The sequence below is a fragment of the Babylonia areolata genome, chromosome 29 (assembly GCF_041734735.1).
Source record: "Babylonia areolata isolate BAREFJ2019XMU chromosome 29, ASM4173473v1, whole genome shotgun sequence".
Classification (NCBI taxonomy): domain Eukaryota; kingdom Metazoa; phylum Mollusca; class Gastropoda; order Neogastropoda; family Buccinidae; genus Babylonia; species Babylonia areolata.
Window position 1 is genome coordinate 24,159,188 of NC_134904.1, and position 144,179 is coordinate 24,303,366.

The 144,179-nt window shown below is 44.6% G+C and overlaps 4 protein-coding genes and 1 non-coding gene across 6 annotated transcripts in view; 3 read left to right on the forward strand and 2 right to left on the reverse strand.

Moving 5' to 3' along the window:
* Window positions 1–21,288: 21,288 nt before the first annotated feature.
* Window positions 21,289–38,557, reverse strand: LOC143274619 (uncharacterized). The gene is made up of 6 exons (XM_076578489.1): window positions 38,541–38,557; window positions 37,552–38,146; window positions 36,612–37,333; window positions 36,133–36,432; window positions 35,487–36,001; window positions 21,289–21,419 (listed from the first exon to the last, which is right to left on the reverse strand). Exons 1-6 carry the CDS (start codon window positions 38,555–38,557, stop codon window positions 21,289–21,291), a joined length of 2,280 nt encoding a protein of 759 aa, XP_076434604.1.
* Window positions 24,501–24,573, forward strand: Trnak-cuu (transfer RNA lysine (anticodon CUU)). Its single transcript has one exon. It is a non-coding gene; the product is annotated as a tRNA-Lys (tRNA).
* Window positions 38,558–54,314: 15,757 nt separating the features above from the next.
* LOC143274620 (N-lysine methyltransferase KMT5A-like) lies at window positions 54,315–111,483 on the forward strand. The gene is made up of 7 exons (XM_076578490.1): window positions 54,315–54,408; window positions 56,919–57,080; window positions 73,746–73,887; window positions 77,645–77,748; window positions 78,181–78,239; window positions 94,136–94,326; window positions 106,448–111,483. Exons 2-7 carry the CDS (start codon window positions 56,942–56,944, stop codon window positions 106,656–106,658), a joined length of 846 nt encoding a protein of 281 aa, XP_076434605.1. The 5' UTR covers window positions 54,315–54,408; window positions 56,919–56,941; the 3' UTR covers window positions 106,659–111,483.
* On the forward strand, window positions 63,183–64,185 carry LOC143275021 (uncharacterized). Its single transcript, XM_076579083.1, has one exon. The coding sequence runs from the start codon at window positions 63,199–63,201 to the stop codon at window positions 64,183–64,185; it is 987 nt and encodes a 328-aa protein (XP_076435198.1). The 5' UTR covers window positions 63,183–63,198.
* Window positions 111,484–142,036: 30,553 nt separating the features above from the next.
* Window positions 142,037–144,179, reverse strand: part of LOC143274719 (zinc metalloproteinase nas-15-like) — a 23,311-nt gene continuing 21,168 nt past the window's right edge. For both annotated transcript variants that reach the window (XM_076578625.1, XM_076578626.1), the window contains exons 12-13: window positions 143,748–143,876; window positions 142,037–142,539 (exon numbers count right to left, since the gene is read on the reverse strand). In XM_076578625.1, the coding sequence (XP_076434740.1) occupies window positions 142,406–142,539; window positions 143,748–143,876 (263 nt within the window). In that variant the 3' untranslated portion in view covers window positions 142,037–142,405. The remainder of the gene's footprint in view (window positions 142,540–143,747; window positions 143,877–144,179) is intronic.

Sequence of the window (144,179 nt, forward strand, 5' to 3'; positions counted from 1 at the left end):
GGAGTCGGGGTGCATGCTGCCTTGGGCGGAAGACCGCCCCCCTCTAAGATCCACTCCTCCTCCTTATGTGCCCAGCTCGACGGAGCAGGAGAGTATCTTAAGAGAAAGAGATATCGCACCTACTCCTCATAGGGGCGATATTTCAACTCTCGGACCCGGGCCCCGGTTTTTACGGCTGGTTGTTCGTGATTCCAAAGGTCTCGGGAGGGTGGAGACCAGTTTTGGACTTGTCCCCCCTCAACAAATTCCTCCCCAAAATCAAATTCAAGATGGACACACAGGCACAGGTTCGGGAGACCATCCAACAAGGCGATTGGGCTACCTCTATCGATCTGAAAGATGCTTATTTTCATATCCTCATCCATTCGGCATCCCGTCGGTACCTGAGGTTCGTGTGGAGGGACAAGGTGTTCCAGTTCCCAGCCCTCCCATTTGGTCTGTCCCTTGCCCCTTTCCTGTTTACCAAGGTGGTGCGGGAATTGGTGTCCATCGTCCGCTTGGAATCCATTCGTCTCTGGGTGTACCTGGACGACTGGCTTATCCTGGCCCAGTCGCAGGCCCTGTGCCAGAGTCATACGGCCAGACTTCTAGACCTTTGCTCCCAACTGGGCTTCCTCATGGACCATGAGAAATGCGATCTGTCCCCAAGTCAGTCCTTCGACTTCTTAGGGATGAGATTCGACACGCGGTCCATGATAGTCTGACGCCAGAACGCTGGGATCGTCTGGCAGGCCTCCTCAGCCACTTGCGCCGCTCCTCCCAAGCAACAGCGCGGACACTTTTCTTCCCTCCTGGGCATGATGGAGTCCACGGCACCTCTCATTCCCCTGGGCAGGGTTCTCAAATGCCCTCTCCAGAGGGCACTGAGGTTACGCCGGTCCCAGAGCACTAAGCCATGGCATACCCAGATATGTCTGGGCGAGTGGTTCCTCGAGGTGACATCAGAGTGGTTAATCACCCCTCTTCGGACACAGGGGGTGCCCATAGCCCCACCTACTCTTCAGGTGGCACTCTTCACAGACGCCTCCTCCCTGGGCTGGGGAGCCCACATGGACTCACTCCATGCAGCAGGGACTATGCCACATCAATGTTTTGGAACTGGAGGCAGTTTGCAGGGCTCTCCTGCACTTCATGGGGGAGGCCACTGGCAAGACCATCCGCTTGTTCACGGACAAGACGACGGTCGCATGTTATGTGAACAAATGGGGGGGAGCGCACTCGGCAGACCTCTCCCTGTGGACCAAGGCTCTCCTCCGTTGGTGCCACAGCAAGGGCATTGCACTTTCAGCGAGACACTTAGCAAGAAAAGCCAACATCTTGGCAGATGCTCTCAGCAGGTCCAAGAGTGTCATATGCACAGAGTGCACCCTGGACAAGGACAGCCTTCAGGGGGTGTTAGGAACGGTGGTTTTGGCCGATGGTGGACCTTTTTGCCACAAAGTTCAAAAAGAGACTTCCCACTTATGTCTCTTCGGTCGCCGACCCAGAAGCATGGGCAGTGGATACTGTCTCTCTAGACTGGAGCAGTCTGATTGCCTCCGCGTTTTTCCTCCCTTTTCAATTCTGTCCAAGGTGATACGGAAAGACAGATTGGAACGCCCGCAGCTGATCCTCATTGCGCCGAAATGGCCAGCCCAGTCCTGGTTTCCGGACCTTCAGTCCTTGACACATGTTCCACCCCTGGAACTCGAAACCAGATCTCATCTGCTGAGGCAGCCTCGCTCGGGCACTCCTCATTCCAATCCTCAACTGCTCCACCTGCACGCATGGCTGCTGTGCGGTCGGAACTGTCAGCATCACCATTGAAGTCTTCGACCCCTCGGTCGGCCTCTGTGTCGGCTGCGCTGACCCAGGGGGGTGCCTCCTCTGACCTCCTCTCCATAGTCACCAGAGCAAGGAGGCAGGGAAATGGAGACTTTGTATGACTTTCGCTGGAAGAAATGGTTGCGGTGGTGTACAGCTCCGGGCATTCCCCCTACTAACCCTACGAGCATGCAGCTGGCCAACTTTCTGGCTCACTGCTCCTTGGTTCTCATCCTGTCTGCTGGTTCTGTGCGAGGGTACAGGTCTGCCATCTGTACCACAATCAAACAGCTAGGTGGTCCCGCCTTTGAAGCGGATTTCCTGCTCAGAGAGGTGGCTAGGGGTGCCCCTCTGAAGGAAGCTAGAAACCCCAGAAGAGTGCCCCTGTGGGACTTGTTCCTGGTGCTGGATTTCATTCGAAAACAGCCCTTCGAGCCATTGGGACTATTCCTTTTGACATCCTCACCCTCAAGACCACTTTCCTTCTGTTGCTGGCCACAGGCCGTCGTAGAAGTGAGATTCATGGTCTTAGTGGAATGCCACAAGATCTGGCCTTCCACAGAGATGGTTCCATCACTATTCGTTTCCTTCCAGAGTTTCTGGCTAAGAACCAAGACCCTGAGGTTCCTTCCCCCTCTCTGAGGGTCAGACCTTTGTCTGATATTCTTGCCCAAGATGATGAGGATAGGCATCTCTGCCCTGTTCGGTGTCTCAAATATTATTGGGATAGGTCTCGCCATAGGCGTTCTTCTCAGAGGCGTCTCCTCATCTCCCTGAATGAGAATTACAAGAAAGACATCGCTGCAGGCACCATTTCCCACTGGGTTTCCCAAGTCATTCGTAGAGCCTACTCTCATGCACACAGGGATATTAGCTGTCTTCATCCCAGAGCACACGAAGTGCGGGCCATAGCTACTTCAGCTGCTTTCCAGCACTCAGTGCCACCGCAGCATGTCTTGGAGGCAGCCTTCTGGCGGTCTGAGAATCCCTTCATCAACTTTTACCTCAGGAATTTCCATATAACCAGGGCTGATGGTTCCAAGGGGATTTCCTTTGTCGCGGCTAACACTGCCGTCTCAGCTACAAGGGCTCCCCATACGAACCAGTAGGCGTTGCCCTCCTCCACTTGCTTTAAATTCTGCATCAGTTTGACATGGTACAGTATATGACACCAAAAGGAGGAGTTTGTATTATACTCCATGTTTGGTGTTACATATACTTACCATGTGTGTGTGTGTGTGTGTGTGAATACTATTTGTGTGTGTTAGTTCATTTGTCAGTTTACATGCTACATTGACTGAACATCTCCTCGAGGAAGGTGGCTACCCGCTGGGAAGGTAGAGAACCAAACCAGCAGGCAGACCTGCTTCTTGTGGAAACCTGCCTGGAATGGATACCACGATCGTCCAGGCACAACTGAAAATGTGTAATCACATCATGAGAACGGAAATGTGGTTGTCTTCACAAGCAGGTCTTCAGTCCTCAGCTGGCTATCATGGAGCGCCCAAGGGGGACTCAGGCCAGGTGTTACAAAGGACTTCCCTGAGAACTCCTTGCCATTCAGAAACTTTCTATTTGGGGATGGAGAAATTGAACGGTTTAATGTCATATACTTTCCATGTCTAACTGAAGCAAACAAAGCCTGTCGGATCGCTGTGCTTGGTCAAATTTCGCGACAACACAGTGAAAAGACGCCCACCAAGTCCGCCCTGCCCTCGCCAATCAAACGTCTTTAACGGCTGCAAGCCAGTTTATCTCGTCTGACGCTTTTGTTGACTTTTAAGCGTGTTGATGTGGCTGTTTTATCGCATGCGGTGGCGTGTCTTTATAACTTTTGTACTGTCTCAGGCATTGATTCTGTCCCCACTCAAATCACCATTTGCTTTGTTTCTTACTCTCAGTCAATGTGTACTTTCCTTCTCTTTGTCAGCCTTGACAACTCTATTTATACACTGGTTCAGTGCAACTCGCGCGCCACCCTGTGATCATCGGTACCATGAGGCTGGGTTAAAGCTTCGTCAGCACCTCCCAAGTTGTCCCAGTGGGAGGGGGGATTCCTGGGGAGTAGCAATTCCACTGTGGGTAGTGTGGACACGGGGCTGGACACTTCATCACAAGGGGATTTTGTGTCCTCCCCTTATCTCAGTGTGCTGAGAACGCCCTCAGTTGGGGTGCTACCTCTCTTCATCCCCTTCATGCCGAGCCCCCTCCCACCTCCCTCAGTGGGGTGGAAAGCCCTGGCCTCAGGGGGTGCGGGGTGGGGTGGGGGAGCTGTCCTTTGCCCACCTCGGACTGTCACCCCAGTATCTCCACAGGAGAGGATACTGCGTGCGTGGCCATAACATGTACGTCAGGCGATCCCGCTTTCCGGCTTGTCGCCGCTCTGTGGGAGGCCTGTGCGTGTCAGGCAGTTCCCTCCGACTTGGCAAGGATTCTCCCTTTCTGGAGTTCAAGGTGCCAGTGACCCTTGGGGATGGGGTTACAAGATGGCTGGCGCCCATGTGTACATTCCCTCACTCCATCCGTATTGGGGTGCATCTTTGGTGCATGCTGGGCTGCTGGGAGGACTGGGCGTAATCCCTCGTCCTGTCCCCCCAACTCCCTGGAACCAGCACAGCACATCCTACAGGTCTGTGCATGCTGCCCCGACGAGTGGGACTGACCATTTGTCGGTCAGGCCAACCTCCTCGGCCAATAGTGTCTCTCTGTCAGGACCATGCATCTCTGGCTCCCTGTATGCATCCTCCATGGTCACCACAGCCTCCCTTTCAGGACTATCCACCTCAGCCCTCCTTAGACAACACCACGTCACCTTGAGGACCACTAGGCATCTTAAAGTTCCAGAGATGGTGCAGGAGTGGCTCAATAAGCCTTCATGCACCATCAGGGGTGCTGCTTCCATTTCTCCGTAAGGAGTCCTTTTCAGCCCAAGGAGCTTTCACCCTGGGAATGCATCTTAAGGATTCTTCAAATGGCGGGGTGTGATCTTTATACACCCCTAGCCTGACCACTTGGCCTACATGGAGGCGTAGCCCTCTGTGCAGAACAGGATGCTTGTCCTGCAGCACACTACCTTCCCTATCTTGGCCAATCTCTCATTCAAGACATTGGCGAAGTGGGACAGATTGGCCAATACCACCCAAAGTCGTCAGGATTCTTTACCGCTTAACCTTCACCGTACTTTGTGGGTCTGACAGACCCATTTTTGCCTTAAAAAATGCCTTTAAAATATATTTGGTGTCCGATTAATTTGAAATTTCATGACTTTTGTTGTCACAACATATGCATCATTTTAGTAAATTAATGTACACTTTAACTGATTAGTTAATCAGTTACGTAATTGTGAAAAATTTTACCTGCATTCCTACGTTGTGGGTCTTACAGACCCATACTCCCCAAAGAAGAGAAAACACTAAGTACCCTTATTCGTAATTCGTGGGTCTCTCAGACCCATACTCGCAAAAGAAGGGAACAAACCAATAATCCCTTTGTACTACGTGGAACGAAGTGATTGTGCGTACATGACTGATGACACATAGGCTACCTCACTGCTTCTGTAGTTGGCTGGCACATCGCATCCGGCTCTCACGGAGAACACAACAGTACAGCAGGCTACCGGTGTCATTGCCTCAGGCAAGTTATATTTTGATGATTATCAAGTTTATTAATTGCCATCAAGTTAGCTTGCCATCTGTTCGATACTTTAGGTCGATTCCAACATCGCCATCTCTGAAGGCATCAGTAAGCATTGCAGAGAACATGAGGCTGAACAGCGTTGGAGCCAGGACGCAGCCTTGCTTGACACCATTTGTGACAGCAAAAGGAGCAGATGTTTCGCCATTGTCCTGGACTCGAGCCTGCATGCCTTCATGGAATTGGCTGACCAAGGAAATAAATTTCCGAGGGCATCCGTACTTTTTTTTTGTTTTTGTTTTTTTGTTTTGCTGCCCCATCATCTGCGCCGTTTCAGTGGCAATACTCCCACGCCGCTCATTTAGATTCCCCCATACACGGCCACACCCGGGTTCGTCCGTCACAGTCCCAGCGTCGGCAGTCCACAGGGAACCATCGATGTTAGGTCGCCTGGAGGCCACACACCAGAGGAGACCCTGCACTGCTGCTGAGTCACTTCAGTGGTGTTCAGTGGTGCCTGTTCTGTTTTAACGTACTTAGGACACCACCTACTAAGCCCCCTACTAACGACAATAATGGCTTAGTCGCGGAGCCAGACTGAGCGAGCGTCTCTCCCAGAGTGGAGACCGCCACCACGTCCCTCAAACAACAGCCCCCCCATGAATCTGCCGACACTGACGACATTGACAGGACTCACCCAAAGCACGGAAGTGGAGGGGTATCGAAACTGAGTTCACCATGAGAGCAGGGCATGAAAGGTCACAGACTTTGAGACTATTTTGTTTATATTGATGACGATGAAGGGGGAGGAGGATGACGATGATGATGACGATGTTGCTATGGAGGTCCATTTTGGTTTGGGACTGCGTGACAAGGCTGTACTCTACGCTTCCTGTCATAATGATATCCCGGCGTTAACCAGGCCCGAGAGATACAGACACTTGCAGTGTTGGTCAGGTAATTAGAGCAACACACCCAAAGACGCATCCTTGAAGTGGATGACACTCGACTGTGTGGTCCCAGTCTCCCCATTTAAGCCCACAGCACACTCAACTCTGGGTAGGAGCCGGCCACGGGCCGAAAAACCCACCTCCGCTGGGATTCGAACCCGCGTCCTCCCAGCCGTCAGTCCGCGACGCTAACCACTTCGCCACGGCGGCTGGTAGGGCATCCGTACTTGGCCATGATCTTCCACAGTCCCTCTCTACTCACGGTGTCGAAGGCCTTGGTGAGGTTGACATAGGTGGAGAACAGAGCAGCATTTTGCTCCTGACATTTCTCTTGCAGCTGCCTTGCAGCAAACACCATGTTGGTGGTTCCGCGCTCTTTCCGGAATCCACATTGGCTCTCAGGCAAATGACCTTGGTCAAGGTGTGCTGTGAGGCGGTTTAGTAGGATCCTGGCAAGTATCTTGCCTGCGATGGAGAGCAAGGAAATGCCCCGATGGTTATCACAGGCTTGCCGGTTCCCCTTTCGCTTGTACAAGTGAATGATAGATGCATCTTTGAAATCCTGGGGGATCATCTCTTCTTTCCACATGAGTGAGTACAGCTGATGGAGCTTCTCAGTCAGCACAGTGCCTCCATCGTTGTAGACCTCTGCTGGTATGGAGTCTGAGCCAGGTTCTTTGCCACTGGATAGCAGATGGATTGCTTTCTGGGTCTCAAGAGGTGTTGGCGGATCGTCCAGTGTTTCGTTGATGGGGACTTGTGGGAGACGGTCTATGGCTTCATCATTTATGAAGGAAGGGCGATTTAAGACACTGTTGAAGTGCTCAGCCCAGCGTTCGATAATTTTCTCCTTCTCGGTGATCAAGGTATTCCCATCTGCACTGAGGAGGGGGGATGATCCTGAGGATGTGGGGCCGTAGACTTCTTTTAAGGCATCATAGAACCTCTTCATATCGTGCCTGTCAGCATATCCCTGGATCTCATCAGCTTTGTCACTCAGCCACTTATCCTGCATCTGGCGTAACTTTTGCTGAACAGTCCTGCGGATGGCATCGTACGCATCCTTTTTTGATGTGGACTTTGGGTTGCTGAGGTAGGCTTGATGCAGACGGCGTTTCTCATCCAGAAGCTGCTTGATTTCATCACAGTTTTCATCAAACCAGTCTTTGTGCTTCCTGGTCATGGGTCCCAGGGTCTCTGAAGCTGTACTATAGATCAGCTCACGCAGGGTCCTCCAGTCAGACTCCACATTCTGGTTGTCCAGAGAGGCGGATTCCAGACGATCTTCCAGCAGCTCCACAAAGGACTGTTTGATGGTGATGTTTTTCAGCTTAGCGATGTTAAACCGTTTTGGAGCCTTCTGGCCTTGGGGGCGTCTCTTGGGCTGGATTCGAATATTCAGCTTCGAGACTACAAGGCGATGGTCTGTCCAACACTTGGCGCCGCACATGGTCTTTGTTACACGTACATCTTGCCTATCCCTTTTCCTGACGATGACATATATATATATATGTGTGTGTGTGTGTGTGTGTGTGTGTGCGTGCGTGCGTGTGCGTGCGTGCGTGTGTGTGTGTGTGTGTGTACACCCGCACATTCCAATATTCCGTTGCTCCTACAGTACACATGCAAACACACACATACCTCATCCTCTACACACACACGAACACACACACACATGCGCGCGCGCACAGAGCTCTCCTGACGTGTATACTTACACGCTCGCGCACGCACACAAATACACACACACACACACACAAATATATATATATATATATATATATATATATATATACAGAGGCTGCCACACATACACACACACACACATACAGAGGCTGCCACACACAGACACACAGATACAGACACAGACATACAGAGGCTGCTATTGATTGGCCGGAAGAGGGGTGGGAAAAGATCTGATGACAGGAACGTGTTGCTCAGTCTATTGAAGTTGGAAAAGCCCACATTAATTTGTATGGGTCTGTCAGACCCACGATGTATGAATAGGGGGTAAGCTCTGGATTCCTTCTTTAGCGAGTGTGGGTCTGTGAGACCCACAAAATATGGATAAGTGGGAAAATAACCAAGTACGGTGAAGGTTAAGAGGCCTGCATCCTGGGTTCCTCCCAGTGTTACTCAGCCTAAGCTCAGGTGGCAGAATCAGCAACATCGCCAGAGGCCTAAGGCCGCTCATGTCGGGCACAACAACCGGGTGTAGCTAAGGCCAAAAGACAACACCCCCATTGACTTGGCCCCAATTCAGCACTTCCAGTCGTTCGGCCCTTACAAGTAGGGAGTCTCTCTCAAAATGCACAACAGTGGCGCAACCTGGGACTCAATGACTGGATTGTGTCCTTGCTAGAATTGGGGTGCATTATGTGCCCAGCTCAGAGGAGCAGGAGAGCATCTTAGAGATGGAGATATCGTTACTACTTCTCAAAAATGCGAAGTCATAACTCTGCAGTCTGAATTACTTTTATCGAAATTGAAGCCTTTGGCCCCTTGGTCAGCATCTGTGTTAGAAGCTCTTTCTGAGGTGTGAAGGGGGCGGGGGGGGGGGGGGGGGGGGGGGGGCACCCTCTGACCTCCAGTCCTTAGTCTCAGGGGCAAGGAGGTTGGGAACCTGTGATGGAAAAAATGGTTGCAGTGGTGTACAACTCAGGACGTCCCCCCTACCAACCCTACTAGATGCAGCTAGCTAATTTTCTAGCTCACTGCTCCACGAGTCTCAACCTGTTGGCTAGTATGGTGCGTGGGTACAGATCGGCTATCTGTACCACTATCAGGCAGTAGGGGGTCCTTCATTTGAAGCTGATTTCCTTCTCAGAAAGGTCTCTAGGGGTGCCTCACTAGAATCTAGAAACCCAAAGAGAGTTCCTCTGTGGCACGTGTTCCTTGTGCTTGATTTTATTCGAAAGGAACCATTTGAGCCTTTGGCCACCATTCCTTTCGACTTACTCACCCTCAAGACGGCTTTTCTTCTTTTGCTGGCCACAGGCCAGTGTAGAAGGTCTTAATGGATTGTCACAGGACAATGTCTTCTTCTTCTTCGTTCGTGGGCTGCAACTCCCACGTTCACTCGTATATTACACGAGTGGGGTTTTATGTGTATGACCGTTTTTACCCTGACATGTAGACAGCCATACTCCATTTTCGGGGGTGTGCATGCTGGATGTGTTCTTGTTTCCATAATCCACGGAACACTGACATGGATTGCAGGATCTTTAACGTGAGTATTTGATCTTCTGCTTGCCTATAAACACAAAGGGGGTTCAGGCACAAGCAGGTCTGCACATATGTTGACCTGGGAGATCGGAAAAATCTCCACCCTTTACCCACCAGGTGCCGTTAATCAGATTTGAACCCGGGAACCTCAAATTGAAAGTCCAACGCTTTACTCACTGGGCTACTGCGCCTGTCGACAATGCCTTCCACAGAGATGGCTCCATTACACTCCGTTTCCTTAAACCAGAGCCCAGATGTGCTCTCTTCCTCATTGAGAATCAGACTCTTATCCGATAGTTTAGTCCAGGATGATGAGGAAAGGCATCTCTGCCCAGTATACTATTGGGATAGCTCTCATCACAGACTTCCTCAGAGGCGTCTGCTCATCTCCATTTATGAGAGTTACAAGGACATTGCTGTCGGTACCATTTATCGCTGGGTTTCCCAGGTCATTCACAGTGCTTACTCTTTGGCTCACAGTGATCTCAGCTGTTTTAATCCCAGAGCACATGAGGTGCAGGCCATTGCCACTTCAACCGCTTTTCAGCATTCTGTGCCTCTGCAGCATTTCTTGGAGGCATCCTTCTGGTGGTCAGAGAATCCCTTCACTAACTTCTACCTCAGGGATTTCCGTATGACCAGGGATGATGGTAACAAGGGGATTTCCTTTGTCGCAGCTGACACTGTTACTGTTACAAAGGCTCTCCATGCGAACCACTAGGCGTTTGCTCTCCTCCATTTGCTTTGAATTCTGCATCAGTTTGATGCCTAGTACACTATTTAACACCAAACGGAGGAGTTTTAAGTACACTCCCTGTTTTATGATATAAACTTACCACGTCAAAATCAAATGCCAGCCCGTCCGACCCGAGGTCACTGCCGTGGATCACATGGGGCGTTCATTGCTGGCCACGGATTGAGTCACCGCTTGTAGCTGTTAACGGTGTTTGATTGGCGAGTACAGGGCGGACTTGGTTAGGCGTTTTTCCACTGTGTTACCGCGAAATTTGGCCAAACAGGATAAACCAACAGGTCCATTTTGCTTCAGTTTAACATGGTACGTATATATCACCAAACAGGGAGTATAATTCAAACTTCTGTTTGCTGCAGTTCTGAACATTTGTAGAATAGTGCATGACACCCGTTTCGTCAGACGCGTTCACCCAGGAACCACAGAAGAGCCAAAACCCTGCCTGGCTGCTCAGTCATCTTGCCCAAGTGCAGAAGTGTCTGCGCATTAGACACAGACTCAAGACAGAGTTGTTGTTTACACACAGCTACAGAAATTCACTGTTCCAAATGAGCACACCATAAAATAAGACAACGCAAATAAGCTGAAGCTGGGACAGAAATTCATTGTTCGGCATGTGCATCAATACAATGAAATTCAGCAGTGTTCGACTTGAAATGTGCAAACAGTAACATAAAGTAGAATGAAAATAAGCTAAAAACTGAGGCAAAGATACTGCACAGTCGCGAGGCACCGAATGTATCGCGCCTCCGGTGCCGAACGGTGCCACGAATACTGACGTCAGGTTGCTACATGATGGAATGCCATTAGTTTGGTGTGTGTAGGCTACCTGCATGTGTGCATTTGTGCTGTTGTGAGTGGGGGGCGTAGGGGTGGGAGTGGGGAGCTTGCGTTTGTGTGTGTGTGTGTGTGTGTTGGATGTTTGTGTATGCCGCTTCCTTTCCCCCATTTTCTTTCCCCACCTTTTTCTATTTTTCGAAGCCATGCCAACACTCCTGTGGGCCCGGTGTGGACATTTCTTTCACAATGTAATAGGACGCAAAATAACCCTTAACAATAACCCGAACCGACACTTGTCTTATGCCGCCATCTTTTTGTGGTGTGTGTCCATCGAGATCGATGATGACCATCGTTGTCATCCAGCTGGGGGATGGGGGGGAGGGTGGTGGTGGGGTGGGGGGGAGGATGCTCATGAATGCGCAGATGGCTGAATAGTCCAATCTGCGCACTAAATGTTCGCTGACAGTTGGGGCAGACAAAGACAGGCATACCATTGTCAGGGAGCTTGTTTGCCCGTGACTTTCTGGCCTGCCTCTTCTGAACAGCTGCAGCAGTCCTGTTGGCCTCACACAACTTGGCGCCTTTGTGCACAGCAGCGCGCCATTTGTCACGGTCCACTGCAGATTCCTCCCAGGAGTCAGGGTTGATATCAAACGCTTTCAGAGAGACTTTCAGAGTATCTCTGAAGCGCTTCTTCTGACCTCCGTGTGATCTCTTGCCTTGTTGCAGCTCGCCATAGAAGAGCCTTTTGGGCAGCCGATGGTCTGGCATGCGGGCCACGTGTCCAGCCCAGCGAAGCTGGGACTGCATCAGGATGGTGAAGATGCTGGGAAGGGTGGCTTTTGCGAGCACCTCTGTGTCTGGGGTCTTGTCTTGCCACTTGATGTTCAGTAGCTTCCTGAGGCATGTTGTGTGGAAGTGGTTCAGCTTCTTGGCATGTCGTTGGTACACTGTCCAAGTTTCGCAGGCGTACAGTAGTGTGGGGAGAACTACTGCTCTGTAGACCTTTAGCTTGGTCTCAAGACTGATGCCTCTTCTGTTCCAGACATTTGCATTGAGTCTACCAAAAGTTGCGCTTGCTCTTGCAATCCTGACGTTCACTTCATCGTCGATGGTCGCATTTCGTGACAGTGTGCTGCCAAGGTATGTGAACCGCTCCACCGCACTGAGTCTCTGACCATTGACTGTGATGTTGGGCTCAACGTAGGGTTTCCCTGGCGCTGGGTGATGGAGAACTTCAGTTTTCCTCGTGCTGATGGTAAGGCCAAAGTTCCTGCTGGCAGTGGCAAACTTGTCGACACTGAGTTGCATGTCAGCTTCAGATCCAGCGTTGAGGGCACAATCATCAGCAAACAAAAAGTCTCTGATGATGTCTGTCATGACCTTCGTTTTTGCTTGAAGCCTTCTGAGGTTAAACAACTTGCCATCTGTTCGGTACTTTAGGCCGATTCCAACATCGCCATCTCTGAAGGCATCAGTAAGCATTGCAGAGAACATGAGGCTGAACAGCGTTGGAGCCAGGACGCAGCCTTGCTTGACACCATTTGTGACAGCAAAAGGAGCAGATGTTTCGCCTTTGTCCTGGACTCGAGCCTGCATGCCTTCATGGAATTGGCTGACCAAGGAAATAAATTTCCGAGGGCATCCGTACTTGGCCATGGTCTTCCACAGTCCCTCTCTACTCACGGTGTCGAAGGCCTTAGTGAGGTCGACATAGGTGGAGAATAGATCAGCATTTTGCTCCTGACATTTCTCTTGCAGCTGCCTTGCAGCAAACACCATGTCGGTGGTTCCGCGCTCTTTCCGGAATCCACATTGGCTCTCAGGCAAATGACCTTGGTCAAGGTGTGCTGTGAGGCGGTTTAGTAGGATCCTGGCAAGTATCTTGCCTGCGATGGAGAGCAAGGAAATGCCCCGATGGTTATCACAGGCTTGCCGGTTCCCCTTTCGCTTGTACAAGTGAATGATAGATGCATCTTTGAAATCCTGGGGGATCGTCTCTTCTTTCCACATGAGTGAGTACAGCTGATGGAGCTTCTCAGTCAGCACAGTGCCTCCATCCTTGTAGACCTCTGCTGGTATGGAGTCTGAGCCAGGTGCTTTGCCACTGGATAGCAGACGGATTGCTTTCTGGGTCTCAAGAGGTGCTGGCGGATCATCCAGTGCTTCATTGATGGGGACTTGTGGGAGACGGTCTATGGCTTCATCATTTATGGAGGAAGGGCGATTTAAGACACTGTTGAAGTGCTCAGCCCAGCGTTCGAGAATTTTCTCCTTCTCGGTGATCAAGGTATTCCCATCTGCGCTGAGGAGGGGGGATGATCCTGAGGATGTGGGGCCGTAGACTTCTTTTAAGGCATCATAGAACCTCTTCATATCGTGCCTGTCAGCATATCCCTGGATCTCATCAGCTTTGTCACTCAGCCACTTATCCTGCATCTGGCGTAACTTTTGCTGAACAGTCCTGCGAATGGCATCATACGCATCCTTTTTTGATGTGGACTTTGGGTTGCTCAGGTAGGCTTGATGCAGACGGCGTTTCTCATCCAGAAGCTGCTTGATTTCATCACAGTTTTCATCAAACCAGTCTTTATGCTTTCTGGTCATGGGTCCCAGGGTCTCTGAAGCTGTACTATAGATCAGCTCACGCAGGATCCTCCAGTCAGACTCCACATTCTGGTTGTCCAGAGAGGCGGATTCCAGACGATCTTCCAGCAGCTCCACAAAGGACTGTTTGATGGTGATGTTTTTCAGCTTAGCGATGTTGAGCCGTTTTGGAGCCTTCTGGCCTTGGGGGCGTCTCTTGGGCTGGTTTCGAATATTCAGCTTCGAGACTACAAGGCGATGGTCTGTGCAACACTCGGCGCCGCACATGGTCTTTGTTACACGTACATCTTGCCTATCCCTTTTCCTGACGATGACATAATCGATGAGATGCCATTGCTTTGAGCGAGGGTGCATCCATGACGTCCTGTTACGGTAGGGAGGCAGAAAACTGTGTTGGTTATCAGCAGTTCGTGCTCTGCACAGGTCTGAAGCAAAAGCAATCCATTTGGGTTGCAGTGGCCCACACCGTGCTTTCCAATCACTCCATCCCAGGAGATGTAGTCAGAGCCAACTCTAGCATTGAAGTCCCCAAGAATGATGAGCTTGTCTGCTTCAGGGATAGCAGCAATGACAGAGTGAAGGTCCTCGTAGAACTTCGCCTTCACTTCATCCGGGTTGGTCATGGTTGGGGCGTAGGCACTGACAATGGTGAGGTGCTTCTGGCCAGATGCCAGTGGGAGTTTCATGGTCATAAGCCTATCGTTGACTCCCTTTGGGATTCCAGCTAGCTTGCTGACAAGTGCTGTTTTTACTGCAAAACCAGCGCCAGCCTCACGTCGCTCTTCGCTTCCTCGTCCACTCCAGAAGAAGGTGTAACCAGATCCCTGTTCACAGAGCTCGCCTTCGCCTGCAAGCCGAGTCTCACTCAAGGCTGCGATGTCAATGTTGTATCTGGCGAGTTCGGATGCAACTAGTGCCGTTCTCCTTTGGGGTCTGTGCGCGTTATCTCTGTCCAGGAGAGTCCTTATGTTCCAAGCACCAATGGTGAGAGGAACGATCCTTTTTTTTTCTTTTCTTTCTTGTTGTTTCGACCGCTGATGTAGGGTCCCCGCCAGCCGCGGTATGCTGGCCAGGGTGATATGGAGCAGGCAATTTTTAGGGCACCTTTTCTAGCCCCTTCCTCATGCCAGGGAGGTGAGCAGTGCATTCCTAAAGAGGGCTGCTTAGACGCTCAGACGGCTGCCGAGCTCCATCGCTGCTCCTGTCGACGAAGAACGACCGTATGGCCTGAGCCGCCTGTGTGCAGGTCTGCGGCTGCGACTGCCAGTGTACCCACACCTGTCATTTTGTCGCTCGCCTGTCGCCTCAGGACTTGGGGGTGATGAAATGATGAAGGATGAAAGGTCATTTTGGATGACTGATGACTTGCGCAATGAGTTTGTTTAAAGTGAAGAGGAGTTGCGCAACGTCGACCTCACTCTCTCGTCCGGGTCCACCAATTTCCAGTGGCAAGACTAAGTCGAGACGACTGGAGGATGAGCACGGATGCAGTGGATGACCAAGATATCCTTTCGGTGTCTCATCTTGCTCTCTGCACTCCACAGTGCGTTGCTGTAACCGCCTTCCTCTCCGTTGAACCGATAGGTTTCTTCCGCAGATTCTGCCGGATCCAGACTTCGCATGCATGGGTAGACACACCCCGGGGGCCAACTGCGTGTGGCATGCACACAGCACGGTGGAGCTAGATGGCCGTCGGTGGCTCTCCTGAGCCAACGCCCTTTTATGGATCTTTTTGTAATGGTTTGCGGGATCAAATCTAGACAGAGCACGATGGTAGCACGTTCGTTCAGCGTATGAATCCGCATCAAAATCGAGTAAAATAATCCTCAAAATAGAGCCGAAAACCACTAAAAATGGGTTACAACATTTACTAATCGTAAAATCGTTTTATTTATACACGAATTTTTCAGGTAAAATAGGTCCCTGAATTTAGGACGCTAAAATAGAACTTTACGGCATTTCTTCTTCTTCTGCGTTCGTGGGCTGCAACGTGTATGACCGTTTTTACCCCACCATGTAGGCATCCATACTCCGCTTTCGGGGGTGTGCATGCTGGGTATGTTATTGTTTCCATAACCCACCGAACGCTGACATGGATTACAGGATCTTTAACATGCGTATTTGATCTTCTGCTTGCCTATACACACGAAGTGGGTTCAGGCACTAGCAAGTCTACACATATGTTGACCTGGAAGATCGGAAAAATCTCCACCCTTTACCCACCAGGTGCCGTCACCGAGATTCGAACCCAGGACCCCTCAGATTGAAAGTCCAACGCTTTAACCACTCGGCTATTGCGCCCGTCACGGCATTTGATTAATTGCTACAACTTCTTGTTGGACCTACCATGAAGAGAAGCAGGACAGTCACGGTCATCACTCTAGGGGTCGCCATTCCTTCAAACGAGAGAACGATCACTGGGCTTGCGACACCCGGCAGCTGATTGGTGATCAACACAGCTCTGCGTTCAGGTCAGAGGATTGTTTCATTGAGTCTCAACGACCGTCGGACAGCGGTTTACTGGGTATGTCTGAACCATCTGATGTTTTCTTATATTCCGAAGTTTGCTCTCTCAAGTGGATATCTATGTTGCGATCATATTGTGGGAAAAAAGGTTCAGAGCTGCCACCGTCTTGATTGATAAAGTTCCAAGTAACACCATAACAGGGATTTCATTATGGGTGCGTCTATGCTGTTTGATTGGGAAGTTGGGGATAGACAGGTAGGTGAGCCTAAGGGAATGGCATAAAGATGGTGCGTCGAAAAAAGAGTATTATCAACGTCGCACCTTTTTAAAAGGTTTTTAACAAAGAGATTCAACAAACAGATTCAAAGAGATGAAATAGCTATTTTGTCATCATTTAGGGCTGGTTTTGCCAAGAAGATGGGATGGGTTATCGATATATATATATATATTTTTTTTAAATCTTGCCCTTTCATTCGCTCGCGACTGACTTTAATATATGTGTGTGTGTGTGTGTGTGTGTGTGTGTGTGTGTGTGTGTGTGTGTGTTCGTCAGTACAACAAACAGTTAATCTGACAATAAATGGTTTCAGTCAGTCAGTGTGTGTGTGCAGATAGATGGATACATGAATATAGTTATATGTTTTTGCTTAACTTTTATAATGTTCATCCCGAATGTTATACCAGCTAGACCCAGCTTCGGCTGCGGCAGTTCGCACAGAGCTATCACTGAATGTTCGGTCGCTTTGAGGCCACGCGTCAAAGGATACCCTGCACTCTTCTGAGTAGCGTCAGCAGTACCTGTTCTCATTCAATAGTGTGTTTATTCCAAACTGAATACTCACAACACAGGCGTAAGACACTCTCCTTCACTGTGACTTTCTGCCTCTCTATATCCCTCGATAAACAGAGAAAGACTTGGGATGGTGGGGAAAGGAAAAAGAAGAAACCTGCAAACACATTCACATGTAGCCCAGATTAGTACACGTGGCATGCACACGCACGCGTGCTCGCCGCACACACACACGCACGCACGCACACACACACACACACACACACACAGGCGCGCGTGGTCCAACGCATACACACAACAGAAAGACTGAGACAGACTCGAGACTGGCTGGTTGACAAACTCACAGAGATGGGGGCCAAAGAAATACCCCACGAATGCACTGATTTATGCTGTTTATGCTCACAACACACACCATACACGAGTGTTTACGCGAATATGCATGCATACACGCATGCTACAAATCTTCCTTCTTTCCTTCAACAACATCCCTTTGGAACGATCAGACATGATTAAACAGTAAGCTGTATCAAATGTTTTCTCAGCAACACCGATAGCTTAGTATCACGGTATATTATCTACCTCCGCAGACCCACACAAATAGTGTTTTTGCAAGTTTAGATTGGAAATGAGTGATCTGAAGCACTTTCAGATAATTCCTGATGTGCTTGTGGCTCTGCAGTCGAAAATGCGCCTCATTTATCTGTTGCAATGCCCTCTGCACGATGAGGCTAGAGCCCAGACAATTGAAATTATGCCAGATGACGTTAAAACTGATATTTCAGCTCTCATATTTGGAACACGAGACAAAAATATACTGGAAAATAAAGAAACATCTGTGTCAGGATTTTTTTTTTTGGGGGGGGGAGTGTTTCTGAACGTTTTGAAGTGGATTGATTGTGTGTGTGTGTGTGTGTGTGTGTGTGTGTGTGTGTTTTCTTCAGTTTAACGTCTATTCACTATAAGTGTTTTTAGACGGAAAGGAGTAAAGTAGTGTATAAAGGAAAGGGAATGCATGTGAACATTAGTGTAAAAAAAAAAAAAAAAAAAAAAAAAAAGGAAAAAGTTCATGTTATGTATCAGAGGAAAAGTATATTATAAGAAAAAGTCTAAAGAGGTTGTGGTGTGTATTGAATGAGTTGTCATGGGAAGGAGAATATTTATATGCATATCAACAAGTATTAACCTACAACAATGTAAATATAAATAGCAGTATTAAATATAATACATCAAAGGAGGATACCAACTGGACTGGAGTTTAAAATTTCTGAAAACATTCTAAGCAATGAATAATCATACAAAATCTTTTCAGTGGCTAATGAAATATTGGAAGAAAAGTCATCAGCTACATCTTTTGGAAGTAACTGTCTTATGCTCGGACAATGAATGAGTAGATGGCTTACAGTTATTTGCTTACCGCATATACATTTTATATTTTTAGAAACTTTTGGACGAAAGGCATTTAAACGAAGTCTATACATTAGACTTGTAATTTGTCTTGAATGTGCTGCTGGTGTCGAATTTAGAAAATGTTTGGGATTAGCTGCATTCTTTGTGTTTACACAACATTGGTAATACTGATTATTTGAATCTATAAGTAATTTCTTAAATCGATTTTTAGATACATTTTCTATACAGCTAATGCATTCATGTAGATCTAACTGGATGTCAAGTTGTATTGCGCCTTCGAAATTACGTGCTGCTCTTCTAGCTGCTTGGTCTACCCACTCATTTGAAGATATTCCACAGTGCGAAGGTACCCAACAGAAAGTTATTTTAATGCCCTGTTTTGTCAGTTGGTGAATAATATGTTTTATTTCCATTGTCATCTCAATTCGCTTCTTTGAATTTGGAGATTCTATAGCTTGTAATACTGACTTTTGAGTCTACACATAATAAAATTTCACGTGCAGTTTTCGGAATGTCTGAAATATAATTTAAGGCCATAAGTATGGCTGTAAGTTCAGCTGTGAAAATGGAATATTGTCTACCAATATAGTATGATTTTTCTATTCTAAATGTACAAAAGCCGCTCCTGAATTACCATCTTCTAGAACAGATCCGTCTGTGTATATTTTTAGATAATTTGAATATTGATTTTCTATATGTGAGAGCACTTCAGGTTTTAACAAAAATGGTGACTGGTTCTTGGATAAATCTGTATAAAACATGTCAAAGGTAGCTTTACACTGCTCCCATTCAGGGACTGGTGAAAAAGTAGGTACTTTTGCAATTTGCTTGTCTTTTGATTCCGTAGCACTAATGATGTCTGATGCAAATGTATTAATGGATTGTATCGTCTTAGCTCTTTTAGCAAAATCTTTTTGTGAACTGAAATTAGCTTCTTCTTTTGAAAATGTTTCATATGCGAAAGATTTGATAACGAATTTCGCAGCTGAAGCTTTCCTGTGTGTGTGTGTGTGTGTGTGTGTGCGCGCGCGCGCTCGCGCACGCGTGCACATACATGTCTGCATGATTACAAAATGATGACTGCTATTTCTATTGTTATGATTAACGTGCACAATATTATCCTGGTTGCAGACTGTAAAGGTTCCACTTAATTCGTTCGCAACTTGGACTTTGCAGTGCGTAGTGTATGTGTCATTTTGACTCTACAGCCTTCAGCTTGTTTCACTTCTTTTTATCATTTTCTGTATTTCAGTCCATTTCATGTACTTTTATAGAGCTGTAGCCAGTTTATTGATGAGTGTCCATTTTAAAGCACGGTAACAAGCTTCGTGTCCTGTGCTTCGAATTATCTGTTGCATAGCTGCTTTTGGTGTTTCTGTGAATAAGGGTTGTTTAAAAACATGCGTATACGCATGCGTACGTAACACACAAACACACACACAGAGTACGCGCGCGTGCACACACACACACGCACACACACACACACACACACACACACACACACACACACACGGTGAAAGACAGTGCCTGACACTGACTGACATACAGATAGACAGAGACAAAGAGAGAAACGCACGCGCGGGTACACGACACACGGTAGGCAATAGTTCCTCATTTATATTTGGGAGTATCTGATCAGATCAGTTTTTAGCCCGGCATCAGGGTTCGGCATTACACACACACACACACACACTCACACACACTGGCACGCGCGCGCAAGCACACACACACACACACACACACACACGACTACACCACGCCCAACCCACGTATACATATCCCCCTCATAGAGAGAAAGTGAGGCAGTGACATGAAAGACCATCAGCCATTTTCTCTCAGTTTGAGTTCACTCGCTCACTCACTAGCATACTCACTTTCCTACTCGCTGTCAAACTTACTCACTGTCATTTGTCTCACTCTCCGGCACCCTATGAGCATTATCAATTACTCCTGATGCTACTACTACTAGTACCCATATGTTTATCCGGAATCGCAACAACTACTGCTGCTGCTGCACTGCTAACAGTACACGACCCTTTTCTAAACATTACTGTTTTCCGACAGCGCTGGGCGCGCCCACGAATCAAATTCACCAGGCTTTCTTCTGATTCAGTGCCAGCTCATTGCTCAGCAACAGACACTAACAACCTATTCCGTTACCACGCTGCCTGAAGCATATATACAACCAAAAATAATCAATCTTATATCATTGTGAACTGTGCTCAGCAGAATGCATGTAGGAATACTTAAACCTGAAGTACAGAGAACAAGAAGATAACGGTGGGGAAAAAACAAACAAACAAACAAAAAACCAACCAAACAATATAAACAACAAAAAAAGATGGTGAGAAGAAGAAAGAGGGAATGGGAGAGATAAAGATGATTAATAAGGATGGGGGAGAACAACGTGAAAAAGAAGAGTGATCGGCAAGATAGAGCGATAATACGCTTTGAAACACACACAGACACACACACACACACACACACACACACACACACACACACACATGGTATATTGAAGTGCCAAATCAAACGTCTATGTTTAGAAAACACATAGGCACTTTCATTGTAATGACTGGTGGAGAGACAAAGGAAGAGAGTGAGACAGAGGTGGAAAGGTGGAACGAATGGAGACTGATTCTTCCTCTCTCCCTAACACACACACACTCACCAAAACATACACGGCACACGCTGACGCGCGCGCGCGCTCACACTCCGTAGTGAGTGTGTGTGTGTGTGTGTGCGCGCGCGCGTGCGCGTGTGCGTGTGATATTCAAAGGGACTTGGTGATTTGTGTGTTTGAAGGTGCCGACATTGCCGGGCATGGGACTGGAGACCTGTCTTCAAAGTTATCGCATGTGTAAACTCTTGCCTCTGGTTAAGAAGCTGCAGCGAAGCTGTCATCTCCAAAGAGAAACCGGGTTCTCAGCAAAGGTTTTCTGCGCGTTTTCGTCTTGGACAAGTGCCAGTATCTTGTACAGCTCTTGGCCAGTGGGGAAGGAGTCAAACCTGAGTGGTGAGCCCCGCGCTGAAGTACGCACCACTGGCCCCAGCGCCGGTAAGATGGGCAAATGCTGGAACCAAGCTTCAATGCCGGCGGGCTACTTGCTGACTGGGGAATACATGTAGTAAAAGAAGAAGGAAAAAAAGGATAAAAGCCAACGATATTGACGCCACTGCACTTTCATCACTCGGACACTGATGGATTTGTCCATTCAGTTTTTGGCAATCAAGATATTACGTAAAAAAGAATCTGAAATGGCCCGATCCCATGAACAAATGGCCAGAAATGATGCAACCTCACATAGACATGATATGAAATGTCTGATTTCTGTGTAAAATTGACGAGAGAAGATTCGTAGAAATGATCATGCAGAAATGATGCAGTCTCAGTAGAAATGACCAGGAAAGATATAATACCAGACAGCAGGGCCAAATGCACTCCAGATGGGTCCTAGTTGATGGGTCAGCAGATGTTAGAACGTAAAAACGATATGAAATGACGCAGTCTTACGTAAAAATTCAATTACTTCTCCTCCAGGATTTCCGACAGTATCGGCGCTTCGCAGCTGTTTGGTATCTGCAGAAATTCTTGTTCTTTGCCGAACACGTACCCACCAAACCAACTGCCTGATGTTTTTTGTCAATTTTTTCATCCAAAAGATATCAGCCATTCGTTCTGAACTTGACTCTCACCTACATAGTACTTCCATTTCTTCAGATTTAAATCCATGCACCAGTTCAAAATTTACTGCCTTTCACCCAATATCTGAGTATTATTTGAAAAACCTGATATTAAAATTCAAATCTGCAACCTGTTCTCTTGATCCTCTGCCGACACTTCTACTTTTGGAATGTTTAGATGAACTCCTCCCCACTATCACTCACATTGTAAATGACAGTCTACGAAATGGAACATTCCCATCTCTCTTTAAAGCTGCAATTGTGAAACTCCTTAATCTTAAAAACTATGGACCAGTTTCAAACTTACCTTTTCTGTCCAAAATCATTGAGAAAGTCGTTCTCCATCTCTCTTATTTACATTCCCATAATCTCATAATATTATGCCCCACTCAGTCTGCCTACCGTCCCTTCCACAGCACCGAAACAGCTATATTGAAAGTAACAAACGACATTTTGATAGCTCTAGACCATGGAGATGTGTCACTACTAACTCTTTTAGATATGTTTGCTGCCTTTGATACTGTTGGCCACTCCATTCTTTTGGATCGACTCCAGTCCTTCTATGGTATTTCAGAAACTGCACTTTTGTAGTTTGAGTCCTACCTTTCTCAAAGATCCCAGTCAGCCTTGGTCAATAACCTGTGTTCAAAACCAATTCGCCTTGATCATGGTGTACCCCAGGGTCCGGTTCTTGGACATGTACTTTTCATTCTTTATACTCAGCCTCTTGCCTCTCTTATAGCATCACACTCTGTTTCAAGCCAGTCCTGTGCTGATAACACCCACCTTCTTGACTCATGCTCTTCTGACCAGATACAACCTACCATTGGCAATATTCAGACATGTATCAATGGTGTAATGACGACAAAACTTAAGCCCTTCTGATCACGACTAACAAGAAACGTTTTCTTGATCCATATTCCACATCCATCAAAGTTGGAATTTCGGAAATATCTTTTGCTGTTTCTGCTAGAAACATAGATTACATCATCTCTGACCACATGTCCTTGGACAAACATGTTTCAAATGTTTGTAAATCTGCATATGTTGAGATAAGACGTATTAGTTCTATACGTAAAATTAATATTTAGCCACTGAAGCAGCAAAAACCCGTGCCTGTGCTTTTGTATTATCAAAACTGGACTACTGCAATTCACTCCTTTCTGACTGTCCACAGTGTATTCTTTACATGATTCAAAAGATACAGAATTCCACAGCAAGGCTCGTTCTTCGAGCGAAAAGATATAATCATGCTCAACCACTTCACTGGCTCCCAGTCCAAGCATGGATTAAATATAAGCTTGCAACGCTCTGTCATATTTTTTTTTCGCTGGTTCATCCCCTGCTTACATCCATGACCTTCTGTCTGTCTACACAACTTCTAGACAACTGCGCGCGCACAAGAACGTTCTGCACAATCCAGTCATTGTCGACTATGACAGGCCAACACTTCACTTCATATTTCAACAAATTTGATAAAAGAAATCAGTTCGCACAGTAAACAAAATGTGACAATTTCGAATCATTTAACCCTTTCACTGCCAGTCAATTTAGAGTACAAAATTCCCTTGTGGTATAAGCACAGAAAAGACAGTGACTAAGAATAGCTGGGGATTCCCCATGCGATGTATAGAAAATATGGCCTATCCTACCACCGAACATTAAGAGCAGGGACTTCCGTGTCAACATCTATCATATACAACAGCAAACAAAAGGGAAACAAACAAAGGGAAGAAGAGAGAGAGAGAAGACAGACAGACACACACACACACACAGAGATGGGCAGATTGGCCGTGTGTAACCATGCGTCAATAACTATGCAGTTATCTGAATGTATGGTAAATTTATCATGTGGTGTTACATTGTTTTCCAAATTTTGCAGATGGCAAGAGAGAGAGAGACAGAGACAGAGAGATGTAGATGTAGATGTTTTATTCATATAGGCCATAGCCCCTTAGAAGGGGGTACACATGGAATTGACATTAAGTCACATATTACTACAAAGAAAAATTACGTTACATAAGCATTGCGTTATTTAAAAGCTCTATGCATATATAAAGCAAAATGTTGTACAATAGTTTCGTTCGTAGACGACAATAACAAAATTAGTTTAAATAAACAAGGCTGTCTATAAAATTTGAGTGGAATTAATCGTTCTCTAATATTTCTCAATGCTGGACAACTAAGCACAAAATGGACCTCATCTTCAGTTGATTCTTTGCATAATGGGCATAACAAATTACAAATGTTTGACTGCCTATAACGATACTGATGAGTAAAAATATCAGAGACACCGAACCTAAATTTCGTCATTAAATACTTCAAACCTCTAGCAATATGCATACGCATATAAATTGGAACATTATGCAAATTATTGATCATTCTGTATAGCTTAAATCTGTCACTGCCCGGTTAGCTCAGTCGGTAGAGCATGGGACTCTTAATCCCAGGGTCGTGGGTTCGAGCCCCACATTGGGCGTTTCTTTTTTGGAGGAAGGTGGCAGAATGGTTAAGACGCTCAGCTGCCAATACAGAGAGTCCGTGAGGGTGTGGGTTCGAATCCCGCTCTCGCCCTTTCTCCCAAGTTTGACTGGAAAATCAAACTGAGCGTCTAGTCTTTCGGATGAGACGATAAACCGAGGTCCCGTGTGCAGCACGCACTTGGCGCACTGAAAAAGAACCCATGGCAACGAGAGTGTTGTCCTCTGGCGAAATTACGTAAAATGAAATCCCCTTTCATAGGTACACAAATATGTAAGCATGCACTCAAGGCCTGACTAAGCGCGTTGGGTTATGCTGCTGGTCAGGCATCTGCTCAACAGATGTGGTGTAGCGTGTATGGATTTGTCCGAACGCAGTGACGCCTCCTTGAGAAAGTGAAACTGAAACTGAAAACTGGATATGAGAATTCCAACTTTGCCATCTGCAATCAACCAATCTTTCGCGGAACACACGAATAAAAACATTTATATCTTCAACACCTTGATTTAGCCATACAAAACCAAAACCGTACTCATATAATTTCTTTCTAACATTTGAAACCCAATTTCTTCTACCCTTATTATCTAAGTCTAACAACATTTTGTATGCTTTATATGGCAATCTGTGTTCATCCATTTGTGTTAACTTAAGCCAGTACTTAATACATTTAACAGTAGAGAGCAACGATACTGGGTATCTGTCAGTCTCACCATAGACGAGATCATTTGGTGTCTGAAGGGAGACCCCTAAAATTTTTTTCAAAGCATATAGATGAATTTTTTCACAGTGTATAGCAGCAGAGTCAAGACCCCATAATTCTGCCCCGTACTGTATCATAGGCTGGATCTGAGAATCAAATATTTTTAGGAATAATTTCAGAGATTCATTTTGTACTAATGACAATTTCTTCATGACATATAACAATGCATTTTTTGCTCTACTTGCAAGGTTTTTACATGCAAATGTAAAACTCAAACGTGTAGAAAAATAAATACCTAAATATTTGTATACATTCACAATAGGCATTATAGTTCCGTTATAGGTCCATCTTTCTCTTACAGACAAATAACCTCCCTTTCTAAATACAATTATATTACTTTTACCCATATTCACTTTTAGTTGCAAAGCAGCAGCGGCTCGTTGTAGACTATTCAACTGACTTTGTAACCCTATTACTGTTTCTGATATTAATACTACATCATCAGCTAAAAGAAGAATGAAAATTTCCAAAACATCGCCTATGAATGTTGCACCGTGTCTTCCATTTTTAATTACTTCCTCTGTCAATTCATTAACAAATAAAGAAAACAAAACTGGACTACAAATATCACCCTGTTTAACCCCAGATGTACAATTGATGTATTCTGATAAAGCAGCACCACATCGCACCCTTGCCTTTACAGAATCATACATACTCATAATACATTTATAAATTTTTCCACGTATTCCATTTTTCAATAAAATAGACCAAAGTATACTTCTATTGACAGAATCAAAGGCTTTCTCAAAATCAATGAAAGCAACATATAATTTGCGATTTAAACAAAATTGTTTCTGTATGAAAGCCATTAACGTAAACATATGGTCCACAGTAGTGTAATTCCGCTTAAATCCGGCTTGAAATTCTCCTGTAATATTGTGTTCCTCCACCCATTCCTGGAGTCTCCTATTTATTACAGCGCTATATAATTTGCTACATACGTTACACAGGGAAATTCCTCTATAATTATTGGTATTCTTAGTATCACCTTTCTTGTACAATGGAAGAACAATTGACTCAGTCCAACTTTCAGGATAGATACCTCTATCAAATAAATAATTGAAAAACTTAACCAGGAAGTCTATAACTAAATTAGATTTGCATGCATTCTTTAACAATTCACATATAATTCCATCTGGTCCTGCAGCTTTCCGCTTCTTCAATTTTCTCAAAGCAAACAAAATTTCCTCTACTGAAATACAACGATTCAAACTATCGTTATCATCATTATCTATGAAATGCTCTTCATCAATGTTGCTCTCATTATTTTCATCAAACCCCTGTGATAGATTACTAATATGATCTTCACTTTTTTCTAACAATTCTTTAAAATGTTGAAACCATTTATGTAAACTAATATTATTCGTAGGTTGTTTTCTCCTCCTTGTTATTTTGTGCATTGAGTTCCAGAATTCTTTTTGATTATCTATTGAACGTTGTAATTCCGTTAATAAAGCATCATTAAACTGTTTCTCTTTTCTTTTCAACATATGTTTGTATTCACGTCTAGCTCTACAAAAAGAATCTCGGTCGGGTGGAGACAAGGTACGACGAAACTTTTTTAACAAGTTACGAACATTTCTTTTACAATCTCGACATTCCTTATCATACCAGTCATCATTTTTCACATTAATACTTACACGTATCTGCTTTTTCATACATTTTGCTGCACTCTTAATACAGTCATTGAAAACACTTAAAGCCTCATTAATACTAATATCAATCAAATTCAGAGCCATTTTCATTTGTCAGAGACAGAGAGAGAGAGACAGAGAGAGAGACAGAGAGTGAGTGAATGAGGGTGAGATAGTGAGAGTGTGTGAGAGTGAATGAGTGAGAGTGACTGAGTGAAGGTCATGGAGTTAGTGAGAACTATGAGAGAGAGCGTGAGTGAGAATGAAGGTGTGCGTGTGTGTGTCCTAGTATCAGTAACTATTAACCAGTATCTAATACAATCGTGACCAAGCGCGCTATGCTTGCTCCAAAACTGCTCACACACGAGCTACATCTGACGACGTTTTTCCCAACTAACCGCCCCCCCCCCCCCCTCCCGCACAGAATGTGTGACGTCACTCCCACTTCGAATGCAAAGCCGCTTACATCATTTTGTCCTCCTCGCCAGACAACCTACTCACGGCTCGACCAGTGTCGCATCGCGGTACACTATTGGCTGAGCTGGAATCTGTGTTTCTGCACTACCGTATTTCATTAATTTGTCTTTTGTCGGATCAGTAAACTACAAGTATTATATACTGGCAGAATCGTCGCGATTCCATCTTTAAATCTATTCCATTTATGTTTGTCTACGTTAAACTGATTTAACGCAGTTTGTAATTTTCAGCAACGAGCTTGTTAAAACTGACCCTGTTCAGGTGACTTAAATTAAATTATAAATTCATCTTAAATAATCAACACTTCATTTTATACTCATTATAAAGTAGGTGTTGAGCTCTTTCTTTTGCAACTTATCCGACGTAAATCGGTTCAGGAATCATTTAGAAATCTGTCACTGAACACCTTGTAAGAAACACAGTTGTCAGATTTGGCCAGATTAGTGAGGATCGGTTTGCAACACACGTGACTGTCTTTGCAGTCCGCTTAACTTGCATAAATTGGCACAGTGAGTGATGAGTGGTCATTTCATGCCTGGTCAGTCATCTGACCAGAGCTGCTCTCTCTCTCTTGCTGCGTCGCGGGCAGTGTGAGTGTGTGTCATGTGTGTTCTCACAACAGCTGACACCTCGATACCTATCGCTGTAAGTACTAGTGTGTAGAATGTGTTGATTTGTAAATTGTATTGTTTGACACAGTACTTGTGTTCATATGAGTATGTTCAGTTATTGCTTTGACATGCTAGTCACAGCTCGGCTATGATTGATCTAAATAATTGCCATGTCCTCATTTGCTTGGAGCAGTTGTTCCATTTGATTCTTCTTAACGTCGCAGTCAGTGACGTCTCTGGACACTAATAGTTTGTTCGAGAATATTCTAGTGGGTGCATATGATTCGTTCTTTCTCATTTGCTGTCACTGATGAAGGTTAATGTTTCACTGATGCTCAGTACTCTGTGTGTAGTATTCTGTTGTGGTGATTACAAGATAGTGTTTGATTAATATCAGTCATTGGTTAAAACCACCTGATATGTATCAGTCTGTTAACTGTAATTTAGTTATCAACGCTCTCTCTCCTATCCGGCTTACTCCAGTATAGTGCTACATAATAAACTGATTCATTTGAGTCACTTTGACACAGTATAAGCTTTACCTAATCTATACTGTCAGTGTACTTTCACTAAATCAGCATAGCTTCAATCACTTCAACTATACTATTTAAATATATTAGAAATGTCATTTGATGTCAGTGTTTGGTCTTCACACATATGCAATACGAAGTGGTAATCTTATCATTCATTTGTGCCGACATGTTGTGCTAATGACATTTATTTGTGGGAGGGGAGGAGGGAGGGAGGGAGAGAGATAGAGACAGTCAGACAGATGGAGACAGAGACAGATAGAGACAGAGAGAGAGAGAGAGTGAGTGAATGAGGGTGAGATAGTGAGAGTGAGTGAGTGAGAATTATGAGAGAGAGCGTGAGTGAGAATGAAGGTGTGTGTGTGTGTGTGTGTGTGTGTGTGTGTGTGTGAGTGTGCAGTGTCACCGTGCGCGTGCGTGTGTGCATGTGTATGTGTTCGTTTAAGTTAATTAATTAATTTATTTATTTATTTATTCATTCATACATTTGTTTGTTTATTATTCATTTATTATTCGCATTAACTTGTGACGCAGCACGCGAAAACCCGGCTAATGTCGCAATTTATCATTTCTTACATTTGTATACCTTCTACAGGTTTAAAAATCACAGATTAAAATGAACTAAAAACCAGAATGGATCTATCTGAGGTTTTTTTTCTATGATTTTTTTTTTCAAAGTTCGTGTGCCTAATGAGTAGAAGTGGAGAAATCAGCTCATGAAAAACAACACATATTTGTGTGCCTATGACTTAAAAAAACAAGAATTAGGCTATCCTGAATACCTATGTTGTGTCAAAAGATTCAGAACTGAATAAACTTTAAATTTCCATATGAAATAGGCACAGGAAAATTCGTATTTTCTCTCTGCACTACTCAAACGAAGACTAGTATGGCAAGTGCACGAGTGACGTCATGCAATACAGATTATTCAGCCACATGGAAAAACCCACATATATGTGTCTGCTTGAACTTTAAAACAAGAATTAATGTTCCTGAACATATGTTGGTGTCAGACGATTGAAAATTAAGTAGATTTTAGATTTCGATATGACAAAGGCATAGGGAAATTCGTATTTTCTCTCGGTACTCAAACAAAGACACGAATGGCAAGTTGAGGAGTGACGTCATGCAATACAGACTATACAGCCACAAGAGAGCCGACGGCGAATGTTCAAATATTTCAGCCCATGCCTTAGCTGATGTATAAATCTTTGGAACTTCGGCTTAGATCCAGATCAAACTACCGTTTACGAAATGCAGTCGTATGTATGGCCATACAATCAGCTGATGTAAAATCAGCCTGGAAGATATAGACTAAATTATTAATCTCTATGGCCTGGAAGCCTAAATAATCCACTGACTGTTACAACTGAAGCCATGACGATCATGCCCTTTGTGTGCAGCATTACCAACAGCTCCAGCCTGTTGACAAGGATGGAGATCGTGTGTGAAAATAGTTTAGGAAGTGAGAGTCCGGGCGTGCGTGTTTGTATGTGCGTGTGTGCGCGCGCGCATGTACATGATTATGTGTGCGCGTTTGTGTTTTGTGCATGCTCGCATGCGTACGTGTGCGTATGTGCGCGTGTGTACCCGTGTATATGTGCATGCAGTGTGTGCCCACGTCTTCGTTTGCGGTTTATGAGCGCTTGTGTGTATATATATGTTTGTGTATCCGAGTGATGTTAAAGTGTGTGTGTGTGTGTGTGTTTGCGCGCCGCATGTGTTTTCCCTGCAAGTGTGAAAAACATGGTGAGTGTGCGCACGAACGCACGGAATGCGCGCGCGCGCGCGCGTGCACACACACACACACACACACACACACACACACACACAGGGCCATGGGCAAATCCGCAAGCTCCCGAACGAACGAAAATCTTGTATTGTTCGGAGTAGAAATGTGCGTTTGATCCGCCAATCACAAATCGTCGAAAGAAATGGACTTGCCCGGAGTGTCTGCCGAAAATATTTCACCAGAATTTGCTTTTGTCGCTTTCTTTTGTTTTTGTTTTTTGTTCAGCAGGAATCGCGCATAAAATATGGCTTTGATTCTTGGTAGAAGCAAAAGAAAAGCATCGAACACATGGACTGTGTAAGCAAACTACTAATGCTTTCCAAACGATGATGGATAACCGTTAAAATATTTTAAGTTACGGGTTTGCCGGCCAGGTCATCTGGTTTTTCCGTGACCAGATTACATGTTAAGTGCTTAATCTATTAAGCAAAGTGTCTGAAACGAATAATATACGTAACACAACAACACACTGACTGTTTGAGAATCAGTCAAAATAGTCCAGGGCAGATACAAAAATGGTCGCCGGAAATGTGTGCAACAAAACCGTTCTTTTCATGATAAAATAGAATAAATCATACTGATCACACTGATATAAAGTTGACCGCTGTAGGTGGGCGAGAACATGATTAGATTTTGGTTTTTAATAATTATTTGTCACACTTCTGGCCATGAGAGAGCCCCTTACAAAGAGTCGCAAGGCAAGAGCAAGCCAGGGTTACGCAAGCGCGGTATAAGGGGGGGTCGCCAGAGGAAAGCGTTTAGCTCGGTACAGAACTTGTGACTGACTGCTGCCGCGCTGATGCTGTCCTATACCTCCGTTAGGACACTGCGGCAGATGACAGATACCGTACAGAAAATAAGAGAACTCTTCGGGGTCAAAAGGAAACAAACATTTTTAATTTCATCTATTATATACTAAATTGTTAGAAAACGCAAATTTGCTTTTATGAATATTTTACAGTTTCTTACCAGTCATGACGTTTCATAAAGAATGAAATCGGTATTATACCGACTGCAAAGGTGTCGAATTTACAAAGGCAGCACGGGATCATTTAGTTCGTAAGAACAATTATGTTGACATTTTACGCAATGCACAACTTGGAAATACTTCATGCTCTGCTTATTAACGTGTAGTACATTAATATCTAAATACGTGTTAACTAGGTTTGTTTCAATGAACATTGTCGGAGCACTGTCCAGACAATTCAGAAAACTTGGAAAGCAGATGATGGCAAAATCGACCAACATCATATCTTAATGTAAAAAGAATGGTATGATTTTTTTTCTTTGGAAATGAAGCGGTATTTGCAAATGTGACTCACGAACCCTGGCGCAGTAGACACGTCAGTTTAGCGTGGGAAAGAAAATGTATCTGGCTGGAGTATGAAGGTGGCAAAATGAAGTGCATCAGATAGTCATGAAGACTTCGTGGAAGATGAAAATGGGTCAGTCTCCAGAACTTTGTTGGAAATGGGGGTCTCTCAGTCTGATTCAGTATAAACATATGTTTACAATGATTATTCAAATGTTTCACATGTTATCAGGACTGCAATTCATTAGAGAAATGCCTGCAACAATTTTGTGAGAATATGGTTTGTTCTTGTGTTGAAAAATATTAAAAACATCCGAAATTTCGGCGCCATTTTGTGACATGGCAATGTATCTGAACATGAAGTGGTCAGAAACAAATAAGTACAAACCCGATTAAAATCCAGTACATACAGACCTGATTTATATTCATTTGTTGTGATAATAAAACATTGATCATCAATAAAAACGGTACACTAAGTTTGAAATATTACGCAAAAAACCCGCGTGACAGACGTAAACAACCCGTTCTTCTTGACGTGTTCTTACATTCATTCAAAGGCAAGCACATTCATGAATACACTACATGTTCTTTACTTGCAACAGGTGGTAAACACATCTATCATCTGCAGCACATACACTCATTTTCTGGGGGAAAAAGTCTATTCAACTATTTAAATGCAATCGACGTCGCATATTAATTTTCAGTTCCGCTTTTCTGTGTTACTTCTGTGCATGTAAACGACCCAATAAAAATATACATGTAAACAAAATTAGAACTGTTTTCACATAAATCATGCGGATTCATCGCGGGAAAGCGTAAATCGGTTTGACAAACATCCTTAAATCGTGGGTGTTTGAACACAGATTCAGAGAATGTGTTGTTTCCGACAGTGTGTGAAATGTACATATGTTACACGGAAATCTCCGATATGTTCATTCGTACCCCGTGGTTGCTATATTAAAAAAAAAAGAAAAAAAAGAAAAACCTGTGTATATTAATTTCGTCGTTGTTATGGTTTGTTTGTACATTTTTCTCTCATCCAATTAAGTTTAGACACAATCACTATTTCTGACTCATGGAGAGATGCGGTAATATTCGGATACTGGCGTAAGATTTCGAACCAAGTCAACGCATGTAGTAAACGCAGTTCCAAACTATGATTTGAAAAGGAAGAAAAGAAATTACAGCTGCATTCAGACCATGAAGGAGAAATCAATTATGTAAGCATATATTTGTGTTGAACTAACAGTTCTCCAATATGAAATAACACAAGTTACAACTAAACTGAAAACATCAAAACACACTGATACTAATCAACGGTGTGTAAGTTATCAAACAGTGTTATAAAAAAACACACACACTGATATACATAATGACAAGTCATTTGGCAAACACTGTAAGAACAAACTGCTGGCTAATGTTTATTTCAGGTGAAGGTAGGGGGCTGAAGGTGAAATCAGGCAGGTAAGTCTTTGATTGCACTCAGACCTATGATGGATGATAAGCTATGTCAAAAGACAATCAAATTGGAACTATGACAGGAAGTGAAGTTAAAATGCTATCTGAAATCAGTTGTTTACCAAACACTAATCATACTGTTAATATTTGTTATTTGTATGAGAAAATAGTCACACTTAGCTACAGTCAGCATAAATCCCATAATATTTGTATTCTGTCCACTTACAAACATTTTATTTAGGTTGCTGCCAACATTTGTAAATAGTATTGAGAAAATAGCTCCACATAATAAATAATGCTGCATTCAGTATTTGTTTCACTTGGGGGAAAATAAATTGAAAATCGCACTAACCTGCAGTCAGTTTACCACTTGTATATATCTCACACTTTGTTTTACTCAGCTTAACATATGCTGTATGCCTGCTTACAAACAACTGATTGCTGTAATATTGTAATATTGTAATATCTGGTTAGCCATGCCCATTAACTAATATAGATATAAAAAGTTATGTTAGAATAATATCAAAATAAATCATAATTATGATTGATAAAAAAAGTTAATATGCTGTCTAAATTCAGTAGTTCACCAATATTTGACATAATTTCATGCTAATATTTGTGATTTCATTGGGAAATAGTCACACTTAGCTGCTGTCAGCATGATATTTGTATTCTGACTGTTTACAAACATTCAGTTTAAGTTGCAACCAACATTTGTAATCAATATTGGTAAAATACCACTCCAGTTAAAAAAAAAAAAATTAGTTATGGTTGCAATCAATATTTGTTTCAGTTGATTTGTTGGTTATCCCAGCACATTACTTCAGGATCAGTGAACTGTCAAAATTGCAGAACTCAAATATTTGATTTTACATATTCGTGTATTATTATGTCTATTGTTATTTATGTGCTCTCAGTGTCTACATAGTGAGCATGAGGATGAAGGAGTAAATGAAGGAATGACTCTGTGTGTGTGTGTGTGTGTGTGTGTGTGTTCAGTAGTATTTGTGTGAGTGCTCAGTAGTGTGTGTGTGTGTGTTCAGTAGTGTTTGTGTGAGTGTTCAGTGGTGTGTGTGTGTGTGTGTGTGTGTGTGTGTGTGTGTGTGTGCGTTTGTGTGTGTGTGTGTTCAGTACTGTTTGAGAGTTCAGTCATGTTTTTGTGTGTGGTGTGGTACAGTGTGTGTGTGTGTGTGTGTGTGTGTGTGTGTGTGTGTGTGTGTGAGTGTTCAGTACTGTTTGTGTGAGTGTGTGATGTGGTGTGTGTATGTGTGTGTTTAGTAGTGTTTGTATGTGGTGTGGTGTGTGTGTGTGTTCAGTAGGGTTTGTGTGAATGTTCAGTCGTATTTTTGTGGTGGTGGTGGTGGTGGTGGTGGTGTGTGTGTGTGTGTGTGTTTACTTGCACATGATGTGAGTGTGGAAATAAAGAAGAAGTGTGTACAGCTCTAAAAGATATTTGGAAATTCAGTTATCCTTACAATTTCAGTCAAAGATACTTTCGTTCTCAGAATATTCTCAGGCAGGAATTACAAACGTTACTTCTTCTTCTTCTTCTTCCTTTGTACAACCAACATCATTCTATTGATGGTTCTGTTGTAGTTTGGGGAGGTTGCTGAGGATTGCGCTGTTGTGAGGATTGGAAAAAAAAAAAAAAATTCTCTCTTTCTTTTTTTTTCTCTTTTCTTCCTCCTTTCTTTTTGCGACCTGGCCAGCCAGTGTACGTTCAGCGTGCACTGACATGATGCCAAGCCTCTGCATCAGCTGTGAGCGGGGGAAGGGGGCGGGGGGGGGGGGGGGTGATTTGGGGTGTATGGGTGGTTTGGAGGAGGGGGGGAATGGGGGGGGGGGGAATTCACTTTTAGAGATGAGAGGCCAGTCTGGACTTGAAGCAGTCCAGTGACTCGGCTGTCACAACTTCCTGAGGCAGCTTGTTCCATTCTGGTATGGTCCTTGGGAAGAATGCCATCTGCCTGTACAGTGTTGTGCAGGAGGGAATGTCGTAGCTCAGGCTGTTGTTCGTTCTACAGCTCAGCCTGCTCTTAGATGGCTTGGGCAGGTACTTGGAGTTGATGGAGATGATACCATGGTGGAATTTGTAGAACATCTCCAAGCGGGCTTTTTTGCGGCGCTGTTGTAGGGGAGGCCAATTGAGTGAATTGAGGATGGAGTCCACGCATGATGTTTGGCGGTGGCGATTTGAGACCCATCTTGCTGCTCTTCGTTGGATCTTCTCGAGGGCCTCAACCTCGTTTGCAGTGTAGGGATCCCAGACGGTGGCTGCATACTCAAGAAGTGGGCGAACAAGGGCTTTGTATGCAGTTTCCTTTGTCTTCTTGTTGCCGATCTTGAGGTTGCGCCGGACGAAGCCTAGGGTCTTGCTGGCTTTCTTGGTGATGGAGTCAATGTGGGATTCCCACTGCATATTTTCCTGAATGTTGACGCCCAGGTACTTTGTGGTGCTAACGTTTTCAATCTTTTGGCCATGTAGCTCATACGCAGGGGCGGTCTTGTCCCTTTTCCGGGAAACTCTCAGCGTTGAGCACTTCTGTGGATGGAATTCCATGGCCCACTTCTTCTCCCAGGTGGTAAGGGAGTGTAGATCTTCTTGCAGCACTTGCTCGTCATTTTTCTTTATGATGGTCTTGCTGCACAGGGTGTCATCGGCAAATAGGCGGATCTTCGACTTGATGCCATCAGGAAGGTCATTTATGTATAGAAGAAAAAGACTCGGCCCTAGAACCGAGCCTTGAGGGACGCCAGATTCCACGGGTAGAAGGTCGGATCTTGTTCCTTCCACTACCACAGCCTGCTGTCTGTCCTTGAGAAAGTCCTTGATCCAGGCATTGGTGCGTCCTCTGATGCCATAACGACATAGTTGTGAACAAGTAGGGTATGGCTAACTTTGTCGAACGCCTTTGAGAAGTCGAGGATGATAGTGTCCTCCTGGTTTCCCTTCTCTATCTCTCTAGTCGCTTCTTCCACATACCCTAAGAGTTGCGTTTCACATGACCGTCCGCGTCGGAAGCCGTGCTGCTCTGGACAGAGGATCTCATTGTTCTCAACATGGGACATGATGTGGCTGGTGATAATATGTTCCATCAGCTTGCAGGCTATGCAGGTGAGGGAGATGGGGCAGTAGTTTGCAGCTTTGTATTTTTCTCCCTTTTTAAAGACAGGTGTGATGTTGGCCTGTTTCCAGTCCTGTGGCAGGGTGCCGGAGGAGTATGAAATGCGGTAGAGCAGGGTGAGGGCTGGAGTGATCTCCTCTGCAACCGTCTTCAAAAGTCTGGGGGTAATGCCGTCTGGGCCACAGGCTTTATTGGGGTTGAGGTTGAGCAGGAGTTTTCTAACTCCATCTTCTGTGATGTTTATATCAGCACATGATGGATAGTCTAGGGGGTTTGGTCCAGGGGGGCACTGCTGTTCGAATTCTTCAGCTGTAATGGTGTATTTGGGGCTGAATACTTAGAGTGGAACTGGATATTTAAGATCTGGGCTCGCTCTTTGGGGTCAGAGATGAGTTTCCCGGCTTCTTTAAGTGGGAAGACGCCCACTCCTTCTGTTCTTCTTGCTTTGATGAAGCTCCAGAACTTCTTCTTGGAGGTGGTCTGGTTTTCTCCTTCGTCAGAGATCAGGCCTTCTACGTGTCTCCAGTAGGCGCGACATAGACGTTTCTGGATAAGGTGCTTGAGTGCCTTAAATTCCTGTTTGAGGGCCTCATCTCCGTTTTTCTTCATGCGTCTATGGACTCTGTCTCGTCTGCGTATGAGTTTCTTGGTCTCATAGTCAACCCAGGGGAGACTTGGCTTGGATCTTGTTTGCTTATGGGGGACGTGATCTGACAGGGCTTGACTCAGGCCAGTGCGCATTTCAGTCCACACTTCCTCAACATTGCTCTTCTCGTCAAAGGTGCTCATGATGTAATCATTCACCTTCTGCACCGCCTCTCTTAGTGGCTCCTTGCATTCCTCAGTGTAGATGGGAATGAGTCGCTGGGGTTGGCGTTTCTTTGGGGGATGGATCTGAAGTTCCATGTACACTATGTCATGGTCAGCAATACCAGGGAGCGTTTCGGTTCTTGGGACAAGGTTGGGGTGGTTTGTGAGGAACAAGTCCAGAGTGTTGCTCTCTTTTGTTGGTTCCATTACCATCTGCTCCCAGCCTACATCATTGATGGCGTCCATGAACTGTCGATGAATTTCTGGTTTGGTGCATCCCTTTTTTAGTGTCTTGGTGGGCCTGGTAGATTGAAATCGCCACCGGCAACAATGATGGCGTTCCTGTATGAGTTGGAAGCAAGTCGGGCAGACTTCACAAATGCGTTCATGCTCTCAGCATACTCTGTGTGGGGGTGGTACAAACAGCAGACTAACAGTGTGCGCTGTCCTTTCATTTTGATCTTTACCCAGAGGTTTTCGTAACCTGCAGAGAGTTCAGGCATCTCGTGTGAAGTCAGGTCTTCTGAGACGAGGATAAAGACACCTCCCCCACTCTCTTTACCCCATTCACCTGGTGGTCTGTCTCTGCGATAGATGGCGAAGCCCCTGGGGAAGATTTCAGCGTTTTTGTGGTACTGGGTCAGCCATGATTCTGTACCGACAATGATGTCTGGTCTTATGGCTTGGACCAGGTTGCTGAACTCGGCTACCTTGCCGACAATAGAGTAGCAGTTTACATTCAGGAAGCGGAGAGGTCGTCTGCTGTGTTTATCTTGCTTGCTTGCTCTAGAAGGCGTGGAAGTATGGAGTGGATTGAAGGGGCTGTTTATGTTTGAGCTGTTGGATGAGTCAATTTCGCTGACTTGACTGAGATGGGTGGCACCTACACTGTGCAGATCGAAAGCAATGGTGCTGTAGTTGGCATTGGCGCAAACAACGCAATGCCAGGTGACATCGCTTCTGCCAAGGAGGTCGTAGGATCCACTGCCGATATGTTGGCATTCTGCATGGAACCATAGTCCACAAGACTCGCATGCAGCCCCTCGTTGGTCCCATGTTACACTGCGGTCACAGGCACCACATGGGTAGCGGGAGTCTGGGTCTATATTTGATGAGTCATTTTGTGAGGTTGGGTCATTGGAGCTAGGTCCAGGATTTGGTTCTGGTGAGTAGGAGTTTGCGAGTAGGAGGCCTACTAAATACAGAAGAACAAGTCTCTGTCTTGTAACGTCACTCCGGCCAGCTCGGGGTCATGCAGTACGAGTTGTTAGGAACTTAATCCTATCCACAAACACGCAGTACACCGTGCCTAGTGCACGGAACACAGTCTTCTCTCTGAAATTAATAGAGTCCACCTGGTTTGGGGCAATAGGTTTCTGGTTATCACCAACAACAATTTTATAAAGTAGGGCAGCCACTACCGTCACAAGTAATGTGATATTTGATGAAAACATACCTTGGTCTGTCGATCATGTCCGGAAGTAAACAAAGCACAGTGTTCACATTCAACTCACTGAAAGTCATCGAGTCAATCACAATGTTTAAGTATAATTTTTAGAAGAGTTTTAGAATTTATTGGTCTAACTTGACTTAGACTAGTACACTGGTTTACTACACCATCATTTCGGCACAAAACTTCACTAGTTTGATCACATTATTCTTTGAAAAACGAGTTTTAGTTGAAAATTTTCACACCACAGAGAAAAACCACGTCCATCCTCACGCATGCGCAACCTCCCGCATGCGTTACCATGTGAGTTGCTGTTCAAAGTACAAAGTCACCATTTTTGGGGCACTCACAGAAATCACTCTTAAACAGACATGCGTTCAGACATAATGACAATCTTATCATCCAAACAGTCTAATCGTTTACTTCCAAAACACTTTGTTTTCATGATTAATTGAGCAACGTCAAATGAATGAATCGAGTCCAAGCGATGTCAGCCATTTTGTGTCACGTGAAACGAGCGGATCTTGTGATTAGTTGTTCCACGCGCGTCCGTCTCTTTGTCGCGGGGAAATAGGACAAGTCCTAATACGAGGATTTTGACGCGCGGCAACGGCGATCTTGCTGCTTGGAAGCGCGACTCCTGCTGCCTGAATACCTCGCACACGGGGCGCCGCACGTTTTTGCTGCTTGTCGCGTTAAACTTGCTGCTGCGACGCTCCGTGTGCGATGGGCATAAGACTGCTTTCAGTTGAAGACTTGTTGCATCAAAAGTTCCAAACAACAAAGTTCGAAGTAGAAAATCACCCCCATGAATTACCTTGATTCTGGCTTTTGTTGTCTAGTGAAGTTTTATCACGAAATGATGTAGTTTATCAGTTCACAAGACAGACGAAGTGTGGAACGAAAAAATTCGTTGTATCGGAAACACGTCAGTCCCTACGCGCTTATTGTTTTGCAGAATTTGATTAGAACAGCCACATTTTACATCACACAAGTTCTGAAAAGCCAAACTATACATTGATTGTGAATGGATTTCTTAAGATTAATTAAGTTTGAAGCATTTCACGTTTAGTAGTGCTTGAGATGAAGTCAGGTTTGACCGTCGTACACGGAACACATGTTCTTCGGTTCTGCTTTACGCAGGTAATAAAATTCCTTATTTTTAGTTGTTATTGTTATTGTTTGGTTTTGTTTTTTTCTCATAGACTTACTTTTATTACATTTTGTTTTTCTGCAATCCTACATATTTGTTCACTGTGAAGATAACGTTAATGAGTTTTCTGTTGATTGATCGAATAGAAAGATACAAAGAAGCCGGTGTTTTGATCACAATTCTTCAGGTAAAGAGGAAAACTTTTGTCAAGTGACATAAATCATACAATTTCCATTTCATAATAAGATGAACAGTAGTACTTTAAACAGTTAAACACTGGGGAGAATTGATGTGAAAATAGAATGCCTGCAGTGTTTCTGAAAAATAAAATCATCCAGGGTGGGGAAGTTCGTTTAGGTATTTTGGGTTCCATGTTACATATGTCATAAGGTTTTAGGTAATCATTAATAAAATACATAATTTTGCACAGGCTTTGTTTGTGGCTAAGGATCGCATGATAGATTCATTACTATCATTATTATAAACCCAGTAATTCAAACCAGCATGGAACCTACCAGTGCAACTGCACCCCTCAGTTCAAGGGCACTCACTGTGAGGACCTGTACATCCCGTGCTCTCCCAGCCCCTGTCAGAACGGAGGGGCGTGTCACCGCTCAGGGGAGCTGGATTATACCTGTACCTGTCCCTCAGGTAAGGGCCTGTGTCGTCGTTTGTCTCTCACCTTGTTTGTTCCCTCATCTGTGGCGTTGTTTCAGTTTTTGGATTTTTCTTTTTCTGGTGTGTGTGTGTGTGTGTGTGTGTGTGGTGATGTGTCGTGTTTTGTGTGTGTGTGTGTGTGTGTGTGTGTGTGTGTGTGTGTTCACACTCACACTTGCCACTTCAAACAGAAAAGAAACCAACCCCCACCCATCTGTGCGAATGTCCTGTCTGAATAATGCCTGTCTGTTTCTGTGACAGTTGGACTTGTCACTTGTTATGTCTTGTGTGAGATGTTCAGAATGTGTTGTCACTTGTTATGTCTTGTGTGACATGTTCAGGATGTGTTGCCACTTGTTATGTCTTGTGCGAAATGTTCAGGATGTGTTGTGACGTGTTATGTCTTGTGCGAGATGTTCAGAATGTGTCGTCACTTGTTATGTCTTGTGTGAGATGTTCAGAATGTGTCGTCACTTGTTATGTCTTCTGCGAGATGTTGAGAATGTGTCGTCACTTGTTATGTTTTGTGCGAGATGTTCAGAATGTGTCGTCACTTGTTATGTCTTGTGCAAGATGTTGAGAATGTGTTGTCACTTGTTATGTCATGTGCGAGATGTTGAGAATGTGTTGTCACTTGTTATGTCTTGTGCGAGATGTTGAGAATGTGTTGTCACTTGTTATGTCTTGTGTAAGATGGTCAGAATGTGTTGTCTCTTGTTACGTCTTGTGTGAGATGTTTAGCATGTGTTGTCACTTGTTATGTCTTGTGCAAGATGTTCAGGATGTGTTGTCACTTGTTACGTCTTGTGTGAGATGTTCAGCATGTGTTGTCACTTGTTATGTTTTGTGCGAGATGTTCAGGATGTGTTGTCACGTGTTATGTCTTGTGTGAGATGTTCAGGATGTGTTGTCACTTGTTATGTCTTGTGCGAGATGTTCAGGATGTGTTGTCACTTGTTATGTCTTGTGCGAGATGTTCAGGATGTGTTGTAACTTGTTATGTCTTGTGCGAGATGTTCAGGATGTGTTGTCACTTGTTATGTCTTGTGTGAGATGTTCAGGATGTGTTGTCACTTGTTATGTCTTGTGCGAGATGTTCAGAATGTGTTTTCACTTGTTATGTTTTGTGCGAGATGTTCAGGATGTGTTGTCACTTGTTATGTCTTGTGCGAGATGTTCAGGATGTGTTGTCACTTGTTATGTTTTGTGCGAGGTGTTCAGGATGTGTTGTCACTTGTTATGTCTTGTGCGAGATGTTCAGGATGTGTTGTCACTTGTTATGTCTTGTGTGAGATGTTCAGGATGTGTTGTCACTTATGTCTTGTGCAAGATGTTCAGAATGTGTTGTCACTTGTTATGTTTTGTGTGAGATGTTCAGGATGTGTTGTCACTTGCTATGTCTTGTGCGAAATGTTCAGGATGTGCTGTCACTTGTTATGTCTTGAGTGAAATGTTCAGGATGTGTTGTCACTTGTTATGTCTTGTGTGAGATGTTCAGGATGTGTTGTCACTTGTTATGTCTTGTGTGAGATGTTCAGAATGTGTTGTCACTTGTTATGTCTTGTGTGAGATGTTCAGAATGTGTTGTCACTTGTTATGTCTTGTGCGAGATGTTCAGGATGTGTTGTCACTTGTTATGTCTTGTGCGAGATGTTCAGAATGTGTCGTCACTTATGTCTTGTGTGAGATGTTCAGGATGTGTTGTCACTTGTTATGTCTTGTGCGAGATGTTCAGAATGTGTCGTCACTTGTTATGTCTTGTGTGAGATGTTCAGGATGTGTCGTCACTTGTTATGTCTTGTGCGAGATGTTCAGGATGTGTTGTCACTTGTTATGTCTTGTGTGAGATGTTCAGGATGTGTTGTCACTTGTTATGTCTTGTGTGAGATGTTCAGGATGTGTCGTCACTTGTTATGTCTTGTGCGAAATGTTCAGGATGTGTTGTCACGTGTTACGTCTTGTGCGAGATGTTCAGCATGTGTTGTCGCTTGTTATGTCTTGTGCGAGATGTTGAGAATGTGTCGTCACTTGTTATGTCTTGTGCGAAATGTTCAGGATGTGTTGTCACGTGTTATGTCTTGTGCGAGATGTTGAGAATGTGTTGTCACTTGTTATGTCTTGTGCGAAATTCTCAGGATGTGTTGTCACGTGTTACGTCTTGTGCGAGATGTTCAGAATGTGTTGTCACTTGTTATGTCTTGCGCGAGATGTTGAGAATGTGTCGTCACTTGTTATGTCTTGTGCGAAATGCTCAGAATGTGTTGTCACTTGTTATGTCTTGTGCGAGATGTTGAGAATGTGTTGTCACTTGTTATGTCTTGTGCAAGATGTTCAGAATGTGTTGTCACTTGTTATGTCTTGTGCGAGATGTTCAGAATGTGTTGTCACTTGTGTCTTCTTTTCTTACTGCGCCAAAGAATTTTGCTCTGACTTATAGACTGAAATGTCTGATTCGCTGTCATGGGTTCTTCAGCGCGTGTAAAGTGCATGCAGCTTGCTGGGCGTGAAAGGCTGGCAGCCAGACCACTGGGCAGAGTTGGGTGGAGGGGAAGTAAACTAGTTTTTGTGGGTGTTTTTTTGTTGTTGTTTTTTTCTTTTTTGTTTGGTGCTGTCTCGTTGGCGTGACTCATCACACCCTTTGTCGTGAATTCCCTGCACACGCTGGTGACACAGCCTCTTTCACTGGGCTCACCCGTCTCCAGTCTCCTCACACCCACATTCCTCAGGGCTCTGCCATTGTTAGGCTGCCACAAAGCCGCACGCCAGAGGAGACCCTGCGTTGCTGCTGGGTTTCTTTGGTTGGAGGGTGGGGAACCTTCCTGCTTGTGACACGCTTTTTTTTTTTCTTTTTCTTTTTTTTTTCTTTTCTTTTTGAGGTTTGAACTCTTCATGTTTGGGATCTTATGATTTATGTTGCTAACGCTTAACCACAGAGTTCTGGTCCACCACCACTGAAGATTTTTTTTTTTTTTTTTTTTTTCATGTGTGGTGGGAACGTCCAGACGATGAAGTTCCTGTATCTAGAAGTGAATGTATCCCCGAAAACTTAGCATGACTGTCTAACTAGCAGGGTTAGGTTAAAGCAGCCACTACATGTTGAAGCACACTTGTAAATCTGTGTAAAATGAGGGGGTGGGGGTGGGGGGTGGGGGGGAAAGAAGAGAGAGAAAAAAAAGGTGAGATGGACTGTGGTCCATGTGGTAAGCATTTTCTGTTGTTCTTTCTCTGTCTCTGCTGCCTCTGTCTATCTCTGTCTGTTTCTCTCTCTTCCCTCCCAGAGTCTCTGACATCCCTCTCTCACGAACATGCTGTCTCTGTCTCTCTTTTTCTGTCTCTCTCCAGGTCTGTTCTCTGTTGTTCTTCCTCTGCCTCTGTCTATCTCCCTAGGGGTCTGTCTGTCTGTCTCTCTCTCTTCCCTCCCAGAGTCTCTCACATCCCTCTCTCACGAACATGCTGTCTCTGTCTCTCTTTTACGTCTCTCTCCAGGTCTCCAGGGGGGGGGGGGGGGGGGGGGACGAGCGAAATAGGTATTCTTTCTGCATGTTGAATTGCTCCATTTTATCCCCCCCCTCACCCCGCTGTGTTTGGGCCGGTGATCTTCGTTGACAATTAAACCTGTGTCAGTGTTAGTGTCTCGTCCCTCTCTTGTCTCAATCTGACTGTCAGAGAGAGAGGGAAAGAGAGAGAAAGAGTGAGAGTGAGTGGGGATGGGGGGCGGGGGGGGGGGGGGGGAGACCCTGACGAAGTGGGTTGGAAGTTTTTGTGGCGCACAGTAAGTAAGGCGGCCTTCATTGCCAAGTCCTCCTCTACTCCTCCTACTTGTTAAACTACTTCCCCCCCCCCCCACCTCCTCGCACCTCCCCCACCTCCTCCACTCCACACAACACCACACCACTCCTCCTCCCCCTCTCCTTCCTGCTGCCTCCTGTTCCTTTCTCCAACCCCCCTCCCCCCCTCTCTCTTTCATTTCACTACCATGAACCATATCTATTTATTTAATATTTATTATTATTATTATTATTATTACTACCTTTTTTCATATTATAATTATTATTTATTTATTTATCTATTTATGTATTTATTTACTTATTTATGTACGCTTATCTATTATTTATTCACCTTTTATTTTTCCTCAAGGCCTGACTAAGCGCGTTGGGCTACGCCGCTGGTCAGGCATCTGCTTGGCAGATGTGGTGTAGCGTATATGGATTTGTCCGAACGCAGTGACGCCTCCTTGAGCTACTGAAACTGAAACTGAAACAGTAATTCAAACATCTGTGTCGGGAAAGTTAGTTCAGGTAAATTGGATTCAATGTTACACGTGTTACAACAACAAAGTTTTACATAACCATTAATAAAATTTATGATCCATTGTTATCATTATGATTATTATTTATATCCCACGCTAAATCGACGTCTGCTGCGCCAGGGTTCGTGAGTCACATTTGCAAATACCGCTTCATTTCCAAAGAAAAATATGTATTTCATACCGTTCTTTTCACATCAAGACATGATGTTCAATTTTGCCATCATCTGCTCTCCATACTTTCCGAAGTTATTATCTGGACAGAGCGCCGATAATGTTAATTGAAACCGAACCGGGTTAACACATATTTAGATATTTATATTATGCACGTTAATAAGTAGAGCATGGAGTATATCCAAGTTGTGCATTGCGTAAAATATCAACAAAATTGTACTTACGAACTAAATGATCCTGTGCTGCCTTCGTAAATTCACCTTTGCAGTCGGTATAATACCGATTTCTGTGTTATGTGTGATACGGGAGTAAGAGAGCAAACATCACTTACTACAACAAGACAAAGACGTTCAGGCGTCCATGATTTAATTCCGTAGCCCCGGATGTTACCAAGCTCTATATCAGGTTGTTTCCCTGCAGAACAATAACATATATACAACACCTTCCCCTCAAGATCTTTAAATTTATGATACTCATTTTAAAGAAAATAATAGAATGAATCATGAACAAAATTTAAATCTTCACTGTCTGTAATCTTAAATATGCACATTTAATCTTAACGTTATAACTTTTAACGATGTTGTGAATAGATAGTTCTTTATCAAACCCACATAATGTCACTAAACTTAAACCACTGTGGACCAATGAATTTCTGTAACTGTTCTTGTTATTTATGATGGTTGTCCGATGCTCAATAGTTGATCTCTAAATAAAACTTGTGAGTTCCACCCACAACGTAGTAGGTCAATGTTCAATAATACAAAACATATATAGAAACCAACATTTTAATCAATATTTCTGACGAAGTGATCTTATTATGCATAAGCATTATAACTTAATACAAATGACAAGATACTGAAACCTGACGCATCTTCCCCCAAAACGTAATAATAAATTTCTTTTCCATTCTGTTTGAAAGAAAAATAGAAATAAATAAATAATAAATAAAATAATAAAATAAAATAAACTTGCATATCCTTTCAAACAGTTCCATAGGTAATACCCAAATGTTTTCAGGAAAGCGTTTCTGTCTAACCAAAATCTATTAATATCATAACGTCAAAACAAAACCAACAACAACAAATGAAAAGCATGCACCCCAACTGTTATAATAACGCTTCTAGTTCTCTACACAATTTCCCTATAATAGTAACCAAACTACACGGTTACTTAAAACCAGGTGAGACAGCCTAGCTACACTGCTGCTCCCGGGTACCGGCCATGGATCACACTGACTACAGAGCGACCTGCTGCTCTCTACGACTAGTTTTCAAACTTCGTAAGCAAACAAATACCATTGCTTACAAGTTGTACTGACCAAATGGTCAACCTATCTACACTGTTGCCATTTGGTGACAGGCCATTATTCACAAAATTTTGTTGGACGGATGACTCTTCTGACACACATCACTCTACGTAGAACCCAGGACGTAGTCATCCAGATGCCTTGGTTTGCGTACGTCGCGCCCAGAGCGGCGAGGTGTCAGGGTTTTAGCTGGCGTGGCTGGACGTGGCTCAGGTGGTGTTGGCGCCTGGCTAAGCGTGGTTGGTGAAGGCACGCTTGGCTGCTGAAGAACCCGCGGGGATGGCAGATCTTCACTTGGTTTGACCAAGTGGCGGCTGTTGCGGCGTACTGTGCCCTGGTCGGTGTGGACCAGGAATGACCGGGGACTGGCGTGGCGTTGGATGATCTGCCCAGGTCTGTTCAGGTCTGTGACATGGACCGCGTCACCAGGCTGGAGGGGGTGAGCAGCGCGGACAGCGTGCCGTCGGTCGTAGTTCGCCTTCTGTTTTTGTTTGTTGGCCATTTCTGCGTCACGGATGGCCTCGTGATCTGGGGTAGTGGGCTGCAGGACGGTCGGTTTGACTGGGACACGGGTGTTGAGCCGTCGGCCCATCAGCAGCTGGCTTGGGGAGTAGCCATTCTGGAGCGGGGCTGCCCTGTAGTTGAGCAAGGCCAAATAGGGGTCCTTGGCCTTCTTCAGGATGTTTTTTACCGTCTGCACGGCCCTCTCTGCCTCACCGTTGCTCTGCGGGTATCTGGGGGAGCTTGTCATGTGCACGAACCCATACTCGGTGGCAAAGCGGAGGAAATCGCTGCTGGCAAACTGGGGGCCGTTGTCACTGATGATGACATCTGGTATGCCATGCGTGGCGAACACTGCTTTCGTCTGCCTGATGATGGTTGTGCTGGTCTGGGACGTGAGGTGTTTGACCTCCACCCACCTGGAGTAGTAGTCCACGATGAGAAGATATGTCTCCCCTTTCAGCTGGAACAAGTCCATCCCCAGCCTCTCCCAAGGTCGACTCGGGAACGTGGAGGGGAGAAGCGGCTCACGCTTCTCGGGGCGGTGCTTGGCGCAGGTGGTGCACCGTGAGACCATCTCCTCGATGGCAGATCCCATCGAGGGCCACCAGACTGACGACCCAGCTAGAGCACGGCACTTGGTGATGCCGAGATGACCTTCATGAAGTCGGGTCAGGACCTCCATCCTCATGGGTCCTGGGATCACGAGCCGGTCGTCGTACAGCAGCAGGTCCTCAGCCATGGTCAAGTGGTGTCGATTCTGCCAGAACGGCTGTAGGAGAGGGTTGGCGGGTACGTACACTGGCCAACCGTGGCTGCAGAAGTCTCTCACCTGCTGTAGGACCTCGTCTGCCTTCTGTGCCACTCGTATTGTTTGGAGCTTCTGCGATGATGCGGGCAGAACCTGGATGGTCTGTTTGACCATGGCTGCAGTGTCCTCAACGAAGTTGATGTCAGCTGTGTCCGGCTTGCCCACTGGTGCTCGGGACAGGGCGTCTGCAGCAATCTGGTTTTTACCCGGCACATGGACCACCGCCGGGTTAAATCGCATCAACCGGAGTCTGAACCTCTGGATGCGGGGTGGCATGTTTGCAATCTCTTTGCTGGACAGGAGCGGAACGAGGGGTTTATGGTCTGTCTCAATGGTAAAGTTCATGCCCAACAAGTACGTACAGAAGCGTTCCACTGCCCAGGTAGCTGCCAAAGCCTCCTTCTCTATGACGGCGTAATTTTTTTCTGCTTCTGTGAGCGAGCGAGAGATGTAGCTGATGGGGCGTCGTGAACCATCAGGCTGTTCTTGGAACAAAACTGCTCCGATGCCCACCGATGACGCGTCGGCTGCCACCGTCGTCTTCCTCTCTATCGAGTAGTGGGCCAACACAGTCTCTGACGACAGAAGCCTTTTGAGGTCTTGGAAGGCTTCTTCCTGGGGCTTATCCCAGGACCAGGTTGTGTCTTTACGGAGTAGCTGGCGCAATGGCTCCGTCTTGTGTGCTGTTCCTGGCATGAATTTTGCGACGTGGTTGACCATCCCGAAGAACCTCTGCAGTTCGGTGATGTTCTGCGGTGCCGGGAATGCAGTGATGGCCTCGACCTTGGTTGGATCAGGCCGCACGCCGTCAGCGTTGATGACGTGGCCTAGGAATTTGACTTCGCTTTTGCCAAACTCGCACTTCTCGTTGAGGGTGAGGCCTGCTGATTTCAGACGGGACAAGGCCTCCCTGAGGATCTCGTCGTGCTGTTCCTTGTCGGGCGCGTGTACCAGCACATCGTCCATGTGGCACACCACACCTTCTAGGTCGGTCAGGATCTCCGTCATCATTCGTTGGAATATTTCTGATGCTGAACAGATACCAAAGAGTAGTCGATTCATACAGAATCGACCGAACGGGGTGATGAAGGTAGTCAGCAGCCTGGAGGATTCGGCAAGTGGTATTTGCCAATACCCGCTCTTGGCATCAAGCTTTGAGAACACCCGTGAGCCTGCGAGTTTGGACAGGCTCTCATCCACCGATGCCATGGGGTAGACTTCCCGCCGGACAGCCTTGTTGAGGTTGGTCAGGTCTATGCAAAGACGTACCGCCCCGCTTGGCTTGGGGACCACCACCAATGCTGAGCACCAGTCAGTGGGCTCAGTGACTGGAGAGATGACGCCGCTGGCTTCCATCTTAGACAGTTCCTTCTTTACTTGACCTAAGAGGGGATGGGCCACCTTCTGTGCCGTGTACAGCCAGACTGGCTTGGCGTCGTCTTTCAAGCTGATGGTGCATTCCCTTTGAGTCTTCCCTAAGCCATGGAATAAGCCTGGGAACTCTGCTTCTAATGACTTGGAGTCTAGTGCGTCCAGTCGTTGAACCAGCTGGAGTTTCTCGCATGCCTGGCAACTGAGGAGAGGTGTAGACTGCCCTTCGATCACGTACAAAGTTTCTCTTATCTTAATGTCCTTGCACTGGAGGATGGCGCCGATGCAGCCAAGTACTTTTATTGGTGTGTTGCCTGGGCCGCGTAGGGTCTTCTGTGCTGACTGTAGTTTGGCGTTGCCCACAACTCCCTTGCCGACTGCGGTCACTGCTGCTCCGGTGTCCAACTTAAAGGTGGTGGGTCTGCCATTGACGGTCACCTTGGCCACCCAGTAGTCCGAGTCAATGGAGTCTAAGCTTTCCAGAAAGAACTCCTCTTCCTCTATTTCTTCTTCTTTCACCTCATGCACCGTCTTCCTCTGGGGCTTTCCTTTACGACAGACACGGGCAAAATGGTCCCGCTTGTTGCAGTTTTTGCAGACTTTCCCTTTGGCGTAGCATGTTCTGTCTTTGGGGTGATCATATCCGCACTTCGGGCAACTGCCGTTTGGGGCCCTGGAGTGGTGGGGACTGGGCTGGTGGGTTCTTTGGGTTTTGGTGTGGTGAGGGGTGCAGCTTTTTTGGCATGTGGAGGAGGGGCATTGCCTGACTTCCTCTACCGTCTTTCCTCTGAGGACTGCCTGTCCTTCTTTCCTGGCTTCTGCTTGGCAACTGAGTTGAATGGCGTCCTTGAGTGTCAGGTCTGCCATCATTTGCAGCTTCTCAGAGAGGTTGTCATCTGTCACCCCTACCACGATCCTATCTCTGATCAATTCATCTTTGAGCTGGCTATACTCACAGTCGTCTGCTAGACGGTGTAGGTCCTGTTAGTATGTGTCGATGGGCTCTCCCTCCGTCTGGACCCGCTTGTTAAATTTTGCTCTCGCGGTTATAACGTTTTTTCTTGCACCGAAATGTGCGTCGAACTTGGCCAGGAGATCACTGTAGGTCACTGTTGCTTCATCTACGTTCATTGTGATGAGAAGGTCATCGGCCACTTCACCCATGCTGTACAGGAACATTGATACCTGCTCTTTTTCGGGTTTAGCGGCGAGACCGGTGCACAATTTGTAGCGTTCAAATCGTGCTCGCCATTTCGACCAGCTTTCCGCCGATCCGTCGAAGGCTTTTGGTGGAGGAAGGTTAAGGGGACGGCCCCCTTGCGCCTGGTCGTTTTCCGTCATCTTCTGCGTGCGTTCTTGACCGCTGCCACCATGTGTTATGTGTGATACGGGAGTAAGAGAGCAAACATCACTTACTACAACAAGACAAAGACGTTCAGGTGTCCATGATTTAATTCCGTAGCCCCGGATGTTACCAAGCTCTATATCAGGTTGTTTCCCTTGGTGTCTTATTGCAGAACAATAACATATATACAACAATTTCATTCTTCATGATATGTCATGAATGGTAGGAAACAGGCCGGAAAACAATCATAAAAGCGGATTCGCGTCTTCTACCAATTTAGTATAAAATACTTGAAACTGAAAATGTTTGTTTCCTTTTGACCCCAAAGAGCTATGTTCATAGCTTTCTGTTCAGAATCAGTTGTCTGCCGCAGCCGGTGACCTGCTCACAGATCAGCATCAGCGCGACAGCAGTCAGACACATGTACTGTACCGCGCTGAATGCTTTCCTCTGGTGACCCCCTATACCGCGCTTGCGTAACCTTTCCATGTTCTTGCATTGCGACTCTTTGTAAGGTGCTGTCACACAGGCAGAAGTAATAAAAACATTCGATTCTGTACAGACGGGCGCCATAGCCGAATGGTTAAAGCGTTGGACTTTCGATCTGAGGGTCCCGGGTTCGAATCACGGTGACGGCGCCTGGTGGGTAAAGGGTGGAGATTTTTACGATCTCCCAGGTCAACATATGTGCAGACCTGCCAGTGCCTGAACCCCCTTCGTGTGTATACGCAAGCATAAGATCAAATACGCACGTTAAAGATCCTGTAATCCATGTCAGTGTTCGGTGGGTTATGGAAACAAGAACATACCCAGCATGCACACCCCCGAAAGCGGAGTATGGCTGCCTACATGGCGGGGTAAAAACGGTCATACACGTAAAAGCCCACTCACGTATATACGAGAGAACGTGTAAGTGAGTAAGTAGATTCTGTACATTAAAAATCGTTCAATCGCAACTTACAGAGGGTAGCCAATAAAACCGGCGTTGAAAACTGACTACATTCATACGCTATCTTGATTTAGAAAGTCTGGGGGAGATCATTAATGTCTGTTCACTACTCATTTCCATTTATGACTTCGCAGACCGAAATTTCCCCGTCGGTTTTCGATGTTTTCGGCATGCAACTGAAATAGGGCAAAAGAGTGCAGTATTTTTCTACATGGTTTTGACAGGCATGCCCCTGAAATCATTGAAAAAACTGTACTACAGTTCCAGGTTTTTTTGTGCAAATATACTTACCGACAGCGAAGATAAGACTTCGAAGATGCGATATTTATACAAATCCCGATCTTGATGATTTTGACCCTGTACAGCCAACTGAGAATCGCTGGATGCGACTTTAGCCGGGTTTTCGCGTGTTGCGTCACATTTAATCTTCTTCAGTCGTTTCTGTCATTTTTATTTACTTTTTTTTTTACGTTATTATTTTCTATTTACATCGACGTAGACACCCTTGCTGACAACATCAAAGAGGTGCTAACTACAACAGCTGAACAAGTTGTGGGAAAGAAGCGAAAAAGGATCCAACCATGGGTGACAAATGAGGTCCTAGATCTGTGTGACAAGCGGCGAGAACTGAGAAGAAAGAAACACTCTAGTAATGAAGCCAGGACGAAGCACCAACAGGTGAACAGAGAAGTCAGGATGAAGATGAAGGCAGCCAAAGAAAACTGGATAGAGGAGCAGTGCGAAGAAGTTGAGAAAAGCATGGAAGCAGGGAACAGCAAAAGAGCCTATAGCACCCTCAAGACCCTCACTAAGACTAGCCAGCCAAGATCAGCTGTCATCGAAGATAAGGATGGCAAGCTACTGACAGATAGCGAAGAAGTCCTGAAGAGGTGGGCAGAATACTGTGACGGCCTCTACAACTACCAGCTCAGTCCAGACTCATCAATATTGCAGGACAACCCACGATCCACAGACAGTGAAGAAAATCTCCAAGTATTGAAGGAGGAGGTTGAGGCTGCAATACAGAGTCTGAAGCCAGAGAAATCCCCAGGAGTGGACAACGTCCCATCTGAGCTTTTGAAGTATGGAGGGAAAGAGACCACAGAAGCACTAACAATGCTATGTCAGATCTGGACAGAAAAGAAGTGGCCAACAGAATGGACCCAATCGCTGGTGATTCCTCTACCCAAGAAGGGCAACCTCAAGCAATGTCAGAACTACAGGACTATAAGTCTGATTAGCCACCCAAGCAAAGTCATGCTTCGCATCATCCTCAACCGATTGAAATCCAAGGCTGAGTAACTGCTATCAGAAGAACAAGTGGGCTTTAGAAAAGGGCGGAGCACTGTCGAACAAATATTCAACTGTCGAGTCCTCATTGAAAAACATCTACAACACCAAAAGGACATCTTTCACAACTTCATCGACTTCAAGAAGGTATTCGATCGGGTGTGGCACAGCGGCCTCTGGCAAGTACTGAGAGGCTTCAACATTGATGAAGGGCTCATTCAAGTCATCCAGGCCCTCTACGAACATTCAGCAGCGCAGTGCTCCTCAACAATCAACAAGGACAATTCTTTTGGACCACAGTCGGAGTCAGGCAAGGATGCCTATTATCCCCTGTACTTTTCAACATCTTTCTGGAGAGAATCATGCAAGAGGCTCTCGAAGACCACCACACTTCCATCATCACTGGCGGCAGGCCAGTCTGCAATCTTCGAGTTGCAGACGACATCGACCTCATGGGGGGCACTAACACTGAGCTCCAGGATCTAACAAACAGACTTACTACAAGAGCAAGTGCTTACGGCATGGAGGTCAGCACAGAGAAGTCAAAGGTCATGGTCAACAGCACAACTAACATCAGTGCCAACATAACCATGAATGGTGAGCCCTTGGAAGAAGGGACCAGCTTCAAGTACCTGGGAGCAATCCTGTTCAAAGACGGCACCTGCACAGCAGAAATCCGAAATAGGATTAATTCTGCAACGGCAGCGATGGCCAGACTGAACAGGGTATGGAAGAGCAACATCAGATTCCACACAAAATTCCTGTTCTACAAGTCACTAGTGGTCTCCATCCTCTTATATGGATGTGAGACATGGACACTGATGGCAGAAACAGAAAGAAGAATCCAAGCATTCGAAACCAAGTGCTTCAGGAGACTACTACACATCTCCTACAAGGAGCACAAGACCAATGACTATGTGTGGAACCTGGTCAGCAAACTTGTTGGGCCCCAAGAACCACTGTTGCCGACTGTCAAACGACGGAAGATGGCATGGTTTGGTCACGTCATACGACATAACACCCTCTCCAAAACCATCCTGCAAGGGACTGTAGAGGGAGGGCGCAGACGGGGGCGGCAGAGAAAGAGCTGGTCCGACAACGTCAAGGAATGGACCAAAATGACGATGCCAGATCTCCTCACAACAGCTGCCAACAGAACGACGTGGCGAGCTATGACATCTTCCTCATGTCCCCCCAACGACCCCAGCGGTCGAGGGAATGAGTGAGTGATTTTCTATTTTGTTCAGTTATCATCATCATCATCATCATCATCATCATCATTCAAGCTATCATCATCATCATCATCATCGTTATTATTATTATTGTTGTTGTTGTTAAAGTGATAATTTTAGAATCAGTTATGACATTTCATTTCATTTTATTATCCCCCAGGATATGACTAAGCGCGCTGGGTTATGCCACAGAGCTGAAAGGCACTCGATGGGTTGTGCTGCTGGTCAGGCATCAGAGATGTGGTGTAACGATTATGAATTTGAGCACAGTGATGTCCCCGTGAGTAACTGAACTTATATATCCTCTCTCTCTCTCTCTCTCTCTCTCTCTCTCTCTCTCTCTCTCTCTCTCTCTCTCCCCTCTCTCTCTCTCTTCATTTCCCTCGTTAAAGAAAAAGTAATCAATCGACCAATATTGATGAATTCATTCAAAATACATTCGATGTTTTTGCAACTGTAACACTTTTGCCTAATTTGTAACTGTGGACTGCAACGTCGAGATGCGAGGACTATTATTGTCCTCTGGAAAATAATGTTATTTTTTATAGTTAAAATAAATCATGTCAAATGCTGTCTGATTTTACAATATGTAAAACAGCTTCTTTTATACAAATTTATGAAAAAATGTCCTGTATAACGCTCTCGCGTTTTGCTTCACCAACGTGTTTTGAAAGTCGACCAATCAAAAAGAGGCTTGCTGTGATGCATCGCTCATCCCACTTTCAAACTCAAGATGAGAAATCTTTAAAAGGAAAGGCGTTGTTGTATTGAACAGAGTGGTAAGGCAGAATGTTCGATTTTACAAAATAAGTGAATAACGCGGTGTATACTGATCGCTTTTCTTATCTTCATCGGTAGAATAGTGTACTTTCAGCAGATGGTCACTACTCGTTTTGTATTGTCATTTCGAAACGGACACACACTGACACTTCAGTCACAACAACTCGGCGGAACAACACGATGTGAAACTCGTACACTTTGATGCAAAAGAATAACATGAATATCGTTCTGTCACGGTTCCACACATAATATACCCTTGTGTTTCCTCATCAAAGCTAATTGGTTATAAAAATCGAAGTTGAGAAGAGAATTTTGTTTTGGGGGATTTTTGAATAGGCATCTTTCATCAACATCATGGTTGGCTGTTAGTTGAGATGGAATGTCATTCCATTTTAGCAATACTATATGAAACAATACTTTCTTGTTGGACAGACTTTTTTCGACAAAATCCACATTTCTTCCCCTTCACTCTTGTGTGACTGGCGGAGTGAACGTACACGCCGTGTGAACACAATTCATTCCATCTTGAGGGGAAAGTAGTTATTATTGGCAATTTTTACGTCAATATTTGTTGTTGAACTCTACTGAGATCAATGAAAGTAAAACCAGAAAAAGAAAGGTTCTCCCAAAACATGACTCCTGAATGGCTGTAGTATTAAAAGGTTAAGGCTTGCTGAAATAATACTTAGCCCTGAAGAGGATACAGGTGTATGATTATCATTGGTCATGCACATGCGTTCTTAAAAAAATCTTTGTAGCTCTTCAGAAGCAGATTGCTCCATCTCAGTTTCAAATTGGCATTTAAGGTACAGGCACTATATAGTATATACAAGTAAATGCATACCATTTAGGTACAGGAAAATATACAAACTTCCTCAAAAAAGGAATCCCCCAAACCATGTCTATTTATATACCTTAACTGATTCATGTACATGCATCAATTTCACAAAAAAATGTTATATTGAGCACAACTATAAATTTTAAGCTGTTGCTGCTTACTACTTATGCTTGTCACTAAATAAAGGTCCATTTTCCATACCCCACCCCAGCACTTCTCCCCCTTTTTTTTTCCTCCTCACTGCATGCATCAGAACCACAAAAGTGTCTATAAAGACAGTCATTAGTGTGACCATTATGATGGGTTTGAAAATATACCAATCCAATTTGTATTCAGGTGGCTTCTGCATGCAAGACTTCAAATTCTGTCTCAGGTCTGTCAGTCTGTGATGAGTTACTGGGGTGCCACACAGACCTTTTCACCAGATTAAAAAGAAAATCCAGCCTAGAGAAGGATGGGCTCTGTCAGATATTACCCAAGACACGCTGCTCTGCACATTGCAAGACTGCCACAGAAAAGTCCTTGTAATGAGACAGTAAGGGTGATGTGTGCAGCTTGAATTTAGTGAGCAATAGGGTAGCTTTGATACTGTGATGCTTGATAATAAAACAAATACACAGGAGAAAGAAAAGGAACAGTAGGTGTTGCACTGTGGCAGTATGCTTTTCCTGGGGAAAGTAGCCGGAATTTCACCGAAATCTGTTGTGACAAAAAGTAACAATACAAATTACAGTACAATACAGTAGATCATTGTGACACAGAATCTGAGAAAGTGAACTATTTTCTGCTGAATGTGTGACAGATTCCAGAATTTGAGTTTTCCCAGTAAATGGAACAAACTGTAATCAAAATTCAAATCAAAGTTGAGTCTTTCAAGCTTGAGGAGTTGGACGGACGCAGTAGCCGAATGGTTAAAGCATTGGACTTTCAGTCTGAGGGTTCCGGGTTTGAATTTTGGTAACAGTGCCTGGCAGGTAAAGGGTGGAGATTTTTCTGATCTCCCAGGTCAACATATGTGCAGACCTGCTTGTGCCTGAACCCCCTTCGTGTGTATACACAAGCAGAAGATCAAATACGTACATTAAAGATCCAGTAATCCATGTCAGCATTCAGTGGGTTATGGAAACAAGAATATACCCAGCATGCACACCCCTGAAAATGGAGTATGGCTGCCTACATAGTGGGGTAAAAATGTAAAAGCCCAGGTGTACATACAGTACGGTTAAACATGGGAGTTGCAGCCCACGAATGAAATAGTAGAGTAGTAGAACAGGGGTTGAAGACTGAGGAATGGGTCACTGACCATGTTAAATTATACTGAAAAAGCTATATGCAATGTCTGAATGTGAATGGGCAATATCCACATTTCTTCCCCTGTACTCTTTCCATTCAGTTTTGTTTCAAAGACGATAAAAGTTATAAATTGGTTAACAACATTGTAATATACTTTACATTTCTTCCCCGCATGAATACTGCAAAGAAGGCCAATAAAAGAGTGGTGGAGAAGAAATGTAGAGTATATTACAATGTTATTAACCAATTTACAAATTTTTCGGTCTTAGAAACTAAAGAGTACAGGGGATGAAATGTGGATATTGTCAAAGAAGGTACTTGACTCTTAGTGTTAGACATTCTGACCCATACAGTGACACATTTGTTGTTTCTACACAGGTAACAGTTTTGATAAAAGCAAGATGGCACAGGTGATGTTGACAAACAGAGCTGCTGCATCCCGCATTACTGACTTCTTTGTCAATGGTGATGTCATGCCAGTAGATCCAGCTCCCACTCCTACCAGTCCAGTTCCAAGTGATTCCAACAGCGGTTCTACAGGTGAGTTTTCTTTTTGAAGATATTTACTTTTAAAGATATGTGCTGTTTATTTAAAGATGTCAGCTAAAGAGATCTGAAGACCCTGGACATGAGGGAAGTTGTATCCTCCAAATGATCATCTTGGAGGCAGACAGTGCAGAAAGGCTTCTCCAAGGTCAAAGAGACACCTGCCCAACAAAGACAAAATTGCAAGAAAGAAAAGCCCAAAGTCTAACAGATTAGCATCAGACTTTGTCTATAAGAAGTGTGGGAGAGACTGCCCAATCTTGAGTAGGCCTGCCAAGCCACAACTGATGCTGTGCCAGAACCATCACCTAGAGCACAACTCCATAGTCACCAGATGAATGGATGCCTACAACTAGTACTACACAGTTCACATCTGTTTCTATATATAAGTGAAGTGCCCTTTTTTAAACACAGGAGGGTTGGTTTTTTCTTTTTTGACATGTGTAACAAACTTTTTTGAATGGTTAATTATATTTGTATTTGTATTTCTTTTTATCACAACAGATTTCTCTGTATGAAATTCGGGCTGCTGTCCCCAGGGAGAGTGCGTCGTTACACAACAGCGCCACCCATTTTTTTGTATTTTTTTCCTGCATGCAGTTTTTTATTTGTTTTTCCTATCGAAGTGGATTTTTTTTTTTTTTTTTACAGAAGTTTGCCAGGAACAACCCTTTTGTTGCTGTGGGTTCATTTACATGCGTTAAGTGCATGCTGCACTCGGGACCTCGGTTTATCGTCTCGTCCGAATGACTAGCGTCCAGAACACCACTCAAGGTCTTGAGGAGGGGGAGAAAATATTGGCGGCTCACCAGCGCAAGATTCTGTCGCTTCCTAGGTGGATGCGTTGTCTCTAGGCCATCACTCCACAGTGATAGAATTGAAAATTTAATGTGTACATAGGGAAGTTAGAACTCTGCTCAGAACATTATCCTTCAACATCTATAGAGTAATATTGACAAAACGACGAATACTCATAAATTCATTGATTCTTTATGGTATTTCATTACTGGTTCAAAGTTGAGTCCTCTGCTATTACTAAGCATATTAATGTATGATATAGATTGGGAGATCGGGCTAAAATTAAGGCATGATCGCAATCGATTCACGATCACTCTGGGCCCTCTACTTCTGCCTCTCTCAACAACGCCAACCCCACGCCTCCTCCACTTCCTCTGCTCCCTCTGGTCGACTCCAGACCCCCACTACCTCCTACGCCTCCTCTGGTGACTTCTACTTCTAGGGGTTTGTTACCCCACACTCAGGTCAATAGTGCCATTGATGCTATTAATTTCGACCCGCGAAGGGACTTGATACGATCCGTGATTTCTCGGCTCTGCCAGTCGGCAGTGCCCGAGTCAGCCTCTTCTATCCCTTTCCCCATGCCCACAGTCTCAACAGTGGAATATAACACAAGCCCTTTGGGGAAACAACACCATACGTTTGCTCTGAATCCACACGCTAGACTGGGACCTATGTGCGATGCGTCCATGGTGGCGGCCCTGACATCGGATCACAAGCCCCCTATGCGGCATGCCTCAACCGTCTCATGCACCCCCTACCCCCTTGTCACGAACTCCCGATCCAAGGGGGCAACACCTGCTTCAGCACCCTTACCGGTGACCGCCGCAGTTACTTCCCTTGCACTGGCACTGCCCCTCGCCTACAGTGCAGTGTGTGCACGGTTCCTACAAGCTATGCAGTGATGACCCCATCTGCCATACCACCGGTTGCTGGTGTTTCCCAGCCACCAATGGTTTCTCAGCAAGCTGTTCAACCAAACAACCAGCAACTCATTGTTAACTTGCTGCAGCAATTATGCACCACTCTGCTTCGTGGTGCCACACCTTCTCCTACTACTGCTTCTTCTTCTACTGCAGCAAATCTGCTTCCACCGTCCTCTACCACCTCCCAGCAGCTCATCTCCCCTACAACAGGACACACTCATAGCACCCAGTGCAACAACACCGGTCACATGCTCAGCACACAGCCTGACCCATCATCCTATGCCATTGAAGAGACATTTTCTGATGGGGACACTGATACAGAGGAACCACCTTCGTAAGATAATCAGCTGGTTTCCTTGCAAGAAGTACTAGCCCTCCTAGCTTCCTACACTCCAGATAGGGTGGAGACAATTCATGCACCGGGCACGCCTCAAACCTGCGGTGCTATGGAGATTATGGGCATCCACAGATCCTCCCATGGCACTCACTATGCCCTTACATAGACTTTTTAGTCACCCATGATACTTGACACCTGCAAAACACACTGGAAAGCATCAGGGGCCAACCTGTCAGCAATGTCCCCTCTGACTCTGTCCCAAATTTTCCAGCCACAATGGGTTGAGGGAAATTCTTGAAAACCCTGCCCCGACCCACTTCAAACCCCCCACTTTTAGCTCTGGGTCCTATTCCTCAAAGACCCCTGCCTCTTTCTCAGGAAGACCTCCTACTCCTCCCGCATAACTTGCATGGCAATCGCACAGTAGCATTGCCTGACAGATTCCTTATGGATCTGGAAGAAGCTGTCAGAATATCTCAAGAATTGACTGCCGCCATAGACAACTTCCTTGCGGGCCTTGCCAGAGCCCTGATGGAAACCCCCACTGATCAACCAGCCGGCCTTGACATCACCATCTTCTCCCCTTTCGTCCAGCAGATCAGCCAGCTTCTCATGCGTTTTGCAAATATACAGTCGCAGGCCTATATGAATATCATTTTGGCCAGGAGGGATGCTGTGCTCGACCGCTCCCCATGCGTGCGCTCTCCGCCAGAACACGCTTCCCTCAGAGCGCTTCCCCCCACCGACGGTTCCCTCTTCGGTCAGGGCTTCCCCACTGCGGCCATAAAACACCGTGCAGACTTGGGTAGGGACCTTGCCCTTGGCGCAGGCCCTGTCTGCGCTTCGGCACACTTGTGGCACGCTCCGCAACAACATCCCTACACCTTCCGGCGCAATAATGTAACCACCTTCAGACTGCGCTTGCATCAGTCTTCTCCCTCAAACGCCAGAGTGCAACCCAGGGTGTACAGGCGCCTGCCGTACACATTTCGCCCTCCACACAGGCCAGCAGCCACCTCAAGACCGGCCCACCCCCAATGACTCACCCCCGCCCTTCACCGGCTACTTGCACAACAGCAGCCAGCAGGCAGCCTATCCAGGCACATGCCAGCGTGGCTGTCTCTCCCAGCATGCGAGTGGGTCCTCCAGGTAATAGGGTTGGGGTTCCACCTGCCTTGGCTCTCCTCCAAGGCACCTCTCACTCTCTCTCCTCCTCTCTTCTCCACCCCCCCCCCCCCCCAAAACACAGGGCGACACCAGCCCGCTGAGCCCTGCGGGACGAAATCCTTTCTCTTCTCCACAAAGAGGCGATAGAGGAAGCTCTTTGTCGTTCCCAAAGCCTCTGGCGGATGGCAGACGGTCCTAGACCTTTCTCCTCTGAACAAGTACCTCCAGTACAAACCATTCCGCATGGAATCACCTGCATCAATCAGGGAATCCATCAGGCAAGGCGACTGGGCAGTCTCAATAGACTTCACGGACGCATACTTCCATATCCTCATTCACCCCAGGGACCACAAGTGGCTCCGCTTCTCATGGGATGACAAGTCCTTCCAGTTCAGAGCCCTTCCATTTGGCCTTGTGCCAGCCCCGTGGGTCTTCACCAGGGTGGTCAGGGAACTATGCCTAGCACTCAGGAGCAAGGGCATACGCCTGAGGGTCTACCTAGACGACTGGTTGATCCTTGCAGAGAGCAGGGCCCTCTGCCAGCATCACCTGAACCTTGTCAGGAACCAGTGCCAATCACTGGGCTTTCTAATGAACACAGAAAAATCGGAACTGGAGCTCTCTCAGCAGTTCAAATTCCTGGGTATGGCGATTGATTCAGTATCAATGACCATACGTCCGGCCATGCCTTGCCTCCACAGGCTACACAGCCTCCTCTCTTAGCTTCTCCCGAAACCTGGAGGGGGTCAAGCTGATGTTTTCTTGACCCCCTCCCGGGGGGGGTCACTACCTTGTCGTGGTCGGGAGGTTTAGTGGCCAGTGATCGAGCGAGCTATGTCGGCGGGGGCATCAGTGCTTCTGGGGGTTTACTGCTCTAGTCCCAGGTCTTGATTGACAGCCTACATAGCCATTGTAGCTGTTCAGGCTGAATAAGTGGTGGTTTTCGTACTGATGCCCCTGATAGGGCTTCCCATGCCGAAACAGGTCGTGAGTGAGGCACAAACTAAAAGTGACCCACTGTCCCTTTCGCTATTCTCTATTCTTCTTTTACCGCCTCTTTTCTGTCCTCAGCTCCCCGTCAAGCCTTCTTTTCCACATTCTTTTTTCTCTGCGGCCTTCTTCATGCCTGCCGTGTTTGCCATGCGGCGCGACCTGTGATGGAGAGGAATGAGATCCTGGGGATTGAGAGAGCACGCTGCTCTCAACACATCCCTTTGGCTCGGACCTCTCCTAAGACAGGCGGCACACATTGGCCCGTGTGTGTCAATCGGCTACCCCTTGGTGGGGCTGGGTCAAGACTGGCAGTTTGGAGGCTAGTGAGGATAACCCCCGTAGTGCTCAGTTCTCTGTCCCCGGGAGCTGGGCATGATCGGGGGGGAACACGTTGGAGCTAAGCTGTTAGTCATATATCCCTCCCGAAACCTGGAAGGGGTCAAGCTGGTGTTCCCTTGACCCTGGCCCCTAAGTTGGACCCCATGGTGGGTTGGTAAGGGAGGGATGAATGTACAATTATTAAAACCATGACTTCAAAACAAATACACCTCCCTAAACTTGGCAAAAGAAGGAGACCAGGAACAGACGACTCAGACTCTGATTCGGAGGTCGGTGAGACCTCTGGATTTTGGCTGTCGTGGCTTGTGGTGGAGGGCGCTGATGACGACAAGCCCTTGTCGGCTCTCAGCCCTTTCGCTATCCAGAAGGGCTTCCAGTGTCTGGCAGGCTCACTGAAATCTATCAAGAGGCTGAGGAGCGGAGCATTTCTGGTGGAGACAGAGTCCAAAAGGCAGACACAGCTTCTGCTCAAGGCGACCACTTTTGTGGATAGGGCGGTGAGGGTTTCCCCTCACAAAGGACTGAACTGTTCAAAGGGGGTCATCAGATGCCCGGAGTTGAGAGGAGTGTCTGAAGCAGAGATCAACAAGGTTCGTAGGGTCCTTTCAAGTCCTTTTAAGTCCTTAGGAATTGGATTTTGGTCAAAAGGCCTTTTAAGTTCTTTGATTCAGCAAGTTGGTCCTTTTAACTCATCAGGAGGTCCTTTTAATTTTTGAAAGGTACTGTTAAGTCCTGTTTTATGAAGAGAAAGAGACTTGAGAACGAAATTGAAACACCTTCGACACCAAAACCGCAAGTTGCAAAGCGCGTTGAAAGATGCCGACGCGATTGTCTGAAACTCAGTACTTACTGTAGGAGGATACAGCCTATAGGCCTAGGCCCTAACAGTAGTGCGCTTTCTGCTCGGTGGCAGACGCGAAGCGTGGTACAGTGGCTGTGAGTCACGCCTGCTGCTGCTGCTTTGCTTAGGCATAGCCAGCTTTAAAAAAAAAATTTTGACGTCATGGGTTGCCAAGAGCAGAGGCGGTGCTAATGTTCGCGGCATATAGCTGACTCGATATTTTTGGTCAAACGATCTATGTTAAAAGGTTCCCTGTATAGAAATTAATTAAAAGAGTGAGGCAATAAAGATGAAAAAAAATTACCCAAATAAATGTAAGTACATAACACCACGGTTTGCGAACATACAAACATAACAAACAGCCTTGGAGAACAGCTATATGCTGCATTCTTGAGCAGCATGTTACAGATAGATACCTTTTCCTGCCTTTTCTCCTCCTCCCTCCTATTTTCCTTACATTGCTAGTTAATTGGGATCGAAGCCTAGTTTGGAAAGTGTTTTCAAGCTAAACGTTCAAAATGCCAGGGAAATGTTCATTTCAGGATACATGGTTATCTGAAAAAGTTTATTGTGAGTGGGTGAGAAGGAATACTGAGGACAAGCATTCTGCTCGCTGCCTTTTTTGTGGAGTTTCATTGAAAATTGCATCAATGGGAGAGAGTGTCCTTCACAAAGTACAATTTGAACAAGAGAGACTTGCTACAGCTTGGCATGGATGGGCCCAACGTGAATTGGACTGTGTACAACACCATCAACTGTGACATGAAAGACAACCATGGAGTCTCCTTGCTGCATGTGGGAAGCTGTGGCCTTCACACTCTGCACAACGCCTTCCGTACCGGTTGTGAAGCCACAGGGTGGAAAATAGAAGACTTTTTGTCTGCATCCTACAAGCTCTTTGAAGACAGTCCAGCTCGCCTTGAGGATTACTATGCCACAACCCAAGCATCCTCTCTTCCATTGAAGTTCTGTCGCCACAGGTGGCTGGAGAATGTTGTGCCTGCAATGCGAGCCATTGAACTGTTGCCCAATTTAGATTTGTTTGTGAAAGCTGCGCTGACCAAGAAGATCACTCTGCCACGTAATAACAGTTTTGAATGTGTGAAAACTGGTGTCAACAACCCCTTGCTGCCCAGCCAGCTGTCTTTCTTTGCATCTGTTGCTCGGCTCATTGAACCATTCCTGAAGAAATACCAGGCAGACAAGCCCCTCATGCCTTTCATGGCCACGGATCTCCAGACCATGCTGAAGAACCTCATGCAGAGGTTCATCAAAGAGGATGTGCTAACTGATACCCCACTGACTCAGATAGACTTGGAGGATGCAAACAATCTGCGAGCAAGAGTGCAGCTGGACTTTAAGACGACAAGCCTCGTCAACAAGGCAAAGAAGCTGCCAGGTGTATCCGAGGGACTAATCAGGGACTTTGACAAACAGTGTCGAAGCTTTCTGATGAAAGTAGTAGGGAAAATGATAGAAAAGTGCCCACTAAAATACGGAGTGGCCAGAAACATGTCATGCCTGGACCCTACCAAGCTCAACAACAAAGAAGAGAGCCAAAGGAAAATGAGTCTTCTTCTGAAGAATGCCATTGACAGCGGCAGAGTGACTGAAGTGAAGGCGGACACCATTCTTCAGGAGTTCACCAACTTCCTGCCTACTGCTGCCACGCACTCAGCCAGCTCCTTCAACTGTTGAGAAAGACAGGGTGGACACCTGGTGGTGCCAGGCTCTAGAACACTCCCAATTCTCCAACCTCAGGCCTTTCGTTAAGAACATGCTGCTGCTGTCCCATGGGCAAGCCACAGTAGAACGAGGATTTTCCTACAATAAAGAAGCTTCTGCTGACAATCTGAACCAGAAAGCTCTCAAAGCCCGACGGGTCATAATAGACCACATCCGTGATGTTGGTGGAATCCAGAACGTCAAGCTGGACAAGCCCCTCCTGGTGTCTGCAAGTGCTGCATGGGGCAGATACAACGAACACCTGAAAGAACAGCGTCAGGAAAAGGAGACAACCCAGAACCAACTGAAGCGGAAGGCTCTTGAACAAGAGATTGGGGAGCTGGAGAAGAAGAAAAAGAAAGCAGAAAATGATTCAAAGCAACTCGCTGTTGAAGCTGACAACCTGAGTTTTAAAGCTCAGGAACAGAGGAGCTTCACATTGGTGGACAGGTCCAATGAGCTTCGCCTGTCTTCAAGGGACAAACAAAACATAGCCAGCAGTCTATCCATTCAACTGTCAAAGAAACAAGAGGAACTTAAGAAACTGTGAAGTGTGTGAACTGAAGAAAAATACATGTGTAAATAGTAGTGTAGTGAATGTGACAGTAGAATGTGTAATAGTAGTGTAGTGGATCTGACGGTAAAAAGAATGAAAGTGATTCATCATTATGTGTCTACAATAGTTCGTGACTTACACTGTTCACAGTGAAAGTGATAACTCAATAATCTATATACTTGTGAAATAAAACTTTGTGACAATAACATTCAGCCAAAGAGACCTACAGTGACGTGAATTGCAAAGACTAAATACGACAGTCAAATGGGATTAGCTGTTCTTCCGTTTATGAGAGGTAAGTGTCTGCTGTTCTGCATGTCAAATAGATTGGGGTGTACTGTAAAGTCATGTCGGCAAAGGTCCTTTTAAACTGATTTGAGGTCCTTATAAAGTCCTTTAAAGGTCCTTTTTTGGCTTCATGCCCACCACCTGGGAACCCTGGATCAAGAGCGAGCTGTCCTCTCAGGGAGTGACCGATGTTTATAGGGTGACAGTCAGGAAGGGGTCGGACAGAGTCCCGACCAACACATTTTTCCTCACCTTCTGCTGCCCGAATGTCCCCAAGGACATTCGAGTCGGATACCTGCTGGTGAACGTAAGCCTGTACGTGCCATCCCCTCTAAGATGTTTCAAGTGCCAGAAATTTGGACACTTGCGGGACCACTGCAAGGAGGAAGAGGTGTATGGCACCTGTTCAAAGGCGGCGCACCAGGGCGAATGCGTCAGTCCAGCCCGTTGTGCGAACTGCGGAGGCGGCCACCCGTCATCAAAAGACTGCCCTGCCTGGAGAAAAGAAAAAGAAATCCAAAAGGTGAAGATGGAGAAGAAAATTTCTTTCTTTGAGGCACGTAAACAAGTGGAGGCCGCATTGCCTAAGGCGTTGTATGCCTCTGTCGTCAGACCCAGGATGGTGGACGTTGCGGTCCAGACGACGTCCACAGGGACGCAGACGGACGACGTGCCTACCTTGATAGAACTGTTGGCCTTGAGTGGAGGCGCTGTGTCCACCCCTTTCCATCCTGTACGGCGGTCCTCAGGGGCTGCTGGGCAGGAGCGAAAAGCCTCGGGCGGAGGCACGGTGTCCGCCTCCCGTCCCCCCCCCCCCACCCCCCGGCCCCCCTCGTCCCGCCTCTCGTCTGCCTGGCCCTGGGGCTGGCGGGAGTGGCCAGAAACCCCCAGTGCCTCCAAAACTCAAGGAGGGGAGGGCTGCGGCCTCGGCGGGATCGGGAAGAGCTGAGGTGGTAGATATTCCGGCTTGGTCGGAATCGGAGAAATTAAGTTCCAAAAATAGATATGTGATCTTGGCTGACCTTGAGCCACCGCAAGCAGAGGAGCAGGGGGTAGCGATGGATTAGGCTGCTGCTTTATTTTATTTTATTTTTTAAAAACTTTTTAATGGCAGTGATCCACTGGAACATCATGGGTTCTACGCCAATTTCCAGGAACTTCAGCTGCTTTGTCGTGCTTTGAAACCTTCAGTGCTGGCGCTGCAGGAGACTCTGCAAAGAGATGGCAAGGTTTTATCTCTCTCTGGTTTTAACTCCATTTTTAAACCTGCTCAACCAAAGCAAGAGGGATTGACGAGAGGTGTCGCTCTTTTTATACGTCCCTTTTATACAGTACAGTTCCTTTAAGCACCCCTTTACAGGCGGTGGCAGTCAGAGTCACACTTGAGAAAACCATCACTGTCTGCTCTCTGTACCTTCCTCCTTCCGTCCGTGTTCTGAGGCAGGACCAGCTCCCACGACCGTTTCTACTGTTGGGCGACTTCAATGGACACTCCCCGCTCTGGGGAAGTGAGTTGACATCAGCCCGAGGTCTTCTCTTGGAAAACCTTCTTTCTGATATGGACTTGTGCTGTCTTAACGACAAGTCACCCACTTACCTTCATCTGTCCTCTGGAAAGCTCTCGAGTTTAGATCTGTCGGTCTGCGATCCATCGTTGGTCCTGGACTACGAGTGGAGAGTGCATGACGATCTGCACGGGAGTGACCACTTTCCTGTCGTCCTCCGCCCCACAGAGGGGGAAGGTGACTCTCTGCCGGACCGCCTGAACTATGACAAAGCTGACTGGGGAATTTTTACCACGAAGTTAAGAGCGGAGCTGCAGGAAGAAACAGTCTTAAAAAGCAAGGACCCTGCTGACACTCTGACGCCGATTGTTTTAGATTGCGCCAAATCAGCAGTCCCATCGTCTGCCTCCAAGTCTCAGATGCCAAGAACGCTCTGGTTCAACATGGAATGTCGGGAGGCCCATAAGTCTCGGAACAGAGCACAACGACGCGTCTTTCGGAGACCGGAGACCGATAGCGTTCGAACCCATCAACAGCTGAGGGCGAAAGCCAGGTATGTTTTTAAAAAGAGCCAGAGAAAGTCATGGAGAGATTTTTGCTCTTCCTTAACCTCCAACACACCCAAGAAGAAAGTGTGGAGGATTTAAAAAAAAAATTAAGGGCAAAAACGTCTGCCCAACTTTTCATCACCTTAAACTTTCAGACGGTATGGTCACAGAGAAGAAAGCAGTTGCCAATTTGTTTGCCTCCACAATCGAACAGAACTCGAGATCTGCCAACAAATCTGCTCGGTTTCTCAAAACCAAAAACCTGACAGAAAAAACACCTTGCAACTTCTCTTCCGACAACACAGAAAGCTACAACCTTCCTTTCACTATGAATAAACTAAAATCTGCCCTTCAGACCTGCACGGATTCCTCTCCAGGAATGTACAAGGTCCATTATATACTCTTAAAACATCTTCCCGAAACCTGTCTGGACACCCTGCTCAAAGTTTACAACCACATCTGGATCACAGGCTTTTTTCCACCCTCCTGGCGGAAAGCCCTCATAATCCCGGTGCCGAAACCGGGAAAAGACCCCTCGAACCCCTCCAACTACTGCCCAGTAGCACTGACCAGCTGCATCTGCAAACTTATGGAGAAGATGGTCAACGGTAGACTGATGTGGAAACTAGAGACCGACGGCCTTCTGGCGAAAGAACAGTGCGGTTTCCGCAAGCATCGTTCTACCGTTGACCATCTGGTTCGTCTGGAAACCACTGTAAGAAATGCCTTTGTAAATAAACAGCATGTGGTGGCCATATTTTTTGACTTAGAGAAAGCTTACGATACCACCTAGAAATTTGGAATCCTCTCGGACCTGTACAAGCTCGGCTTCCGCAAGGGAGCATTCTGTCACCAGCTCTTTTCAGCATCAAAATTAATGACATCGTTCAATCCGTTCAGAAGGGATTGGACAGCTCGCTGTTCGTGGACTATTTCGCCTTGTATGCAACTGGCAGCACGTATGCCAGCATCCAGCGATGGCTTCAGCTTTGCGTCAACAAAATCCAGTGTTGGGCAGAGGAGAATGGCTTCACATTTTTGTCCTCCAAAACTGAATGCATCCATTTTCATAACTTTCGCCAGTTCTATCCAGACCCTGAAATCCGTCTGGGAAAATCCACCATCCTGGCAGTCAAGGAAGCCAAATTTTTAGGGGTCGTTTTTGATCAGAAGCTGAACTTCCTCAGCCATATCAAACAGCTGAAAATATCTTGCCAAAAAGCCATGAACATCATTCGAGTTGTGGCACACACGGACTGGGGTGCTGATAAGAGAACTCTCTTGCACCTCTACAGAGCTCTGGTCCGGTCCAAACTGGATTACGGAAGTGTAGTATACGGCTCGGCCAGACCGTCCTACCTGAAACTGTTGGACCCTATACACCACCAAGGGCTCCGTCTCAGCTTAGGTGCTTTCCGCACCACCCCTGTGCACAGCCTGTACGCAGAGGCGGGGGAACCGCCTCTCTCCAAGCGCAGACTGAAGCTGACCCTAAACTATTACTTGAAATTGTTTTCTGAACCTACAAACCCTGCGTATGACGCTGTATTCAACAACCCTTTCGGTAAGAAATTTAAAGACAACCCAAACTGCATCCCTCCTCTTGGACTCCGCACTCAGCCACACTTAGAAAATGCCGATCTGGATGTTGGTGGCATCTCAGATTTCTCCAAGTTCCCCAACAGTTAGAACACCTGAGGTCCGATTCGATCTGGCCTCGTACCGTAAAGACTCCACCAGTTCTCTGGCCGACAGAACTTACTTTTCAGAACTCTGCCACAAATTTCCCACTTTTCAAAGAATCTTCACTGACGGTTCCAAGTTTGAGGACGGAGTCGCTGCATCTGCATTCTGTCCCGCCTTTCCTGACCGGCCCTCAACGGAACACATCCTGTCTGACAGCTCGGTGTACACTGCGGAACTGACCGCACTGGTTCTGGCGGTAAAAATGGTTCTCTTCGAAACAAAAGAGATTCATGATCTTTTCCGACTCCTTGTCAGCCCTGGAGGCGATCGCCTGCAGGAATATCACTCATCCCAAACTGCTGGAATTTTATGAAGCTTTTACTCTCGCAATGAAGAAAGGATACGAGGTTGTGTTGGCCTGGGTTCCCGGACATGTTGGCATTCGTGGTAACGAAAGGGCGGACCTGCTGGCCAGGAACGCTGTAAAGAAAGAATTATCCAGATCCTTTGTACCATACACAGACATGAAGCGGAAGGTGAACACTTACGTTAAGGATCTTTGGCAAGAGGAGTGGAACACCCAGACGGACAACAAGCTCTTCCAGATCCGTCCGGACCTAAAAGAGACCCTCCCTTTGGGGGTGAAGAACAGAAAGGAGGAGTCTGTGCTGTGCAGACTGCGCACGGGGCACACTTTTTTTTACTCATTCTTACTTGTTGAAGGGGGAAGAGGCCCCTCAATGCATTCCCTGTGATGAGCCTCTCACCGTGAAACACATGCTCCTTGACTGTTGGGATCTGCATGACGTTAGACGCAGACATTACATGGCGGATTCTTTGAAGACTTTGTTTCGTGATGTCCCTCCGTGGGCGCTGATGGACTTCTTAAAAGAAGTGAACATTTTTAACCAGATTTGAAGGTTTTAAACTATGGAAGTTTTTTTTTTTTTAACTTTGGAGTGGAAAGTTTGAAGTGGTGACTCGTTTTAATTGGTTGTTTTTTTATCCTTGTAGTAGTTATTGACGCGGCAATAGCCTTGAGATGGCCTTAGTGGTCGGCGAGGCTCTAAGCACCATAATTTCATTTCAAGTCTCAGATGCCAAGAACGCCCTGGTTCAACGCGGAATGTCGGGAGGCCCGTAAGTCTCGGAAGAGAGCGCAGCGACGCGTCTTTCGTAGACCGGAGACCGATAGTGTTCGAACCCATCAACAGCTGAGGGCGAAAGCCAGGTATGTTTTTAAAAAGAGCCAGAGAAAGTCATGGAGAGATTTTTGCTCTTCCTTAACCTCCAACACACCCAAGAAGAAAGTGTGGAGGATTTTAAAAAAAATTAAGGGTAAAAACGTCTGCCCAACTTTTCATCACCTTAAACTTTCAGACGGTATGGTCACAGAGAAGAAAGCAGTTGCCAATTTGCTTGCCTCCACAATCGAACAGAACTCGAGATCTGCCAACAAATCTGCTTGGTTTCTCAAAACCAAAAACCTGACCGAAAAAAACACCCTGTAACTTCTCTTCCGACAACACAGAGAGTTACAACCTTCCTTTCACTATGAATGAACTTAAATCTGCCATTCAGACCTGTATGGATTCCTCTCCAGGAATGGACGAGATCCATTATAAACTCTTAAAACATCTTCCCGAAACCTGTCTGGACACCCTGCTCAAAGTTTACAACCACATCTGGCTCACAGGCTTTTTTCCACCCTCCTGGCGGAAAGCCCTCATAAAGACCCCTGGAACCCCTCCAACTACCGCTCAATAGCACTGACCAGCTGCATCTGCAAACTGATGGAGAAGATGGTCAACGGTAGACTGATGTGGAAACTAGAGACCGACGGCCTTCTGGCGAAAGAACAGTGCGGTTTCCACAAGCATCGCTTTACCGTTGACCATCTGGTTCGTCTGGAAACCACTGTAAGAAATGCCTTTGTAAATAAACAGCATGCGGTGGCCACATTTTTTTACTTAGAGAAAGCTTACGATACCACCTGGAAATTTGGAATACTCTCGGACCTGCACAAGCTCGGCTTCCGAGGACACCTGCCCCAGTTCCACAACTTTTTGCAAGACAGACAATTCCAGGTGAGGGTCGGCACCACTCTGTCCGACATTCACGAGCAGGAGCTGGGTGTCCCACAAGGGAGCATTCTGTCACCTGCTCTCTTCAGCATCAAAATTAATGACATCGTTCAATCCGTTCAGAAGGGATTGGACAGCTCACTGTTCGTGGACTATTTCGCCTTGTATGCAACTGGCAGCACATATGCGAGCATCCAGCGACGGCTTCAGCTCTGCGTCAACAAAATCCAGTGTTGGGCAGAGGAGAATGGCTTCACCTTTTCGTCCTCCAAAACTGAATGTATTCATTTTCATAACTTTCGCCAGTTCTATCCGGACCCTGAAATCCATCTGGGAAAATCCACCATCCCGGCAGTCAAGGAAGCCAAATTTTTAGGGGTCGTTTTTGATCAGAAGCTGAACTTCCTCAGCCATATCAAACAACTGAAAATATCTTGCCAAAAAGCCATGAACATCATCCGAGTTGTGGCACACACGGACTGGGGTGCTGATAAAAGAACTCTCTTGCACCTCTACAGAGCTCTGGTCCGGTCCAAACTGGATTACGGAAGTGTAGTATACCCCTCGGCCAGACCGTCTTACCTGAAACTGTTGGACCCTATACATCACCAAGGGCTCCGTCTCAGCTTAGGTGCTTTCCGCACCACCCCTGTGCACAGCCTGTACGCAGAGGCGGGGGAACCGCCTCTCTCCAACCGCAGATTGAAGCTGACCCTAAACTATTATTTGAAATTGTTAATGCTTACGATGCTGTATTCAACAACCCTTTCGATAAGAAATTTAAAGACAACCCAAACTGCATCCCTCCTCTTGGACTCCGCATTCAGCCGCACTTAGAAAATGCCGATCTGGATGTCGGTGGCATCTCAGATTTCTCCAAGTTCCCCGACAGCCCTCCGTGGACCTTTAGAACACCTGAGGTCCGATTCAATCTGGCCTCATACCGTAAAGACTCCACCAGTTCTCTGGCCGACAGAACTTACTTTTCGGAACTCTGCCACAAATTTCCCACTTTTCAAAGAATCTTCACTGATGGTTCCAAGTCAGAGGACGGAGTCGCTGCATCTGCATTCTGTCCCGCCTTTCCCGACCGGCCCTCAACGGAACACATCCTGTCTGACAGCTCGGTGTACACTGCGGAACTGACCGCACTGGTTCTGGCGGTAAAAATGGTTCTCTCTTCGAAACAAAAGAGATTCATGATCTTTTCCGACTCCTTGTCAGCCCTGGAGGCGATCGCCTGCAGGAATATCACTCATCCCAAACTGCTGGAATTTTATGAAGATTTTACTCTCGCAACGAAGAAAGGATACGAGGTTGTGTTGGCCTGGGTTCCCGGACATGTTGGCATTCGTGGTAACGAAAGGGCGGACCTGCTGGCCAGAACGCTGTAAAGAAAGAAATATCCAGATCCTTTGTACCATACACAGACATGAAGCGGAAGGTGAACACTTATGTTAAGGATCTTTGGCAAGAGGAGTGGAACACCCAGACGGACAACAAGCTCTTCCAGATCCGTCCAGACCTAAAAGAGACCCTCCCTTCGGGGGTGAAGAAGAGAAAGGAGGAGTCTGTGCTGTGCAGACTGCGTGTGGGGCACACTTTTTTTTTTACTCATTCTTACTTGTTGAAGGGGGAAGAGGCCCCTCGATGTATTCCCTGTGATGAACCTCTCACCGTGAAACACGTGCTCCTTGACTGATGGGATCTGCATGACGTTCGACACAGACATTACACGGCGGTTTCTTTGAAGACTTTGTTTCGTGATGTCCCTCCGTGGGCGCTGATGGACTTCTTAAAAGAAGTGAACATTTTTAACCAGATTTGAAGGTTTTAAACTATGGAAGTTTTTTTAAACTTTGGAGTGGAAAGTTTGAAGTGGTGACTCGTTTTAATTGTTTGTGTTTTTACCCTTGTAGTAGTTATTAATGCGGCAATAGCCTTGAGATGGCCTTAGTGGTTGGTGAGGCTCAAAGCACCATAATTTCATTTCATTTACTCACTGAAAACTGATGTCTGATTGGAAAGATGGACTGAAGAAAGTGTCATGTTGCTGCCAGTTTCATCATTGTCGCTGTCATTAGCTTCAAGTTCAAACAAATCATCAAACAAGATCGATCCATCTTTCATTGTTATCAATACACAATCACCTGCACAGCTTGCAAAGTTGTGTAATTATGCTAACTGGGACCTGGGACCACTGTCTTCACTTGACAAAGTGTCTGACGCCTTTTTTGCGTGTGAGGCAAACCCTGTTTCCATGCATGCTCCAAATGGTCCAGTTAGCAAATCTTTATTGAGAAGAAAGGGGCCTTCCACCTGACATGTGCATATTTATAATCTAGACACATTAACTACTCATTCAGAGACTGTGTTCATTGTACCAAACTGTGATGAAGGAAAAATCAGAATAGATTGAGGACATTCAGTGAACGTCTTACAGGCCATATGATAACACTTTGATAAGGATGTCAGGTGGTGTCTTAAAGGCACTGAGCATGTTAATTAATCTCAAACAAAAAGTTGCATTGAAACTCTGATTTTAACTTATCGTCGCAGAAAAATTATATATATATAAATTTATAAGAGGCAGTTTTTGTTTCAGTTTCACGGATTTGTCAGTGTGGACTGATCCACACGCACATGTACGTGTGTGCGCACGTGTGTATATGTGTGTGTATATAATATATATATATATATGTGTGTGTGTGTGTGCTACACATCTGCAGATGAAATAAAAGGCTGAAGCAGTATGATATATACACAGTCCTGTGTTTGAATCAACAACATATGTGATTGTCATAAAATGACTTTTTGAGAATCAGTTGTTATGTTTGTGTGTCAAATATGACTGACCATGCTGCAGATCTGAAGAAACCGCGGAAACGAGGTCGGCGACCCAAGTCTGCAACAGCAAGGAAAGGCTCCACCTCTGCAGGAGCCAAGGTAGCAGGGCAGGAAACAAAGGACAAAAGTTCCTCTGGGACAGAGGCTTCCAGCACAAAAACGTCAGTGATGTATCCCCTACTCTTAACATGTCTCTCGTTTGTTGTGCCCTTTTCTTACAGGGCTAGAAATTCCTATAATAGTTTTTAGTTGCCATGACTTCTGGAGACATAGGTATTAAAAAAAAAAGTACCTGCAATGCTGAAGTAGCAGAACTCGAAGCAAAGCAGGGATGGAAAACAACAAAAAACCTATAATGAGAGAGAAGCAAAAGGGAGAGGAAGAATTCAGCCTGTGGTTCATAATTGTCAGAGTATTTGTATTATGAATTGTTACCATCCTAAGCTGATGTTTTTCTTCATCTGTTCTTTCAAACACACTTGTTGAGACTCTCACTTGGTTTCATCTTGTTTGGGGGAAATGTGCAAAAAGCTATGAAGTGCCACTGACAGCAATAACGACCTGCCACCCAGTGTATGAAGTTTACAATAAAAGATCCATTGTCTTAAAGCATGAACCATTTTATGATTTATTGTGGTTCGTCCGTCAGGATCGACGAGGACCATCTAGTCATCCTGGGGGTGGGTGGGTTGGGATCTGTGGGTGCGCAGATATCAGGTCAGGCCAATCCGCGCCCGGAAGGTTCTGACGCAGTGTGGACAGGGGATGGTGGCGGCTGTCGGGGACTTGCTGGCACTGCTTTTCCTGGCCTGTCTGCGTTGCTCTGCTGCAGCGATTCTGTTGGCCTCACAGGATTTGGCGCCTTTGTGGACAGCTGAACGCCACTTTAGTCTGTCCATTGCATTCAGCTCCCATGTGTCGTGGCTGATGCTGAAGGCCTTCAGAGAAGCTTTCAGAGTGTCTTTGAAGCGCTTCTTTTGGCCTCCATGGGAGCGCTTGCCATGTTGGAGTTCGCCGTACAGCAGTTTCTTGGGGAGCCGGTGGTCTGGCATGCGAACTCAGGCTGCCCAGCACAGCTGGGCCTGCATCAAGATGGTGTAGATGCTGGGCAAGTTTGCACGAGTGAGCACCTCTGTGTCTGGGATCTTCTCTTGCCACTTTATGCCGAGAAGTTTTCTGAGGCTGGTGGTGTGGAAGTGGTTCAGCTTTTTGGCGTGGCATTTGTAGACCGTCCATGATTCACATGCCCGTTGATGAAGATGTTTGGTTCAACGTAAGGCTTTCCTGGAGCTGGCTGGTGCATCACCTCAGTCTTCTTTGTGCTGATTGTGAGGCCGAAGTTGTCACAGGCAGCAGAGAACTTGTCGACACTGTGTTGCATGTCAGCTTCGGAGGCAGCGTTGAGAGCACAGTCATCAGCAAACAGGAAGTCGTTGACGGTGTCTGTCCTCACCTTGGTTTTTGCTTGAAGCCTCCTGAGGTTAAAGAGTGAGCTATCTGTGTGGTACCTGATGCCAATGCCTACGTCAGCGTCTCTGAAGGCATCTGTCAGCATGGCTGAAAACATGAGACTGAACTTGGTGGGGGCAAGAACACACCCTTGCTTGACTCCATTGGAGACAGGGAATGGTTCTGAAGTCTCTCCATTGTCTGGACTCGGGCCAGCATCCCATCGTGTACTTGCTGTATGATGGTGATGAACTTTCTGGGACATCCATACTTCGCCATGATTCTCCAAAGGCCATCTCTGCTAACAGTATTGAAGGCCTTGGTCAGATCGACATAGGTGGAGTAAAGGTCGGCGTTCTGTTCCTGACACTTCTCATGGAGCTGCCTGGCAGCAAACACCATGTCAATAGTCCCACGTTCTTTCCGGAAGCCACACTGGCTCAAGGTGCGCTATGAGACGGTTGAGCAGCACTCTGGCCAGAGTCTTGCCTGCGACGGACAGCAGGGATATTCCACGATGGTTGTCACAGGCCTGACGATTTCCTTTGCGCTTGTACAGGTGTATGATGGAAGCGTCTTTGAAGTCCTGTGGAACTGCCTGATGCTGCCAGATGAGCTGGAACAGCTGATGAAGCTTCTCAGTCAGCGCCATACCACCTTCTTTGTAGACCTCGGCTGGAATGGAGTCTGCGCCAGGGGCTTTGCCATTGGATAGCAGACGGATAGCTTTCTGGGTCTCCTCCAAAGTTGGAATGGCATCCAACGACTCACTGACTGGCACCTGGGGGAGTTGGTCGATGGCTTCATCATTGATGGTGGAGGGGCGGTTCAGTATACTGTCAGAGTGTTCAGCCCATCTCTCAAGGATCCCGTCCTTGTCAGTGATCAGGGTAGAACCATCAGCACTGAGGAGTGGAGCAGATCCAGAGGTGGTGGGACCATAGACTTCTTTCAGGCCGTTATAGAAGTTCTTCATGTCGTGATGATTTATTATATACTTAAGGTTGACGAAATTCCAAATTGTTGCATGGAAGAATTCATGACATTATCTGACATGTTAAAAAAAAGAGAGAAAATGTCACAAACTTCATAATCATACGGTTAACCCCTAGGCTGCCTATATGACAAGATAACTCATCATCGCAAGCATGTATGCTTCGCTGCGACAATGACGAGATAACTCGTCATCGAAATATTCTGACATTTCCCTGGTTTGCATTCAGTTCGTTGACAAAAATGCTGGTCGCTTTAGCTTGGGGAATCTGTCTAGATTCTATTCATAGCTAGAAACACTATCTACGTCATGAGGCAGTCCTTTATTTCAACGTTTGGTTGGGTCATTGTTGCAGTGTTTTGCCTGGCTTCTTTACTCGCTTGCTCAACAAAATGTTGGACTGACGCTGTCCTCAAGACATGCGATTGTGGTGAACTAAATCAAGATTGCTTTCTGTAGCTGATGCTCAGAAAGAATTGAAGCGTAAATTCAAAGAAGACAGTAATGAACATTTATAGGACAATTTGATAGAAAATAAAGGGAGCAGTCAAGAGAGTGGCCAAGATACGACTATCAGTGAGTGATGCCGGCTGTACAGCTATAGCAGATGACAGGAAACTGAATTATTAGCAGGACACAGTGTGAGCGATTTTCTTGGCACTCAGCTAATACAGTCTGATGAGCACTGGATAAAGTGATCATGTGAGAGGGGTGAAGAGGAGGGGGTTAGAGACTGAGGGGGTGTGGCCTCACATCCATATTATCACTTGGAGAAGTCACAATATATTGTGTATCTATCTCTTTAAAAACAAAAAAAAATTGTGGTTATAGTATGGTTTTGTGTATGCAGATATCCATTTGTCCAGAAAATACTATATTTTAGTGTAAATTACCTAATGTTTGTAATGAATAAGTTGAAAATGTGACAAAAAACAAAACACTTATTTGAAAACAACAGCATGTCACTAAAAATATATAAAATGGGAAAACATTATGTGTTTTGTATTCTTTATTCATTTACCTTTCAGAAAATATATACTTTTATGGGTCTTTTTCCAATAACAAAGAGCACAGAATTTTTTGAAAATTTATATCCGTTTTTTGTGAAAAAACCCTGGCAGACAGATTTCACTTAAATTTTATTTTCCTGGCAGTGAAAGGGTTAATATAGCTGTAAACCTTCACATAATGTTTTGCACATCACTCACAAAACAGCAGCAGCAGCAGCAAGTCTGTCATGTCTATAAAGACTGAAAAATTGCCAGTCATGTGTTTAGAAATAGTTTACTATGGTTAGAGTAATAGAAGGCAGAGTTTTACAGGATAAACATGACACTATTGACAGACAGTGACCAACCCTGCATTCATCCCCACAGGTCTCTAAAGACGCATGCATGCACGCATTCTCTCCCTCTTTCTGTCACTCACTGTTATGATCAGAGCCAGTGATAGGAGTGTCTGTGACTGTTAATCAGGAAAGGCTGTGACAATGGCGAGAACCCCCAGAAGCCCATCACAGCTTTTTTCCCAGTGCGCCGCAGTGACAGGCGAGGAATGTCCAGTGCCGAAGTCAAGGTCAGTGAGATGTTCGAGACTGAAACCAAGCTTGAATGTGAAGCTGATAGGCATGAGAGACTTCACACAGTTGGGGAAATTGAACACCCGATAAGAGACAGATGTACTGCTGCAGAATTAGCTTCATTTTGAGATGAAGTGCCAGCAATAAGATATTGTATGAGAAATGGGTAGTAAGGACAGTGATCATGGTTCATATGCCTGTCATAAAACTTTTTGAAAGGAAGACAAAATCTGGCGATGAAATTTTGTAGCTTTCCTTATTTGATTTTTTATCAGTAGTTTGTGGAAAGTAATTAAATGTTATTTGAGTGGTTACAAGGCTGGATTTTTGCACCCCTGTAGTTACGTAATTTAGATTTGAGAGTTGGTTTTGAACATAACTCTTTGAATATACGCTTGCTTTTTTGTAAAGCAATATGTGAATGTTTTACAGAAAGCAGAGAGATGGAGATTGTTGAGAAAATCAAGGCTGGATGTGAAGACGGTTTACAGGTATGTTGTATACACAGATATTACTTGCAAATTGTATTGAAATGTATGTTGCTCACCAGCTGCTTTGGCAGGGTGGTTAGTGCAGTGGACTGCTGCCAGAGAAATAGAGTAGATCAACCCCATCAGAAGCAAAAGTCATGTGATTTTTTGGCCTCTGGCCAACTCCGGTCCAGAGTTGAGTGTGCTGTGGGGTCATGGGAAAACTAGGGTTAGGTGCTCCAAACTGACGTCAAAAGCCGGAAAATCGGTGACCGTGACTGAATTATGAAGTTTTTTATTTGCCAGTATCTTATATAATATGAACTAGAATGAAATAAAAACAACTGTGGAATAAAGTTTGACTTTCTGTTGTTTGATCAGTTTTAGTGATAAGGACAGGCATCATGTCTTGACTATATATATATATTATATATATATATATATATATGGTCCGTACATAGAACGTTTCCGCGGATGTAACCGCTAAGGAAAACCTGTGCCTGTCTTGTTCTCAAGGCCTGACTAAGCGCGTTGGGTTACGCTGCTGGTCAGACATCTGCTTGGCAGATGTGGTGTAGCGTATATGGATTTGTCCGAACGCAGTGACGCCTCCTTGAGCTACTGAAACTGAAACTGATCAGTTTGTTAATTTTCATCTGTCCGGAGTCGCGATCGCATAACATCATGTCGTCTCCTTCATGTCGTCTGCATCATACCAGCTTGAAATATTGCTCTGCTGTTTTTCGTGAGTGGTCAGTTCCCAGAATATTATCCAATGAGATGAAAGAAGACAAAATTAGCCTCGTTTTGACACCTATTTGCCTGTGGTCGCGCTATTTTACTATGTGTAAAGATCAAGTGAAATGTTTGAAGATGATTTTAAACCTCTTCGGTTCAACGTATAAAGCGTGCAGCCAGTCAGTTTGTAGATCGATCCTTTAGCAACAAAATTGCTACAGTTATAAGCCTCAGTTTTAATCTGACGTGAAGTGAAAACCGTTAGAGTTGAGTCGGTGGCGCCGCGACTTCGACTAGTGCTGGAGTAAAATGGCTGACGCTGACGCTGCACAATGCAGTTTTGGCGAGTGAAAGTGTTGACATTTTCACGACTTCAGACTCATTATCAGTGTCATCGATTCCGCATGTTGGTAAGTATATTCATTAATGGTTATTTCTTTAATATATTTTTTAATTACACATACTTAAATATATTTTTTAATTACACATACTTAACCGTGACCCAACTAGTGCAGACTCCAGCAGGGGTCTGACATTCCTGCCTGTGCAAACTACTATCCGCCTATGCGGAGAAAATGAAACTACGGCCGATAACCTCCCGGAAGTAGGTAACCTCCCCTTTGTCCCACTGGCTAGCGCCCTCTTTTGACGGCAATATGCCATCACCAGCGCAGCGAGCAGGGAGAACAGGAAGCGGGGAGGACGGGAGGGTCTTAAATTTGGGTCACGGTAAGTATGTTATTTAAACGTAATTTTAGATAGAAAATTTCCTTTTAATTACACATACTTAACCGTGACCCAACTAGTGCAGAATAGCACGACAAGGTGGAGGGCTCGCCTGTTCTACTGTCTGTGTGCTGTGATGGCCTGTTGTGCAACTACCACAGAAGCGATGCCTCTTAAGCCATCATCCCGTAGGCTTGCGACGGTCTCTCTGGTAGAAGTCGATGAGCCATCATCCCTAAAGCGACAGATGTCCCTCAAGTAGAATTCGACGAAAGTAGAGTGTACTGTGCCACCTAAGGATATTGGTGCAGGCAAAGAAGACAGAAGTCCGCAGCCGTATTGTGGGGGAGGTCTGTGGACCACAGCTGTGCTGATAAACGTAGGGCAGGAGAAAATCGGGTTGGTGGGTTGAATCCACACTTTACTGAGAGCCCTTCGAATCAAAGGAAGGGAAGGAAACACGTACCCTTATAGGGTTGTCTCATTTGAGCGCGGTTGAGCGTCAATGCAAGGAGGTGCACATGTGGTTTGATCTGATGATTCCACATCGGATGTGGGCCGATAGTGGAAGTGATTTTTGGTTTTGAGGGAAACTGTGGCACGAGACAGAGGTAGGTTGCCATGTTGGGCTTGCCTTAGGCATGACAGCCAGATCTGTAGAGCTCCTCCATGCGAGCTGACAGGCAATGGGTGCTCCCCCCACCACTTTTTTTGTCATTGCCAAAAAATGACAGCACTGGTATGTTGCCTATGCACAGAATGGCAGACATTTGGCAACAAAAGACTTGATGTTTCAAATGCCAGAAATTTGGACACGTGCGGGACCGATGCAAGGAGGAAGAGGAGTGTGGCACCTGTTCAAAGGCAGCGCACCAGCCATTATGACTCCTGTCCTGTGCTCTCCATACGGCTAAGTTTTTTTTCGTATTTTCTGTCTGTCTGTCGATTCTCTGGCGTTCTTTTTTTTGTCAAATTTTGTCTCGAACCAGGTCACATAATTATATAGTTCGATTGGGATATCGGGCTAAAATTAAGGCGCGATCGAAATCAATTCACGGACACTCTGGGGCCCTCTATTTCTGGCCCTCTCAACAACGCCAACCCAACGCCTCCCCCACTTCCTTTGCTTCCTCCGGTCGACTCCAGACCTCCACCACCCCTCCTGCACCCTCTCCGGCGACTTCTAGGGGTACGTTACCCCATACTCAGGTCAGTGGTGCCATTGAAGCTTTCCTTTTCAATTCGCGAACGAAGTCGACGCGATCCGCGTTTCTTGGCCCTGCCAGTCGGTAGGACACTCGAGTCGATCTCCTCTATCACTTTTCCCATGTCAAGAATGGAATGTGCCATAACCCCTTTAATTACACATACTGGGAATGTGCCATAACCCCTTTGGAGAATAACACCATACACTGGCTTTGGATCCGCACGCTATGTGCGATGTGTCCGTGGTAGCGGCCGTGGACATTGGCTCACGGCCCCCCCCCCTGCGGCATGCCTCTTCTGTCTCGGATCCTGTGGCGACCGAGGCGCTTAGGGATGCCCTCCCCAGGGGTAGGGAGGAAGGTGGACCACTAGGGGACACGCTGGCCCATGCGTGTGCACCCTCCCCTTGTCAGATTTTCCGATCCAAGGGAGACAACTCCTGCTTCGGCACCCTTGCCGGTGAGCGCCGCAGTTACTTCCCTTTACCGGCACGGCTCCTCACCAACAGTGCAGGTGCGTGCTCGGTCCCTTCAAGCTTTGCGGTGATGACCCCATTTGCCACACCGCGGTTGCTGCTGTTTCCCATCCACTATGGCGTCTCAGCAAGCTGCTCAACCAAACAACCAGCAACCCATTGGGAACTTGCTGCGGCAATTATGCACTGGTGCCACACCTAGCGCCTGCTCCACCCCTTGCGCACAGAGCAGATGCATGCACAGCCCATTGAACTTCGGCAGTGCCAGTTTTTTTCTGCCCCACTGCATATCTCCACTGTTACCCAGACTAATATCGGCAATTCCACGTCGGAGTGCCTCTTGATAACTCGATTCTGCCACTCGGCAGTGCTCGGGCCAATCTTGTCTGGTTACGGCGCCATCATGCCACATGTCCCCCTCCCCGGGGTCCGATGGGGGGGACTGATTTGGGTCGGGTGGCCCCCGGCCCTAAGGGACATTATTTTACGGGGTTTTAAAAGGTGGGATGAAACCAACCCAATTTTTCGCACGCAGCTGCCCCTTCCCCCCTCTACAGGGGAAAGTCACAAAGGGGGATATGTGCTCTTAAAAAAACCATCTTTTCGCCCCAATATGGCCCCCAAAGGGAGGCAACTCCCCATTTTTAACCCGACACAGAGTTACTCCTGCCCCCCGTGGGTCCACCAAAGATTTTTCTTTCCCAATTCTATTTGGGGCCCCTTTCCCATTTTGGACTTTACACATCTTTGGCCCCCCGCCCACCCCCTTTTTGCCGTTTTCAGGGTAAAGGCGACTAAATTTGGGGGTTTTTCATTCCCCCACACACGCCCCACAGCCCTTTTGCAGGCAAAACCCGTCCCAAACCATTCCTCCCGAAAAGGGGGGGGGGTCAGGCTGGTGTTTCTTGACCCTTCCCCGGGAAAGGGCATACCCTTTTAATGGTGGGAGGCTTAGTGGGCCATTTAAAGGCGGGCTATGCGGGGGGGCTTTTAGTGGGTGGCTTTGGGGGTTTTGTGCTTTGGTCCCCGTTTAAATTTCAGCCTTTCATGCCCTCGTGTGTTAGGGCTGAATAAAATGGGTTTTGGGTTTTGGGATGATTTTTTTTTCCCCGGGTAGGGTTCCCATGCCCAAAGGTTTGTGAGTGGGGCCAAAAATAAAGTGGCCCAATGTCCCTTTCGTATTCTTATTTCCTTTTTTTTCCCCCTCTTTTTGTCCAAACTCCCCATCAAAGCCCCTTTTTTTCCCCCATTCTTTTTTTTCCGGGCCCTTTTCGGGGCCGCCCTGGGTTTTCCTTTTCGGCGCCCACCCGGTGGGGGGAATGAGGGTCCTGGGGATTGAAAAGGCACGCTGCCTCAAAACTTTCCCCTTTGGGTGGCCCCCCTTAAGACAGGGGCACACATTGGCCCCGGGGTGTCAATCGGCTACCCTTTGGGGGGGGTTTGGGCAAAACTGGGCGTTTTGGGGGGGCTAGTGAGGTTTAAACCCCCCTAGTGCTCGGTTCTTTGTCCGGGGGGGCGGGCCCCCATCGGGGGGGAAAACGTTGGGGGCTTGTGTTGGTTATATCCCCCCCGAAACCCGGAAAGGGGTCAAGTGGTGTTCCCCTTTACCCGGCCTAAGTTGGACCCCCCCTGGTGGGGGGTAAAGGGGGAGAAATTTTCCCTTTTTTAAACATGAAACCCAAACAAAAAAACACCCTAAAAACGGAAAAAAAAGGGGGAGACGGGAAAAGGAGGGAAACAGACTCCCATTCGGGGGGTCGTTTGGGGCCTCTGGATTTTGGCCCAACGTGGTTGTGTGGAGGGGGCGATGCGACAAGCCCTTTTCGGCTCTGCCCTTCGCATTTCCGAAGGGGCTTTCAGTGTCTGGCGGGGGTCGCCCGAAAAACCCTTTAAAAGGTGAGGGTGGGAATTTTTTGTGCAAGGGGCCCGTTTCCCGGAGTTTGGGAAGTTTTGGGCTCAGGCTGAAATCAAAAGCGAAACTGTCCTCCTTTAGGGGGGGTGACCCAGTGTCAGGGTGAGGTGGAAAGGGGGGCGGACAGGTCCGACCAAAAACTTTCTTTTCCCCTTCCCTTTGGGGCCCCGGATGTTTCCCCAAGGGGCTTCGGGGGGGGCCCGGAAAAAAAACCCGATAAATTTGTGTAAGCTGTTGGGGCCGGGCCCCTTTTGCGATGTTTTTTTAAAAACCAAAAAAATTTGGACACGTGAGAGAACCCCATGTAAGGAGGAAAAGGGCGTGTTTTGGGATGTTCGGGGCGGGCAAACCCGGGGGGATTGCGTCAGTCGCCGGGGTTCGAAATGCGGGGGGTGGCCACCCCTCCCCAAACGAAAGCCTTTCCCTTTTCCCCGGAAAAAAAGAAAAAACAAATCCCGAAGGTTTAAAAACAAAAAAAGAAGTTTTCCTTTTTGAAAGGGAAAAAAACAGGTGGAATTCCCGGGGAAGCCCCTATAAGGGTGTACGCCCTGTTTGTTTAGACCCCCGGAAAGGTGGACGTCGCGGTCCCGACGACGTCCCAGGGACGCAGCCCGGGGAAAAAACCACCTGTCGGAAAAAAGGCCTTGGGTGGGGGGGCCCGGGGCCACCCTTCCCTCCCGTTTGGGGCCCGTTTCCCCCAGGGGCAGCCCGGGCGGGAAACGGAAAACCCCTTGGGGGGGAAGGGACTTTTTTTGCCTTGCCCCCCCCCAACCCCCGGCCCCCCTCACCCCCTCTGTTTTGCGGCCCTTTGGGCTGGCGGAAAAGGGCCCGGAAAAACCCCCCTTTCCTTTTCCCCAAAAAAACAAGGGGGGGAGGGTTTTTCGGGCCCCGGGGGGATCGGGAAGGGGGGCCCATGGATGGTTTGGGTATTCCCACTCGGCCGGTCGAAAAAATAAATTTTTAAAAATAAAATCCCTTGGCGGGCCCGAGCCCCCGGGAAGCAGGGGGGAGGGGGGGGTAGCGATTGGGGTAGGCTGCTGCCTTTTTTTTTTTTTTTTTAATTTTTTTTAATGGCAGTGATCCCCTGGAACATCCCGGGGGGTTTTCCCCCAATTTTTAGGAACTTCCCCGCTGCTTTGTCGTGCTTTGAAAAACCCCCAGTTTCTGGCGGGGCAGGAGATCGCCAAAAGATGGGGAAGGTTTTATTTTTTCTCTTTGGGTTTTAAACTGTTTTTAAACCCCCTCAAAGAAGCAAAAGGGAAATTTAGGGAGGTTTTTCGTCTTTTTATTCACAAGTCCCTTTTAAACGTCAGTTCCTTTTTTTGCAACCCTTTTTTTCAGGCGGGGGCAGTCAAAAGTCCACTTTAGAAAACCCTCATGTTGCTCTCTCACCTTCCCCCTTCCGTCCCTGTTTTTGAGGGAGGACCTCCTGAACCCGGGTTTACCCGCTACTCCGGTTTTTTTTGTTGGGGAAATTTTATTGGGGCACCCCGCTCTGGGGGGGAAGTGAGGGTTTAAAAAAGCCCCAGGTTTTTTTCTTTGGAAAACCTTTTTCTTTACATGGGGTTGTGGTCTTAACGACAAGGGCTCCCCCTTACCTTTTCTGTCCCCCTGGGAAAAACCCCGTGTTTAAAATCTGTCGGTCTGCGAAACCTCGTTTGGGCCTGGGGCTACGAGTGGAAAGTGCCCCCGCCCATCTGCACGGGATGTGACCACTTTTTGAGTCCTCCGCCCCCCAGAAAGGAGAAGGTGCCCCTTGCCCGACCGCCTTTTTTGAAACTATGGGCAAGCAGAAGGGTTTTTTTTACCAAAAAGTAAGAGGGGGGGCGGGGGAAAAAAACGTATTGAAAAGCCAAGGGGCCCCTGCCAAATTTGACTCGGATGTTTTAGATTGCGGGCCCCCAAAAAAGCGTTCCCCTGTTCCTCCAAGTTTAGGTCCCTAAAGCCCCCGGTTCAACGCGGAATGTCGGGAGGCCCCCAAGCTCGGAAAGAGGAGCGGGCCCAGCGACACGTTTTGGGACTGGAAAACCGATGGTTCGAAAACCCTTCCCCAGTGAGGGGGGGAAAGCCCGGGATGTTTTTTAAAAGAGCCAGAGGAAGTTTATTGGGGAGATTTTTTCTCTTCCTTAACCCTTTAAAACAACCCCAAAAGAAAATGTGGAGGGTTTTAAAAGAATTAAGGGCCAAAAACGTTTTTGCCCAAACCCTTTATTATCTTTTTAAAATTTCAGCGCTCTGGACAAGAGAAGAAAAACAGTTGGGCCCAAATTTTTTGTCCCCCAAATTTAACAGAATTGAAAATTTTGTAACAAAATTTCTCGGGGTTTTTTAAACCCAAAAAACCGTCAGGGAAAAAAACCCCTGTAATTCTTTTCCCCCAACAAACAGAATTACCAAATTTCCCTTTTACAATGAAAGAACTTTAAAAATTCCCTTTTAGATGTCCGGATCCCGTCCAGGGAATGGACCCCGGGGCCTTTTAAACCCCTTTAAAACCCCCTTCCCCCCCGTTGGGGCCCCGCTTGTTTTAAACCACATCTGGGGGCAAGGCTTTTTTCCCCCCTCCCGGCGGAGAACCCCCCCTTTTTTCCCCCTGCCGAAAAGGGAAAAAAAACCCCCCGAACCTCCAACCCCCCGCCCCAAAAGCACTGACCAATTTTTTTCTGGCCCAAAAAATGGGAAGTTTGGGTTTAAGGGAATGTGTGGAAAATAAGCCCCCCGGGCCCTTTTTGGGGAAAAAGAACGGCGGTTTCCCCAAGCTCGCTTTTACCCTTTTACCCTCTGGTTCGGTTTTTTGGAGGAAACCAAATGAAGAATTGCCCTTTTTGAACAAACAAAAAGTGGGGGCCCTTTTTTTGACTTGGGGGGAAACCTTTTTAGGGTACCCCGGGAAATTTTGGGGTTTCCTCGGACTTGCACAAGTCGGCTTTTTGGGGCCCTGCCTGTTAAACCACCCCAATTTTTTTACAAAGGCAGACAATTTTAGGTGAATTCCCCTGGACCCCCTGTTGACAATTAGAGAAAGGGGTGGGGGGTCCCGCAAGGGGGGCATCCTGTTTTTTTACTGTTTTTTAGATCAAAAATTTAAAGAATGTTTTTAATCCCTTCCGAAGGGGTCGGACAGCTCGCTGGGTTTGTGGACGATTTTGCCTTTTTTGGGAAAGGCAGCCAAGTTTTTGCCGCATCCCCGCGCCGGGCTTTTAAAAACTGCATCAACCCCAAAAACAGTGTTTGGGAGGGAGAATGGCTTCACAAAAAACGTTTCCCCAAAGAATGCTATTTTTTATTTAAATTTTTTTCCAAATTTAAACGGAACCCCGAAAATTTCCCTCTGGGGAAAAAACCCCATCCCCGGGGGTAAGGAAACCGATTTTGGGGTCGTCTTTGAAACAGAAGTGAACCTTTCCCCAGCCATATTTAAAAAATGAAAAGTAAACTTGCCCAAAAAAGGGCCCGAACATCCTCCCAGTGTGGCAAAACACGAATGGGGTGTGAATAAAAGGGGCTTTTCTTGCCCCTCTCCCCCGGCCCCGGTCCGGTTCCCCAAATGGAATTAGAAATGTTGGTATCGGCTTTGGGGCCCGGGCCCTCCACCTGAACCCGTTTGGACGTACAAACCCCCAAAGGGTCCGGGCTAGCCCTTGGGGCTTTCCCCCCCCCTGGCACAGCCGGGACCAGAGGGGGGAAAAAGCCCCTTTTCCAACGCAGCTGGGCCCTGATTTTTATTTGAAATTGTTTTTCTAACAAACCTGGGGTATGACGCGTATTCAACCCCTTTGGTTTAAAAAATTTAAAGAAACAAAGCTCATTCCCCCCTAAAACCCCTTTCCTTCCGCCGCCACTTAGAAAAGGGGGATTTTGGGTGTCGGTGGCATCTCGGTTTCTTTAGTTCCCGGGCAGCCCCGTTTGGCCTTTACAACGCCCGAGGTCCGATTTGATTTTTGGCCCCCATTTCCCTAAAGACACCCCAGGGTTTTCTGGCTACAGGAAAAAACCCTTTTCGGAACTGTTTCCACAAAAATTCCCCAAACCCTTTTCCCCCGCTTCCCTTTACGACGGTTTTCCCAAGGGCCCAGGGCCCGGGGGTCGCTGCTTGCTTTTTGTCCGCCCCTTTTCCCGACGGCCCTTTTAAAGGAACCACATCCTGGTTTGACAGTCGGGGTACACTTTCGGAAAATGACCGCATGGTTCTGGCGGTTAAAAAAAAAGGGTTTTTCTTCGAAACCAAAAGGGGTTCCCGATCTTTTCCGAACCTTGTCAGCCCCCGGAGGGATGCCCGCCGGAATATCAATCATCCCAAATGCCGGAATTTTTGAAAATTTTAATCCGCAACCCAAAGAAAAGGAAACGGGGGGTTGTGTTGGCCTGGGCCCGGACATGTTTTGGGATTTTGTGGTAAAGAAAAGGGCGGGGCTGCTGGCCGGAACCCCTGTAAAGAAAGAAATCCAGATCCTTTGTACCTAACAGGGAAGCGGAAGGGCAGGCCCTTTCATTAAAGGGTCTTTTTGGCCAAAAGGATGGAAAAACCCCCGGCGGACAAACCCGCTCTTCCCGTCGGGCCGGGAAACCCAAAAAAGCCCCCCCCTTTTTGGGGGGGGAAGAAAGAAAGGGGGGTCTGGTGATGGCCGGGGCTTTCGAAGGGGGCACCCTTTTTTTTACTCATTCTTACTTGTTTGAAGGGGGAGGAGGCCCCCGAAGCCCTTCCCGGGGACGAGCCTTTTTCAACCCTGAAAAAAAGTGCTCCTTGAAATGTTGGGTCTGCAAGGGGTTTTTTAGCGCCCTTCCCGGGCAGTTTCTTTTGAAGACTTTTTTTTCGCGATGTCCCCCGTTGGGGGGTGAAAGGACTTCTTAAAAGGGAAAGGGAAAATTTTTAACGTTTGAAGGTTTTTTTCCCCCTTTGGGGTTTTTTTAAAATTTTGGGGTGGAAAGTTTGAAGGGTGCTCGTTTTTAAATTTGGGGTTTTTTTTTTTCCTTGTAGTAGTTTTGACGCCGGGGGATAGCCTTGAGATGGCCTTTTTGGTCGGCGAAAGGGTTAAGCCCCATAAAATTTTATTTCTTTTAAATTTGGAAGGGGCCCACGCCCAAATTTTGAAATTTGGTTGGCAAATTTTCCCTTCCAAATTTTCCACCACAGGGGGCCTCGGTTTTTTTGGGGAAAGGAAGTGGCGCTAGATCCAAAATTTTGTGATGCCAGTTATTGGACTAAGGGAGGGAACTTTCCACCCAAATTTTTTGTGCCTGTTGGATGTCCCGGCCCGGGCGCAGTGATGGAAAAGTACCATGCAATGCTGCCCCGCCGGCATGCGAGCTCGGGGGTTTGCGAGCGGGGTGTATGTTTCGAAGGAGAGGATTAATGAGATTGAAACATTTATATCGGAGGTCATGATGTGTTGGATCCCACTTAGCTGTGTACAGTATGTGTCACAATTGTGAGAAAAGCTATTTCATTTCCCCACTGGGGACAATGTTGAGTTTCCAAAGGGGTTTTTTCCCCTTCCGGGGGTTTAAATTTGGCGTTTGCGATACTGGGTGGTGCCTTCAGTGATGATATTCAAGAGCGTATGGTGAATTAAACCCCAATGAAAAAATAAAAACGGCACAAATGGCTGGATTTTTATGAATGCTTTGATCTGCAGAGCTTTGATGAAACATCATCAAAATGTAAATGTTGTTGCCCTTCCACTTCCATTGTCCTGCACTAGAAAATACCTGTCCTCAAGAACTGGGAATGTCCTCAAGATGTTGAAAACGGGGCCCTTTACCAAATGTCCCCCCCCTGTGTGAAGGGCCGCCCCCGCCATGTCTGAGACCCGCCCTTCTTCAGAAGGGATCGAGCCACGCTGGGGGCCGCAAAAACCCCTGCACGCAAGCTAACACCCCCAAACGGAATTTGAGGCTACATTTTTCTTTTGATTTTGCAAGTTGACATGATATTGCGATGCGCAAAGGAAGAAGGACACTGAAACTAAAAGTTACTATCCATTTCTTAATCAGAACCTTAATGTCAGGATTAACATTTCATATTGTGAACAGTTTACACACACAAAAAAAGGTTTACTTAATCTACAGCATTTTGCAAAAGCTTTCAAAACTTTGTTGTTATGATTGTTTAGGGTTGAAGCGTAACTTTGAAAAAAAGGCAATAATGTTCAACATTTTATTTTCAGAGAAATGCACATAGATTGCTAAATCAAACAATAGATCTCTTTTTTTCTGATTCCAATGACACCAAAACCACCTTCTGTCTGCATAAAATGGAAGCTGAGATATCAAGTTTTGAAAACGCTGTTAAATTATCTCAAATGACGTTTATAATTGTAACATGTGCGAAAGTTAGAAATTGAAGACTTTTCTGATTTCAACCATATGAGCCAGCCATTATGTTCATTTCTGAATCTGAAAAAAAATCAGGCTGATTACTCATGCTATAGGGACAGTGTAAATCAAATTATGGTAATCTTCATTATATAAATCCAAGTGTAATGAGCCTTCAAAATCCTTATTTCATTTCATTTTCATTTGGCACAAATTTGTTGCCGCAAAATAAAATATTTTAAAATTCATATCTCCGGAACCGTTTAACATATATTGATAAAATTTACACCAATGGATTCAGGATGAAAGGTCTATAACTGATGTAAAACAGTTTATATGTATCTGAAATTTTGAAAAAATCAGTTTGGAGTACCTACTAGGACCATTTAGTCAAGTGCCATCCACTTTACATCTTTTGCAGTCTTTGCTCAAATTTCTTGACAAACATAGCTGGTGTCTGTATCTCTCATACCAGTTACACACCGGGATGTTTTTGTAAAGGAAGTGTAGAGCACAGCCTCGTCACGAAGTCCCCAACCTGAATGGACCTCCAATGGCAGCAGCATCAACATCATTTATCATCAAATAGAAAACAATTGTCCCAAATCTGTCATTTTTCATGTTCTCTAGTAGTGACCTCAGTTTTGATTTCTCTTCACTTCCATGCTGGGTTTAAGTTCCTGTCAAGGTCTTCACTGATTTCAGTGTTGCCGGATTGGAGGGGTGAAGTGGAAGACTCCACTCTAGAGGGGTTAAGCCAAGATTTCTCACAGTCCCACGTTTTCTCTCAGTGTGTGAGAAATCGTGGGATGTTCCCCCCTTATTTTTACCAAAAATATTTCCTTTGACATCAGGTTAGGTTTTTATCTCTTTCCCCAATGCAAATCTAAGAGGAAAATGAGAGAGAGAGAAAAAAAAGAAACAAGGAATGGGAGTCAATGACATTCATGATGATGACATTGGCGTTAGAGAAGATATCAACTGTAGACGGTTGAAGGTGATACACAGTATGCTTTAAAAAAAAAAAGGTGTGAATGTAATGTGTATGCCACAGTGAGTGAATGAGTGTGTGTGTGTGTGTGTGTGGTGTGTTTATTTAACGCCCATCCACCATGTGATTTTAGACGCAGTGTGTGTGTATGAGTGTGTGTGTGTGTGTGTGTGTATGTGTGTGTTTCCTTTTGCCTGTGTACTTGGCTGGTTGATTTGTTCTTTCTTTCACTCTGTTTTTAAAATAATATTTTGATGTTGTGTCTTCTGTGAAACTGAGGAATCTATTTTAAATGCCATCTAAGATGTGAAAGGATGCTGACACAAATACATGAACAAATGCGCAAGCTTGAAATGCAGTAATTCTAAATAAATGTGACAGAAGAGGTTGCATCACAACAAACCATAAAAACTTTATGGTCTAGTATTCACACACCTATTGTGAGGTTAAATCATTCTGAAATGTCTGTCGTTTTCTTTTTTTTTTTTCTATCACATTTATCTAGAGAGTTGAATCATTTTGATGTTATTACCAACATCCCTCAGGAAGGATTCAGTTCAAGTCTTATATGGTATCATATATCATGTCACATTATATTGCATTGTATTATATTGTATCATATCATATATTACATAATTATTGTATTATACTAAATGATATTATATTTATGTTTTAGTCATACACATCGCCTTAATTTGATTTTCATTTTTTTGCTTTTGATTCCGATGTTGAATTTGAGGTTGATGTGTTGCAGTGATCTATCATATGTGAAATACAATAAATAGATGTGTTACTATTGATGTCTTCAGTAATGCTACTGTCATCAGTCATCAATGTCATCGCTACTGTCCTTATCATTGTTATAGTGTGCCAGCAGTGTCACCCCCACCACCCACACTCTGTCCCCCCCCACCCCGCCCACCCCACCCCTCCTTCTTATCTCCCTTCCCGCTCCATCCCAAGTCCAGTCTTTGAGGTTGTGCCGACACCACGCCATCCTCCCTCCTTCCACCCCTCCACCTCCTCACCCCACTCCCAAGTCGGTGCCTTTGGTCCGCGACATCGCGTCACCCGCCCCAGCTGTAGGAATACGTGCAGTTACGTGATGTCTGCCACCATCCCCGTGTTCGAAACGGACGAGCACGTCATGTCGGAATATCCCGTGTGGCGGCCTGTCTTTCAAGTCGTTCCCTTTTTCCCCGTTCACAAACATGGCTGAGGTAGATGGCGGGACTTCGGAACGTAAACTAGGGAAAATTTATGCTAATGTGAACTTTGATCATGCCGGCTAACGTGCCGAGAGTTGTATTGTCCTGTCTCCCCAATCTCTTTGTGATGTAAACGGGTGAACCTGTCATCACAGAATGTTGTAGAAACAAGTGGAATGAATTGTAGCGAATCAGATCAATCTTTTGAATTGGACGAATTGGGATTAAGCAGTGAATCTGTCAGTCATTCACATAGCGTCACTAGGGCAAGCAAAGACTGGTTATTTCAGTTCAGCTAGTTGGGGGAGTGAGTGTTGTAGCTTGCATTAGTATACACAGTATGTTGTGGGAAGGGATAAAACCAGTCAGCACAGCCAGTTCTGAGCTGTCTCCCAGAAGAACTGACTGACACAGGGTGACTGACTGATCAGTGATGTGAGGAACAAGGAAATCCTTGTTGGGCTGTGAGTACACAACTTGTAATGGTTTTATGTTATGTTGATAACTTAGCTGTGTTGGGAAACTGTTTTATGTCAGTGGACAGCCAGTTTAAGTTGATCTTGTGGCTTGTGGAAAGAAAAGGGGTTAATGTGTGAAACTACCCACTGAGAGAAGTATTGGCCTAAATCTTTTGAGGCCCCCCCCCCCCCCCCCTTCTATTTGGTTACAGATATCTTGTTCTGTATTTTTGATGTATTACTTGTTTTGTATATAGTAGGTGGTGTTGGTTCAGTGTGAACTGAACAGATCTATAGGATAACACATTGTCAGTGTGTGCTGAGGGTTTTTCATGTGTGTGCACATGGGGGTAACAGCAAGTGTTGTGGAACACGTGTTTGATTTGTTGGTAGTTGTGGTAACATGTGTAGGAGTTGTGCTGTGTGTCAGTGGTTTACTTTGTTCAGACAATGTGGGAAGGAACATTGTAATGTGATTAATGAGTTGGCAAACTATGAGAGCATTGAGGGTCAGTGCTATGTTGTTGCACATTCCTGTTTACCAGAGATATGTTGGAAGTAATAATTTCCTTACATGTACTTGTGTTGGTGGTATACCTTGTGAAGACAAAGAGATTTGTTTGGTAATGGTAGCACACAGTTAAGTTGAATGATGGGTAACATGAGTTGGAACACAGGGTTGTATTGGTCAGTAATATGTTTTGTACACAGTATGGTAATTGGTATGTCACTGCTGGTGGCAGGTAAGCTTGATGAAGCTTGTTTTACCTCACCTAGATTTATGTGTGAGAGGAGTGCATACTGGTGGACATGTGATGAAAGGTGCTGAGAGGGTATAGGCCTTTCATGTCAGTGATGTCAGGATATTTTGAGATTTTACCTGACCTGGGTTTTGGTTGTGTGTTTGTGTTCCAGGTGTGCTGCTTGTAGGTGCTGCTTATAGGTGCTGCTTTAGGTGTAGGGTGAACTTTTTACTGTGTGCTGTATTGTAAAGTAAACACTCTATAAAAACCACTCCATGTGGCCCTGCTATTGATGTGAGGAGAGAGTGAGTGAGTGCATCATTAGTTGATCCTATATCCCCCCTGCATAACTCCCCTCTCTCTTGGAATAGAATCGAACCACAACAAGAAAACAGCACTTTTTACACAATATCATTGTTGTCGTCGCCCCCTCTTTCTCTTTTCCTCTGCCCCATTTTTCTCTAAGATTTGCATTGGGAAATGACAAGAAACCAGCTCTAATGATAAAGGAAATATATTTGATAAAAAGAAGTGGGGCTTCCACAATTTCTTGCAGTTGAGAGAAAATGTGGGAGGGGAACACCCACGATTTCTCGCAATCCCACGATTTCACTTAAAGTGAGAGAAATCGTAGACTTAAGGGAGCATTTCTTGGTCTGGCTCTGTGACCAACTTACCAGTGATAATTGTCAGTATGTTGCTTAGAAGATGCTAGCCATAATCCTGTGGATGTTGAATTTGAACAGACACCACTGAAGTGACTAGGGGGCAATGCAGGGTCTACTCTTTGCTTTTTTTTTGTTTTTTTATTTATTTTTTATTACACAATGCATAAAACACCCCCCAAAATGGACAGTGGCTGCTTACATGGCAGGTAAAAACAGTCATTCATGTAAAAGTCCTCTGTACATGTAGTGTGTGAACGTGGGAGTTGCTGCCCCATAACAGAATAAGTAGTACATAAAACATAAATGTTTTTCTAAAAAAAAGTATGAAAATATTTTACTTCAGTTGAGAAAATTTTGACTGGGGAAAGAAGGGAAAATTGGACCAAGAAAAGTTGAGAGGGTTGACTGACATGACCCGTGACCTAAACAGAGTTGGTGTTCAGGAAGTGACAAATGGCTGGGCTGTGTGGTGACTAGGTTACAGAGATTGAGGGCAAAGGTCGTGGCGTGGTGGCCACAAAGGAGTTCCACAGGGACGACTTTGTGGTGGAGTATGCAGGGGAGCTGGTCAGCATCACCACAGCCAGACAGAGAGAGCAGCTCTATGAAAAGGACGAGGAAGTGGGCTGCTACATGTACTACTTCACACATCGGAACAAACACTACTGGTCAGTACTCACCTTTTCTTTTGTTCTTTTTCATTTTGACTTGCATGTAAACAAAGGTAGTTAATGTGTAGACTATGCTTTTGGTTTGTTTTTTGACTTGTGTGTAAGCAAAGGTTGTTGATGTGTGGACAGTGCTTTTGTTTATTTAATGACTTTCTGTGTAAACAAAAGTAGTTGATGTTTGGACTTTTTTGTTGTTGTTGTTTTGCTCTCGTGTAAACAAAGGCAGTTGATGTATGGACAGTGTTTATTTGATTTGTTTGACTTGCATCCAACAAAGGTAGTTGAATATGGAGCATGTTTTTGTTGTCCAAATTTCTTAGTATACCTCAGAATGAATGAAAATGCTTTGCTAAGTAGGATAGTGGGGAGTAGAGGTTAATTAAACACCGTAATCTTGAGATGGCCATGGGTGGTCAGCTGGGCTTTACTGAAAATGGCAGTACCAATAGTGATAATATTAATGTGAAACCTGCAATAAATTAATGGTAGTTGTTTATGTGGAAGTTACCGAATAGCAGTTTTGGATATGTTTGCTTGGTACGCTATTTTTAGGAGGAGTACACCATTTTTTGGACATGAATACACCCAACACAGATTTAAGGTAAACAGGTCTGGAATTATATATAATTTGTGGATTGTACAGTATCAGCACACACTGCATGGGCACATGATGGTGTGCATGCATACATCAAGTCAGATGAGTTTCAGTTTCAGTAGCTCAAGGAGGTGTCACTGCGTTCGGACAAATCCATAAATGCTACACCACATCTGCCAAGCAGATGCCTGACCAGCAGCGTAACCCAATGCGCTTAGTCAGGCCTTGAGAAAATGAAAAAGAAAAGGTGAATAAATAATAGGTAAGCGTACATAAATAAGTAAATAAATAAATAAATAATAATTATAATATATAAAAAAGGGGTAGTACCCACACATGCATAACAGATATGCACCAAACATGCAGTTTCACAGATATGAAAGCACAGTCAAATACACATAAACGTACATGAGCCCCAACACACACACACACACGCACGCACGCACACACGCGCGCACACACACACACATTACCCTGCACCTCCTCTACCCCCCTCCACGCACTCATTTCTAGGCTATGTATCGCAGCTTCCACGGCACACACACATACACACACAAACACACTCACTCACACACACACACACACACACACACACACACACACACAGATGAACACATGTACGAGCACACACACATATGCCTATATCCCCCACCCCCAACCCCACACACATATATACAAAGATACACACACCTGCACGTTCCAGTATCCTGTTGCTCCCACTGTAGGCATGCATACACTCACATACCTCATCCTCTAACACCCCCCCCCCCCCCCCGCCCCCTCCCACACCCCCACCTCCCCCTCACACCTCCCCCTCACACCTCCCGAAACCTGGAGGAGGTCAGGCTGGTGTTCTCTTGACCCTCTCCCGGGAGGGTCACTACCTTGTCGTGGTCGGGAGGCTTAGTGGCCAGTGATCGAGCGAGCTATGTCGGCGGGGGCATCAGTGCTTCTTGGGGTTTGGTGCTCTGGTCCCAGGTCTTAATTGACAGCCTACATAGCCATCGTAGCTGTTAGGGCTGAATAAGTGGTGGTTTTGTACTGATGCCCCTGATAGGGCTTCCCATGCCGAACAGGTCGTGAGTGAGGCCCAAACTAAACGTGACCCACTGTCCCTTTCGCTGTTCTCTATTCTTCTTCTTACCGCCTCTTTTCTGTCCTCAGCTCCCCATCAAGCCTTCTTTTCCACATTCTTTTTTCTCTGCGGCCTTCTTCAGGTCCGCCGTGTTTGCCGTGCGGCGCGACCTGTGATGGAGGGGAATGAGATCCTGGGGATTGAGAGAGCACGCTGCTCTCAACACATCCCTTTGGCTCGGACCTCTCCTAAGACAGGCGGCACACATTGGCCCGTGTGTGTCAATCGGATACCCCTTGGTGGGGCTGGGTCAAGACTGGCAGTTTAGTGGCTAGCGAAGATAATCCCCGTAGTGCTCGGTTCTCTGTCCCCGGGAGCTGGGCATGATCGGAGGGGAACACGTTGGAGCTAGACTGTTGGTCGTATATCCCTCCCGAAACCTGGAAGGGGTCAAGCTGGTGTTCCCTTGACCCTGGCCCCTAAGTTGGACCCCATGGTGGGTGGGTAAGGGAGGGATGAATTTACATTTTTTTCAACATGACTTCCAAAAAATCACACCCCCCCCTAACTCTGGAAAAAGACGACGACAAGGACCGAACGACTCAGACTCCGATTCGGAGGTCGTTGAGACCTCTGGATTTTGGCCATCGTGGCTTGTGATGGAGGGCGCTGATGACGACAAGCCGTTGTCGGCTCTCAGCCCCTTCGCTATCCAGAAGGGCTTTCAGTGTCTGGCAGGATCGCTGAAATCCATCAAGAGGCTGAGGAGCGGAGCATTTTTAGTGCAGACAGAGTCCAAAAGGCAGACACAGCTCCTTCTCAAGGCGACCACTTTCGTGGATAGGGCGGTGAAGGTTTCCCCTCACAAAGGTCTCAACTGCTCAAAGGGGGTCATCAGATGCCCGGAGTTGAAAGGTGTGTCTGAGGCTGAAATCAAGAGCGAGCTGTCCTCTCAGGGAGTGACCGACGTGTACAGAGTGACGGTGAGGAAGGGGTCGGACAGAGTCCCGACCAACACTTTCTTCCTCACCTTCTGCTGCCCGGATGTCCCCAAGGACATTCGGGTCGGATACCTGATAGTTAGTGTAAGCCTGTATGTGCCGTCCCCTCTGAGATGTTTTAAATGCCAGAAATTTGGACACGTGAGAGACCGATGTAAGGAGGAAGAGGCGTGTGGCACCTGTTTGAAGGCGGCACACCAGGGCGATTGCGTCAGTGCAGCTCGGTGTGCGAACTGCGGAGGTGGCCACCCGTCCTCATCGAAAGACTGCCCCGCCTGGAAAAAAGAAAAACAAATCCAGAAGGTCAAGACAGAAAAGAAGATATCCTTCTTTGAGGCAAAGAAACAGGTGGAGGCCGCGTCGCCTAAGGCGTCGTACGCCTCTGTCGTCAGACCCAGGACGGTGGACGTCGCGGTCCAGACGACGTCCACAGGGACGCAGACGGACGACTTACCCACCTCGTCGGAACCGTTGGCCTTGGGTGGAGGCGCCGTGTCCACCCCTTCCCATCCTGTGCGGCAGTCCTCAGGGGCTGCTGGGTGGGAGCGGAAAACCTCGGGCGGAGGCATGTTGTCCGCCTCCCGCCTCACCCCCACCCCCCGGCACCCCCGCCTCTCGTCTGCCTGGCCCTCGGGCTGGCGGAAGTGGCCGGAAACCCCCCGTACCTCCAAAACTCAAGGAGGGGAGGGTTGCGGCCTCGGCGGGATCGGGAGGGGCCGAGGTGGTGGATATTCCGACTCGGTCGGAATCCGAAAAAGTAATTTCTAAAAATAAATACTCCATCCTGGCCGACCTTGAGCCACCACAAGCAGAGGAGCAGGGGGGTAGCGATGGAATAGGCTGCTGCTTTATTTTTTTAACCTTTTTAATGGCAGTGATCCACTGGAACATCCGGGGTTTCTACGCCAATTTTCAGGAACTCCAGCTGCTTTGTCGTGCTTTGAAACCTTCAGTGCTGGCGCTGCAGGAGACTCTGCAAAGAGATGGCAAGGTTTTATCTCTCTCTGGTTTTAACTCCGTTTTTAAACCCGCTCAACCGAAGCAAGAGGGATTGACGGGAGGTGTCGCTCTTTTTATTCACAAGTCCCTTTTATACAGTACAGTTCTTTTAAGCACCCCTTTACAGGCGGGTGGCAGCCCGAGTCACACTTGAGAAAACCATCACTGTCTGCTCTCTCTACCTTCCTCCTTCCGTGCGTGTTCTGTGGCAGGACCTCATGAACCTGGTCGACCAGCTCCCACGTCCGTTTTTTACTGTTGGGCGACTTCAGTGGACACTCCCCGCTCTGGGGAAGTGAGATGACATCAGCCCGAGGTCTTCTCTTGGAAAACCTTCTTTCCGACATGGACTTGTGCTGTCTTAACGACAAGTCTCCCACTTACCTTCATCTGTCCTCTGGAAAGCTCTCGTGTTTAGATCTGTCGGTCTGCGATCCATCGTTGTTCCTGGACTACGAGTGGAAAGTGCACGACGATCTGCATGGGAGTGACCACTTTCCTGTCGTCCTCCGCCCCACAGATGGAGAAGGTGACTCTCTGCCTGACCGCCTGAACTATGACAAAGCAGACTGGAGTTTTTTTTACCAAGAAGATAAGAGCGGAGCTGCAGGAAGAAACAGTATTGAAAAGCAAGGACCCTGCTGACACTCTGACTCGGATCGTTTTAGATTGCGCCAAAGCAGCAGTCCCATCGTCTACCTCTAAGCCTCAGGTCCCTAGAACGCCCTGGTTCAACGCGGAATGTCGGGAGGCCCGTAAATCTCGGAAGAGAGCACAGCGACGCGTCTTTCGGAGACCGGAGACCGATAGCGTTCGAACCCATCAACAGCTGAGGGCGAAAGCCAGGTATGTTTTTAAAAAGAGCCAGAGGAAGTCATGGAGAGATTTTTGCTCTTCCTTAACCTCCAACACACCCAAGAAGAAAGTGTGGAGGGTTTTAAAAAGAATTAAGGGCAAAAACGTATGCCCAACCTTTCATCATCTTAAACTTTCAGACGCTCTGGACACAGAGAAGAAAGCAGTTGCCAATTTGCTTGCCTCCACAATTGAACAGAACTCGAGATCTGCTAACAAATCTGCTCGGTTTCTTAAAACCAAAAACCTGTCAGAAAAAACACCATGTAACTTCTTTTCTGACAACACAGAGAATTACAACCTTCCTTTCACAATGAATGAACTTAAATCTGCCCTTCAGACCTGTACGGATTCCTGTCCAGGAATGGACGAGGTCCATTATAAACTCTTAAAGCACCTTCCCCAAACCTGTCTGGACACCCTGCTTAAAGTTTATAACCACATCTGGGTCACAGGCCTCTTTCCACCCTCCTGGCGGAAAGCCCTCATAATCCCGCTGCCGAAACCGGGAAAAGACCCCTCGAACCCCTCCAACTACCGCCCAATTGCACTGACCAGCTGCATCTGCAAACTGATGGAGAAGATGGTCAACGGTAGACTGATGTGGAAACTAGAGACCGACGGCCTTCTGGCGAAAGAACAGTGCGGTTTCCGCAAGCATCGCTCTACCGTTGACCATCTGGTTCGTCTGGAAACCACTGTAAGAAATGCCTTTGTGAACAAACAACATGTGGTGGCCATATTTTTTGACTTGGAGAAAGCTTACGATACCACGTGGAAATTTGGTATTCTCTCGGACTTGCACAAGCTCGGCTTCCGAGGACACCTGCCTCAGTTCATCCACAATTTTTTACAAGACAGACAATTCCAGGTGAGAGTCGGCACCACCCTGTCCGACATTCATGAGCAGGAACTGGGTGTCCCGCAAGGGAGCATCCTGTCGCCGGCTCTTTTCAGCATCAAAATTAATGACATCGTTCAATCCGTTCAGAAGGGATTGGACAGCTCGCTGTTCGTGGACGATTTTGCCTTATATGCAACCGGCAGCACGTATGCCAGCATCCAGCGACGGCTTCAGCTCTGCATCAACAAAATCCAGTGTTGGGCAGAGGAGAATGGCTTCACATTTTCGTCCTCCAAAACTGAATGCATCCATTTTCATAATTTTCGCCAGTTCTATCCGGACCCTGAAATCCGTCTGGGAACATCCACCATCCCGGCGGTCAAGGAAGCCAGATTTTTAGGGGTCGTCTTTGATCAGAAGCTGAACTTCCTCAGCCATATTAAAAAGCTGAAAATATCTTGCCTAAAAGCCCAGAACATCATCCGAGATGTGGCACACACGAACTGGGGTGCTGATAAGAGAACTCTCTTGCACCTCTACAGAGCCCTGGTCCGGTCCAAACTGGATTATGGAAGTGTAGTATACGGCTCAGCCAGACCGTCCTACCTGAAACTGTTGGACCCTGTACACCACCAAGGGCTCCGACTCAGCTTAGGTGCTTTCCGCACCACCCCTGTGCACAGCCTGTACGCAGAGGCGGGGGAACCGCCTCTTTCCAACCGCAGACTGAAGCTGACCCTGAATTATTATTTGAAATTGTTCTCTGAACCTACAAACCCTGCTTACGACGCTGTATTCAACAACCCTTTCAATAAGAAATTTACAGATAACCCAAACTGCATACCTCCTCTCGGACTCCGCATTCAGCCGCACTTAGAAAAGGCCGATCTGGATGTCGGTGGCATCTCGGATTTCTCTAAGTTCCCTGACAGCCCTCCGTGGACCTTTACAACACCTGAGGTCCGATTCGATCTGGCCTCGTACCGTAAGGACACCACCAGTTCTCTGGCCTACAGAACTTACTTTTCGGAACTGTGCCACAAATTCCCCACTTTTCAAAGCATCTTCACTGACGGTTCCAAGTCAGAGGACGGAGTCGCCGCATCTGCATTCTGTCCCGCCCTTCCTGACCGGCCCTCAACGGAACACATCCTGTCTGACAGCTCGGTGTACACTGCGGAACTGACCGCACTGGTTCTGGCGGTAAAAATGGTTCTCTCTTTGAAACAAAAGAGATTCATGATCTTTTCCGACTCCTTGTCAGCCCTGGAGGCGATAGCCTGCAGGAATATCACTCATCCCAAACTGCTGGAATTTTATGAAACTTTTACTCTTGCAATGAAGAAAGGATACGAGGTTGTGTTGGCCTGGGTTCCTGGACATGTTGGCATTCGTGGTAACGAAAGGGCGGACCTGCTGGTCAGGAACGCTGTAAAGAAAGAATTGTCCAGATCCTTTGTGCCGTATACAGACATGAAGCGGAAGGTGAACACCTACGTTAAAGATCTTTGGCAAGAGGAGTGGAACACCCAGACGGACAACAAGCTCTTCCAGATCCGTCCGGACCTAAAAGAGACCCTCCCTTCGGGGGTGAAGAACAGAAAGGAGGAGTCTGTGCTGTGCAGACTGCGTGCGGGGCACACTTTTTTTTACTCATTCTTACTTGTTGAAGGGGGGGAAGAGGCCCCTCGATGCATTCCCTGTGACGAGCCTCTCACCGTGAAACACGTGCTCCTTGACTGTTGGGATCTGCATGACGTTAGACGCAGACATTACACGGCGGTTTCTTTGAAGACTTTGTTTCGTGATGTCCCTCCGTGGGCGCTGATGGACTTTTTAAAAGAAGTGAACCTTTTTAACCAGATTTGAAGGTTTTAAACTATGGAAGTTTTTTTTTAAACTTTGGAGTGGAAAGTTTGAAGTGGTGACTCGTTTTAATTGGTTGGTTTTTTTTTTATTTTATCCTTGTAGTAGTTATTGACGCGGCGATAGCCTTGAAATGGCCTTAGTGGTCGGCGAGGCTCTAAGCACCATAATTTCATTTCATTTCATTTCCCCCTCACACACACACACACACACACACATACGCACGTGCACAGAACTCTCCTGACACTTGCGTACACTTACACCCTCGCACATGCACAAACGCACTCAAAAACACAGACCCACACACACACAAACACACACATACACACACGCATAGAAGCTGCCACTGATTGGCCGCAAGAGGGATGGGAAAAGATCTCTGATGCCAAGAACGTGGCGTCTAGTGTGTTGCTCAGTCTGTTGTATTTGGAAAAGCCCACAGAGACTCTGTTCTGTTTTGAAGAAACTTGCGCAATGTTGGTTTGGAAATGATGCCGATATTTGTTTGATTTGCAAAGCATCGTGCTCTACCTTTCATGTTAGACTTACGGCCACTCCCTCTCTCTGCTTTTATTTCTTTGAGGCGATCGATGGTGTGATGGCCTTGTACCTGTTCTTTTTGATATTCTTTGACTTTTCTGAGGATTTCCGATTTTCCTAGATGTAGGCCGCTCGTTGGTGTTGCGTTACCAGCAAGTCTGTCAGCTCGCTCATTTCCCTTAACACCTGCATGTCCCGGGCAGTATGATCATGTGAGTTTTTTAATCTGAAAGGTGCGCATTGCCTTATGCCACTCTGGGCTTCCCTTTCCGTTTTCAATTTTCTGTATGAGGTTCATTGAGTCGGTTAGAATCATGGCATATTGGTTTCCGGGCGGATGGATGGATGGTAGCCACTGGAGGGCATGTGTCACAGCTTCAACTTCCATCGTTAGGCTGGAGGTTGTGACTTTGTAGGCAGCATTCTCTTTCCTAATTGTTTTTCCATTTTGTTTCGCAGTGAATCCCCAACTGGATTGGTCTTTGGTGACTGAGCCATCTGTGTGTATGATGTCCTCTTCTTTACTGTTTTCTTCTTTGAGTAGCTTCACTTCCACATCAATTTTGCCCTCTGGCCATTCCCGACAATGTCTTCCTAGAGTGGGTGAAATGGCTGTGTTGAATAGATGGTTGAAGTTTTCGGGGTTTTTCTCCCATTCTTTTGTTTCTTTCAGGTCTTGTAGTAGGCATACTAGCTGGATTGTGTCTTCTGCTTGCCCCATCCATGATCTTCCTTGTCCTAGACGGCTGCCTTTTGGTTCTTTGACTGCGTCATGCAGTGGGTTTTGAGGGTTTTCTAATGCTTTGAAGTAGGTCTTGACCTGTTCTAACTTGTTTCTGGCCTGCACTGAAGGAAGATCAAGCAGGTATCGCATGTTTTCTGTGGGCGTGTCTTTTGTCGTTCCAAGGATCAGCCTCATAGCTTCATTTTGAACTCTTTCTAATTTTAGGAGGTTGCTTTGAGATGGTGAAGTCCGTAGTCGATCACACTGAGGACGAGTGATTGGTATAGCAGGAAGAGGTGGCGTTGTTCAGTACCTTTGGTTGCCATTGCTTTTAAGACTGAAAGGCCCTTTTTGCATTTGAGAACAGTATTTTCCATATGCTGTCTGAAGGTCAGCATCCTGTCAAAGTGTATTCCTAGGTAGCGTAGGCATTCAGTTTTCTCGATCTGAATCCCGTCGAATGACACAGGTGGTGGTGATTTGCTCGCGGTTCTGTTGTTGAGGGTGCACAGCAACGTTTGGGCTTTCACTGGATTGATGGAAGATCCTGTGTCTTTGCACCATTGAGCAATATTGTTTAGTTGTTTCTGGATGGCTTTTGTTCTTTCCTGAGCATCTTTCGAAGTTTTGAAGACCAGGCCATCATCCGCAAGAGTAAGCTCCCGAGCTATTCCATTGTTGTTTAAGTCTGCAAGGCCCTTCGTGTAGACGTTGTAGAGGACAGGAGAGAGCGGAGACCCTTGTGGCAGTTCCATGGATAGTTCAGAAGGTGCAGACATCCAATCTCCGAGGCGTAGGATGACGGTTCTTTCCTGAAGCGCTGCTGCTATCCATCTTGTCAGTGTCAAACTTACTCCATACCTTAGTAGCAGCTCCATGAGGTGCGCAAACTGGACTTTATTGTAGGCATCTTCAAGGTCGATTGCTACTGCTAGTGTTTCTTCTTTTCTTTGAAATCCTTCATACACCTCATATGCAAAAGCAGCTGCATTTTCCCATGTGAACTTGCCTGTTCTGTAGCCACCTTGATTTGAAGGGAGAATGTGCCTGTGTTCAAGATCCCTTGCAGGTTTCCTGGCTATCATGCATTCCGTGAACTTTCCAGCAATGTTTTGCATGGTTAGGATCCGGTAGCCGCTTACCTGACGATGGTCCTTTCCTGGTTTTGGTATGGGTTTTAAGAAACTGTGTGTCCAGTCCAGGACATGTCCATTGTGGAAACTGTTTTGATATAGATTGAAAAGTTTGCTTCTGTCTTCTTCCGATAGTTCCTTGATGTCCGAGGAGCGAACTTTGTCTGGGCCAGGAGCCGATTCTTTCTTGCATTTAGCTATTGCTTCGTTTAGGTCATTTGTTGTCAAGTCATCATTGGGTCCAGTCTGCATAAGGGTTTGGTTTAATTCCTCAACATATTTCTTTTTCTCATCTAAGTTTCTTTGATTGCGCTGTTGTATGAAACGTTTGAGCAGGGCGGATCCTTTTTCTTCTTTTGTCTTGAGCTTGGTTCCGTCAGTGTCTAACATGTCTGGGGTTGTTGTTGTGCACGTTTTCCCTTCCATGCGACGATAAAATTGCCAGAACTCTGTCAATGTTTAGTCATAACTGAGTGCCTCGCAAAACTGTTTCCACTTGTCATTTTTGGCCTCTTGAGCAGTGACTTCAAACTGTTTAGTTTTTTCTTTCATTTTTGTTTCAGTATCCTTGTCCGGAGATGGTTTTGTTCTTTCTTTTTGCCAAAGTTTGACAGCCGCATGTTTTTCTATCCAGGCTCTCTGTGTGTCGGTATTCCACCATGGGGTCTGAATAGTTTGCATCCTGTTCGGTGCCGTTTTTTTGTTTCTTCTGCGTCTTAATTTTTCGATGACGGTTGTCTCTTTGGTTTCATACTGAAATGGATCATGCGGTTTCATACAGGGTTTATCTGACAGTTTCTGTAGACTGAAAACTACCGGGAGGTGGTCACTGCCTTGGCATGGAAGCGTCTCTGCATTCATTTCTGCTCTGAATTTTGGAGATGTTAGAGCGATGTCGATCACACTGTCACTGTCCCCTTGTCTTGTTCCAAGGCGAGTTGGGGATGTGGTTGTTAATGGGCTAGAAGAATTTCCCCTATCATTCCTTCAAGTGCGAGTCCTTGTGGGTTGGTGTTCCGCTGGTCCCATAACTTCGATCTTGCATTAAGGTCTCCACAGATAATGACTGAGTCTCCAAGTTCGTTCTCTATTTCCTCTAAAAAGGCCCAATCCTCTTTTGTTGTGCAGGTTCCTGGGTGAACATAGGCATTGATGAGCACGATGCTTTTGTGAATTCCGTCAGGTTTTTCAAGACGCACCCCCACTAGTTCACATGAGTTGCTACACCATTTCTCTAGATTTATGATGGAAACTTTGTTTTTTTAGGTGTTTGTTCAGTATGATTGCTACTCCTCTTCCTTCATTCCTTTGAAAGACTGTGAAATTCTCAAAATGTATTGGTCTGTCTGCACTTGTTCTGGTCTCTTGGAGGCATAAAATGTCAAAATCATGCCAATTTCTCAATTGTTGAGATTCTCATTCTCGCGCTGGAACAATTCCAACTGCTGATTCTAAAGAATTTCTTTGACAGCCGCTCTGCTTTTGTCATTCTGCTACCTAATCACAATCTTTTCCCACCTCTTTTGCCACGCCTATTTTGGGGTTGGATGAATACACGCACAGTGACAATGCATATGTATGTGTGTGTACACACACACACACACACACACATATATTGTTGTGAGGACAAAGGGATGGGACCTCGTGCCTGAAACTTGACAGTCAGTGTTTGATCTCTGATTATATTGTTAGAAGTTGAGCGAGCAGAGGGTGGGATAGGTGAGCCCCTTTTGGTGTTGTGATTGAAGTAATGCTGGCTGCCCTGAACCTGACATTACCTGTGTGTGTGTCAGCAGTGTTTTCCCCTCCTGCTGTGTGTCCTTTATCACCTGCATTCAGCATTACTTGTCAGAGTTATTGTTGTTGTTTTTTTTGTTTTTTAAATTTTTGTCTAGAACCACTTTAATTTTTTTTTTTTAACTCATTTTACTTTGTGTTTTCCATTCCTGACTCCCCAATTTTCTCACTTCTCCGAGCGAATATGTCTTCCTCATTGAAATGTATGTAATTTTTGTCATGACAGATTTCTGTATGAAAATTGGGCTGCTCTTCCTGAGGAAAACGTGCCTCAGCAGTGCAATGCAACCCATCTACACATGTATTTTATTCTTTCTCTCTGCAAGTGTATTTTTTCGCTATCAAAGTGCATTTTTATACAGGACTTTGCCAGGATCAGTCCCATTGTTGCCGTGGGTTCTTTTCCATGTGCTTGCTGCACAAGCTTGCTGCTTGTTGGGGGTGGGGGGGGGGGGTGGAGTAAAAGTCCCAGCAGACTGTAGATCTGTTGAACTCGAACCCATGCACTCAAATTTCCTGGTTGGGTGCCTCCTCACTCCCCTTTCCCTATGTTCATGTTGTTCTTTCCACTTTATCCATTCCTTTTTGTGTGTTTCATTTATTGTGACAATTTGTTATGTATGATTTGTTTTCTTTTTTTCATTTTCTTTTTCAGAGCTGTGTTAAGACATGTTGTGTGACTGTTGCAGCATTGATGCCACGGCAGAAAGCGGGAAGCTGGGTAGACTGTTGAACCACAGTCGCCGAGGCAACTGTTACACCAAGGTGTTTGCTATTGGCGACAGGCCTGCCTTGGTGCTTCTGGCCTCCCAAACTATAAAGAAAGGGCAGGAGCTGACCTATGACTATGGTGACCGCAGTCAGACAGCCTTGGAATCTCACCCCTGGCTGAAACTATGACCTCAAGACTTGGTTGTGCTTAAAACTGGCTTGTGAGAGTATATGGTAGTGTGTATGAGTGTGCAAAGTTATGCACATTATGAGTAACAAAGATGCATTGGAGCAGAACATGAAAGTGGATGTGATGGCAAGGGATACTATAGTTGTCATTTCAGACCTGCTGTCCACTGGGATGTTGAAGCTGAGCATCCCTGGCATAGACGTCTACACTGAACTGGACTGCTGATGTGTACTCAGGACCAAGTCTGATGCATTACAGCTTGTCATTTGGAGCCAGCGTGAACAAGACTCGGCTGAAAGTGTGTGTTTTTAACTGATCTCCTGAACCACTGTCAGAGCCTTGAACTAAAGGTTTTGCTGGACACTGGTGTAAAATGTGCTGCTGACTTGTTCAGTTATTGCCTCATGAGATGTTGATAATGTGTGAGTGAGTCACGGAATAACCTGTGCCAGTTAAAATGAATTGCTCTGGCTTTGATTTGTGTGCATGAAGACTTGTTTCAAGAATATTTTGGTGCATAGTTAGCTTGGCATATCAGGAGTGAAAATTTTGTTTAAAATGTGTCTTTTTATTTTATTTTCTGATTGGTAGTAAACTTTACGGTTTTCAGAACTGGAGGTGCAGTGAAGGTACTTCATCTTGTGTGAAATGTTTGCAGTGAAGCTTAGTTTTATGGCTAAGCTAATCAGTATTAGGATAGCAGTTTGCTTCATGTCTATTTTATTTTGTGTCTGGAGTGGATTTGCAGTATAAACCACACACACATATATATATAATTATAAATATATGCTCATTTACACACACATACAGTGCAGACAGATTTTTTGGTGGTTTGGTTTGGGAAGAGGTTTTTGCTACTTGAGAACACATCTGACTACTGAAAACATGTACTCTTTTTGGCATTTTGGACTCACTTGTGTAAACAAAGTGAGTCTCTGTTATATCCTGGTGTTCGGTTGTCTGTGTGTGTGTGTGTCTGTGGTAAACTTTAGCATTGCCATTTTCTCTGGTAATACTTTGTCTGCCAATACCAAATTTGGCTTAAACAAAGTAGGAAAAAAATCATCAGTCATACCAATGATAGGTAGTATGTCTCCCAATTTTAACCGTATTTCCAAATCATTGACAGTTTATTTTGTTGATGCTGGTTCTAGATTCCGAAAACGCTGTTACCCCTATGCAGCTGCCTGAACGTCTTGTAAGCAGACGCCTTGACATTGTTTTTTTGTTCGCAATCAGAAGCAAAGAAATACAAATTCTGAACAGAACACTTACAGTGACACTAACAGCATTATTGACGTGTTTAATGCATATGAATATTCAAAAGTGGACACTGAATTCACTAGACTGAATACGAAAGAAAATTTGAATTGACCGTTTCACTTCGGTCAGCCTTGTCTACATTGGTTTGTGCAGATCTTGACAACATGTTGCAAAGCCTGACGCAATGGCAACGTCTCTTTTACCACCAAATTAAAAGAATTTCTTTAAATCTTTTAAATAATCATTGACGTGTTTACTGCACATGAATGTTTTAAAGGGGATACTGGTTTAACTAGAATGAACAGAAAAAAAAAATTGAATGGACAGTGTTGTAGTTTTGTGCTTGTGGAACACGGATTTCTGCAGGCCTGTGAATATTGGACACATATTGCAGTGTGTTTCAGGCGATGGGAACGTCTCCTTTACCTTGGACTTGAAAGACATTCTTAAATGCCCGAGATATACCCAAATAACATGATTTAAACGGCATTTTCACTTGATTACCATTCTCAATTTATTCCGCTAAACAAACATGCTCAAATAGTAATTTTTGAACATCATTGTTGAATGCCGCATTAGCGCAGTGCACAAAATCACTTGTTCACGACCTGAATATCGGTGGTTCGAATCTGCTTTGAAGCCCTTAAAAAAAAATTTTAAAAAAATTATTTATTTATTTATTTTTTTTTTTTTTAAATGTTCTTTAAACACGAAGCTTTAAAGATAATAACGAATAGAGAACACATTTCAACAAACGAATTTCTCTTAGGCTTTTTTTTCTTTTCAGTGTGTATCACGAGTGAGACTTGAAGGCCTTGCCATTCTTGTTAATTCTAAATTTTATTATGAATAACCAGTTGGAACAGGAGAGGGGCATAGTCAGAGCACCCATACCCATGCTGCTGCTGATTGTTCTTACAAGCACTGGGAATACTCCAAAGTTGTACTATTTTTTGTCACAACAGATTTTTCTGTTTGAAATTCAGGCTGCTCTCCCAGGGGAGGACTCTACAGTGCACCACCACACTTTTTTTTCCTTTTTATGTCAGCAAAATATATTTGTTTTTACTATAGTATAAAAGTCAATTTTTTATTTTTATAGAATTTTTGTCAGGGACAACGTTTTGTCGCTATGGGTTCTTTAACATACGCTAAGTGCATGCCACACTTGGAACCTCAGTTTATCGTTTCATCTGAATGACTTTCTGGACGCACCACTCAAGGTCTTGTGGAAAGGAAGAGGATTAGATCTTGTGCCCTCAGATTCCCTGGCTTTCCAAGCTGATGTGTTACCACCAAGCCACTGCTCCGGTCAGCTCCGCTGTAACCCATTCTCCCTGGTCATAGGGGACAGTCTGCTCTGCACTGAAACGTTCTTTCACCTCACTGAGAGAATCTCATCTTTCTGCTTTGTCCCTGTGTGTTTTGGAACCACCCGATTCTTGTGACTCAGTAACGCAGTTACACTTCTTTCTTGCTGGTAGTTGTGGGATGAAATATGTATCATTAACATGCTGTATACTTTCTCCTAGCCCTTTAGAAACAATACACAATGCAAACAAGGGTAATTATGATTTTCAAGTAAATAAATAGATATGTGCCAGAGGTGAAACTGCATTATGTATGACACAAACACAAAGGAAAAGCAAAGAACCACAGGAAGATTATACCACAGGTTATTTGTTCCAAGTCATATACATAAACACAATGCAAAGCCTCCCTCTATAAGAGTCAATTCATCCCCCACATTTCAAAGCTGTTAAAAAAAAGAAGAAAGGCATGAAATTTCCTCATTTCAGCTGGTACCATTATCCCCATTATGTCAAACTTGAATGCCCACCCATCCGTTCTCACGTCTCTGCCGTGGTTCTCATGGGGCATTTTCTTGATGGCCACGGAATGATTCCAATGCTTATAGCTTTTAGAGGTGTTTGATAGGATAAGAGCGGACCGGGCAAGATGGGTCGTCTTTTCACTGTTAGTCGTGCAAAATTTGGCCAAGCAGAGCAAACTGATGGGTCTAGTTTGCGTCAGTTTGATATGTTAAGTATATGAATCACCAAACATGGAGTATAATACAAACTCCTCCAACCAGAAATATGTTACTTATGCATCCCACTCTCAAGAAGTTTGCATTCACTCAGTTTATAAAGGAAAAAAAGTGTGGTGTGCTTTAAATGGAGACAAGGAATCTTTGGGAATCATCATCATCATCATCATCATCATCACACACACACACACACACACACACAGAGGAAAATGAAAGTAGAATAAGGCATACAAATTGAGTCCCTTGTACTTAAAAGATTAAGTCATTCATGTACACTCAAGACCATGGGCATTAGGAGAAAGAATGGCAATTACAAAAAGGCAAAAAAATGCAGCGCAAGTTTAAAAAAAAAAAAATTTCACAGGAGTATCTAGATGTCCGAAGCATCAATGCAGGTGACATCTTGTGGAGGGATCAGGAAGGTCTGGCTTCCTTCAGGGAAGATAGAGTATTTTCCCATTTGTTGCAGGAATTCTACCTTCACTTCGCAGTTCTGCATTCCACAAATCTGAGAAATAAAAATCGGACAAACCGTACACATAAACCATACATTGTATCATTCTTTTTTTTTTCTTTTTTTTTTAACATATATTTCATTTTTCACAGCTTAGTGTTAAATATTCAAGCATACAGACGTATGTTCTGTGACCAGTACAGCAAAACCTTAGTTTAAAAGTTTAAAAAGAAGAACAAAGTTTCATGTTCATACATGACAAAGTTTGGTGTTGTATGTACTGCAGGTGATGACCTTTTTTTCACGCCCAATACTTTCATTTTCTATTAAAACTTACTGAAGTAGTTAGTATTTACTAGTCAACTGATGCAGCAAGGCAGAAATAACACTAAACTATTGTACTTATTTCCTGCGTTTCATTCAACTCGAACCTGGAAGCACTAAGCTACGTGTGATACAATGGTGTCCGATTTTGTGTAACGCAGTTACCTATTGTTCATTTTGGTAATACACAGAACAGTTTTCTAACAATTATGGAATAAGCCCTTTCAATAAGGAGCAAATCACAAAAAAATATGCATAAAATTGAATAAAACAAGCTTCTAAACAACAGAAAACAATAAATCAAATACCTGCGCTACACATGACAGGAAGTGGTATTGGTCATAACTGTCCTGATTCGATTCACTTTCGATTACTTTTTTTTAATAACTTGGACAGGTCTGCCAATATTTCACATTAAAAAAGTAAATAATAATGATCAGGAAACATTCTTTTACTCACCTTAGGTGCCAATGTTGTGAACTGATGAAATACATGGATTTTATGAGAGAGTTGGCATTGGAACTTCAATGCATGTTACGTCAGCAAAGGAAGTGTGACATGACATTGTATTTTCAGCTTTTCTCACTTCCTCAAGTTCCTGTTGGGAATTTCTGCGTGAAACGTCACTAGTTTATGCAGTTTGGTAACTAAATATAGTAGGTGTTCCTCAAAGCAGACTTCCATTAAATGTTTTTGATTTCTGGCTTTTAAGATTCTAAGTGTCATGACGTGAAAATTTAAACACTGCATTCGTGAAACATTTGAGCTGTTTTAGATAATTTCATGCTCTTAGTCTTATGTCTGTTATTCTGATGGATTACATACATTAACCACATCATCTTCAGCAGATCGAATATACAAGCAGTGCAGACGATCTGAGTTGTTCATCAGATTTTGTGACGCTGCATGTAATGCAGGTTATGGCTTCAATTTTGCATTCAACAATAAGAATTAAAAAAACTTAATATGATGCACTTGTGCAGGATAATGTTTAGAAATAAGTTTTCTAGTGGTAAATATTAAAAGATTTTGTTTAAACTTAAGTGGAGCTTTGTTACAAGCTGGTGTTGGAGACCACGTTTGCCAGTCCTGTTTTCAGTAGCCATTTTTTGACTGATTTTTGTCATTTGAGCAACATTGCTTAAATCTAGATGTCAGTGCATGTTTTTCTTGATACTGGCATTTCTTTGATGTTACTGGAAACGTTTTATTTTTCAAAAGCCTTAATTTCAAGAGAAAACATATGAAGTGGGGGTACCCCCAGTAGTGACCAACACCAAATAATGACTCAGTTACAGTTTTTTTTATATTTTGCCCAAACATCTGAATGAAAAATCTACTGCAAAATTTCTCAGCTTAGTGAATTTCAGAAAATAATTCTGCGTTGGCCTATTTCAATTTTGAAATTGGCACTGTCAGTCAAAAGGACGGAGGCAGACCGATCCAGTCCATATACGCTTCACGTAGGTTCTAAGTTTAGCAGTCGTTGTCAGTATGAAGTAAACACACTGACAACGAAAACCCTGCCGGACAGGTCACAGGGCATCTAGCCGCTCATTTCTGGAATTTCAGTTTTGCCTGTACGAGAAAATATGAGAGGTGGTGAGCGAGCGAGTAAGTGTGTGTGTGATAGCTGGGGACAGACAAAGAACATGTATTAAGTTATTAAGTAACAAAATGCGGCATTCATCATTTGAAATGGAGAAATCTACACACGATCTGTCTGGAGTTTGGGTTATGACTGTTGTTTGAACTGGTATGAGGCGTAGTGTGTGTGAGTCCGAGTAAACAGTGGTACTGGGACACTGCTGTTCAGTGTAAACGTTATCAACAGACCAGACTCCTTTCCCATGTCTTGCGGCCAGAAATAGGTTCTCCCAACTCATAACAGCCTGTTAGTGAAGTGAGAGCAGGAGTGGTCAAACTGTGCCTCATTTAAGATCCCAGGGATTTTGGCCAGTGCTTTCTCAGACCTGTTAACCCACACAATTTGAACATACAATGTATTGTTAAAAGATACCATGCCAGACTCAAAACTTACTGCTTTATTCACCTGCGTTTTGAAATTCTTTGAGTTTGGAATGTAGTGTATTCCCCTCAGGGATGAAAGTAGAGATGATTTGAAAAACAAATTGTGGTTTGCTGTCTGTTTAGGATAATTCAGTCCTGATTAACTCTCCATTTAGTTTGCAACCCTTTATTAAACTTTCTTTGCCAAAACGGTGAAGACCAGAAATGAGGTGTCTGATAAAAAGTGCTGTGGTAAGAAGGGAAGTGTGAGAACAGTCCTGTCTCATAGCCTCTAATCTGATGGATATATATTAGACTGTAGCAGCTTCATTGTCACCTTCATCATCGGCATGGCCTAGTCTTATTTGCCATAGGGAGTTAAATGGTTGGGATACTGTGTCATGAACTATGTTTTGTGGGTTTGTCATGGTGGGTTTTTGTAGATGTGATAGTTTGTGTTGACGCAGTTGAGCATTTGTATGGGTTGACAGTCCTGATATGGCCCTGTGCAGTCGGCTGACTATAAGCAGCAAGAACAAGAACAAGAACCTTCATCATCATTCATCGTTCAAAAAAGATAACAAGACATAGTGGCAGTGTCAGACGCTGTGGTTAATTGGGGAGCTGAGACATTGTGGCTGTGCTTGGTCCTCCTGGCAAATGTGTGTGTGCATGTTTTATTATTTTTAAAGACCAGAGATACTGTTGGTCTTTGATATTTGCTACAAAAAAACAACAACGCAAAGCCAGCTCAAAGCCTTCATATTGTTTTGTTTTCATTCTTTTACTGCCCAATGACTTCCTTCACTATACTCTCTGTACTGGCTGGCTGTAAAGGTAACAATAAAAAAAAATTGGTTATAAAATACAAGCACATACAGCTGTGATATTTTGTAGTAATATAAGGAATAGAATATTAGAATGGACGAACACTTTGCAAAGTTTTAAAGCAGTCACTTTATTATTGACTGAGTTGAAAATATGCATTTTTTCAAAAATGACTTAAAAGGGGGGGGGGGGGAGTTTTCTCATATAATAGAATTTTTACAAATGTGCTTTTAACCATAGAAACTTCCAAATTGTAGCAATGGAACAGGCAAATGTATATGCACAGTTGGGTATCCACAATAGCATCAGTCTCAACATCACCTGGACACATACAAACTGATATACACACACTATCACTCACTCACACACACATGCTGTACTGGCTGTTAGCATAGAGTACTAAAAATTTCGGAAGAAAGAGAGGTCTTGGTGGCAGTCTTGCCTGAGAAATTCCAGAAACTGTTCTTCATTTAAGTCTTGGCCTTCAGCAACATCAGCAACAGCCACAGGTTTGTCTGCTGCTGAGTCACTGTCACTGAGACCATGTTTCTCACTGTCAACACTTCAGCCACTTTCATCCTCGCTAATGCTGTTGTGGGATCATTCATCAGTCTAAAGATTCATCTTCTTGATCAACATCGGAGCCATCAGTCGTGACAGCTATGAGCCTCAGTACCCCAGCTCCCACACAGATTTTACCTCACCATTTAGTCAGCCATACGCAGTTTTGGGGACGTGTGTGCTGGTATGTTCTTGTTTCCATTACCCAATGAACACTGAATTGACCTTTATCGTGCTTTGTTGTTCAGCTTGTGTATATGCACAAAATAGGTTCAGTCAGTAGCAGGTCTGCGCATATGCTGACATGGAAAATTGAGAAAATCATCTCCCTGAACCTGCCAGATGCAGTAAGTATTCAAGCCTAGGATTGTATGACTGTAATGGCTCAGCTATCATGTCTGTTGCACAAATGGTCTGAAATCAGAAATGGCGTTGAACGTTGAAATCTGCTAGGTTGTCAGTTTAAAAAAAACCTTGTCAGTGTCAATGAAGAAGCACTAACTGATGTGACAATGAAAAAATTAATGGTTTCTTTGAGTCCAGTTATGAACAAACTTTCAATTGATGTCTATTTTCATTGGAAATGGTGAATTAGAGGATAACCTAATTAAAACACACACGGAAGTATGAGTTTACCTTGAATTTTAAAAATGATTTTAAATAACATATTCCAAGAGTTTTGTTTCAAAATTTTGTTTTAAAATGTGTATCTGGTGGACTTGTTTTAAGGTTTGTAGTGAAGAAATAGATAAAGGGAAACACTGATCAAGATGCACATCAACAGTTGTCTTTGAGATCCATTAACCTGATCTCACACTTAAAAATGAGATAATGTCTTGGTGCAAAGTTATGAGCAAATTACTCCTTTTCCGGCATTACAAGCTATAAATTCCTAACTCTTCTTTATTGTCTTACATATTAATCTTTGTGGTTTATTCACTCATTTCATTACATAGCTGGGTCAGTCTGACATGTGTGCTAAAAGTGCTTTAAAAACAGTTCAGCTGTTTAGTTGTCGTGAAGTTATGTTCAGCAGGGCTTTTGGCAATTGTTTTCTGTTTCAGTTTTGTTTGGTGTAGTGATTGTTTCGAATCATCTGTAATGAATAGTTAGAAGAATCATCCAAAACAACAGCATTCTTATATTTTGTATTTTACTTTTGGATATTATGCAACTTTGGTATGTGACTGTAGTGAATTGATGAACAGAAAAATAAAAATTTCACATTTTACCTGTTATGAGCTTTTCAACTGCAGGTAACTGTAATATTCTGCAGAAACATGCTACATTTCATGATTCTTTATTTTTCTCCCTCAAATTATGGATTTCTTTTTCCTGAACCTGCATACTTGCAACATTTTGGGGACTAATTCTGTGCCTGATTTCTTTCCTTCTGGTCAGATATTTTTTTCTTTCCTTAAAGTTTGCAGGGTCCTTGATGCACACTTTTTAGGGGCCAAAAAAATGTTATCATTATAGAAAATACTGGGAAAGATGTGTTGTGAAGTTGTAATCTTAATCTGCATGGTGCCAAATTTATATGTCTTTTTTGTTTTAAATAAATTTTCCTTTTTTATATTTCAGTAGTAATAATAATTATTATTATTATTTGCCATTTTTATAGAAATAGTTTAGATACTTTGAGTAATTTTAGAATGTAGTTTCGGTCATTCAATAGTCAATTTGAAAAATGTCACAGTATGAAAGTTAAAACAATATATAAAAGTAAAAACATCAGATAAAGTATATGTAGACATGTTCACATCAGAATGATATATTGTGTTGAGTGCATGCAGTAAATAAACAAATATGTAAAAAAAACACACCTAAAAAATAATGTTTTATTTTTTTATCATGCATACGTCACAGAAATTGGACACCATATAGTTTTGAGTGATTCTCTCCTCTCTCTCTCTCTCTCTCTGACATACACTTACATCCCCTCACCCACATCCTCTGTTGTGTAAATTCCATTCTTTTTGGGGTGTAGCAGATACAAGTAGAGAGACATTGTGTATAGATAACATCCCTGTAAACAAACTTGAACCTGACAGTATCGATTTGTTTTTCATTCACTCTCAGGTGATGATCCTGTTATTGATTTAATGTAGACAGAACTGTAATTTTATTATTGCTGGATACGTACATGTGGAGTTGTGTTTTTTGTTCACTGAAATGTGTGTTGTGGTAGCTTTCAACAAGGCTTCCAGCAGAATACCTGCACAGAAAAGATGTCATAGCTGATTCATCAGTATTCTGAAAGGTCTAGGATAGAAAGGTAAACAACAAGAACCTGGACAATGTACAGTTATGTATTTCTTTTCTTTTCTTTTCTATTTTTCCTTTCCTTGTTTGTTTCAGAGGAGAAATGAATAAAGATGTGTTCATATCTTTGGATTGATAGTATTATATTTGGACAATCCAATCTTTTGTCTGAAGTCTGATATTTGTGCATTCCACATCTTTTGGTTGATGGTCTTGTGTTTGATACATGAAACACAACCCAGGAAGAGGTTGGAGGCATTTTTTACAGTATAAACTTTCTCACTTTCTGGGAAATTGGGGAAGTAGACATTTCTCTTTCTGTGATCTGCAGGTTCTATTTTCCCCCTTTCTGTTGATTCTGCCTTCTCAGTCCATTGATGGGCGCAATAGCTGTGTGGTTAAAACATGGGTGCGGGGTTTGAATCTCGGTAACAGTGCCTGGTGGGTAGAGAGTTTTTTTTACCTTCCAGGTTAACAGATGTGCAGACCTGCCAGTGCCCGAACCCCTTTTGTGTGTGTACGCATGCAGAAGATAAATTCACACATAAAAGATCCTGTAATCCATGTCAGCATTCGGTGGGTGATGGAAACTGGAACAAGCCCAGCATGCACACCCCCAAAAACAGAGGGTGGCTGCCTTAACTGCAGGATAATAAACAAAAAAAAGAAAAAAGAAAAAAAAAGGTCATACATGTAAAATGTTATATGTCTGCATGGGTGTGTATGTGTGTGTGACTGAAACTTAAATGAACAACAAGAAATGAATGATGAGCACCCAATGGCAGCTGTCAGTTGGTTCTGTCCAGGTAGGCAGTATGTTCTGCAAAAGACATGTTTGTTAGAGCTTGGTATTTTACAGAGGATAGGTGCTGCTTAAATGTGTTTGTCAGTGACACTATATATGGACACAATATATTTGTCAGTGACAGTATGTATGGACACAATATGTTTGTCAGTGACAGTATGTATGGACACAATATGTTTGTCAGTGACAGAATGGACATATGTTTGTCAGTGACAGTATGAATGGACAGATACATTTGTCAGTGACAGTATGAATGGACAAGACATTTGTCAACTGAATGGACACAGGTTTATCAGGATGAATGGACTTATTATATGTCTCATCAGGATGAATTGATATATTTGTGAATTAAGATGTGTAGCAATTTTTGGTCTTGATTGCCATTATATAATTGTTGCAATCAACTGAGTTTTAAAGCAATAATTACCACTTTTGTATAGCTGTCTTTACTTCTGGCATTGTCCTTTTCTTTCTGTAGTCTCGTTTTTTTCTGCCTTGTTGGTCCATTGATGATTACTTTCACTGAAAAGCCTTCAGTTGAATATTTTTGTGTGTGTGTCTTTCTGGACTTGGAGATAGGGCATTCTTACTATGTAATGTTGTATTCCTTTTTCTTGTGCCTAGTATGTGAGTTGCATACTGGCTTTTTTGTTTGTTTTGTTTTGTATGCCTGATATTTTATATAATTTTGTGTGTTAAGGTTACTTTAAAAAAAAAAATCTGGCTAAAAATTGGTGTGATGTGTGTTAGAAGCATGCCTGTCCTGGGTTTATGTGCATGAATATGACTGCACTAAATGCCTAATTTTCTTTTCCAGGTTTTTATTTTTTTATCTTCAGGTTCTATGGGATTGATATTGACAGTCACCAGTGCTTTCAGCCCAGGTATAGCACTGTGTCATCAGCTGGGCTTATCAGAAGTTATGATTATGAAAAAAAAAAAAAAAAAATCAAAAAAAATCAGTAGTTAAAATTGATAAAGATTTTCAAGACCTGTAGGCTGTGTAACAGTGTATAGTCTCTGGCTATTAGATATCAGTCTGAATCATCTGGGCTGTAATATATATTTTTATGCCCCTAACAAAAAAATGCCAGTGTGTGGATGACTTAAGTCTGACACTGGGTTGTTGTAGTCAGTCTTGGCATCGTTAATGTTGCTTAACATTGATTAATTTCTATAGGCTTAATAAACATCTTAATGCTAAGCAAGCTAAGCATTGTTGAGATCTCCCTAACAAGGTGACAGGACCAGAAAGTGACATTGCCTGTTGTATCTCATACACTAGAACAAGTGCATTATTTGTATTCTGTGTATGCCAGTCTAATATCATCGTCTTAGATGAACAGACTATAGATAAATAACGTGTATGCCAGTACTCTACATCTATATAATATCAGAATTTCAGCAACAGTATGCAAGAATCCTGATTATATTGTGACTGTTAATAATGAACAATCAGTAACAATCTGCAAAAATCCTGACAGTCATCAACAATCTGCAGAAATCCTGACTATATTGTGACCGTTAATAAGGAGCAGTCATCAACAATCTGCAGAAATCCTGACTATATTGTGACCGTTAATAAGGAGCAGTCATCAACAATCTGCAGAAATCCTGACTATTTTGTGACCGTTAATAAGGAGCAGTCATCAACAATCTGCAGAAATATTGACTATATTGTGACCGTTAATAAGGAGCAGTCATCAACAATCTGCAGAAATATTGACTATATTGTGACCGTTAATAAGGAGCAGTCATCAACAATCTGCAGAAATATTGACTATATTGTGACCGTTAATAAGGAGCAGTCATCAACAATCTGCAGAAATATTGACTATATTGTGACCGTTAATAAGGAGCAGTCATCAACAATCTCAGAAATATTGACTATATGTGTGACAGTTAACTCATTGAGCCCAGCGCCTGAGCGTTGCTCTGGTGTCAAAATTCATCTGATTGTAAACAGTTTTCACTTTCATACATGTGCACAAACTGCAAAGGAAGGGAACTAACTCCAATGGTATTTCTAGATGTGTCCACATGTATTTTTGAGTTAAAACACTGTATTTGGTGCATTTATTTCTGCATCAGTATGGCATGGAAGCTTGCTGCAGATGTAAACTCCCTGGGGCTGAATGGATGAATAATGTGACAAGTTAAGGGGAAGAAATGTCATCTGAGTGGCTCGTCCTAATCTGCTCCATGTGTTGCTGGGCAACAGGCAGCCTGGTTTCATTTGAACTGAGTGGCTGCATTGTAAGTGAATGCTGCCACTTCACTTTCCTGATGGTGACTGGTTTGACACTGATGAATGTAGTTGATCAGTCATCACTGAAGTCTTGACAATCTCTTCCCTTTCTATTTCTGTCTCACATCCATGTGGGGATTGCGACTTATCCCGGGCAGGAATTCCATGTTTATTTCAGTTAATCAGTCTCGGCAGCTGTGTGTGTATGTTTGACAACTTTGAGGCATGCCACGTGTATCATGTGTTTTTATTTTTTATATGCTTGTTTTCTTCTGTGAGTGTGTTTTCTTTTTTTCATCAGGTATACCAGAGCCAGGTAATGGTATGTAGCAACAGATGCATTGAAAAATGTGTAAACATAAGGCAGAGTGTGTGTGGATGAGATGCAAATGTTATTTTGAACAAACACATGATTCATGGTTTAAAAACACATATCATATCTCGATAAGAACACTGTCTCTTTGTTCAAATACCTATAGTTTTGCGGATCCGGGCTGGGGAATGTGCACCATGGCCTGTCTTTCCACAATATATGCAGAGTTCTGTCTTGTTGTCTTTAAGTGCAAGGCGTTTCATCTTCTTGCAGTTGCTACTCATAGCGTCGACCTTGTCTGAGGTGGCGTCAGTCGCGTGAGCGTCTAGCAGGCGGGAGGCTGATCGTTTGCCGGCTTCTTTGGCTTCCACGAACTGGAGGACGTCTTCCAAGCTCATATCCTGGTTCTCGTGGCTGAGAAGGTCAAGTTGAATGTCCGGGTCGGCAATGCCGCGTAGTATGGCGTCGCGTAGTATGGCATCAGTATAGTTGACGTCTCGGCCGCAGGCATCGTGGGGACATTTAATGTTGAAATTACATATCCCAGCTTGGCCGGCGAGGCGGGCCCCAAACGCACGTATGGGTTCATCGCGGTCTTGTCGCATGTTGTGAAGCGCGACTCTGGCGACCATAGTGTTCTCTTGATGTACCGCACGTTTTTTAATGGCAGCAAGGATCTCGTCCACAGTTTTGTTAGCAAGGCTACCTCCCGCTGAACGGGTAAGGTCCTTCCTTAGTGGCTCGTCGCAGCATTCCAGGAGTTGTAGAGCTTTGTCACGGCCGGTCACTTTCGTTGCATCAACATAGTCATTCCATCTAGTCAGGAAGTACTCCCAGTCCTCGCTGGTACCAGCGGCGGAGATGACTGGGCGTTTGACTTTGTCAACCTTTGCTGCTGCTGTGGCTCCCTGGGTGTGGGTGGTGGTGTGGGCTGTGATGAGCGCAGCGACAATGGCGGCGTCAAGGTCATCGGTCACGTAGTCACAACCAGGGATCGGGCAGGCGACGGCAGGCATGGTGGTGTGGGTCTTCACTTGTATCTAACCGTGGTCATCGATAAGAACACTGTCTCTTTGTTCAAATACCTATATTCAAACAATGACCACGGTTCTGCAATCAAAGAAAAGAAAAGAGAACTGAGAAACTGACTAATTGATGTGCACATATTGTCCAGTTAAACGAAATAATCATTATAATGATGCCATGCATTGAAAGGAAAAAGAAGAACCGAGAAACCGACTTATTGATGTGCACGTATTATCCAGTTAAACGTGAAAAACAATCATCCAGTCAAATACGAAAGAATAATCATAAGGATGCCATGTATCGAAAGGAGCTTAATATCCTATACAACTAATACTACGATTAAATCACGGAATAGAACTCACAGATAAATAAAGATGAATGATCGTTTAGAACTACCATATTGACGTTACGTAGTAACCAGTCTCAAGGAGTAGCTTCCCTTGGCTAAACTGTCTATTTACAAAAAGAAACAAAAATGAACCATAATCCGTTAATATCAAGGCGTGCAGGCCTGACAAGGCCTTTTGCCTGCTTGATGTGGGGAAGAAAAAGAGTCCCCACATATGTCTGATGCATTTTTCAACATTGAGTGCGCAATGCTTGAAAAATCAATAAATATGTAAATGAGTTTTGTATTTAAAATTTTTCAAATGAATATCAAGATAATTTTTAAATGTATTCACTGTTCCTGCGGAAACAACATATTGTGACAAATTGTTCCAAACATTTGTTACTCTGTTAGTAAAGAAATGTGCAAATCTGGAAGTTTTAACTGAAACTTTTAATAGTTTGTAGGAATGGCCTCTTGTGGTACTGTTCTCATTCAATGTAAACAAAGAGTTTATAGTTCTGCTGTCATATAATCCATGTGTCATTTTATACATCTCTATTAAATCACCACGCAGTCTTCTATATTCTAAACTAGGTAACTTAAGTGCTTGCAACCTACTTTCATAGTCCATATCAGCAAAGCCAATGATTCTTTTAGTGAATCTTCGTTGAACATTTTCAATACTGTCTGTATGTTTCACTAAACCCGTATTCCAAACAACATTCCCATATTCTAAGACTGGCCTGACTAATGACTTAAATAATGGCACCATTATGTCTTTACTTTTACACTGTATGTTTCCAACTAGCATTCCGGTCAATCTATTGGCTTTTTTAATGGTTTCATTAACATGAACATCAAAAGAGAGACCAGAGTCAACAATAACTCCAAGATCTCTCTCCGATGAAGCCTCCTGCAAGTCCGTACCATTCATATAATACTTATAATGTGGATTATTTCTGCCTATGTGTAAAACTTTACATTTATTGTTATTAAATTTAATTTGCCATCTATCAGTCCAGTGTACTAAATTACCAATACTAACTTGTAATTTCAATCTACCAACATCAGAATCTACTTCCTCATAGATCTTTGTATCGTCTGCAAAGATTTTCACAAAACAGTCTAGTATGTCAGGCATGTCATTTATATAATATACAAAGAGTGGGCCCCAAGACACTGCCTTGGGGAACACCACTACTCACCTTAACAGCACACGATGACTCAGTCCCTACTGATACGTACTGTGTTCTCTCATCTAAGAAGTCTTTTATCCATTCCAACAATTTACCACAAATACCGTACCCTTGCAATTTAGCAATTAACCTATTATGTGGAACTTTATCGAACGGCTTCTGTAAGTCCAGATAAATTACATCCATTGGTTTATTGTTTTCAAGTGATTGCATCCAGTCATGTACAGTATTCAACAACTGAGTCACACAGGATCTACCACTGGTAAAGCCAAACTGATAATCAGACAGTAAGTCGTTATCAAATGTTTATTCAAAGTATCACATATGAAACCTTCAAAAACTTTACATACAACCGATGTCAAACTTACTGGTCGATAGTTTCCAGGGTCTTGTTTGTTACCTTTCTTAAATATTGGTTTTACTTGTGCTACTTTCCATGCCTGTGGGATCTTACCATGTGATACAGTCTTAACAAACAGAATCTTTAAGGGAATAGCTAAACTATTATGTAATTCTTTTAGCAAATAAGGGTGTATTCCATCAGGACCAGTGGATTTATTTGCCTTTAACTGTGAAAGTTTGTCACTAATAATCTTTTCTGAAACTTCAACATAATCTGTTGAAGCCTTGCATTCTGACTCAAAAGAAGGAACATTGGTGACATCTTCCACTGTGAAAACACTAGAGAAAAACAAATTTAGGACCTCAGCCTTTTCTTTGTCATTGTTAGTTAAAGTTCCACCAGGTGTTCTTAAGTTCGGAATAATCTCCTTTGGTTTAGTTTGTGATGCAGTATAATTGAACAGTCTCTTTGGGTCACTTTTAATGTTTTTTGCAATAGACATCTCTTTTTCCTTGGTAGCTTTTAGTAATACCCTCTTAACCTGATTTCGAGCACGTGCATAAGCATTATAATTTTCAGTCGTCCTATACTTCTTATACCATCTGAAGGTCCTTCTTTTCAATCGTATCTTTTCCAAAACAGAAAGTGGGACAGTCTTTTTGTAACTTTTGTTTCCAGTCCAAAACTCTTTAAATGGCACATACTAATCTTGTAATTCCTTCAATTTATCAGTAATGCAAGACCAACACTCATCCACAGATTTGAGTTCCAAAGTCTCTTTCCAATTAATGTCATCCAATGCATGCCTCATTGTCTCATAATCACCTCTATCATAGCTATTTGAACAAACACACAATTCATGATTTACAAACAACCTCAGCAGACATAAAAATGATGCTTTTTTCTCACTGTCTGTGTTCTCGGGCTGCAACACCCATATTCTGTTATACATGTACCATCCCCTTATAAACCACTCGGGTACACGGCTACAAAAGTGGCGTCGCCAACAGGATAAAGATCCATCACAAAATAGAAATCAAAATCCATCCCCAAATAGTCTGTCAGGAGAAACGGTCTACCTTTCACCCCCCCCCCCCCCCCCCCCCAAACCCCTAATAAATGTTTTATATGTATTTTTTTTGGCGCTTTAGAGTATATAGATCACGAAAAATCATGTTAACATAAAAAATCTTGGGACTCACTGTCCCTTCTGGCTTAATTTTGAAGGGTACCCATTTCAGGTGCCGCGGCTGCTTTTCGTCGCTCCAAAACATTCCATGAGTTTGGTGATCACCTGTGTCTTTGTTATTTGAGCTACGAGAATTTCCTTTATGTTTTTGTTGGCAATAATGCCTTCTACACGATATGCAATAATCAGAACAATATATGCAATAAGGTGACAGCAGTGAAGCTACGTGTGTACACACCGTCTGTCACACGTTGCGAACTGTGAATTTGCCAAAGTGTTTGCAATAAACCGTCTCTCTCGAAAACTGTGCAAATTATTAGAAACAAAGTACACCACAGTTTCAAAGAACAGTCTCATGTGATTCTTTTTAGCTATGCCACATCACCATGGGTCTATTCTGTTCTCTGTCGCTGGGTTATCTCTCCTACCCCCTATTTGGCTACAAATTCAAATTGGTCTTTTTATTGAAAAAAAAAGTTTATGTGCACTTTCCAAGTGTGAGCACATTGTGTGTGTGTGTTATCGGGAAAGCTTTGGAAGAAGCCTCAGACGTGCTCAGCACACAGATCGCAGTAAATCCGACAACGCCATCTGTATTCCACTCTGAGTTTGACAACTTTGACCAATTGCTGAGTGTAGTCCACAGCCTGAGTTCCGGTCATACAGTACACGGCATCATGCTGCAAGAAGTTGAAGGGACTGACCATGGTGGAACGTACCGCGCGATGCCATCCATTCCAAGAACCGGTGAGCAATCTCTGCATTTGATAACAGAGGATTTACCAGAGTGCTTCGTAACCCAGCGGAAATGCCCACCTTTTGCAATTAGGCACTGGACAGTTGATGGAGGTGAAGATGCTCTCAAGAAAGTTCAAAGTTCAAACCTCCAATGGATTCTTCTTCGGAAATAAGCAGCATGTCAGATCAGGAAATACCAGCATGGGCTGGCTTCATTTCACAGTGTGGGCAGAACCCAGCAAAGAAGACGACATTGGCCTACTACCCTGTGATCCATGACCCCATCACCTGTACAAGACAGTCCAGGAGTGCTTGAGGCTTGCAGAGGAGGCCATGAGAGAGGTTGGACAAGAGTACGTTATCACTACGTTTGATCGTGGGGTTTGTATGAAAGCCCACCTGATCGTCTGGAACCAACCTGACTGGTACAAGAAGCATATCATTCTAATCGGTACATTCTACCTTGCCTGTGCGTACCTCAAGATGCTTGGGAAAAAGCTGGATGGTTCTGGTTTCGGGAGATATCCTTCTGGAGGCAGGCCTGATCTCTTCTGGTTCTCTGCAAGGGGTGCCGTCTGGCAAACACTATGAACGAGCATTGTTCTGCCATGAGACAATGCTTGAGAGTCTAGAACGCTCGGTGCCGGAAAGATATCTTGAAATCAGAGATGAAGACACATCATTTCCGACACTGTCAGAAGACAGCATGATCAAACTCCAGACAGCCTCTTGTTTCTTCTCAAAAGAGACATTGACTGAGCTTCAGCAAGATGAAGCTATCGCCAGTTTCATGACAGATTACGAACAGTTCAGAGATAAGAGTCAGAGAAGGAGCCTTTGGACCAACTGCACAATTTTGGTTGTCGTACATCGATCATGTATGGCTTGTCCTTGCGCTCCTTGAGGCTGTCAAAATCAATGATGTCCTGCTCTCCGCACAAACGATGTCCCAAATGCCAGACCTCTTCTTCAGTTTCGATGGACAAAACTACGCATGTTACCTGACCTTCTCAGTCTTCTTGACAAACATTGACTTGTCACAGCCAAGGAGATGCTGCAGAGAGGTGCTTTCAACGTGGCAAGGCCCTTCATTCCTGGCAATCGCTGTGCAGTGGCCAAAACCATGGAAGAAACGTTCATGAAGCACGCCAAAAGCCGAGGAGGAGCTGGCGGAGGTGGCGCTGGTCTCACGGGACTGCTGTCCAACCAGGAGGCCTACCACAGATGGTTAGGACAACCCATGAGAGGTCAAAGTATCTTCATGCAACTCTCAGCATGGCTGGCATGGCACAAGGTGATGAGGGTGGCAGTAGACATTGTGACTTGTGTCCTTCTGAGAGACTGAAGAGCGAAAGCAACGTCATGAAGACTCAGGATGCAATCAAAAGTTTCATCAACCCTTTCTGTGAGGAAGCCTCGGTCAAACTCATCGCCCTGTCATCTGGAGGATCTGTTCCAGCCAGCATTCAGCATGATGTGTTGAGGGCAGAAAAAACTGGTGAAGCCGCGAAGGAGGCGTTCATCACGCAGAGACTGATGGCAAATGACCATTTCCTTGAACCAGTCAAGTGGCTAAACCTGAAGACGATGGCATCGATGAACAAAACCGTCCACATGAAGACTACCAAGAAGAAGATTGTGGAATACAAACAGCAAGGGAACATTGCCTTTCAACTCCTTCTGAAGGCACAGGAAGCAGGTGCTCAACTCGAAACAGTTGATGACATACCAACTTACTCCTGTACCTTACAGTATTGCCACTGCTGACAATTTCCTTGCCGAGACCGACAAAGCAAAAGGGTTCAACTACCTCACCAAAGATACGGAAGATGCCGCTCTACCTCCCCATGATGCGATGCTGTTTGTGATCGATGGCAATGCAGTGTTTCACTGCTTGCAACAGCTTCCTTCCAATTTCATGGAGATCAACCAGAATATATTTGACATGCTGCCAAAGGGAACGGACATGGTGTTCAGTACAGCCATGTACAAAACGGACACAATCAAAGCAATGGAAAGGAAAAGGAGAAGCACTGGCGACAAGATCATCGTGAAAGGAGAAAGCACCAAGCGTCCGCAGACTGGAAGACGTTTCTGTCAAACGACGAAAATAAGAAGCAGCTCACCCAAGTATTACTCGACGTTTGGAGCAAAGATGAGAATGCGCTAAAATTCAAGGACAGAAAAGTCATGCAGATATGTGAGGGAGAAGCCTTCCTGCTTGGATCGGCAGATGAGCTGAAGACAACAAGGACGCCAATCGCAACGCTCAAATCCACACAAGAAGAGACGGATTCCAGAGTTGCCCTCTACTGTGCGTACGCTGAAAGGAATGGCTACAGGTTCGTCCGCGTCAAGAGTCCCGACTTGGACATTTTCTTCATTCTCCTGCACTTCGCTCTGCAGCTGAAGGAGGTGGTGATTCTGTTCGACACAGGAATGGGGAACAAACAGTGGCTCATCAACGTCACTGACATCGCAAAAAGCATACGGGCAACAGCACTGCACCGTCTTCCTGGCTGTTCATGCTTATACCGGCTGCAACAGAACAAGTGCGTTCAAGGGCATTGGGGAAATTAAACCTATCAGAGTTCTTCAGCAGTGTCCAAGATTTAAGGAAACAATTGCCCGCCTTGGAGATACATGGGCCATCACTGAAGAAGTCAAAGCCGATCTTGAGACCTTCACCTGTGTCATGTACGGCAGACATCGTTTCACCAGTGTCAGTGACCTCCGACACTAGCTACTCAAGGAGAGATGTGGAGATGACCCATTGAACGCAAACAACATTGACATGGCAAGCATGTCTCTGTGCAAACAAACTCTTCAAGAGCACATCAAACGGAGTGTTACGGAGTGCCACAATCTGATTTTCTCGTGCAGGGGAGTTCAAGTGCTTCTGTCTATTTGCACGTGTTTTTTTGTACTGGTCAGTGAGCATTTTTTCTGTACTGGTCAGTGAGTATATTTTTCTCTGCCCGGTTTACCTGGCCAGCGACACAGTCTGTCACAGAGGCTTGGAAGGAAAAGGTCTAGCTGTTGGTGCTCTGTGGTTCTGGCTACAGGTAATTACATATTCTTTTTCATAAGAGTTTAACGATATAGTTAGTCATTTCGTGTAAGCATGTTTTTTTATGTATTGTAAATGTAGTTAATATTTGTTGTGCATATTTTGGGTGGAACTATGCTTTGCGATATATTGTGTAAACTTGGCTACACCGCAAATTGACCAAAGGATAGTATGTTCTCTGTATATATAATCGCTAGCATGAAGAGCAAAGGTAGTATAGAATTGTGCTATCTTTCTGTTTCTAAATGTTGAGAATCGTGACCATGATTTTCATAATAACCTAGGAATTATTGTTAAATATTCCGTTCCCTTTGTTAGTCCCGACGCATGGATAATGAATAATTTTCTTCTTTTTGACTGGCTTGTGTAAACAAGTGAGTCTATGTTTTAACCCGGTGTTCGGTTGTGTGTGTGTGTGTGTGTGTGTGTGTCTGTGGTAAACTTTAACATTGACATTTTCTGTGCAAATACTTTGTCAGTTGACACCAAATTAGGCATAAAAATAGGAAAAATTTAGTTCTTTCCAGTCATCTTGTTTAAAACAATATTGCACCTCTGGGATGGGCACAGAAAAATAAAAAATGAAGCCTAATTATATGCAAACTGCATTTACTGTTATATTTATATTTTTTGTATCCTCTAAACTTGGCACTTTGATCTGATATTCTGACCCAACAACAAGAGCAGTCATTATCATTTTTGTTCAAACAGGAACTTCTTTTGCTAAGCATGGAAGTTCTATTTATTTTGCAAACGTTTTGGTGCAGATAGTAAAAAAGGGAAATTACTCAATTAATGCTAGGGGACTTAATTTGCTTTAAACTGGTCTTTCTCATCTTAAACATTACATTTTGAAATTATACTCAATACATAAAAAGCTTGGATTTTTTAAATAGTGTATCACAAGTGAGTCTTGAAGGCCTTGCCTCTCTTGTTTCTAATAAGTCGCACAGTTTTCGAGAGAGACCGTTTATTGCAAATACTTTGGCAAATTCACAGTTCGCAACGTGTGACAGACGGTGGGTACACACGTAGCTTCACTGCGGTCACCTTATTGCATATTTTTTTATATTGTCGTTCTGATTATTGCATATCGTGCAGAAGGCATCACTGTCAACAAAAACGTAAAGGAAATTCTTGTAGCTCAAATAACAGACAAGTGTTCACCAAACTCATGAAATGTTTTGGAGCGACGAAAAGCAGCCGCGGCACCTGAAATGGGTACCCTTCAAAATTAAGCCAGAAGGGACAGTGAGACCCAAGATTTTTTACTCACTTGTGTAAACAAAGTGAGTCTGTTTTAACCCGGTGTTCGGTTGTCTGTGTGTGTCTGTGTCCATGGTAAACTTTAACATTGACATTTTCTCTGCAAATACTTTGTCAGTTGACACCAAATTAGGCATAAAAATAGGAAAAATTCAGTTCTTTCCAGTCATCTTGTTTAAAACAATATTACACCTCTGGAATGGGCACCAGAAAAAAAAGCCTAATTGTATGCAAACTGCATTTACTGTTATATCTATATTTTTTGTATTCTCTAAACTTGGCACTTTGATCTGATATTCTGACCCAACAAGAGCAGTCATTATCATTTTTTGTTCAAACAGGAACTTCTTTTGCAAAGCATGGAAGTTCTATTTATTTTGCAAACGTTTTGGTGCAGATAGTAAAAAAGGGAAATTACTCTGTAATTAATGCTAGGGACTTAATTTGCTTTAAACTGATCTTTCTCATCTTAAACATTACATTTTGAAATTATGCTCAATACATAAAAAGCTTGGATTTTTTTTTTTTTTTAAAGTGTATCACAAGTGAGTCTTGAAGGCCTTGCCTCTCTTGTTTTATGTTAACATGGTTTTTCGTGATCTATACACTCTAAAGCACCAAAAAATACATGTTACAAATTTATTAGCGGGGTGGGGGGAGGTGAACCATTTCTCCTCACCGAGTAAAACCACAGCGCCAAGTTGTAACAAGGTACACTTGGTGGTAAAGGCCGCAAATGGGCTCGGGTGAAAAGTGACCACTGATTTGTTTTAACGACCTATTGGCGCCTACACCCTTAAGGTCAAGTTTGTTCGGTTGGAGTTCTTTATGACCACTGATCACTCACTCATCTCAAGTTAAAAGAACTGCACTGATGCTAGCGTGGCCCGTGAAACAAAAGGTCCCCAATCAGGCTAAATCTGGTCAGAAGTGTGTTTGTGACAAGGTGTTCAGTGATAGATTTCTAAATGATTCCTGAACCGATTCACGTCGGAAAAGTCGCAAAAGAAAGAACTCAACGCCTACTTTCTAGTGAGTATAAAATGAAGTGTTGATTATTTAAGATGAATTTATAATCTTAAGTCACCTGAACAGGGTCAGTTTTAGCGAGCTCGTCGCTGAAAATTACAAACTGCTTTAAATCAGTATAACGTAGGCAAACATAAATGGAATAGATTTAAAGATGGAATTGCGACGATTCTGCCAGTATATGATACTCGTAATTTACTGATCCGACACAAGATATTAATTAAATATGCTGCGTCAGAAACAAAGATTAGAGCTCGCCCAATCGCCTACCGCGACACTGGTTGAGCAGTGAGTGTGTGGCGAGGACAAAATGACGTAAGCTTAGCGTCCTTTGAAATCTTTATTTTGTATTTGTATTTCTTTTGATCACAACAGATTTCTCTGTGTGAAATAGGGCTGCTCTCCCCAAGGAGAGCGCGTCGCTACACTTCAGCGCCACACCCTTTTTTTTTTCTTTTTTTTTCCTGCCTGCAGTTTGATTTTTTTTCCTATCGGAGTGGATTTTTCTACAGAATTTTGCCAGGAACAACCCTTTTGTTGCCGTGGGTTCTCTTACGTGCGCTAAGTGCATGCTGCACACGGAACCTCGGTTTATCGTCTCATCCGAATGATTAGCGTCGAGACCACCACTCAAGGTCTAGTGGAGGGGGAGAAAATATCGGCGGCTGAGCCGTGATTCGAACCAGTGCACTCAGATTCTCTCGCTTCCTAGGCGGCGCGTTACCTCTAGGCCATCACTCCCCTTAGACTGACGAACGATTAAACTGAGATCAAGTATACTTCTAACTGATTAAAGTGTGTGTGTAAGCACAACAAATATAATATTACAGCGAACGATACAGACTTGATTTAATAGATGTTTAGAGAATAAGTTTAAAAATAGGCTTTGCACTCAGACCGGGAATGGCGTCACACATTCTGCGCGGGTCATTGTAGACCAGCAAGTCAGTTGCGTAAAATGGCGTCTGCTACAGCTCAGTTTTCAGCTTGTGCTGTGAGTTGAACTATGATTATTTGCAGCCAGCTAAGCGCTTGGCTACATCCACAATTCAGCATTTATGTGTATCACTTTTTACCCGGCCACACAGGCAGCCATACTCATGTCTTCAGAGATGTTCATGCTGAGAATGTTCATGTTTCCACAACCCGCAGGGTGCTGACAGGGACCGGAGTATTTGATCTTTTTGTATGTATATACACACAAAATGGATTAAGACACCAGCAGGTCTGCATCTATGTTGACCAGAGAGACTGGAAAAACTCCACCCAAAACCAAACAGGAACCAATACTGGACTTGAAACCAGGACCCTGGGACTGACAGTCCAATGCATTAACCATTCGGCTGTTGGGCACCTCTTGATGCATGTTATAATCGGCTTTAATGCATGATCAACATGTACGCAGACTTGCTGTGTGCTCAGAAATCAGTCACACAACTGTTCTCCATAGGTTTAGAAATGCATTCCATTATTATGTGTCCCTTCAAATCCATAAAACCCTGTGGGGATGCCAGGAGTCTTTCAGTATAAATAGCATCCCCACCTTTTGGAAATTCTGTGCTTATACTTTCCTCTTTTCAATCAGTCACACAACTGTTCTCCATAGGTTTAGAAATGCATTCCATTATTATGTGTCCCTTCAAATCCATAAAACCCTGTGGGGATGCCAGGAGTCTTTCAGTATAAATAGCATCCCCACCTTTTGGAAATTCTGTGCTTATACTTTCCTCTTTTCTATCACTCTTTGTTTCTGCCTTTTTTCTTCCTTCACCGTTGTCTCCTTTTTCTGCCTTCCTGGTCCATTCTTTCTTTTTTCAATCAAGCCTTGACACTTATTTTCCGCAGTCTATGATATGTGCCGTTCTGCTCTGGTGATAAGGTAGTCAGATTGTAAACACTGGAAAGGGCACTACCTGCTCATTCTACAGTGTTATTTGCATGCATAGCCTTTTTATGTATTTTTTGTTTGGCTTTGAAATATTGTTTGTTTTTTGTTGTTTTTTCTCTTTTTACGATTTTTTTTTTGTTTTTTGTTGTAATCTGGGGATAAATTAAGTGGAATGGCTGGCGTCCTCAGCATGGCATTGTCTTATTTGCCCTAAGGAGCTAAATGGTTGGGATACTGTCATAACTGTGTTTTGTGGGTTTGTTGTAGTTGGGTTTTTTTATGTGACAGTTTTGTGTTGATGAGGTTGAGCATTTGTATGGTTTGACAGTCCTGGTACAGCCATGTGCGGTCAGTTGAACTAAGCAACAAGAACGAGAACAAATCCATAAAATGGACAGTGTGTCCCTGAAATTCTGGTCTGCTATATAAATCCCTGGTGAGCTAAAAAACAAAACAAACCCAAAAACAAACAACAAAAAAACAAAACAAAACAAAACAAAAAACAAAAAAACCAACCAAACAAACAAAAAACAACAACAAAAAAACACAAAAATCAACAACCAAACAACAAAAACCGCTATCATGTGTAATTGACATTGCCCAGTTTTATTCATATTGGTGCCCAATCTCTTTGGTGAATTCATTTGCCAAGACTTCTGTCATAAGTGTATGTTTTGTTTTTGTTGGTTTTTTGTGTTTTTTTTTTTTTTTTTGGGGGGGGGGGGTGCCTTCTTTTTCAGGCATTATTTTATATGTTTATGGAAATTGTGCTGTGTGCCAGATTATAGTGATTCTGGCTCCTGAAAACAGCATTTGGAAGGAATGCATGCACACATAAGCATGCACTTTGTGAAAGTGAAGGGGTCAAATGATACGTATATTATTTTGTTATCACAGTCAAGTTAGCACTTATTGTGAAGACATTTTCAAGCATAGTTTCAGTTTCTCAAGGTGGCGTCACTGCGTTCGGACAATTCCATATATGCTACACCACATCTGCTAGGCATATGCCTGACAGCTAGCAGTGTAACCCTACACACTTGTCAGGCCTTGAGTGCATGCTTATATATTTGTGTACCTATCAGAGTGGATTTCTTTTTACATAATTTTGCCAGAGGACAACACTCGTTGCCATGGGTTCTTTTTCAGTGCGTCAGGTCCGTGCTAAATACGGGACCTCGGTTTATCGTCTTATCCGGAAGACTAGACGCTCAGTTTGATTTTCCAGTCAGACTTGGTAGAAAGGGGGAGGGCAGGATTAGAACCCACACCCTCACGGACTCTCGATCTGTATTGACAGCTGAAGGTCTTAACCATTCTGCCACCTTCCTCGAGCATTTCAAAGAGAAAGGAGGGGGGTGGGGGACCGGGGGTGGGGGGAGTCATCAGATTGACAAAAGTTGCTTTATGAGTGACAGTTAAGTGAACTTTGGTTCTGGGGAATGCTTTCCTCTGTACATAAGATACAGATATTCTTTAAAGCTGAAAATGTGGCCTCAGTATTATTGTGCCCCAGACTCCACATTAAAAAGAAAAAGAGGTATAAGTGGATTGTGTGTGCGTGTGTGCTTTTTTTGTTTTGAAGGAGTTTCCGTTGATGAAATTTCTTTTCAACAAGAATACAAGTGTAACGTTGATTCGATCAGTTGTACAAACAACATATTTTCCCATTGTCTGGTTAACCAAAATGTTCTGCACACCGTAACAATAGAAATGAAAGATAAGTGCATGAAAATGCGTTCGTTATCCACTTCGGCTGTTGTACAGGTGATTAACCCACAGGCTAAAACAGCTTGTGAAGATTCTTGACAGTCGACATGCTGGCAGCTAAGAATGAATCTTTTGTATTTCTAACCGCTTCTCAGTGGATGAATTCTGAAGCAGATGTAACGTCATGATATCCTTTTATGTTGTTTGAACTCTCTCTCTCTCTCTGTGGGTCTGTCTGTCTCAATAAAATTTCTGTGTGTGTGTGTGTGTGTGTGTGTGTGTGTGTGTGTGTGTGTGTGTGTGTCACTTTCTCTGTGAAAAAAACCCCCAACTATATACATATGCCAGATCACATCTCCCCCCCCCCCAACCCCCACCCCTTTTTATTAACTGGGAAAATGGATGTACAAAGCAGTATCATAAGATTCCCACTGTGGGTAACATTTGAAAATAATCTTTGTCTCATATATTGTCTCTCTGCCTGTCTCTCTCTCTCTCTCTCTCTCTCTCTCTCTCTCTCTCATTCTCTTTTGTTATTCTCATTCACTCTGGGATTTGTTTTTTTTTTGTACAATTTTATATGCAAAGTCACACACTCTTCTTTGTTTTTTGTTTTTTTAACTTAGAAAACTGATGCATTGTGCATGTATAACTGTAAATAGCAATAAACCCCTTTTTTTGATGGGAAAAAGTTTTGAATATACCAGTATGCAAGGATATACCTTTCGAACTTGTATGGAAATGTATGTACAAAGTAGAAATATAATTGTTTCTCACCATTGTTTCTCACAAACTTTTAGATTGGCAGTATTGTGTGTTTGCATTGGCAGTTACATTATTTTGAAAAAAAAAAAAATTAAAAAAACAACAAAAAACAAAACAACAAAAAAACCGAACACAGAACAGGATTTAATTGTAATTTCCAGAACAGGACTTAATTGTAGTGGTGGTTCCAGGTCATAATTTCACACTGTGTCGGATCACTCTGCTCCTCTTTTGATACTGGACTTTTCACGATACCTCAGTCAGAACAAAGACCTACACGACAGGCATAGATTTTCTTTTCAAGCCCCAAAGACGTGGAACAGACTCCCTCGCCTCTTTTTTTAAATCTGGTCTCTAAACTCGAATCTGTTCTCCGCAAAAAGTTTGGTAGTGGCATGCCCATTGAAACAGTATATATTCCTGTTCATGTGTGCTTGACTGTGTGTGTACACATATGTTAGTGTGCACACAGACATGTATGTGTGTGTGTGTGTGTGTGTGTGTGTATGTGTGCGCGTATGGGGACGGGGGCAGGTATGTTTATGTATGTTAGAATGTATGTTTCTTTGTGTGTATGCATTGTGTTTGTTTCAAGTTTCAAGTTTTTTACTCCTGTTGGAGTGTGGAGGATTACTACGAAATGATAATTTCATGCCCAGAATAAACATTTCCAAATGCACAACAGCGTCACACAGAAGCTGAGAAAACAAAAATGTCTTTTTACCCAAAATGAGTATATAGACATTTGCAAATCTGATAAACTTCCAGCTAACGTTTTCGCCTCCTTTGAGCATATTGCAAAAATTAAAAACCGATTTCTGAGAAATATTTTTTAGGCGCATACTTTTTTCGCAACTGATCATACTCGGGACATTCCATTATAAAACGGAACTCATCCCCAATCACAGACGTGTTACAAATCTTATATAACCGTAGCTCTCGCGGTATGCCATTGTGTCTCCATATTTCTATTTCCATCTTATGATTACTACTTTGAAATTTCAGGATGCTGAAAACGTAATGTGGAGTGATGGCTTAGAGGTAACGCGTCCGCCTAGGAAGCGAGAGAATCTGAGCGCGCTGGTTCGAATCACGGCTCAGCCGCCGATATTTTCTCCCTCTCCACCAGACCTTGAGTGGTGGTCTGGACGCTAGTCATTCGGATGAGACGATAAACCGAGGTCCCGTGTGCAGCATGCACTTAGCGCACGTAAAAGAACCCACGTCAACAAAAGGTTTGTTCCTGGCAAAATTCTGTAGAAAAAAAATCCACTTCAATAGGAAACACAAATAAAACTGCACGTAGGAAAAAAAGAAAGAAAAAAAAAAGGTGGCTCCGTATTATAGCGACGCGATCTCCCTGGGGAGAGCAGCCCGAGTTCCACATGGAGAAATCTGTTGTGATAAAAAGAAATACAAATACAAATAATTATCAGGCATTTGACTTGCGTGTTTTTCTCATCTAAAACGACTTTTGAAATTTTGATAAAACAAACATTTATTACTCGCTTCTAGACGCTGCATTAAAATTCTCGCAGAAAGATTCCCTACGCGCGCGCGCGCGTGTGTGTGTGTGTTTGTGATTTTATGGTCAGGTTACGTAAAAATTTTTTTTGGCAAAATGTTGATGGAATTATTGGTCAAAGTAATGTCCTACGTTTTTTATGCATGAGTTATTGAATATGACTACTCGTGCCCAATTTTTTTCTGTCTTTTCAGGTTTCAGTGATGATGATAATAATAGAATGAAATAAAACACAGTAACAGTGATGATAATAATAGAATGAAATAAAACACTGTAACAATGATGATAATAATAGAATGAAATATAAAACAGTAACAATGATGATAATAATAGAATGAAATATAACACTGAGTTGTGATGATTATTTTGCTAAATAAAAAAGATAAAGATCGTGCGTGAAAACAGATGTTCCACGACTACATAAATTATTGAGCCCATGTCCGTGTTTTTTTGTTTTTTGTTTTTTGTGTGTGTGTGTTTGTTGTTTTTAATCACATAATCACAATGTAGGGAAGAACATCCACACACCACCACACACAAACTCGAACTCGTTCACTCGACCTCGTTCACTCGACCGCTGGGGTCGTTGGGGGGACATGAGGAAGATGTCATAGCTCGCCACGCCGTTCTGTTGGCAGCTGTCGTGAGATCTGGCATCGTCATTTTGGTCCATTCCTTGACGTTGTCGGACCAGCTCTTTCTCTGCCGCCCCCGTCTGCGCCCTCCCTCTACAGTCCCTTGCAGGATGGTTTTGGAGAGGGTGTTATGTCGTATGACGTGACCAAACCATGCCATCTTCCGTCGTTTGACAGTCGCCAGCAGTGGTTCTTGGGGCCCAACAAGGTTGCTGACCAGGTTCCGCACAGTCATTGGTCTTGTGCTCCTTGTAGGAGATGTGTAGTAGTCTCCTCAAGCACTTGGTTTCGAATGCTTGGATTCTTCTTTCTGTTTCTGCCATCAGAGTCCATGTCTCGCATCCATATAAGAGGATGGAGACCACTAGTGACTTGTAGAGCAGGAATTTTGTGTGGAATCTGATGCTCTTCCATACCCTGTTCAGTCTGGCCATTGCTGCCGTTGCAGAATTAATCCTATTTCGGATTTCTGCTGTGCAGGTGCCGTATTTGGACAGGGTTGCTCCCAGGTACTTTAAGCTGGTCACTTCTTCCAAGGGCTCACCATTCATGGTTATTTTGGCACTGATGTTAGCTGTGCTGTTGACCATGACCTTTGACTTCTCTGTGCTGACCTCCATGCTGTAAGCACTTGCTCTTGTAGTAAGTCTGTTTGTTAGATCCTGGAGCTCGGTGTTAGTGCCCCCCATGAGGTCGATGTCGTCTGCGAATCGAAGACTGCAGACTGGCCTGCTGCCAATGGTGATGGAAGTGTGGTGGTCTTCGAGGGCCTCTTGCATGATTCTGTCCAGAAAGATGTTGAAAAGTACTGGGGATAATAGACATCCCTGCCTGACTCCGACTGTGGTCCGAAAGAACTGTCCTTGTTGATTGTTGAGGAGCACTGCACTGCTGGAATGTTCGTAGAGGGCCTGGATGACTTGAATGAGCCCTTCATCAATGTTAAGCCTCTCAGTACTTGCCAGAGGCCGCTGTGCCACACCCGATCGAATGCCTTCTTGAAGTCGATGAAGTTGTGAAAGATGTCCTTTTGGTGTTGTAGATTTTTTTTCAGTGAGGACTCAACAGTTGAATATTTGTTCGACAGTGCTCCGCCCTTTTCTAAAGCATGCTTGTTCTTCTGATAGCAGCTCCTCAGCATTGGATTTCAATCAGTTAAGGATGATGCGGAGCATGACTAAGATGATGATATAAGACTGAAAATAAATGATATTATTATTATTTGGATTATTATCATTCCTATATAATGAAGATTGTTGGTATTAATTAGAAATCGACATTTCTGTATATTTGAATGAAAAGGGGGGCGGTTGAGGTGGAGGGGAGGGGGCTTGGGGGGGCAAGGAGGAGGGGACTAAGAAAGGAAGAGAGACAGACAGACACTGAACACTGAACTGAACACTGAATGGTTTAATGAATAGGCCACTGGCCCATGTCATCGAGGGTGGTTATAAATTCATAGTCACATCAGATGAATGATTCCCTGCAAGGTCACGCAAGTTATGATCAAAAACCATATTACATAATTTGAACATGTGCACATAGTTATCCAAACTCGTGTAGATGTACACATATACACAGCTATGCACATACATACATGCACATTTAAATACACACACACCTATGCACTCGCGCACATACACGCACACACACACACACACATACACACACACACGTGTAAGTATTGATGACATACTTAAACTATCAATCCAACAAATGAAATGAAATGAAATTATGGTGCTTAGAGCCTCGCCGACCACTAAGGCCATCTCAAGGCTATCGCCGCGTTAATAACTACAAGGATAAAAAAAACAAAAACAATTAAAACGAGTCACCACTTCAAACTTTCCACTCCAAAGTTTAAAAAAAAACTTCCATAGTTTAAAACCTTCAAATCTGGTTAAAAATGTTCACTTCTTTTAAGAAGTCTATCAGCGCCCACGGAGAGACATCACGAAACAATGTCTTCAAAGAAACCGCCGTGTAATGTCTGTGTCTAACGTCATGCAGATCCCAACAGTCAAGGAGCACGTGTTTCACGGTGAGAGGCTCATCACAGGGAATACATCGAGGGGCCTCTTCCCCCTTCAACAAGTAAGAATGAGTAAAAAAAAAGTGTGCCCCGCACGCAGTCTGCACAGCACAGACTCCTTTCTGTTCTTCACCCCCGAAATGGCTTTGATGCAACGGATTACTTGTGTAAGTTCGTTCACCAATTAATGGTCAAGCCATGATAGTTCTTCAAATCATTATATTGAACACTATCTGGTCTCTCAGTTTGCCAGTATTTTATCAAAGCCACTTATTCTATTGTCTTGTTTATTATGCATGTATCATTTTACATGCTGATATCAGTTGTACTGCTACAGTGTTTCACAGTTACGGAGTGCTTAATAATGTATGTGTTTAGTATTATGTTGTGTTTACAAGATAGTGTTGTCGTGATATCAGCTATTGGTTAAAACCATCTGATATGTATCGCAGTTTGTTCAACTATAATTATCATGCTCTCTCCTATACGGCTTACTTCGGTATAGTGCTACATACGCTCGTAATTGACTCATTTGAATCACTGACACGGTATAAGCTTTACATAATATATACTGTCAGTGTAGTTTCATTAAATCAGCTTAGCTTCAACTACTGTAACTGCACTATTTAAATGTATTAGGCATGTCATTTGCTGTCAGTGTTTGGTCTTCACACATCTGTATTATTTTATTTTATGTTGTTGCATACTTCAAACCAAGTGATAGTTTTTCCATTGTAATATTCATGTGCTTACTATCCACTTGCATTCCTGACATGTTTGTGTCTACCAGGCACTGTCTTCTTATTCTTCTCTTCTCCTTCTTTACTTAATATTGTAATAAAACAATGGAAAAACCCTTTTGTGACTGACCTGCTATACGCCCTTGGCCTGCGCGAGGATCTTTTTTTATTCTTTGATTCAGTAAATCATTATTGTTTTGTACCGCCCCCTTTAATATATACCACTGGGGTTCACGGCTACACACAGAATACACCCAGAACATAGAACAGAATAGAATGTCTTTATTACCAAGTGTACCGGGGTCATAAGGAATATTGGGAGAGAGTGAGAATATTATTTCAAAAACACAGTGAAAGAAAATAACACATTAACCAGCCAAGTAAACACACAAAAGGAAACACACACACACACACACACACACACACACACACACACACACACACACACACACACACACACACACACACACACACACACACAGTTGCAATGAAAACAACACGCATACACACTCGGTCTGGCACGCACACGGAGTTGAATTGAAAATCGCTCTCTCTCTGTCTCTGTCTGTCTGTCTGTCTGTCTATCAGCTCACAAGCTGAAATGAAATTACACTCACACACACGCGCGCGCGCACGCACGCACGCACGCACGCTTGCGCGCTTGCGCTTGCGCTTGCGCGCATAGAGAGCAAGAGAGAGTATTACTGGGATTAAAAACAATACATATGCATGCACACCATTACACCATTCAGTTCAAACACTGCATGTTTGTTTTGTTTTTCATTGTGTGCATGTGTGCATGTGTGCGTGTGTGTGTGTGTGTGTGTGTGTGTGTGTGTGTGTGTGTGTTTCCTTTTGTGTGTTTACCTGGCTGGATAATGTGTTAAGCAGCTTCAGGGGGGCATTGATCCCCTACCCCCCCGCCCCCGCTCCCGCCTCCCCCCTAAAAAACGCACACAAAAATGAACCCCCATTCCCAAGCAGTTTAATGCATGAGAGCAGCCGGGCGCAGGGTTGAATGAGGATTACATGTGTATATCACTGATTGACAAAAGCTTACAACTGGGCCAACAGCGAAGTGAGAGCTGTTTGATCAGTGGTTTCTCTATTGCAATGGGAAGTCATTTACTGCTTAGTCTTGTTTGAAGGATTATGACTAAAACTAGGAGGCTAGATTGCACCGGCTCTAATTGCTGCATCGCCTTGGATGTTTGTTTGCCTTTGGGAACCATCCCAACGCCGACTGTTCTAAAACAGACGAGAGAGAGGGGATATAACATGGGCAACACACTCTCCACTATAATGAAATTCTAGCCCGGCTAGTCGGGACAGCAGTTCCCTCTTCTGCTGTTCTGATGGTCATACATATAATACATACACAAGTATGAAGGAGACATTGGTATTTGAAGCTGTCTGGTGTGACCCCGCCCACCTGTTCTCTGTGTGACATGCTGTGGGCCCGGGACAGCTGGGGGCACGCCGCGCGGACATGTTCCCGCCTTCCCTCCTGCCACAGGCTGTGCCACAGCCGTTCCCAAGGTGTGTGACAGTCACAGTGACATGTGCCACAGCCGTTCCCAAGGTGTGTGACAGTTACAGTGACATGTGCCACAGCCGTTCCCAAGGTGTGTGACAGTCAGTCACAGTGGCATGTGCCACAGCCGTTCCCAAGGTGTGTGACAGTTACAGTGACATGTGCCACAGCCGTTCCCAAGGTGTGTGACAGTCAGTCACAGTGGCATGTGCCACAGCCGTTCCCAAGGTGTGTGACAGTTACAGTGACATGTGCCACAGCCGTTCCCAAGGTGTGTGACAGTTACAGTGACATGTGCCACAGCCGTTCCCAAGGTGTGTGACAGTCACAGTGACATGTGCCACAGCCGTTCCCAAGGTGTGTGACAGTCACAGTGACTTGTGTCTTCCTGGTCGCTCTGTGATCAGTCATTTGTTTATCTACAGGCTACCTTATTCGTTGAATTATCTATCAATATGTTACTTTGATTGTTCACCGTGTTTGTTTCTTTGCTCACTCGTATATCTAGTTACTGAATATTTATTTACTTGCTTATTTGTTTATATCAAGTTTTTAGCCATGTTTATTTTTTCCACTTAAGCATCAATGGATGGTGCAATCGGGTAGATGGGGTTGGGTTCATTGATCTTATATATATATATATATATATATATATATATATATATATATATATATATTCTTCAGATCAGTTGGGTTAGTACAGTGACTGACTGTGCACCGTTGACATTATGTGTGTCTGATATTGAGTGACTCTTTATCAGTTGTTCTTACTGGGATGGGAGCTTGCACAATGAACGGGGGTGGGTGTAGTGGGGGAGGACACACAGAGAGAGGGGAACCTGAGGGGTGGTGGGAGGGGGTCGGAGAGTTTTATTTCTTACCTGTTTATGGATAATGAACCCGTCTTGAGTCTAGATTTATGTACTTTGCACTGCATATAACTTTTTTTCTTTTTTTTTTTACCTCAAGCTGAGCACGATCATTTGTAAGCAAGCAAGTGCGTGTGTGTGCGCGCAAGAGAAAGAGAAAGAGAGAGAGAGAGAGGAGAATCGCTTACCCTCATTCAACATATATCTTCATATGTGTGTGCGCGCGCGTGGGTGTGTGTGTTTGTCTTCACTAACATAACCTCACTTAGAAACCAAACCAAAACAAAACAAAAAGCAAAACAAAACAAAGCAAAACAAAACCGTAACTGTCACAGACACTCGCAACGACAGGACGCAATTCTTTTTTTTAAATTTCGATTTTATTGATAAATACATGCATGCATAGTAAGTAATAATAAAGTGCTGAGACGATTATCGTAGATATTGAGATATAAACAATTCAACAAGAATGAAATCAGCAGCACTGAGATGTGAATATTTTGAATTTATATGAAATTTCAAGAAAATATTAATTTAGATGTGAAATTATGGGGTAATATGAGAAATTATGGGGTAACAACACACAATGTTCTTTGGATAACCGAATTAAATTTATCACGAATGAAAACAAAGAAACAACAACAACAAAAGGGTAATGGAGCACAGTTTATCTCTGAGTTTCGACTTTGTACCAGCAATGGCAGTAGCCACAGCAAGAACAAAGCTGTAAGTACTGCAGCTACAACTGGAGCAGCGAGAGCCGGTGGAGAGCCCAAGCCAGAATGAGTAGCCCCAAAACTGAACTGGGACGAGAATGTCCTGAACCGGAATCGTGAACAGCCAGTCCCATGTCCAACTGCATCTGACAGGGATCTGAAGGAAAAAAAAAAAAAAAACCACCACGCTATGCAGCATGCTAATTATAACAGTTTGTGCATGGGGAAAAGAGCACACATTTGTGTGTGTGTGTGCGTGTGTGTGTGTGTGCATGTGTGTGTGTATGCGTGTGTGCGTGCGTGCGTGCGTGCGTGCGTGTGTGTGTGTGTGCACGTGATAAGAGTCCAACAAAGACGTCAGACACAAGTTCAGCAAAGGTGGTACAGAAAAGTAGAAAGAAAGAATGAAAGGGGAAAAGAGGAATAAAAAACACAGAAAAGAAAACAGGAAGAAAGGAGAATCAAAGACGAAAAAAAAAAAAAAAAGGAAAAAAGACAGCCATTAAGAAGGGATTGAATACAGAAATGAAGACAGAAAGCACGGATTTTGTGTCGATGACACGGTTAGGAAACCGCATGGGACGAAAAAGTGATCACTGCTACGCCATGACGCTTGATGCTCTGCTGTGTGCTGTGCCACGTGCTCTCGCAGCAAAGCATGGTGCAGTCAGCACGAACCAGTCCAAAGTACCGACAGGTGTGCACTGTCTAACGTACAGACAGGTCTGCACAGTATGGTGCAGTCAGCACGAACCAGTCTAACGTACTGACAGGTGTGCACATTATGGTGCAGTCAGCACGAACTAGTGTTTAACGTACCGACAGGTGTGCACTGTATGGAGCAGTCAGCATGAACTAGTGTTTAACGTACCGACAGGTGTGCACTGTATGGAGCAGTCAGCACGAACTAGTGTTTAACGTACCGACAGGTGTGCACAGTATGAAGCAGTCAGCACGAACCAGTCTCTAAAGTACCGACAGGTGTGCACTGTATGGAGCAGTCAGCACGAACTAGTGTTTAACGTACCGACAGGTGTGCACAGTATGAAGCAGTCAGCACGAACCAGTCTCTAAAGTACCGACAGGTGTGCACTGTATGGAGCAGTCAGCACGAACTAGTGTTTAACGTACCGACAGGTGTGCACTGTATGGAGCAGTCAGCACGAACCAGTCTCTAAAGTACCGACAGGTGTGCACAGTATGGAGCAGTCAGCATGAACCAGTCTCTGAAGTACTGATAGGTGTGCACTGTCTCACGTACAGATAGGTATGCACAGTATGGAACAGTCAGCACGAACCAGTCTCTAATGTACAGACAGGTGTGCACAGTATGGTGCAGTCAACACGAACCAGTGTTTAACGTACCGACGGGTGTGCACAGCTGGCAGGACTTGGGGCACTGTTTCTCCATGAGGGGCTGGAAGTCCGGGTGGTCACAGAAGTTGCCCAGTGCCAGCAGTGGGCACGACTTGTCGTAGTCCATGCACATGTTCTCTGCACAACAACATCACGCCACATGCAGTAGGTCTGCACCGTGAGAAACCACATATCTGTCTGTCTGTCTGTCTGTCTGTCTGTATGTGTGTGTGTGTGTGTGTGTGTGTGTGTGTGACTTTCTTCCTTTAACTCTCTCCATACGAACGGCGAAAGAGACGACGTTAACAGCGTTTCTCCCCAGTTACCACCATCAAAATATTACAAGCGGAAGGCTCTTACACGGAAGAGGTGAATGTTGACAAAGAATACCACAATTTTGACGACGGAAGCTAAAGGTTGGATCATTGAGACACCCTCTGC

Excerpts from the sequence above, each read along its gene's own strand:
- LOC143274619 (XM_076578489.1), bottom strand. Across the intron at positions 37,334-37,551 it reads CAGGTTACGAAAACCTCTGG|TTCATGGACGCCATCAATGA; the intron begins GTAAAGATCAAA and ends ATTCATCGACAG. Across the intron at positions 21,420-35,486 it reads CCGGCGCAACCTCAAGATCG|GTTTGACTCCTTCCCCACTG; the intron begins GCAACAAGAAGA and ends CTCACCACTCAG.
- LOC143274620 (XM_076578490.1), top strand. The coding sequence starts at position 56,942 with ATGGCACAGGTGATGTTGACAAACAGAGCTGCTGCATCCCGCATTACT. Across the intron at positions 77,749-78,180 it reads CAGTGCCGAAGTCAAGGTCA|AAAGCAGAGAGATGGAGATT; the intron begins GTGAGATGTTCG and ends AATGTTTTACAG. Across the intron at positions 94,327-106,447 it reads CATCGGAACAAACACTACTG|CATTGATGCCACGGCAGAAA; the intron begins GTCAGTACTCAC and ends TGACTGTTGCAG.
- LOC143275021 (XM_076579083.1), top strand. The coding sequence starts at position 63,199 with ATGGATGGGCCCAACGTGAATTGGACTGTGTACAACACCATCAACTGT.